This window comes from Boleophthalmus pectinirostris, unplaced genomic scaffold, assembly GCF_026225935.1.
Source record: "Boleophthalmus pectinirostris isolate CB_2022bp ecotype Guang Dong unplaced genomic scaffold, ASM2622593v1 HiC_scaffold_19, whole genome shotgun sequence".
Lineage (NCBI taxonomy): Eukaryota > Metazoa > Chordata > Actinopteri > Gobiiformes > Gobiidae > Boleophthalmus > Boleophthalmus pectinirostris.
In genome coordinates, this window is record NW_026571140.1 from 37527986 (window position 1) to 37672164 (window position 144179).

The window sequence follows — 144179 nt, forward strand, 5'->3', positions numbered from 1 at the left end:
GTTACATAAATCCGTTTGGTGGATGTAAACACTCCTGGATGCTATTCCTAACCCAGTGATCGGAGTAGGGTGTGTCCAAAGCTCTTAATCAGATTGGACGACTCAGAAAGAACAGAGTCACTCCATCAGAGAGCGGCTGGTCTGAACACTGAAGGAATGTGTAAGTGCAGCTGCATCATCGTTGATTTGAATGAATAGAGACTAGGTTTTTCTTGAATACTACTTAAAAACTACTACCAAAGCCACAGCTGCCCTGGGCTGACTGATAAAAGCAAGGCCGGTAATCTGCGTCATTAGCCCCTATGATCAAAACACACACACACACCTCATTCATAGAAATCAAACCATAAATCTGATGTAGTGCCCCAGTTTGGTTGTCTCTGTGGTATGACATGTTATCCCATCATCCCAGGTTCAGTTGTTTCTTTAAAGAAGACTTGTTGTGATACGTGTGGATCATTTTGGACATTTGAAATCACAATATTCCTGTAAGACGAGTAATAAAAGAAGCAAGTCTGCTGACTTCAGCATTAGAAAACTGTGGCGCCCAGTGGGAGCTGATAAAAGTCACCACATCAAAGAGCCGTGTAGCTGTCGGATAGCTGCACATCATACTCGTGAGAAGTGAATTTTTGTACCAAATTGACTATACAGCACTGCAGAGTCCTATGATTATCACAAATTAAGAAAATGAAAATGGAGAATGAAGTAAATACAGAGCAGTGGACGTTTGCTGGTGACTGAAAACAGGAGTTGATCTGCAATAATCTTGAAAATTAAAGATTATTGTATATTTCGGACTATAAGTCTCACTTTTTTCATGGTTTGGGTGTTTCCTGCGACTTATATATTAAAATATTCACTCTGACAACTGTGAGAGGGCGCATGCCACTTTCCTGGATGCCATTGGATGGATCGACAAAGCCTGGACTTCAGTGACAACCGAAAGCATCCATTTACCTCCAAAGGTCACAGAGTTGCTCAGAAATAATTCAATAGATTTAGTGATTTGGAGTGAGATGGAGAGTTTGGTAAACTTCTTCTGTTCTGTTGTTTATGCTACAATTATCTGAAGAACTGTTCATATGTGACGTTAACAGTCTGTTCTTCTCTCTTCTATTGTTATTAAGATGAAATGTCGGTTCGACGACTTATATATGTTTTTTTTTCTTCCTCATTACGCATTTTTTGGCTGGTGCAACTTATCCTCCACAGTGATTTATAGTCCAAAAAATACAGTACTCAAACATGCGCATATTGCTAAAAATACAACTTTGAGAAGATAAATGAGATGAGGAAACAACTATAGCCCACATACCAGAGGATGTGCAGGTTTGTTCTGATCAGTTGTACAGTACCTGCTGAGGGACATGACCTCTGGATGGGACAAACAGAGGAACACAGTGGAGTAAACACGGTGGCGTCCAGAAGAGGATTTGAGTTTGGGACAGTCTCAGAGCGTCCTGTCACCGACACTAACGACCTGGAGCAAACCCAGAGACTGCTCTGAATCTGCTGATGCCAAAAACAACAGGAGGAACAACAGAGGAGCACAGAGACACAGGTCTGACATGCTTTGAAACACACAAGGCACTTCTGTTTTGGACACATGCAGCCAGATCAGTAGTGAATGCAGCCGGAATGTTTAAAGTGGCTCTATAACAGACTGTATAAACAAATGGACTAAGGCAGTGTGACGTCACCCACAGCGTTCGACTCCAGGCTAATGAAGCTCATTGCAGCTATTGAGACAAATCTGGAGACAAAATAGCAGAATAGAAACATTAGGATCATGTAGTGCTGGTTAATATGAACATTTTAAGACCAAATGAGGGGCCTGACAGGAGCAGTTACAGAGAGAGGGGTGACATTCTTTTAAATACAAAGTGAACAGGAGCCAGAGTAGATGGAGCCAGAAGCACACCCATGCTCACTTCCCACCAGACACCTACTTGTCTCCTCAGGATGTAATTGCTTTGCCTGGAATGTTCCACAACATGGCAAACCTGGGTGGTGTCAGCAGTCCAAATCAGATCTGAGGAGAGGTGAGTAAGAATGTATTTATATAGGTTTTCATGTATCTAAGCAGTAGAGGTCTACGCGGGACAGAATTTTCAGATTAGACCACGTCCGCACGTTTAGGCTGCTTAAAATGTTTTTGTTAATGCCAAATAAAAATCCAGCACAAATGATGCATACTGGGCATACATTAATAATTTTTATATTTTACTTTACACTCATATTAAGTTTGTGGGACTGCAGTTTATCATCCCACCTGCCCACTCCTGCCTTGTACAGTCCCGCTTCCGCCTGTGAGTTTTCAAGTGACATTTGGCTGCACCAGGTCGGGTACCTGCGGATTTACAAGAGAGAGAACCCTGAGCTCACGGAGAGGGGTGTCCGCAAAGTGTGATCGAGCGACGGCTACACTTACTTCACTTTACAGAACTCTATGCTAGTCCTTTCACCTGCGGTCACCCTACAGTCTACACCTTAGTCCTGGGTTAGTCTTTGGTTATCACGGGCACGGGCAATAACGGGTGGAATGTTAACGGTACGGGCGAGGCTTCCTGTGAACCCAAAATGAGCTTTCAAAATTTGTCCCACACTGCACTGTTTTGCGTCAGTTTTTTTGCATTGTTTATTTGTGTGCCACACCTATTGAAAACCGTTGACATAAACCATTTATTAGTGCACAAAGTTAGGCATCAACATTATACATTTACAATGGTAATAGCCATTGAATTAACCAAAATTGTGTTATTCAGCACAATGCATATAATTCAGTAGTCTCTTGCGGAGTTACACGGAAGAGGTTGAAGGCTACAGAGACCCCTGTCTTATTCACTAGCAAGGACGACGCCACAACAGTGGAACACGATAAAGACATTTACATAGCATATTATACACGGGTAAATTTATTTAGTGCATTCAACAATTTACTACCAAGTAATCTACAAAGCTTGTTCAAAATGAGAGAGAGGACTCATAATTTTAGAGGGTGTGGAAATTTCAAACTGCCCAATGTTTGAACTACCTGTAAAAGTTTTTGTGTGTCTATATGGGGTGTGAAACTCTGAAGCAGTCTGGATACACGTGTCAAGCAATGACAGAAATTCAAGTTGTTATAGAAACATATTGTCTAGTCACAGTATAAAGAGAGTGGGTTTTAATATTAGAACAATACTGCCTTCTGTAGTGCTGGTTTGTGCTTGTTTTCTTACCATTGCTGGTATCCTTAAGTATTATTGCAATACAGTTACCAAATTATATAATACTCCCTACAACTGTACAACTCACCCTTATGTAACAGATAATACTCCCTACAACTGTACAACAACTTACCCTTATGTAACAGATAATACTCCTTACAACAACTCACCCCAATGTAACAGGTAATACTCCCTACAACTGTACAACTCACCCTTATGTAACAGATAATACTCCCTACAACTGTACAACTCACCCCAATGTAACAGATAATACTCCCTACAACTGTACAACTCACTCTTATGTAACAGATAATACTCCTTACAACTGTACAACTCACCCCAAAGTAACAGATAATATTCCCTACAACTGTACAACTCACCCCTATGTAACAGATAATACTCCCTACACCTGTACAACTCACCCCAATGTAACAGATAATACTCCCTACAACTGTACAACTCACCCCTATGTAACAGATAATACTCCCTACAACTGTACAGCTCACTCTTATGTAACAGATAATACTCCTTACAACTGTACAACTCACCCCAATGTAACAGACAATACTCCCTACAACTGTACAACTCACCCCTATGTAACAGATAATACTCCCTACAACTATACAGCTCACTCTTATGTAACAGATAATACTCCCTACAACTGTACAACTCACCTTCATGTAACAAATAATACATCCTACAACTTGTATAAAGCTGAGATTTGATTTATTTTTCTATTTTATTTTGACTTATGCATATACATCTATATAATTATGTATTATTTGAAATGTATTATTACCATTTATATTTCTTCTCTTTGTTGTTATTTTATATTGTGATGTGTGAGCTTCTGTGTCTAAACAATTTCCCTTGTGGATCAGTAAAGTTTGTCTAAGTCTAAATCTAAGACTTAGAAATAACTACTCAGGTGAACTGAAGTCTCCCGCCTTTACTAGAATCATGTGGATCATTTCAGCCCTGGAATTGCCAATTTCTACTGAACAAAAGCTAAAAGACAGATGTTAACTAAAAAAAATTACCTTTTAACCTTTGGGGATGCCGCATAATGATAAAGAATTACTCAAACACGTGTGAATGAAAAAAGCAAAACAAAGCACAACTCTACGTCTATTTTTGAGGAGGTAACAGAACTATAACAAGTCTTAAAGCTCACAAGTCAATGTTGTGTTATGTAGGACATTTACACCCAACTATTTAAAAAATGTGTTTGTTGCATAAGAAAACCCCCACTGACCCAGAGACCGAGCCCTTTTAACCCAGATTCCTCTAACCTGCATGAGCTCATTTGTTTACTATGTCCCGCTCTGTGACACTAACAGTTAAATGAAGCGAATGCGGATCTATTGTGGGTTTTCCTGTTTACAGCTCAGCGTAGACATGTTTTGACTGTTTCGTGCTTTCAATCACGCTATCGTCTGACGAACCTGTGACTGACTGTTCGCTGACCTGTTTAAAGGAGCAGGAAAAACTACAAATTAAAGGAGCCGCACCTGATTTTTATCATCTTAAAATAGACTTGTGTACAGAAGTGGACTAAGGGAGTGTAACGTCACCCATAGCGTTCGGCTCCAGTCAAATGAAGCTCATCGAAGCTTGCAGTTATGGGAAGAATTTGGAGTTTCACATTAGGAATAAGAACTGATTTATGGACAAAACAGTGAAATAAAAACACCGGGATCACGTAGAGCAGGTCAAAGCAGAACTAAGTAACTTCAGCTGGGTAATGTAATTTTACTCTTGACGCTTAAAAAATAGCATTCTTGAAATTCCAAACGGGTTGATCCAACACAAATCCGTCGTTTTGCGTCACTCCTTCCTTGAGCTCTACCATTCCTTAAACTCCTTCCCCAGATTGACGCCGTGTGAGCTCAGGCTCTGTCTAATTCACGTTTTCTTTTCCTTGCATCCTCGGACAAAGGTTTCCGCTGTCCCTTAGCTGGCTGTGCCATGGCTGACACTTCACAAATAAACACCAGATATTTATTCTTGTAGTGAACTCCGAATAGCTTCAGTAAGGGGTGTGTCACAGCTCGGTCACCTGTGTGTATGTTGACCATGGATCTATTAAATTAACAGGATAGGGTATTGCTGCTTGTGATGTAGTGGTCACTCACTGTTACTACAGCGGAAAAAATCCCATGGGCCGAGACAAGATTTTTCTCATAGAGCACAATGTAATCACAAACTACTCGTGTTGGGCTGATAGGGCACCTACAACTTTCAAAAATGTTGGATTTGTTGGCGATTTTTACCTATTTTTAGATAATAAACTTTTTCTCAGCTCAAAATCCTTCAGTTGTCTTAAAAAACACTTTCTAATCGTTAACTCTGGCTACACTCTGCTCCGCTCTACCTCCTCTCTCTCTGATTGGTCAAAGAGATCACGTGATACATTGGGGTGTGTCCCCCGCGAGAAAAGAGCACTACTGCGCATGCTCGGTCGGCCCACAGCCACCGGAAGTACCTCACCAAGCTAAAGGCGAATCTGGAATCATGCGTCATTGAGCTCGGCCCATTGACTTGAACGGACGGGCATTTTGAAACCCCGGGGCTTGATGTTGAAGTGGTGTAAAGTCGTTTGGCTCTCGAGAGAACGAGAACAGAGCCCTGAGAGCTGACACCAGGTCGTGGGGGTGCCATATACCCTTCAAACACCCCAAAATGTCACATGTCACCATCAGAAGGTCTTTGAAGGACATTAGTCAAGGTAAAATGTTACTTGAGAGTGGCAATGATTTTTCAGTGTTAAGTCAATTGCAGCCAGAGTCGATGGAGCAGAAAACGCCGCCATGAACACTTATTCAAAAGGCAGTGTCTGGTGGGTTGGCTATGTCCATTTATATCCACAGTCTGTAGTCTTAAAACCTGAAAAAATGAACTAATTCCTTTTAATCAGTTCACTGCAAAAAACTAAATCTAGTCAAGTTAAGATGATTTGAATTAAGAAATCATAATTTGAGAACATTTCACCTGACAAGTAAAATGATCTGCCAGTGGAATGAGACTTTTTGTTTTTAAAATATAAAAATACATCTTGCTACACTTAAACTAAGAAAAATAACAACTTTTTACGCTTAAAATAAGACACAAAATTGAATGTTGCATGAATTAAGAAAAACACACTTATTCCACTGGTAGATAATTACACTTGTACAAGATGAATCTACTGAAAATAAAGAATAATGTTCTTAATTTAAGTCATTTTAATTTAACTAGATATCGTTTCTTTTTCCATTTTCACAATTCTCAAAGACTAGTGTGGACTTTTGCAGTGACAGTAAAGGTAGCAACAACTAGCATTCTAACACGAGCTTCCTGAATATCAGACAGTAAAATGCACAAGATGCAGCAGACTTTAAGAGCTGCTTTTTCAGTGCATCTATTTAATTGTTTTTATATTGTTTTGATTTTAATGTGAAGCACTTTGATCAGCGTGAGTGTTGTAAACGGCTCTATAAATAAAGTTTGATTGATTTATGGATTTATTGTTAACTGTACTGGGGCAATTTTGTTCAAATACATGGGAAAAACTGGGCATGGGACCTTCAGAGGGTTAACTTAGCATTGTGAGCACTGGTGGTTGAATGCGTGATTAGAATTTGTTTGTTTAGTGTTGTTTTTGTTGTGAGGTCTTTTGGGTGAGGTAGACAATGCAAACCAGGTCAGACTGTACAGACTTGGTCATACAGAGATCACAATGGTCAAGGGCCAGAGGGGGAGAATTTTCAAACAAGAAGTCTTTCAACAGACTTTGGTTGGCAGAAAATTGTTGTGGAAAAACAATGTACGCTGGCTCATTTAACATGTTTACGGAGGGATGATTGTAAAAAAACAAAACTAAACAAAAACGATACCCAAATCTCACCCAAATGTCAAATGGTAGGTTAAGATATATTTTAGTAGGATGAAATTATTGATGTAAATACTTAATGCTTAGCTCTGTTAATGTGTGATGTGTTGTGTGTGTGGACAGTGTGCATTGTTCTTATTGTTCGCTATAACTGAATTGTATACCGTATTTTTCGGGCTATAAGTTGAATTTTTTTCATGCTTTGGGTGGCCGAGCAACTTATACTCTGGTGCGACTTATATATTAAAATGTTCATACTGACAGCTGCGAGAGGTTCTAGTTTTGTGTGTCAGTATCTGCTGCTCCTGTTCCTCCTGTACCACTGTCTCTTCACTCTACTGCTCATGTCTCCTGCAGAAAGAGCCTCTGTCCTGTCTGTATCATGTCAGTCGATCGCACCATTACTTCTGTACCACTGAAAATTTTAAATTTAAACCAACGTATAAAGACGACTGAGAAGACTGAACACAAATGCTCCCAAAAAGAAATTTCATATATCGTATATATCATATTTTACATATTACAAGCTGTAAGTAGCGAAACCTGCAACCAAAAACGGTAATCGAGCAGCAAAGAAAAAGTTTGGAGTGAGCGAGAAACTTGTGATGCCAGGAGGATGTACCATGAAACTTTCCTAGAAGTCATTGGATGGATGGACAAAGCCTGGACTCCAGTGACACCGAAACCATCCTGTCGGGATTCAGAAAGGCCGGAATAATTCTAACTGGAACTGATGCAGAGTCTGATGACAACGACACAGAAGAGGAAGCGGCGCTCTGTTTACCTCTGGAGGTCGTGGAGTTGCTCAGAAGTGACACTGAGGATAAAGAACTGAATGAATTTAGTGAATTTGGAGTGAGATGGAGAGTTTGGTAAACTTGTTCTGTTGTTTATGTTATATTTATCTGAAGAACTGTTCATATGTGACGTTAACAGTCTGTTGTTCTCTGTTCTATTGTTATTACTGTAACTTGACTTTCAAGATGAAATGTTCGGTTCCTGGTCTCTGATTTTATAAAATAAATTTCCCCCAAAAAGTGCAACTTGTATGTTTTTTTCTTCTTCATTTTTTATACTCCAGAGTGATTTATAATCTGAAAAATAAGGTAATTCATTTTCAAATAAAGGTTAAACTAAACTAATACCCAGAATTTGAACACCAGTTTCATATGCGACAGAGAGAAGAACTCTGTCTAAATATGCACGGTTTGTGTTTGCGTGTTTGTAAAAAAAACAAAACAAAACAACAACTGCTTAATATTGGACCTTTAACTTCAGCTGCGCTTTACTTTTTAAGATTGTTTTTGCGTATTGTGCATTTTTAGGTGGATGAGAAAAAGCAGAAATCAACCTAGTTTTAATTTGGAAACTCTTCAGTCTTTCTCTTACATCTGTTATTTCTCACTTGTTACAATTCAATGATTAAGATAGTGAAGGAGATCAGACATTTCAAGCATTACTTAAGCCCTTTACTATCTGCACTGGAGTCCTGAGGGCCTAACCTTATGTAAAAGTTATCCTTCGACCTCATGACACTGACCAAAGAACAAAAGAAAGCTGTTTTGTTATGACGTGTTTAAAATGATTGAACGTAACTGCTGACGCCCAGTGCTCCCATCTCCAGACAAAGGAATTTAAGGGTGGATCAAATGTAAAGTGCACATATTACGCTCGTATCTCTCAAACCAATCTTGTTTACTTTTAGAACCTGAGTGCACATTTTATAGCCTTTTATACCAAACATTTTGAAGTAGAAGAAAGGAGTTTGTGGTATAAAGAGAATGAGCTCTTGAACTTAAAGCCCGCCACACACTACAAGAGAATTTGCCCGATTTTGGCTGCGATGTGTTTCTTTCTGAGTTTGAGGAGGCTTGACCCGACTTTGTGTCTTCGTGTGCGATTTTGAAGCCGCTGCACTCCTTGTGTGTGGTGTCAGTGTCAGATCGTAACCACCAGACATCAGCAACGCTACAGTAACAGCCAATAAAACAGCGTCAGGGGCAGAAGAATGACAGACACGGAGACGCAAGATACAAACTCGGGATAAAATTAAACTAATGAAGAGTGTTGAAAGTGCAGCATCTCACCCACATTATCCACAGAAATTGTTCTCCACAAATAATGACGTTCAGTCCACAAAACCGTGCTGTTAATCCAGTTTGAGGTGTAAAAAGGCAAGAGTATTTTCTGTCTGTTTGCATCCACACAGCGCACAGATCGAGGTGAAGCTGCAGATTAGCGGTAGTTACTCTTCCTGTGTACCGTATTTTCGGGACTAGTCAAAAAGTCACACGTTTTTCATGGTTTAAGTGGTCCTGCGACTTAGGCTACGTTCAGACTGCAGGGCTTAACGCTCAATTCCGATTTTTTTGTGAAATCTGATGTTTTTGCGAGGTCGTTCACATTTCCAATTAAATGCGACTTGTGTGATCTCCAGTGTGAACATTAAACGGCCCGAAAGTGTCCCGCATGCGCATTGGAGGACAGCAAGCGAGCGTGCTCTGTGTTTACAGAAGCTGTCCAAACATGGACGCGAGCATTGAGCACCTGGAGATTTTAAAGTTCCTCTTGTACCGGAGCCAGAACATGAACAACTTACTTGTTTTAAAGAAGAGATTGAGAAGGACGAGGTTTTTGGCCGTGGTGTTTTGTGGGGCAGCGGCAGCGACGTCCGTTGAAAGGAACGTGGATGTGGAGACGTAGCCAAGAGTGGTGAGTGGCGATGTGCTTGCAGTCTGAACGCAGCCTTTTACTCCAGGGCAACTTATATATTAAAATTTTCACACTGACAGCCACGAGAGGCTCTATACTTGTGTGTCAGTATCTGCTACTCACTTGTCACTTCACTCTACTGCGCATGTCTCCTGCAGAAAGAGCCTCTGTCCTGCTGCAAGTAGTGAAATATTCAGACAAAAATGGTAATCGAGCAGCAGAAAGAAAGTTTGGAGTGAGTGAGAAACTTGTGACAAATGTCGGTTCCTGGCCTCTGATTTTATAAAATAAATTTCCCCCAAAAAGTGTGACTAAAATATGTTTTTTTTTTTCTTCATTACAAATTTCTTGGCTAGTGCAACTTATACTCCGGAGCAACTTATAGTCTGAAAAATACTACACTTTATCACTAATCTTTTATGCTTTAAAAGTCATGTATCTGTATTAATTAAGTATTGCACCACATTTCACAGATAATAATAACACAGTTTTGACTTGTGTCTAAACTAGAAGTGCTGTCCTCTGATATTTTGAACACTTAAGAGTCTCAAAGCGAGTGGTTTTACTGTAGCCAGGAAAAAGCTGATGCGATCGCACTCACAACTTTATATCCTGTGGTGCTTAGTCGTATAACAGTTTGGTACTTTGGTTGTTCTGAAATAAAGTCCATGCTGTTTCTCATTCCTTTATCATATTTTTTCTAATTTCTTACATATAAGCAGCCATGTTTTTACACAAACTAATCACGCTTTTCTTTGATTGGTTAATCCACCTGTCAATCACACCCTCTGAAATTAGGGAGACAGGATATAGCTTCAGATCCACTCGTCTTTGTAAAGTTTTGTGGTTTAGCCTGGTCCGTTATTGTGAAAAGATGCACAATAGTCAAATGTTCCAGCTACGGTCAAGATCACGGAGACGGGCCCTGAGGAGGGACTGAAGGATGGGTCAAATGCAGAGGACAAACTTTCCTATGAGAAAATAAAGTGTACCATATGTTCTATGTTGGTAACAGCAGTGACTTTGTTCATGACTTTGACCCATCCTTCTACAAACATGCAAACTCCACAAAAAAAAAAAAAAAATCTCCATCTGGTACATTCGTGCAGTGACGTTCTGTGGTGGATGAAGTACTCAGTTTTGTTACTTAAGTAAAAGTACACATACCAACACAAAAGAAGTAAAAGTATCACATGTAAAATCTAACCAGTTTAAAAATGTACTTTAAGATGAGTACGTCAATGTATTTTGCAGAAATTTTTAGAACAATTAAAGCATCAAATGTAAAGATTTTGATAAATAATTCAGCTGGTTTTAAGTGATTCAACAGATTTCAACAGCTGTTTTTGTGTATTTGATTTAGTCAAAGTTGGGACATTACTCAAATCATATGAACAAAAAATGTATTTATTTATTTGTTTATTTATTTGAGACAGAGACAGTGCACAATTTTTACATTAACCTTAACAGTAGAGCTGCATTGTACCAGGTTGTAGCATCGGTGCTAAATAAATCACAACCTTTTCATTAGATCTCAAACCAAAAAGAAAAGTACGTTTCACTTTTCAGTCCAGATCTATAATGTAGTGGAGTAGAAAGTACAAATACCTGCTCTCAAACATAGTGAAGTAAAAGTAAAAAGTATCAACTATAACAATTATTTAACGTCCAATATTACACAAAATTGACTCTTTAAGCCATGTTATAATGTTGTTACCTCATCAAAAACAGATCTGGAGTTGTGTTTTGTTTCATTCACCCATTTTTGAGTCACTCTTTAGTATTAGTCTGTCTATATCTACTGAACGTTTGTTCAGTAGAAATTTGCAAGTTTAGGGCTGAAATTATCCAGATGATACTAGTATGGAGTTTAAAAATTGTTTGAGAGAAGAACTCAGCCTAAATATGCAGGGTTTGTGTGTTAAACATGTGAATGAAACAAAACACTACTCCAGGTCTGTTTGTGATGAGGAAACTGCATTATAACATAGATCAGAAAACATGGGCCCTTTAAGTAAAGTACAGATACCTACCAATTTTACTTAAGTATTGTACATTTACTTTTGTAGTTCATTACCTTCCACCACTGGTAAAGTTAACCCCAATTTATGGTTTTGTGTCAAATCATCTGCATCTTGGCGTTGCCTTGAAGCGTCCGTATTGACCGACGAGCACCTCCAAAATTTCGTAACTACTCGTCAGATAGCATGGGGAAGCGACGCAGGCAATAAGGGCTGTGATTGGTCCTCTCTACATTAGCTCTACATACATTTCTGATACTCCGCTTTCCTGTTTAATTTTGTAAACACATGCATGTGGCGGTGAATTAGTTTGGGGTGCTAGAAGCAGATCCATGAATCAAAAATGAAGGGGACGGCGGCAGTGTGCGCTGAGTCGATGTAGAACTATAATTCAGCCTTTAAAGTGGAAATTACTAATTAAACATTAAATACTACAGGATTCCAAACATTCCAGGTATGTATTTTATCAAAGCAGCAGTAGGAGATGTGTGTATTTTGTGTATCAGAATCTTGTGAGCACTTGTGGTGGTGAAGAACCTTCTGTACTTTTACCTCATCTTCTAGTTCTAGTTGTTCTTCCTCATTACAGTGACTCCCTGTTCCTCACTCCTCAAACATTACATACAAAGTGAAAGATTTATCAGATATTTTTTATTACTTTTGAACTGTATTACTCTATTTGCTGATCTGTGTTATAATGTTTCCTTCTCAAATACCTGGGGTTGCATTTTGTTTCATTTGCTCGTTTAACGCACAAATCCTGCACATTTAGGCTGAGTTCTTCTCCTAAACAGAAAACAAGAAGTGCTCCACTGTGTTTTTAAACTCCATGCATTTGTAGAATCATTGTAATCAGGTCTGGAATTGCCAATCTCTACTGAACTAAAGGTATAACATAAAAGGACCCATCTGAGAAATAAAGATCAAGGTAACACATGACTGTACGGGACACCAGAGCATTATACCACAATAAACACACACAGATCTTTACAAGTTAGTGCAACTGATTAGCCTCAACTCCACAGTTTTTTGTGATCGTCCCAGAAACTCAGATATTTTTGTCTAATTATATGAAATAACAGCGATCATTAATTTCCTCCTCTCCGTATGTCCTGTCACGGCCTGTTTCTCCCAGTTTGATCATCATTCGGGGGTTTGTTGTGTTCTTACGAAAGCTTGATTAGATCAAAAAGTCTGTGTTGGACCAGTTACCGAACCGCACTGGAGTCCTCTGGGAACCGAGACCAGACCACCAAACTCAGGAGGTGGTCTCGGTACGGTTCGTTAGTCCGCACCAAATGAAACGACCGAACCGGACTCGCAGGTGTTCTGAACCCGCTTGATGTGGACCGAATGTAGCGCCATTACTCCACGTCTTTATTCATTCTATGAGTAGCAGTTGTTGATGTTGCGGTAGTTGTAGTAGCAGTTCAGTGGAGACATATTTGGCACAGTGACCTGAATGTGAGTCTTTGTTTGGTGGACCCTCTCATGTTCCCCTCCTCAAAACTCTGCTGGTTGAGTTTAGTGTCAGATCAGGCCACCGCCATAATGAATACTGAGAGTTTTCCCAGACTGGACGAGAGCAGCAAACACAGGCACTGAACTGTTACACTGGGGTTAATGAGGTTCAATAAACGGTCAGAGTGTCATTAAACTGCAACAAAAGACATTAAAGGCCTCTGTTGTTCAGGCTGTGATTTATATTTTATTGTTGTTATTGCTGTGGCAAAACGTTAAATAATGTATAGTATTTTGTGTTTTCAAAGGAGAGGCCACAAAAGGAAATACTAAATCAAATCTGAAGGAGCAGTCTAAGAAACGCAATATTATTTTCCGCACTGTAGGGCGCACTTAAAAGCCTTTAATTTAATCAAAAAAAGACTGCGTGCCTTATAATCCAGAGCGCCTTATATATACATTTATTCGGGTGTCTTAGTACGACTTTAGTAAACTACAAAGCCGCACCGCTTGCAGCATTACGGATCCCGTAGTCAGGATCATGGCGGAGTAACACATACTGTGATTCCTTTTAATATCAAAATGCACCTGTCAAGAGACACGCTTACAAGGCCCACTTTAAACTCAGGGCTGTTATAAAGTGAAACTGCAAGCTGCGTGGGAGCAGTGGATGAGAGAAGGCGAACACACATTCACCAAGACAGGGAGACAGCGTCGAGCGACTTACGCCACGATCTGCCAATGGCTCGTGAGAATTTTTCTTTGTTGTTAATGCTTAATTTTAATTTCAATGATATTACTTGTTCAATATCCCTTGACATGTTGTTGTTCACCTATGTGTTATAAAAGAGGTCAATGTCTGGACTCTGAAGTGTCAACGAGGCCAAGACCTGATGTATTGGACTTTGGGATGCATATGAAACAGAAAAGGGATGGGTCTGAACCCCTTAACATGTGCCATCCATGATAACATAGGCTGGGTCAACATTACTGTGAATTTCCTGCTGAACAAGTTATACAATCAGTAAATATTTGACAAGATGGTCGAGTATAAAAGCTACCTACTCTGCTGTAACTATGGGGGGTGATGTGAAGAGATGCTTGTGGCTGAATCCTGTAATCAACTTGAATCAGAGACCTGTACCTGCTTGAGCCAATAAAGTGACGTGTGTGAACTGCTTTAACTCTCCTGGACTCTCTTTAACACTCTTTTCAGGCTGCCTCTAGGGAAAGCTGACAGGATGGACACCTGGGCTAAGGATCAGTATCAACTGTGGTCCAAGCTTTGACCAAGACTGGAATCATCACTGAACTGCCAGGGAACAGTAACAGCACTGACTCGGATACTGACGAGAGGGATGTGGGCGTGCTGGACGCCATAATCGCCCAACTGTTTGAACAATTCTGAACTATTGTGAATACACTAACAATTTGACGTCTCAGACAGTATTTTTTTGAAACAAAGTTGAGAGTTATTGTGAACGCGTTAAATAAAGTTTGACTGACTTATCTAACTGTTGTGATTTGTTTAATGCGCCTTATAGTCCGGTGTGGTTTATATGTGAAAAAAGTTTGAAAATAGGCCATTCAGTGTGCCTTATAATCCAGAGCACCTTATAGTGCGGAAAATACTCACAGTGAAGAGTTTATGTCCATTGTGTGCCGTCTGCATCAAATTATAAAGCATTTAAGCAGGTGCATGTTAGCAAAATGAAGTAATAGTGATAAAAATCAGGTACAGCGTGTTCACTGTAAAATATTCAATGGGAGTAAAAGTGGTGTCTAAAAAACTCAAGTAAATGTAAATGAGATACTCCAAACCTCTGTAGCTCCACACAGTTCCTCTCTCTCTCCTCTCGTTCAGATCCACTCAAAGTTCTGACTCAGTCCACATGAATCAGAACTCAACAGAATCATTAAACAGAGAATGAAACGACACAATGTCCTGAGATAAGAGAAGGAACATTAGAGCAGTGCTTCTCACAGTCTAAAATATGACTACCGTACTTTCCAGACTATAAGTCGCTCCGGAGTATAAGTCACACCAGCCAAAAAATGCGCAATGAAGGAGAAAAAAAACATATATAAGTCGCACTGGACTATAAGTCCCACTTTTTGGGGAAATGTATTTTATAAAATCAGAGACAAGGAATCGACATTTCATCTTGAAAGTCAAGTTATAGTAATAACAACAAAACAGAGAACAACAGACTGAATAAGCGTTCATGTTATATGTTAACGTAACATATGAACAGTTATTCAGATAATTATAGCATAAACAACATAACATAAGTTAACCAAACTCACGATCTCACTCCAAATCACTAAATCCATTGAATTCTTCGTCCTCAGTGTCACTTCTATGCAACCTCCGGAGATAAACCATAGATCCATGATAAAGTGAGCGCCGCTTCCTCTTCTGTGTCGCTGTCGTCAGACTCAGCATCAGTTCCAGTTAGAATTATTCTGGCCTTTCTGGTTTCGGGGTCACTGAATTTCCAGCTTTGTTGACTTGACTTTCCGGAAAGTTACATGGCATACCTGTCCGGCTGTCATGAAGCTGTGTTCTCCATCTCTGCTTTCCGCCAGTCCCACAAAACTTTCTTTCTGCTCCTCGATTACCGTATTTGCAGCAAGACAGTGGCTTTTTCTACAGGAGACATGTACAGTAGAGTGTGAAGTGACAGTGGTACAGGAGTAATAGTAGTGCTAGGTACTGACACACAAGCCTAGAGCCTCTCTCGGCTGTCAGTCTGAAAATTTTAATATGTAAGTCGCACCAAGAGTATAAGTCGCAGGAAACACCCAAACCATGAAAAAAGTGTGACTTATAGTCCGAAAAACATGGTACATGATTCTAGGACTACCTCAACTAAAGACAAAAATGTGGCTTAAACTGACTCAAAATTCAGCAAATATTTAATGCAGGACAAACTCTGTACCACCCAAAGAAGTTCCAGTTGTACACACACCATCGTTTGAGGACCACAGCTCTAATTAAAGTCCATAGATTTTGTTAGTTCAGTCCAGACACTAACAGCAAGTCAGGTGCACGTCTCACACTTCTCAAATCTCTGCTGGGGCTGGTCCAGGGGAAGTGTGAGTAACGTTATCCCCCAACCTGAAGGTGGCAGCATCACTTCCCGCTTGGACCAAGCTCTGTTGCTGTGTCCTAAGGCAAGACACTTCACCCATTCATTGTAGTTGGGGGAACTGGCCTTGCAAAGACGTCAAATCATTTTAATGTGCCTATTTTTGTATTTTTTGTGATGGCCTAATTCTGCAATCACACATTAGTCAGAACGGCAAATCAAATGGAAGGGCTGGTCACTAGTGTTGTAGTCAAGAGCACTCTAATTGAGACCAAGACCAGTCCAAGACCACAGGCTCCCAAAACCTGGACAAGACCAAGACCCCTGAGAGTCGAGACCGAGACAAGACCAAGACTTTTAAAGGCCGAGACCGATACAGAACCAAGACCACGGCCCATTGAGACCAAATCAAGACCATCTTTGTCATTTCCAACATTTATTTGTATTTTACAGTTATTTTGGGACATATATATCAATGCTTTTATAAATCTATCTCCATTTTATCTGATTAATGTTCATTTAGGCTTTAAGCAGGTCAAGCAAACTGTACTGCACAAACAAACACTCTGCGCCCCTTTTCTGGACCCTCACTCACAGTTTGAGAAAGTCTACTTTAATCCTACTTCCACTTTCACTTTACAAAAAAAAAAACTTCAAAGTGAATCAAGTGTGTTTTTTTTTTCAAGTTCATAACATTTACAGTTACATTATCTTACTGGTTTTGCAGTGATATTTAGCAGTGTGTAGTGAAATATGATAGCACTGGCCCTATGTCAGACCTCGAGTTCAAGACGAGACCGAGACCAAGCGCCATCAAGACCGAGACAAGACCAAGTCCAAATGCACTTGAGTCTGAGACGAGACCAAGACCATAAAAAAGCGATCTCGACTGGTCTCGAGTACTACCATACTACTGGTCACTACTGATACTTTGCAGTGAGATCACATTGTTAAAACAATAAATAATGTTTATACCGCTACTCCAACAATTAGACGTCAGTGTCTAAAAAGTGGCATGTTGGAATAGCAGCATGTAACCGATCACACTGGGCGTGTTGTGCATGTATCTCTATTGGCAGAATGGTCGCCAGTTACCCACTCTGGACATAAACATCATTGGTGAGCGGGCAGATCCACAGACAAACAAGTTGGCTGGTGTGATTCCTGCTCCCACAGACTATTACTGTTGTTGTGTCACTTAACCCACCTCGACCCCAGTGTCTGTGTGCACTGGTGTATGAATATGTATGTGAATGGGTAGGGAGCGTGCCTATGTTCCCCCAGCCCATATGCTCCCTTATTTCAAATTTCTTTCTTATTTTTTATTTTTTTGGGTGCAAAATTAGGTCCTCTGTTCCCATATTTGCTTTATTGTCAATTTGAATCAGATTTTATCCCCATTTCTCCCAATTTAGTCACGAATTACACCCGATCTATTCTCCAGCAGCAGTTGATGTAATGTAGAGGTCATGGTGCAAAGGATCCTAGGTTGAAATGACTCTGAATCATCCCTTTACAAGTGGTATAAAAATAAAAATGGGTTGAATTAAAGTTTAATTTTGAGAAAAATCTTAGAAATGAGGGAACATAGGGCTGTGGGAACATAGGGTTGAGCCCAGTGGGTTTCTTTGATGTAAAGTGATTTAAGTGCCTTGAAGGTGGAAAAGCGCTGTTTAAAAAATTTTACCATTTACCATTTTATCGTAGTGGCATGATACACACATTAGCAAATACAGACAAAAACGTTTCAAGAGAATCTGGAAACTCAAGAAAAAATACAAAATGGATTTAAACCGCACGTTTTCAAGAGTCTGTGATCAACACGAGCGTTCATGGTCTTTAGGAGCTTGTTTTTTAACAAAAGGTCAGAGGAACAACTGAAAAACTGTTGGCTAGTGTAAGTTAGTTTGAGACTTTAATTCCATTTCGAAGTTATTAGAAATTCAGTACAATCCCTCGAACTGCTGCACTTTCCAGACACGTGCTGAACTGTTTTATAACTGCTCAATGTGGTTATGATTTGTTGCATCATCCCACTTTAAATTCAATTAGGAGTGAAAAACACAGCCATTAGACACCACACACAGGATCAGGTTTGGTCTGATACGACGTGAGCGAAAGGCGGGATCTGATAGTTGCCAAGATTTTAAAATACAAAAACAGTCCTTTAAATCTGACTAGATAGAATATAATATGTTTTTGAAGCGGGCAGTCTGCGGCAGCGGTTATGCAACTCCAGATGATAATGTCTACGCTCACGTCAATGAAAGTGAAATCATTGTTTTGAAACTGAGCCGTACTATTGAAAACACCGAGTCAAGAATGTACAGTGCGTGGGGGAATCTGTATAAAGGTCCTCTATTACGCAAAATAGACTCTTGTGAGCTCAAAGCCATGGTATAATGTTGTTACCTCATCGAAAACGAGTTGAGTTTTGTTTCATTCACACATGTTTGATTAACACTTTACTATTAATTGGTCAACATCTCTAAAGCTCTAAATGTTCCACCTTGCAGAAGTTTTCAAGTTAACAGCTACGACTTTCAGTGAGAAATGCTTGCATAGCTGGCACTGTCCCTGCTAAAATTCCTAAAATTGTGATGCAAATTGTTGTAATAAAGGAAATGTGGGAAGATAGGGCTTCATTTTTGGGTAAATCTACTACTTTAGGACAGGTCTAATCTAGCTTCACGTAGGCTAGTCTAGTTTCTTCAGCCCTATGTTCCCTTATTTCTAAGATTTTCCTCAAAATTAGACTCTAAATCAAGTCATTTTTATTTTTATACTGTATTTAAGGGATGATTTAGAGTAATTTCATCCTAGGATCCTTTGTACCACAGCCTCTATACATCTGTAGTCAACAGCTGCTGAAGAACAGGTTGGGGTGTAATCGTCGACCAAATTGGGAGAAATGGGGATAAATTCTGATGCAAGCTGATGATAAAGGAAATGTGGGAACCATCCATCCATTTTCTTTCACTTATCCGGGGCTGGGGCCGAGCCACCTCAGCTGGCTCCTCTGCGTAGAGGAGCAGCGGCTCTACTACGAGCTTCTTGAGTGTGACTGAGCTCCTCACCCTATCTCTAAGGGAGCGCCCGGCCACCCTGCTAAGGAAACTCATTTCGAGCGCTTGTATCCATGATCTCGTTATTTCGGTCATTACCCAGAGCTCATGACCATAGGTGAGGGTAGGAACGAAGACTGACCGGTAAATTGAGTAAATCGAGAGGGGCCTAATTTTGGAAAGAAAAAAAAACAAAAACGTAGAAATGAGGGAAAGTAGGCACACTCCCTGCAGTGTCTCTGCTAAAATTCCTAACATTGTTATGTCATTTGCATTATAAGGAAAAACAACTCAAAAAAAAAACTAGTAAACCAAGTCCAGGGCAATTTTCAGGGTAAATCTCCTCCATTAGGACAGGTCTGATCTAGCTTCACTTAGGCCAGTCTAGTTTCATACACCTGTCCCTTCAGATGGGGTCAGCACTATGTTCCCTCAGCCTTACTGTTCCCTTATTTCTAAGATTTTTCTCAAATTTAAACTCTTAGTCAAGTCATTTTAATGTTTATACCCCATTTAAAGTGATGATTCAGAGTCATTTCAATCTAGGATCCTTTGCACCATGACCTCTATGTTACGTCTGTAGTCAACTGTTGCTGGATAACAGGTTTGGTGTAATTGACGACCAAATTGGGAGAAATGGGGATAAATTCTGATGCAAATTGATGATAAAGGAAATGTGGGAACATAGGGCCTAATTTTGGAAAGAAAAAAAAAAACATAGAAATGAGGGAACATTCATAAACACACATAAACACATATAAAATTCCTAACATTGTGCTGTCATCTGCATTACTTATAAGGCAAAACAACCCCAAAAATCTAGTAAACTAGGTCCAGAGCAATTTTCAAGGTAAATCTCCTCCATTAGAACAGGTCTAATCTAGCTTCACTTAGGTCAGTCTAGTTCCATACACCTGTACCTTCAGATGGGGTCAGCCCTACGTTCCCTCAACCCTATGTTCCCTTATTTCTAAGATTTTTCTCAAAATTAGACTCCGCATTTAAAGGGAGAATCATTTCATCCTAGGATCCTTTGCACCATCTGTAGTCAACTGCTGCTGGTTAATAAATTGGGTGTCATTGACGACCAAATTGGGAGAAATGGGGATAAATTCTGATGCAAATTGATGATAAAGGAAATGTGGGAACATAGGGCCTAATTTTCGAAAGAAAAAAAAAAGAAAAAATTTGAAATGAGGGAACATAAGGCTGAGGGAACATGTACATGCTCCCTGCACTGTACCTGCTAAATTTCCTAACATTGTGATATCATCTGCATTACCTATAAGAAATAACAACTCCACAAATCTAGTGAACCAGGACCAGGGAAATTTTCCGGGTAAATCCCCTCCGTTAGGACAGGTCTACTCTAGTTTCACTTAGGCCAGTCTAGTTCCTTTCACCTGAACCTTCTGACTGATAATGACTCATGGATGGAAGTCAAAACATCTTGATATGAAAGATCTAATCTAAAAATGTTCTTATTTTTATAATATTACCTTTCTGGGTTCTTTTTAAAAAGGTCCACCGCCGGGAGCGTACCTATGTTCCCACAGCCCTATTTATGTTCCCTCATTTCTAAGGTTTATTTTTTTCCCCAAAATTAAGCCCTATATTCCCACATTTCCTTTATCATCAATTTGCATCAGATTTTATCCCCATTTCTCACACCCAACGTATGATCCAGCAGAAGTTGATTACAGATGTAATGTAGAGGTCATGGTGCAAAGGAAAGTTGAAAATACTCTAAATCATCCCTTTAAATGTGGTTCAAAAATAAAAAGGATTTGACTTAAGAGTTTCATTTAGAGAAAAATCTTAGCACCCCCCCGGCTATTACAACATCCCTTCATTCCGACATGTCTCTATTTAGACGTGCCAGTATTCCGACACTTTTTAGCACTGCTACACTCACACACACACGATCAGGAGAACGGTGAAATCAGGAAACGTGACACGGTGTAATGTAGCCAGTCCATTACTTGGGCCTAGGGCTAGTTAAAAGGTAAAATGAGGAACTGAAACAAAGTTTTAGAAATGTTTATTGAAAATTTATGTGCAGATTGAAGTTACCTGTAAAAGTAGAAGTGCATTTGAATTGAAGTAATTGTACTTACCCTCTGGTGTGGTTTGCCTCAGGTGCTCCGGCCAAAAGAGTCCCCGGGGAGCCAGAGCACCTTAAGAAGGTTCCGGGGCAGCCAACCATGTGTTTGGAGGAGGGGAGCACACATTTTTAACTGGTTCTATTTAGTATTTTAAAAACATTTGAACACTGTTAATTTAAATAAAGATATATATATATATTATTTGTAATTAATGTAATTGGATGTTGTTTGGGCACTGTTTTGATAGTTGTTTTTAGATATTAAATGTACAAATTATTGGTGCTTACCTGATCGTTAAAGTGGGCTCACCCAATTAGTACAGGGCCTTTAAAAGAAGCCAGCCTCACCTTGTTTAGGGAGAGGTGCTGTGTGAGCGCAGGTAACTGCTATGCCTGTTTTTAACGTTTTTGGAATTTTTGTAAATAGTTTTTGTTTTGTCTTTAATAAATGCACTGGGATCTGCACTGTAAACTGGCTCAACTTGACTCTGTTCCTCCTAAAACCGCTAAGGTTGCCACCAGGCTATTACACACGGACACTATCAACCGTGATGATGGAGCACTCCTCCTTTCACACACCTTTGACCCCCTCCTCCAAAGATCAACAGAGGGAGTGTGGTCAGCCTGAGTGACCTGACTGGTCTATTTGACCGACCACGCCCACAAGACGTAACAATATCTGATATACGACACGTCACCGCCAACCCCGGGGACAGTTCTGAAGATGGCTCATGGCAGACATCAAAACATGTCAACAAGGTAAATTCATCTGCTTCTTTATTGTATTTAAAAAGAACCCAAGAAGTTAACATGCAATCTTCCTTCGCTATCTGCTTATACTTGCGATTTGTCGACAGTGTCTCACATAATCACAAAAGACCACCTTCCTTTTCGATGACAAAGCCGTCTCTTGCCTTCTTCTTGCTGGATTCTAGGTTATCTCTAATGCCTCAAAGACGTAACACATTTTTCTTTCTTATGTTATTGTGTCTGTTCTGCACATTGTCTTCTCACACCTCTCAGTTCTGTACCATTTTTTTTTAAACATATTTCCTGTCAATCCAATGATTCAATGTAAATCTGCTGTTATGTAAGGACTTCTACACGTCACATCTGCCATAAATAAACTCAGACGTAGACACACTTTATTGAAATGATCTGGACAATCATTTAAACTAGAGTTAACTCGGTGTGTCTCCTGGAGCGTCGGGCCATTAGTTTTGCTTTATTTGCATCATGAGACTCGGGACTGCAGGCGTCGCAAAGGGGAGGGAGGTTAAAGTGGAAATGAGGACAGCTCCCTTTTTTAAATGGCCGTGAAATGTGTAACTTACTCCAGAGTCATCGGTTAAACGTTGATTTACGTGCGCAGAGACACTGGTATTTACATCCTGTCTGTAAAAATAATGTGTCCAGTATGGGTATGTTCACCTTTGGCACAGGTTTAACGGTGTCATGTGAGGTAGACGTACAGATGCACAGGAAAAACAACAATTTAAACATTTTGAGTAGATTTGGATTTGTCATTTCTTCACATATGACTTGACTTGGACGTTACTGTTTTAACCAGAGGTTGAACTGTGGCCCAGAGACTTTAAAGATTTTAACACGGTTCTGTTTGTGTACAGGTCTCTCCGTGGCCAAAGTACACCTCTGACATGTCAGTGCCATATGAACCATCTCACACTCTGAGGAGCTCAGGTACCGGCCTTCTGATTTATTCTTGGTTTAGTTCTGATCTATTCCTAGTTTAGTTCTGGTTTAGTTCTGATTTATTCCTAGTTTAGTCCTGGTTTAGTTTTGATTTAGTCTTGATTTATCCCTGGTTTAATCTTGGTTTATTCCTGGTTTAGTCCCAATTTATTCCTGGTTTAATCCTGGTTTATTCCTGGTTACCTCCGCCAAGGAGGTTATGTTTTTGCCGGCGTTTGTCTGTTTGTTTGTCTGTTTGTTTGTTTGTTTGTTTGTTTGTTTGTCTGTTTGTTTGTCTGTTTGTTTGTCTGTTTGTTTGTCTGTTTGTTTGTTTGTTTGTTTGTTTGTTTGTCTGTTAGCAACATAACTCAAAAAGTTATGGACCGATTTTGATGAAATTTTCAGGATTTGTTGGAAATGTGAAAAGGAAGAACTGATTTCATTTTGGGGGTGATTCGGAAGAAATCCTGGATTCTGGATCACTTTGAAATTGTAGTTAACATTGTGGTAAATGGGGCCAAAAATTTTGTTTCTCAATGTCTCGGTTAATTATTGACCAAACCCCATGAAATTTGACTCAGGGATGGACAATGGGATCCTCTTTCATATTCCAAATTGAAAGATACGAGACAAATATTTATGGAAAACACAATTAATATGAGGGGGACTGTAGTCCTTGGCGGAGGTCTGCGCTCTCTGAGTGCTTTTCTAGTTTAGTTCTGATTTGTTCCTGGTTTAGTTTTAGTTCTGGTTTAGTTCTGGTGTAGCCCTGGTTTAGTTCTCATTTATTGCTAGTTTAGTCCCGCTTTAGTTCTGATTTAATCTTGATTTATTCCTAGTTTAGTCCTGGTTTAGTCCTAGTTTAGTCCCGGTTTAGTCCTGGTTTTGTTCTGGTGTAGGCCTCTTTTATCCTTGGTTTAGTCGTGATTTATTCCTGGTTTAGTCCTGATTTATTCTCGGTTTAGCTCTGATTTAGTCTTGATTTATTCTTAGTTTAGTCCTGGTTCTGATTTATTCCTGGTTTATTTCTTCTTTAGACCTGGTTTATTACTGGTTTAGTCTTGGTTTAGTCTCGGGCTCCTGCTTGTGCCCAGAGTCCGGACTGAACACGGGGGAGTCAGTGTTTCAGTTTTCTGCAACTCAAACCTGGAACAGTTTTCCTGAACCTGTGAGACAGACCTGTGCTCTGACTCTGCTTAAATCCAGACTCAAAATGCTTCTGTTTAGCTGCATATGTCTGAAAGGTTTTTATTCTGCACTCTTCTCTTTTAATATTAATATTATGATGCTTATTTATGTTTTGATTTGTTTGTATTGTGATTTTAATGTCTTTGGATTACTTTGTTGTTTTAAATTGCTTTTAGTGTCTTGAATGTAGAAAATCACTGTATAAAAATGTGACTAAGTTGTGTTGTACAAATAAATTTACCTTGCTATGAGTGTAGCAATCTCTCATCACAGCAAGACATTCTGGGCTCAAATCTTGAGCTTTTCTATTGGAGTTTGCATGTTCTCCTTGTGTCTGAGTGGGTTTCCTCTGTGCACTCTGGTTTCGTAGCCAGGCTGGTGGCACCTAGTGCGTCCGCTCAATTTCATTTCTCTCTAGCAACCAGGTCAGGAACCGAAATACACTAGATGGGTTGCTGGAAGTTGTAGACCGTGCACTGGCCAATCAGCGAAGATCTGTGAAGCCATGACGTCAAACTCAAGCACCTGTCTGGGTCCATTTTGTAGAACAACCCAACAGTAAACAAAGCGTCGAGATGGATCATCATCATCATCATCATCATCTTTATTCCGGACTCATGGTCCATGAGAAAAAACTGACAAGGAGAGTGACAATACAAAACAATAAACATTCATGTTTTTAAAAGACAAATTTACCACTGTCTCCACATGTTGGACTGATCTTATTGCACTGAATCTCCAATTTGTGAGTGACATTATTATTTCATTATCTGATTTGTTCAGTCTGCGGCTAAAACTGTACATTAAAATTCATTAAATACATTACATTAAAATAGTGCAGCTTGCAAAGTGTTCACTCGAGCAGTAACAAACATTTCAGTCGCACTCGTCCATCGTGGCCTCCTCAAAAGCACCTGTAAAGCGTCATTGTAGGCCACCTGCAGTCTTTGCAAATTGGCTTTTTTATAAATAGTCCAGAGGTGTATGTAGGTGGATGTAGACAAAGACATATATTCTGTGTTGGCAATAATTCCCATTGGTCCATTGTCTTTGTCGGTGTCATGTCTGTTGTAGTTTCTATTTTTGGATTTTTGGATTTGGTTTCTTCTGATTTTTGGCTTTGTCACATTAAACAACTGAAGTGCACTCCTGCATTTTGAGTCCTCCCCTGTTTCTTCATAGTCAGGCTGGCGCCACCTAGTGCCTTCACTCAGTTTCATTTCTCTGCAGGGACTAGGTCAGGAATCAAAATACACTAGACGGTTCGCAAAAACCCCGGAAGTGCAAGTTCAGGCACCAGCCAATCAGCGAAGAGCCATATATTCTGTGTTGACAACAATTCCCGAGATCGAGGATTTAAAGCCGGAACAAAGAGAATGTTTGGTGAATTTTATCAAGGGGAAAGACGTTATTGTCCTTCTTCCTACGGGATTTGGCACATTACAAACGTCACGACCAAATAGCAGTGATTGGTTAAATAAAAAAGTACTCGCAAACGAGCAAGCAAACGAATCCTAATGATGCGAGGTCAGACGGTTTCCACGAAGTGGAAGTGGAAAACTTTTTTTTTTACAGAGTACCCCCCCTCCTCCCCAAGATCATATTGTTTCATCATTATACATCATTTCCGCAACAGTAGGTCTGTTGTTTTCGTGACACGTGACCTGTTGCTATATTTAAACAAAAAGTAAATGCATTAAATCTCAGAATGTTCAGTAGTAATTTTTTATTTCTTTTTTTTTTTTTTTTAGAATGAACTGTTGATGCGCACTCCTCCTCACCTTCTCCGATTGGTCAGTTCTGGGCTTATCCAAAAGCCTGATATTAAATTTCTTAGAAAGAGTTGTAGAGGATTAACATTACTGAGAAACCAAAGGTTTCCAAGTAACAAACTTAATTCTCACGCAACCTGTCCTGAATCTGTCACCAAAATACCCAGAACGTGGTGACTAGTTCCAGATACAGAAGAGGTTTATTTATTTAATATGGACAGAGCAATAACACCGGATGAGACAAAAGCATTGTTCTAAGCGTTTCAGAGCTAATTTTCAACACTTGTTTACGGAGCTTAACAGTGACGTGTAAACCCTCTCAGTCCTGAAGTAAACTTCCCATTCAGACCATAGACTTTCTGAATAAAATTAATATTAAAAGTTTGAAAGCTCGGAGCTAATCAGCTGTATGATAACTAATGACCACAAGACCTACAACTGTATATTGTATTGTATTGTAAAAGCAATCTTAGATGAGACATGAGAGCTTTTAAAGCAGCGCCTGAGTGCAGCCTCAGAGCAATGTTGAGATTGTCCTGGTGTAAACAAGCACACGTGGGTCACATGACTCTGGGGGTGTGTTCAGGGGCAGTACGGCGTCACAGACAGACAAATTACTCCGCAGATAAATATTGAGGCGGTGCCACATTTTAGGATATTTATCTGACTGTAATTGGATTAACTTGCTGTAATATAGAGAGTCCACCCTTTATAATGAGGTATAACACATTCATCCATTTTCTTCTGCTTTTTGTGGCCGGGTCAGCAGTCTAAGCGGGGACTCCCCAGATTTCCCCTCACCCCAGACGCTTCCTCCAGCTCCTCCGGGGGAACCCCAAGGTGTTCCTAGGCCAGCCCAGAGACATAGTCCCTCCAGCGTGTCCTGGGTCTTCCCCAGGGTCTCCTTCCGGTGGGACATGCCCACAACACCTCCTGAAGGAGATGTCCAGGAGACGTCCGGAACAGCTGCTCCTCTTGACGTGGAGAAGCAGCGGCTCTGAACTCTCAGGGGCAGTGTCTCGCCCCTTGATCTCCAAACAAGAGGTGTGCTGTGCCTGAGTATCGGATGGAGTGGAGCAGAGTGAGGGCGTGGTGTGAGGCATTCACAAAATATCAAACGGGATGGGAAGGGCATGAGATAGACACTGATCTGCTGCGTAATGGGAGGCGGTATGAAACGATACGAGAAAACTAAAAAGGTTGACGTGTGTGCGCGTGCACGGGCTTACAGAGGTGCACACGCATGTACAGTTCCACTCCAGCCTTAAGTAGTGAAGTACAGCCCGACATGGACACGCCCTCTCCTTAACACTCGTGCTGTAGTGTATGTGAAGTTTACTAACAGAACGAGCACAGGTTGGCGGGGCTGCTGAGCCAGTCCTGACCCGCTTCTCAGCCTCTCTGACTCGTCTCGGTCAAGTTCTCCAAGTTTCAAGAGTCCTTAATCTGCGCTTTAGAGTTACCTCCTGCCCCCTGACCCTCGGGATCTGCTACAGGGACATCCCAGGCAGGTGACCGCAGCGCACGTGAGAGAGGGAGAGAGAAGGAGAAGAAGATTGAGAAGAAAAAGAAGAAGAAGGGAGGAGCAGAGAGAGGAAGGTGAGAGAAGGAGGAAGAGCAAAGGAGAGAGAGAGGAGGTGGAAGAGAGGGACAGCGGGTGAGGTGAGAGGGAAAAGGGAGCGGAGATGGAAGAGAAGAAGGATAGGGAGACAGCGAAAAAGAGTAGAGGCAGAACGTGAGAGGAAGAGAGGGGACAAAGGAGAGAGATGGAAGACAGAGACAAGAGAGAGAGGAAATAGAGATAAGTAAGGAAGAGAGGATAAGAGCTTGAGACAGAGAGGTGTGTGAGGATTAAGGGAAAGGGGTTAGTGGTGGAGCTGGAGGTAATCGTGTCACAGGTGTCCGTGTCCCGTGAGCTCTGACCTGAGCTCGAGACAGGACACCGCTCACCACGGTTACACACACACACTGGGAAACTAAATGTCCTTAACACTTCTCTGTGTGTGACGCTAAGTAGTTACGAGGAACATCTGAACATTCCTGAGCCCTATGTCCACAGATATTTGGCTGTGTGACCTGCATGAGCCTCTCTCAGACTGCACCTGGTCCAGCTGCGGCTCAGTGGGAGCGGTTTGGTTGTGGTGTGACACTCTCACAGGACCCGGGCTCAGCTGTTGTGTCAGCTCCTTTGAAGGCTGCACACAGAAACCACGTGCTCATGTGATAACTGTACATTTACGAAGGGAAAAATCTGAGGTCTGAGGTCGTTTAGTCCTGGTTTAGTCCTGGTTTTGACCTGGTTCAGTTCTGGTTCAGTCTTGGTTCAGTCCTCAGTTCAGTCCTGGTTTAGACCTGGTTTAGACCTGGTTCAGTCCTGGTTTAGTCCTCGGTTCAGTCCTGGTTTTGACCTGGTTCAGACCTGGTTCAGTCCTGGTTTAGTCCTCCTGGTTCAGTCCTGGTTTAGTTCTGGTTTAGACTTGTTTAGACATGGTTTAGTCCTGGTTTAGACCTGGTTTAGTCTTGGTTTAGACCTGATTTAGTCCTGGTTTTGACCTGGTTCAGTCCTCGGTTTAGTCCTGGTTTAGACCTGTTTAGTCTTGGTTTAGACCTGGTTCAGTCCTGGTTCAGTCCTCGGTTCAGTTCTCGGTTTAGTCCTGGTTTAAACCTGTTTAGACCTGGTTTAGACCTGGTTCAGTCCTCGGTTCAGTCCTCGGTTTAGTCCTGGTTTAGTCCTCGGTTCAGTCCTCGGTTTAGTCCTGGTTTAGTCTTGGTTTTGACCTGGTTCAGTCCTCAGTTCAGTCCTCAGTTCAGTCCTCAGTTCAGTCCTCAGTTCAGTCCTGGTTTAGTCCTGGTTCAGTCCTCAGTTCAGTCCTCAGTTCAGTCCTGGTTTAGTCCTGGTTCAGTCCTCAGTTCAGTCCTCAGTTCAGTCCTGGTTTAGTCCTGGTTCAGTCCTCAGTTCAGTCCTGGTTTAGACCTGGTTTAGTCCATATACGGGGCAAAAGTATCTTGGCACAGTTATTTTGATGCGAGCGTCCGGTGGAAATAGAATCCAACTGAATAAATCCGGAGCTCCAGCACCAGTGGACGGCACTTGTACGGTCTGAGGCCAGTGCAGGAGTGGTCTTACCGGTTCTGGTTTATTGGAGAAAATATCAGATACTCAGAGTAAAACCTGCTTGTAAACACTGCAGTGATGACAGAGGGAGCGACTGTTGTTACACGCTCTGAATCACTTTATGATCATCAGGGGTCATCAAACTAAGGCCTGTGGACTGACTCCGGGCCTCCACGCCCCTTTGACCCCCACCACTTGAACAGGCCCTATGTCAATCTTCAAAAGTTGTCATGGCCTATTTTTTTAATTACTTTTTAGCAAATAACAACACGTCTGCATCTTGTATTTTGTTGATTTTTTCAATTAAAAATGATATTTATGTGAAGTATTTACATTTATATTTAAATAATTATTTGATGTATTTACATTTGCCTCCGAATTTACGCCACTTGACAAACTCGAGATCAAACAGTGACAGTCGAAGCACGTTTCATAGTGCAGTTAAGGACAACCAAATGGCGAGTGTTAAAGTACGAAAAGTGAACAGAGAGTGCCGAGTTTTCGACCAATTCCACCAATTATTTTTTTGTTCAGTGTAAGGACCGTGCAATTTGTCTGATGTTTAAAGAAAGTGTGGCAGTTTTTAAAGAATATAATCTACATCTTTAGGGTCTTACAATTCTGTTATACGGCTCCGAACCCCATCACAGTCACGAGCGAAAATGTGGCCCCTAGAGAAAAAAAGTTTGGCGACCCCTGATCTAAATACTTGCATCAGATGTTATAGTTTACATGTCATTTGCGTCATCTGAAATGTCCAGAAATCAGGTTATAATCAGATTTTGTTGTGCATGTGAACATACCCTGATGTTTAATGAATCTGTTTTCCAGGACTGAAAAATAAAAGTGTATTTTCTCAGTCCTTCGCTGTGCTTGTTTGTACATTACAGGCAGTGAAACTCGTGGTGAAAGTGAAACACCGGGTTCTGCACTCTCTGTTCCTCAGACGCTGCAGTTTCAGGAGTAAAACAGTTACTTCAGGACACACGTTTTGTAACAGTCATGAGGCTCCACAGTCACGATGGGAGACTTCTTTATTATTGTGTATTAAACTCGCGCTCTCTCCACCTCCACCACCCGCTCCTCTCCTCTCTCGTCCCTTCATCTCCCTCCTCAAACCCTTATCTCGCCGTTTCTCTCTCCCCCACCATCTCCCGCTATCTCTCTTTCTCCCTCCACCTCCTCTCCTTCTTTCTTTCTCTCCTCCCTCTCCTCCTCTTCTCGCTCCTTGTGTTACAGTGTGAACAGGTGACTCATATGGATCCAGCTCATCTCCAGTGTCCCTCGTCATCACGACACGGAGACAAAGGCACACGTCACGTTCGCGGCATTTAGGAACAAACATTTGCACACCAACTCCGAGAAGTCGTGTAAAGTCAACGCAAAAGTACAAAGTTAATTTTCTGTGAACTAAGACTTAGTTACTTTGTCAGTTTCAGAAGTTCTTTCTTGGAAAGATGATGATGTTCCATAGTTTGACATTGCAATTGGTTAAATAAACAAAACAAACTAAAACATGCCCGTTGTGAAGGAGCTTGCCACTCCATAGATCAGACCTGTGTGGTGGCATCACAGGAGACAAGAGTGTAAAGAAGACACGTGTTTTGTCTGTGTTAATCTGACACTCCTGGACTCATGGATTATGATTTATTTTGGACTTTCTAAATCTCCTTATTGATCTAAAACTGTCTCTCGACACTTTTTTTTAGTTATGACCCCCATAATAACCACCACGAGTGTTGGGAGTACTGTGTTACAAAAGTAATGAATTACTGTAATCCGTTGCTTTTTGCTGTAATGCAGTAATGTAAGGAATTACAGGGGGGAAAAAATTAATATTTTACTCAGTACAAATGTCAGTCAAGCTCGTCACAATGCTTTTTTAACCTGGATTGAAGTGGTGAGTTTTTTGTTTTTTCTTCATACAAATTCGCTAAAATCACAGCGATATCAGCAGCGGTGAAATAACATCGTGCCTGTGTAGACCGTTGGGTGACCTCGGGCGAGAGGACCAGTGCAGAACTCCACGCTCCACGCTCGCAACTGACGCCCGATTGCACTTTGCAGACGTCCTGTTCCACGTGCTCGAGGTTCTCTCAGGGGTGGTCCTAGATTCCAAGTCCTATCCAAGATTAGTCCTAGTTTGGTCCTGGTTCAGTTCTCCGTTCAGTCTTGGTTTAATCCTGGTTTAGACCTGGTTTAGTCCTAGTTTAATCCTGGTTTAGACCTGGTTTAGTCCTCCTAATTCAATCCTCGGTTCAGTCCTGGTTCAGTTCTGGCTTTGACCTGGTTTAGTCCTCGGTTTAGTCCTGGTTTAGTCCTGGTTTAGTCCTTGTTTACACCTGGTTTAGACCTGGTTTAGACCTGGTTTAGACCTGGTTTAGACCTGGTTTAGACCTGGTTTAGACCTGGTTTAGACCTGGTTTAGTCCTGGTTTAGTCCTCCTGGTTCAGTCCTCAGTTCAATCCTGGTTTAGTCCTTGTTTAGACCTGGTTTAAACCTGGTTTTGTCCTGTTTTAGTCCTGGTTTAGTCCTCTTGGTTCAGTCCTGGTTTAGTCCATATATGGTGCAAAAGTTCAGCATCTTGGCACAGTTATTTTGTTGAGAGTAACTTAAAAGTGCTGCAATAGTCGTGTAATGTTTTACATTTTAAACACAGTAATATTATAATGTAACAAATTACTCTGAAATGACAGTAACACGTCATAAATAAATAACACATTACAGTTTTGAAGTAACTTGCCCAACAGTGACAAACACTGACCTCTAAACACAAATAGGACGCAAATGCAAAAAGACACAGCAGCCTCGACTTTACTGTACGTCACCGTAAATGTCATCAGCGGTGGATCTGTTGACGACCCAACCTCAGAGCTGCAGGAGATCATGGACACGGGCAGTGGACTGGAGCCAAAAATGGGGACGCAACAAAACTGAATCCTGATGTATGTTCACGGTCATGAGAAACTAACCAGGATTAATCTTAAACCTAGAAACTCTACACAGAAAGACACCACCCGAGCCGAGAAGTGAACCTAGGACCTCCCACGTTTTGAGCTGTGGCCAAGTTAGTAGTTTTTTATTCGGTCATTTTGCAACACTACAAAACTAAACTAAGCTAAACTAAAACTAAAAAGACTACAAACCCACGGATCATGACAGAAAGAGTTAAGTCTGAAGTTAAAAGTATTTATTAACCCTCTCCAAGCAGGCGTTGCAGATTTGCAACAGCCAAATTCCAATTACCTACTTACTCCACATCCATATTATATGAGCTTTTTTTACTCAGGAGCCTTTTCTCCCATCCATGCTGATAAACGTGGGCAATGGAGACTGTGCAAGAATGGCTACATGCAAATGGCCTGCCAGAAGTGCAAAATCCTTTTTTTTTTTTTTTTACAAAGGATAAAAAAGTCAGAATTGTATATTACTACCCCATATTATAATTTTCCCCAAATATCAGATTTTTTCTGATACTAAAAATTAATTTGAGCCTGAGAGGGTTAAACAATGACAGAATTCCAAGGAAGGAAAGCAGCGTATGTTTACATTTACAATTTCACTTACGACTTACTGTAATGTAAGAGACAAATATAAATTAAATCAAACTAAATTTAATGTATAATTCATTCATTCAATCCATTCATTAATAATGTAAAAGTTACAGGTCAGATCTGTGGAGCGTTGACCTCCCTCTCACTAAAAATGTACACTGAGAATGTTCTAACAATTTCTTTGAACTGTGGCCAAGTTCTTGTTGTTGTTACATAATTTTGTTCCTGGTATTTGGTGGGTTCATTAATGCTGTGTAGTGCCCTCTGGTGTTAAATATTAACACCTGCAATTATTTATTTACTTTCGAGGCTGGAATCTTAATCATCTTAATCGGAAATTCCTGGCGTCGCCTTCATTTTTTCACGTGTCCTTTATGTTCAGTTTGAAGGACGGTTTTATCGGTTGTAGCTCACGGCTCCTCTGCTCCTCCTCTTCTCCTCCACTGCTCCTCTGTGCTTGTCTTCTCCACTCCTCTGACTCTGCTCCTCCTCTCTTCTCCTCTCATTCCCTCCTGGGTTCCTCCTCTGCTCCTCCTCTGCTTCTTTCTCCTCCTTTGCTCCTTTCCTCCATTGCTCATTCCTGTTCCTCTTCTCTTCTCTCCTCTCCTCCTTTCTGTTCCTCTTCTGCTTCATTCTCCTCCTCCTCTGCTTCTCCTCTGCTTCTTTCTCCTCCTCTGCTCCTTTCTGCTCCTCCTCTATTCTCCTCTCCTCCTCCCCTGTGTTCCTCCTCTGCTCCTCTTCTGCTTCTTTCTCCTCCTCTGCTCCTTTCTTCCACTTCTCCTTTCTGCTCCTCCTCTTCTTCTCCTCTCTCCTCGACTGCTCCTCTGTGCTCGTTCCCTCCGCTTCTCTGGCTCTGCTCCTTCTTTCTTCTCCTTCTCCTGTGCTCCTCCTCAACTCCTCTCTCCTCTCTGCTTCTCTTGTGCTTCTTTTTTCTTCTCTCTGCATCTCCTCTGCTTCTTTCCCCTCCTCTCTGCTTCTCTTGGGCTTCTTTCTCTCCTCTCTCCTCTGCTCCTTTCATCCATTGCCCCTTTCTGTTCCTCCTCTCTTCTCCTCTCCTTCCTCTCTCTTTCTCCTTCTCCTCTCTACTCCTCCTCTTCTCCTCTTTGTTCCTCCTCCTCTATGTTTCTCTTGTGTTTCTTTCTCCTCTTCTGCTCCTTTCCTCCATTGCTCCTTTCTGCTCCTCCTCTCTCCTCCACTGCACCTTTATGCTTGTTCCCTCTGCTCCTCTCTCCTCCTTTCTGCTTCCTTCTCCTCCTCTGCTCCTTCTTGCTTCTCCTTTCTTCTCCTCTCCTTCTCTCTTCTCCTCTTCTCCTCCTCTTTGTTCTCCTCTGGGTTTATCTCCACATGCAGTTGTGATCTTGACCTTCTCAGAACATAGAACATACGATCCTGCATCGCGCTTTGACAAATCACCTGCACGCTCAAGGTTGGACTGTTTTTTATTCTCCATATGTTTTTCCTTTTTTTTCTTTTTCAGTCCATGACTATCTCACATTCTGCAAACCACACGGATAAAATGGAAAAATGTGTTTATGGATCTTAATTTCCAGTTAAAATTACTTCCATATTGGCTATTTAACTTGTAGATTTTAATAGAATTTACACTTAAAACTGCTGATTTTTACTGTTTAGAACGAGTTCATTTTCAAACAGTTTGCAGTGGTCCAAAGTTATTCCTCACTTACCTTAGGAATTCTGAGCATCCTAATTATTCACCGTGATGAGTTAATAAGTTTTACACCAGAGCAGAGTTAAAACAGAGAGCAGAGAGAAGTTACAGAAGTGTTTCTTTAACTAAAATCTGATGGGATCAAAAATAAATAAATAAAATACATCATCAAAAATACAAACATACATAAAAAATACAGTTTCAAATCAAAATCAAACATAAAAATACAGTCGAAAATGTAAATAAATGAAGAGATAAATTGCAAAAAAAAAAAAAAAGATAGAATCATTTTAATTGCAGTAAAATCAACTTTTTTGAAACTGGATTTTTTTTGCAAAGGAACTCTTTATTTATTTATTTTTGTATTTATTTAATTTGATGAGAGACAATGTACAATTAAAGGTCTTATATTGCACAAAACTGACTGACAGGTTTTAGCAAAAGTTCATACACTGGAAAAAACAAACAAACAAAAAAACAAAAAACAATATCTAGTTAAATTAAGAATATTTCACTTTATTTGAGTCGATTCAACTTGACAAGTGAGATTATCTACCAATGGAATAAGTGTGTTTTTCTTAATTCAAGCAACATTAGATTTTGTTTCTATTAAAATAAGAAAATAAACCTTGTGTTTCCTGAGTAATAATAATAATGATTACTACTACTACTACTACTACTACTACTACTACTACTACTACTACTACTAATAATAATAATAATAAAACACTCCATCCGAAGATATTTTTACTTCAAAAATCTTAAATCATGTTCATTTTCTTAGTGTGAATTGACCAAGATTTGACTTTTTGCAGTGTAGAAACATGTTGCACTGCAAAAACTAAAATCTAGCCAAGATTACTTTATTTGAGTAGATTCTAGGTGTTTTTCTTAATTTATTTTCTTATTTTAAGTGTAGCAAGATGTATTTTCATATTTTAAGTACAAAAAGTCTTGTTCCACTGGCAGATCATTTTACTTGTCAAGTGAAATTTCCTCAACTTTCTTAATCCAAGTCATTTTAACTTGGCGAGATTTAGTTTTTTTGCAGTGGACCTGCAGTTTCTGGACTGACTACACTGACAAAAACACATTTTAAGAAACAACTAAATTATAAATAACTAGTTAAACTTTAAAGGAACTGTACGTAAGATTTTAATTTCCATAAAAATGACCTCCCATAGACGTGTTCAAATCAAATACAACTTTTCCTGATAAAAAAAAAACTGTAATGCTGATTCATTCTTATTTACATAAACTTTGGAGTTGTTTGTGTTATGTCACGTTTGGAGTTTTTGTTGCTGTTCATACTAAGAATGAGGAAAACTTGTACGTGTCCTCAATCTGCAGAAGGTTTTAAGTGCAAGAACCCAAATTACACACAGTTCCTTTAATTTACGTCTTAAAGGTTCACTGTGTAACTTTTCTGGTCCATGGTTATTGCTTTAAACGTTATTATTTGCATGGAGAAAAGCAAGTGACAAAACCAGACCAAGTTACAGGTTTATACCAAAAATTAAACAAACGCAATATTGATGTTTTATTATTGGACATTACAAAAACATAAATAACATTTCTATGGAGAAGGGCAGATGCCGTAAACCCCAACACCGGAAAAGTTACACAGTGCACCTTTAACTGTACCAAAAGTGTCCAATGAGCAAAAAAAAAAAAAACTATTAAAATATCGTCAAACTGTAATAATTTTCTTTATCTCCAGATTTTGCTTTGAAGAATGTCCCTTAACCAGCAAGTTCAGAAAGAAAAACAGACAGGAGGTGCACTGCAAAGAGTCAAATCAAGTTCAAAAGACGTGAATTAAAAATATTATCTTAAGAAGTAAAATTATCTACAAATGGAACAAGCCTTTCATACTTAAAATAGGAAATATATGTCGTGTTACATTAAAGAAAAACATTTCTTTGCACTTAAAATGAAAAACTAAATCTAATGTTGCTTGAATAATAAACAAAACAAAACACCTTTTCCACTGATAGATAATTTAATTTATTTAAATTTTAAGAATCTACTTTAATAAGGCTTGAATTAAGAAAAATCACTTGTTCTATTAGTTGATCATTTTACTTGTCAAGTTGAATTTACTCAAATAAATAAAGTAAATTAACTTGGCTAGATTTTAGTTTTTGCAGTGTAACATGTTTTTACACTGCAAAAACTCATATCTTGGTAAACTGAAAGTACTGAAAATTATAAAGATTCAAAAATATCTGAGAACATTTCACAGATTTCACACAAGTAAAGTTATCTACTCATGGAATTAGACTTTTTGCACTTAAAATATGAAAATACATCTTGTTACACTTGAGAAAAACAAAATAAGAAACAAAATCTAATGTGGCTTGAATTAAGAAAAACACTTGTTCAATATGTTGATCATTTTACTTGTCAAGTTGAATTTACTCAAATAAATAAAGTATATTAACTTGGCCAGATTTTAGTTTTTGCAGTGCAACATGTTTCTACACTACAAAAAGGCAAATCTTGGCAAATTTAAATTAAGAAAATTAATATGATTTAAGATTTTTTAGGTAAAAAATCTAAATAAATAAATATATAGATATATTATTAGTTTCTTATTTTAAGTGCAAAAAAATAAATAAAAATCAAGTCATCTTAACTTGGCTAGATTTTGTTTTTGCAGTGCAACATGATTCTACACTGTAAAAACTCAAATCTTGGCAAATTAAATCAAGAATCATTGAACATGATTTGAAATTTGACTCATCTAAAAATAGAATAAGTATATTTTAATTCAAGCTACACAAGATTTAGTTTCTTATTTTAACCGTATTGATATTGTTTTTCTCATGTTTATTTAAGTCATTTTAATTTACCAATATATGCGTGTTTGCAGTATAGAAACATGTCTTATTCCATTGGTAGATTATTTTACTTGTGTGACATTTGTGAAATTTACTCAAATCATGTTGAATCTTTCTAATTATACTACTACTAGTACTTTTCACTCACCAAGATATAAGTTTTTGCAGTGCAGAAACATGTTACTCTGCAAAAACTAAAATGTGGCCAAGTTAATTTACTTTGTTTATTTGAGTAAATTCAGCTTGACAAGTAAAATGATCAAGCAATTGAACAAGTGTTTTTCTTAATTCAAGCCACATTAGATTTTGTTTCTTGTTTTGTTTTTCTTATTTTAAGTGTAACAAGATGTATTTTTGAAGTACAAAAAGTCTTTTACTTGTGTGAAATTTGCGCAAATCATGTTGAATCTTTATAATTACGAGTACTTTTAACTTACCAAGATATGAGTTTTTGCAGTGTAAAACATGTTGCACTGCAAAAACTAAAATCTAGCCAAGTTAATTTACTTTATTTATTTGAGTAAATTCAACTTGACAAGTAAAATGATCAACCATTTTTTTAAGTACAGAAGTCTTATTGGAAGATAATTTTATGTGTATGAAATTTGTGAAATTTCCTCAAATCATCTTGAATATTAATGTGTACTTATAACTTACCAAGATATGAGTTTTTGCAGTGTAGAAACCTGTTACACTGCAAAAACTAAAATCTGGCCAAGTGAATTTACTTTATTTATTTGAGTAAATTCAACTTGACAAGTAAAATAATCAACCAATAGAACAAGTGTGTTTCTTAATTCAAGCCACATTAGATTTTGTTTCTTATTTTGTTTTTCTCAAGGGTAACATGATATATTTTCATATTTTAAGTACAAAAAGTCTTATTTCATTAGTAAATAATTTTGCTTATGCGAAATCTGTGAAATATTCTCAAATATTGTTGAATCTTTATAGAGTTTTTACAGTGTAAAAACATGTTACACTGCAAAAACTAAAATTTTGCCAAGTTAATTTACTTTATTTATTTGAGTAAATTCAACTTGATAAGTAAAATTATCAACTAATGGAACAAGTGTGTTTTTCTGAATTCAAGCAACATTAGATTCTGCTTCTTACTTTACATGCAAAGAGTTGTTGTTGTTCTTATCTCAAGATGTATTTTCATATTTTAAGTACAAAAAGCGTAGTCTCTATTGTTAAATCATTTTACCTCAGGTCAAATCTCAAATCATCTAAATCTGAGTAATTTTTTTGCAGTGTAGAGACACGTCTTATTCCACCGGTAGATAATTTCCCTTGTGTGAAATGTGTGAAATTAACCGGCTCCTGTTAAACCTTCTTCATTTGAGCACTTTTAACTCACCGAGATATAAGGTTTTTGCAGTGTAGAAACATGTTGTCCGCGCACGGTAATCCACTAATGATTATTTATGAGGAGTACAGCCAGGGCGGACCGTGTGACTTGTGCCTCTTAAACTTTGTATCCGTTTGGCTGGAGATTAAATGCTGCTGGCTGCTCAGTCCCTCCCACTCTGCTCCCTGCCTCTATATATGCTCTGAGCCTGCACAGGGAGAGACAGAGGAGCTGTGTACACCGGCTTCCTTACCACCAAAACACACCTCAAAGTCCCTGCTACTACCGGGACACCCCCTTCCAAAAAAAACCCAAAACAAAACAAAACACCCCACACCATGGAGGACTACACTTTACCATTCGTCATTTACCTGTGCGTGCTCACCGTGTTCCTAGGGGGCGCCGTGAAGAAGATCTTGGCGTCCCAGTTGAGCGGCGCGTCTACCTTCGTGGCGTGGTTAGGTGCGACGGTGCTGGTGGAGAGGCTGTGGGCGTTCTGCTTGCCCGCCGCGCTGGTGCTGGCGGTGGCCGGGCTCGCCTGGTGGGGGTACCGGAACGTGAAAGCCAAGCCGGTGCAGCTCCTGCCGGCCAATGGGAAAGCGGTGCTCATCACAGGTAAGATCAATTTAAAGTGCGCCTCCCGCTGGACAGGTGTGTGCGTTACAAGTCAGAAAATTGTTGGAAATGGTTCTGAGTTGTGATGTTTTGCTTCTGGAGTGGTTGAAAAGTTGTTGTAAGTTTGAGAAAAAAGGAAATGTAGACTCTTGTGTTGAAATTGGTCTTGTTAGGACTGTCAAAATGTTTTTTATTGTCTGTTTGGTAATGATATTTTGGCTCAGTGGATTATTTAAAAAGCAAGTTGAGTCTGTATTGTTGAGTTTAGGTCTAAATTATGTAGTAAAATGTCAAAAACCTGATGAAATTTGGTTGTTTAAAATGCTAAAAATCTGTATCTAAATGCATATTGACTATTTATATTTCATTATTAAGTTTTGTGAGTCTGTTGCTTATGTTGCTTGTAATTTGTGTGTTAATTTAAAGCACTGATCAACACTAGATAATTAGAAATAGGAAGAAAAAAAAAAAGAAAAAAAAAAAGACAAACTAATCTGCTATATCTAGTTAGAATACATGTATTTGTAAAAATGTGACACAAGAGAGGCAGTGTTTTGTATCACGTGATGACACTCAAGTGAAAATGTGAAAAAGTGTATGAAATGTGAAAAATGAACTGTGATTGACTCCGGGTTGGGAAAAAAAAAAAAGTGAGAAAGTATTAAAAAAAATTTTTTTTATGGATTGTATCAACTGGATATAAGTCAAAAAATAAATAAAATAAATTAATTTCAAAAAGTAAAAAATCATTAAAGGTCCAATATTATGCAAATCTGTCTCTTGTGAGCTTTTGGTCATGTTAGAATGTTGTTACCTCATCAAAAACAGAGCTGGAGTCGTGTTTTGTTTCATTCACACATTTTTGAGTAATCCTGGTTTATTAGTTTGTCTGCAACTCCACAGATCAAAACACTCTGATCCACCTTGTGATGTCATGAAGTGGTAGTTTTCAAGTGAACAGCTACGTTTTTTTAAATTTAGTTCAGTAAAGATCGACAATTTCAGGGCTGAAATTAACCAAATGATTCAAGTAAAGGTACATGGAGTTTAAAATCACACAGTATTACCGCATGACATCACAAGGTGGAACAGAGTGTTTCAGTTTGAGAGAAGAGCTCAGCCTAAATATGCAGGATTTCGGTGTTAAACATGTGTGAGTGAAACAAAACACAACTCCAGGTCTGTTTGTGATGAGGAAACATTAAAACATAGATCAGAAAATAGAGTAATATATGACCTCTTTTAAAAAAAAAAGTTGTAGTTATATTTTTATTTACCATTTTGACACATTTTTTCCTTATTCTTTCGATCACGTGCAGAAATATATCAATCCAAGCTCCATTTTACTCAATTGATGCACGTTGTCTTTCCACTGCAACTATGAATTATTTAAAATACTTAAAAGTTTCCACCCTGATAATAATCTGAGTAAATATGTTGTACTCGTCTTATCAAATTCCTGCTTGTTTTCACTTCGTCGTTGTTTTCATTCTTAATGGGATTATAGTGGACGTCATTGTGTTTTGAAAACTCAACTGCTACTTTTACCTCCTTCGAATCACGTACGTTTTTTGTTTTTTTTTACCAAATTCTTTCAAGAAACGCTATAATCTGCTTTCGATAATTCCCAGTAAATCAGGTTTTAGGAGGTCTAAGCAACAGTTATGAGTAATTAAGTAATGTTAATCTTTTAGTGTGACTTTAAGATCTGAGCAGGGGCCAAGATGTACTGTACCCAACCACACTGTGCCAAGCTGAACAGGCAAAGCTGTATCTGGGAAACCTGATAGTCCAGATACGCCTGGCTGGACACAGGGCTTGGGTTTGGGCCATGGTCCACTTCACACGGTGTACTCACTTAAAGGTACACTGAGTAACTTTTCTGCCTGGACTGGAGTGGAGTGGAGGACCTATTTGTGATGAGGTGCTTGTGTTAAATGTTTATCTTGTAGTGTTTTTTTCACAGTTGTTTTTATTCCTCGAAAAACACTGGAGTCTTACCGTGAGTGGGATTGCCTCTCCATAGATCTGACTTGTAATGTACCCTGGTGGTGTCCGTTGCTTGTCTCCATGGAGATGTACACTAGAAATTTGCAACTTTTGATGTTACCAGAGCCGCCTTGAAATCAATCTGCTTAATACACAATTTAAAAAAAATATTTAAAGGTGCACTGTGTAACTTTTTGGTTGAGGGTTAGCCACCTGTCTCCATGGAAACAAGCAGATGGCACCTCCAGCCCAAGTTACAGGTCAGGTTTGTGGAAAGACGAGCCCACAGGTATGATATTGAGTTGTTTGTTTTTAAGCAAAGAGTTATAACTGAGTAAGTGCAAGATAGATTAGTTTAATGCCATGCTGTGGAACATTCCAGCCAGATAGAAAAGTTATTAAAAACAACTGGAACTTTTCTGGTGAATGTTTCACAGTATGACATTAAAGATATCTATCTCCATGGAAACGAGAAGGCGCCAACACAGAATGTAATAAAAACTATAAAACAACGTATGAATAAAAACAGAATCTAATAAAAACAATAAAACAATAAATGACTAAACACAGAATCTAATAAAAACAATAAAACAATAAATGACTAAAAACAGAATCTAATAAAAACAATAAAACAACAATGACTAAAAACAGAATCTAATAAAAACAATAAAACAAGACATGACTAAAAACATAATCGACTAAAAACAATAAAGCAACATATGACTAAAAACGTAATCTAATAAAAACAATAAAACAATAAATGACAAAAAACAGAATGTAATAAAAATAATAAAAGAAGATATGACTAAAACAGAATCTACAAAAAAAAATGTAAACAATAAAAAACATATATCTAAAAACAGAATCTAATAAAAATTTAAACAATAAAACAACATATGACTAAAAACAGAATCTAATAAAAATTTAAACAATAAAAACATATGATTAAAAACAGAATCTAATAAAACAATAAAAACAATAAAACAACATCTGACTAAAAACAGAATCTAATAAAAACAATAAAACAAGATAAGACTAAAAACAGAATCTACTAAAAAAAGTTAAAACAATAAAAAACATGACTAAAAACAGAATTTAATAAAAACAATAAAAGAACATATGAATAAAAACAACATATGACTAAAAACAGAATCTAATGAAAACAACAAAACAATATTTTAATAAAAACTGAATCTAATAAAAACAATAAAATGACATATGACTAAAAACATAATAAAATAAAAACAATAAAACAACACATGACTAAAATATAATCTAATAAAAACAATAAAACAACATATGAATAAAAACAGAATCTAATAAAAACGATTAAAACATATGAATAAAAACTTTATTTAATAAAAACAATAAAACAATAAATGACTAAAAACAGAATCTAGTAAAAACAATAAAACAATAAATGATTAAAAATGGAATCTAATAAAAACAATAAAACAACATCTGACTAAAAACAGAATATAATAAAAACAACTAATAAAATGTCAATATCTCAAACTGTGTCAAAAGCCAAAGTGAACAAGTGCGTTTTAAGAAGAGATTTAAAAACACAAAACACAGAAGCGGCCTGTCTAATGTGCAAAGGCAGACGTTTAAAAAATTAAAGATGGAGAAGGGGCGGGCATAAGTTTGATTGACAGTTGACAACACAGAGATTTAACATGTGGGTCAGACATCGAGCCCATTGTTTTGACCCGGGTCCTGTTGCTCCTATAGACTCCTGTGACGTTTAATTGGATTTACTGAGATTAATGGTAAAGTCCAAACATACACCGATGCTTTTAATACAGCTATCTCGGTCCAGACAGTGTAATCTTACCTAATGAGCCCGTCGCTGTAATCCTTTTTTAATTTGGGCAACTAAAGGGCCTGTCCCTGATTTCAAACTATTAGTCAAGAGCAAGTTTTAATATGAACTTTAAGCCCCGCCCACTTTGTAATTTCCCGCAACTGTAATATTGCAACATGACAGATAATCAAGTGTCTGGGAGAGTGTCAAGTAGTTAATTTCAGATAAATCTTAGCAACAACGAGCCTGATTGGATGAAAATAGATGTCTGCTGTTTGGTATCTGGGTAGATTTTAGATTATATATATATTTTTTGTAGCTTTATAACTATTTTACACCGCAAAAACAATATCTAGTCAAGTTTAGATGATTGAATTAAAAAAGTTTTATCATTATTTGAGTCAAATTCACTTGACGAGTAAAATTATCTGCAAGTAGAACAAGACTTTTTTGTACTTAAAATATGAAAATACATCTTGCTACACTTAAAATAAGAAAAAACAACTTATTGCACTTCAAATAAGAAACAAAATCAAATGTTGTTTGAATGAAGAAAAACAAACTTATTCCATTGGTAGATAATTTTACATGTCGACTCAAATAAAGTAAAATGTTCTTAATTTGAGTCATTTTAACTTAGCTAGATATTGTTTTTTTTTCCAGTGTACAGGTCCTATATTACACAAAATGTACTCTTGTGAGCTTTAAGTCAGGTTATAATGTTGTTGTGTCCTCAAAAACATATCTCGAGTTGTGTTTTAGTTTCATTCACGTGTATTTGAATAATCCTTTATTAGTCTGTCTCCAAAGTTTTAAAAGCTCTGTTCTACCTTGTGATGTCATGAAATGGTAGTTTTCAAGTTAGCAGCTACATTTTTTATTTTATTTTTGTTCAGTAGAGATTGGTTAGCCAGGCTGGCGGCACCTAGTGTTTCTGCTCAATTTCATTTCTCTACAGCGACTAGGTCAGAAATCAGAATACACTAGACGGTTTGCAAGAACCCCGTGCACTGGCCAATCAGTACCAATATGGAACAGCACAACAGTAAATAAAGCGGTGGTAAGATGGATGTAGACAAAGCCATAGATTTTGTGTTGGCAACAATTCCTGAGATCAAGAATTTGAAGCCAGAACAAAGAGAATGTTTGGTGAATTTTATCAAGGGGAAAGACGTTATTGCCCTTTTTCCGACGGGATTTAGAGCATTACATAGATCACGACCAAACAGCAGCGATTGGTTAAATTTTAAAAAAGTACCCACCTACCATCGAGCGAACGAATCCTAATGCTGCGAGGTCAGACGGTTTCCACAAAGTGAAACCGGCTGATGAATTGGGCTAAAAATGGACAATTCCAGGAACACAGTGGAGCACTTCCTGTATTACCACATGACATCACAAGGTGGAAGAAGTTGGAGTGTTTTCTGTTTGAGAGAAGATTTGGGCTTAAATCTACAGGGTTTGTGTGTTAATTAAACCTGTGTGAATGAAACAAAACACAACTCCAGGTACAATTATGTTTGCGATGAGGAAACAATATTATAACATAGATCAGACAATAGTGTCATGTGGGTTAATGCATAAAGTAAACAGAATTTATCTTGACAATAATAAATCAAAATCAGGCACTGGCCCTTTAATCTGCTGGGTTTGTTGATGCATGTGCCGCAGATCGAGACGATAAGAGCGCACGTGTATTTAAGCTTATTGAGGTATTGAAAGCAACGAGCTGAAAAACCTGTTCTAATTTACAATAGATTCAACACTGTGGTTTGTGAGTTCAGACTGAAGAAGATTGTGCGCTGGCTAAACTAAGCTGAGTTTCTGAGGTTCTTACAGACAGGAGATGGTGTCCTAGTTTATAGAGAGGAAATTATCTTGTTGGTTAGTTTAGTTTTTAGTTTAAAGCTTCACTACGTAACTTTTATGGTGGAGTGTGAGCTCTGTTTCTCTGATCTGTTTCTCCATGAAGATGATATTGCTTTGTCCAGAATGTTCCACTGTATTAAACTTGATTTCTATCTCCATGGAGTCAAGCAAGTAACGCCACTGTGCAGGCTAAGTTACAGGTCGGATCTGCGGAGAGGCGAGTTCACTCACAGTACGAACGCGTATTTTTCAAGGTATTTTAGCAATAAAAGCTCCTGCACTTGAGTAAATGTAAGATACGTTGCATGCAGTTCTGTGGCACATTCCATCTCCATCGAAACAAGCAGGTGAGGGACTCTAGACCTCAGAAAATTTACATAGTGAATCTTTAAATATGGAACACTGTCTTGAATAGAGCTCAGAATTTCAAAGGATTTGCCTCAAGGGGTCACTCCATCCAGCTTTCTCTCCAACTTAAGTGCTACGTTTGCAGCTTTCTGATCAAAAACTTCTAAATCTATGTTCAGACTGCAGCCTGAAGTGACCCAAAACCGATTTTTTCGCCCCTATGCGACCTGGATACAGATCCGATTTTTTCAAATGGGGATATGTGCTCCTAAAACCGATACATATCTGATCTTTTGACATGCAACTTCAGTCTGAACGGCCAGGTCGCATTCATCCCACCTACACGTCAGGCTCGGCATCTCGTCAACGGAGGGAAGGCGAGGTTAAAGAGTTTGTTAATATTTGTGGGGATTGGTGTATTCAAGATAAATTGGAGGGATCTTAACCAGGAACCGTGCAGTTTTTGAAATGATCACCAAAGAAATGTCCAAGTGCGGCTGCAGACGGTCCTGGCTCCAATGTCAACAAAAAATAAAGAGCCTGCGAGTCAAATATAAGGAGGCTAAAGTCTCAAACAAACGATGTGGATGTGTAACCTGTCCATTTTACGAAGAAGTGAAGCACACTCGCTATGTGTGACGTCGTTGTGTCCTCCAATGCACATGCAGGAAACTTTTGGGGCATTTAAAGTTCACAGTGGAGATCACATACAAGTCACATTTAATTGGAAATGTGAACGACCTCGCAAAAAAAATCAGATTTCTGTTAAAAAAAAATCTGAATTGAGCATTAAGCCCTGCAGTCTGAACATAGCCTAAGTACCTGCTGTCTTCAGTGACCTCTGTAATATCCAGTAGTTGGTGACATCACACATGACTGCCCTGATTACAGCTGGGTGTTTCTGATTGCAGGAGCGGAGTTTGAAGTGTAGATACCTTTTAGATCACACTGTTCCTTACGCCTTCAGACCCAGCCTCTTCCCGTCACTCAAGTACTGCTCAGTTTAGAAGAAAGTCATGGGGTTTAGGATTTCAGACTACACTTTTCTGTTGGATGACATAATATCATTTGATTATTGACATCAGGAGGCTCCCCAAAACCACAGAGACTTTTGTCCTGCATGACCCACATCCAGTCTCTGCGTGCATGTTTTAGTCTCCTGTCTGGTGCAGCAGTCTGTCTCGCATTTGAAAATATGAATGAAACACTGCGGTCCCTCTGCGAGCCTCATATCTGACTTTCAATCCGTGTTTTTCTTGGTCCTGTTATAGAGGCATTGTAAAGAGATCTCCTCCACTTGTTTTATGGCAGACCTCCCATAGACTTTGAACGGAGGTGTGGTCCAAGCTTCCTACTGGGCGCCCCGCACAGGAAGCCGTTTGATCCAGAGGAAGCTAATGTAGGTTACACAAATAAGTGAGCGAGCAGATGTAGCTCCGCATCAGCCAAAGTTACCCCCGTCTATGCTGCTGTATGTGGTCTGCTTGTTCTATAGGCATGCATAAGAATGAATGGACTCGAGAGAAAGTGTCCAAGGAGTTGAGTAGAGCTCCAAGATGAATAACAATCAAATCAAAACCACAATTTCACTGCGATTTAAGTACCATAATCTCTAAACTAAAACTTGACCCTGTTCACGTCTACAGCAGGAGGTCAAGGGATCAGCAGATATTTTCAAACAAAATCTGCGACAAGTGACAATATCGTGGAGTGGTCAAAGTCTTTTAAAATATGACATTAAAGAGTCAAAATTAAGGACTTTTAATGTGGAGTTTTGAAGTTCGTAAACCACTGACAGTAAACAACAACACAACAACACACCAATGCCAAAATAACTTTTTGAAACTGGACGTGTCTAGTTGTTGAAATGGACAAATTATTTTTAGTTAGAATGGAGAAATAATAGTGGAAATGGGAAATACTCCTACTCCTACAAACTATTGATGTCTTAGTCTGCATTAAAACTTCTAATCGTGTAGTTTAAGTTCAAATGTCATACTGTGGAACATTCCAGGCAACATGTGACGGATCTTCCACCTGAAAAATTACATAGTGTGTCTTTACTGAACACAAACTTTCACTGTCATAAATCCAGCACAATTCCTTAGCAGTCTATGTCCCACACTCACACCTGCACAACCGAACCGAGTCAGGGCCCAGTGACGTCATCATACGGCGCTGTTTGTTTACATGTTGCGCAGCAGAGCTTTAGCGGAGAAAATAAGTCCAGCGGCAGAAAATATCTATTAAATAGTGAGACAGATGTGCGTCCTCTAATGATACGTGCTTCTTCATGAGTTTATATATATAAAAACAGTGCAGAGGATTGAGAACAGCTGGAGACGAGAGGCTGCAAAACTTCTGTCTCTGCCACAGTCCTTATTGAAGGTAAGCGCAAATTTGCCCTGTGTTTTGGAGCGGACTTTATTCACAGTTTTCCTCGTATGAGTAACATCAGCGCACACACAGAGTTCATATAGTAAAGTCGTGTTTATGTGTGTGTGTGTGTGTGTGTGTGTGTACATGAGCAACTGTGCCGTGTTTTGATCCACCTCCTCCTAACCACCACCTAGTGCCTTCGCTCAATTTCATTTCTCTCCAGCGACTAGGTCAGAAATTGGAATACACTGGATGGTTTGCAAAATCCCCGGAAGTGCGAGTTCGAGCACCAACCAATCAGCGAAGTCATATATTCCGTGTTGTCAACGATTCACGAGATCAAGGATTTAAAGCCGGAATAAAGAGAATGTTTGTTGGATTTCATCAAGGGGAAAAACGTTATTGCCCTTCTTCCTATGGGATTTGGGAAAATCTTAATATACCAGTTAGCTGCATATTACATACATCACGACCAAATAGCAGTGATTGGTTAAAAGATAAAAAGTACCCACTTACCGTTGAGCGAACGGAATCTAAGGCTGCGAGGTCAGACGGTTTGTACGAAGTGAAACGGAGTAAAACCGGCTGATGAACACAAGCATACTGCACTTTAGGGGCAATCCGTGCACCCTTAAACGGCCTATATTACGCTATTTTCTGATCTGTTATAATGTTGTATATGTTATAGGCTGAGTTCTCTCAAATGGAAAACACTGTTCCACCTTGTGATGTCATGTGGTAATACAAGAAGTTCTCCACTGTGTTTTTAAACCCATTTGGATGATTTCAGACCTGGCAGCCTCCACTAAATGTAAAAAGTAGCTGTTAACTTGAAAACTATGGCTGTCACAAGGAGGAATAGAACATTTTGAGAATTAAAGTTGTACACAGACCAATAAAACAGGATTACTCAAACGTGTGAATGAACAAAAACAATTCCAGGTATGTTTCTGAGGAAGTAACAACATGACATGGCTATATATAACGATAATACAGGTATAATTTGATTGCATCATGTTGCTATTTTCAGCTAAAGTTGTTTACATGTACAGTATTTTCAAGAGTTTTATATCCCCTGTATGAGCCACATATAGCCTTAGAAAGTACTTTTATTTCATAATCAAATATAATATAAGCTATTGTGTACACTTCAGTCATGCCTCACGTGTGACCTTTGAGTGGTTTTGTTGTGAGGAAACAATTTGATGAATCACATTGTTGTACCGCATTTCTGCACGTGCTGGTTCAGGAATCCAATAACAGCAGTCACATGGGTGTCACATACCTGTCTATTAAAGGTACACTGTGTAACTTTTTGGTTGGAGCTCCATCACCTGCTTGTTTCTATGGATATGTCACACTGGAATGTTCCACAGTATGACATTAAACAGCTCTACTTTACATTTATGCAGTTATAGATGGTTTTATAGCTTAAAAATACTTAGAAAACGAGGCATTCTGACTGTGAGCGGGGTCTCCTCTCCACAGATTTGACCTGTAACTTGGTCTAGTTTGGTCTCCATGAAGATAGAAAAGTTTAATGCCATACTGTGGAACAGGCGAGGAGAGAGAATTAAATCCTGGTTTAGTCTTGGTTTAGGGCCTGGCTCCACTGCATGCGTCAGCGTTTACGTGCGTAACCTTGCGAAACCGCAGCCATGCGTCAACGCAAAGGCGGCTCCACCGGCAGCTACAGCAGTATACGTGCAGCTCTGGCTCTGTGTTTGTCAATGGGAAGCCGATCAGACTTGCCTGGGGCAGGAGTACATTGTGCTGATGGTACAAATACAACCAAAGATTCATGCTCTCTGTGTATTTTGACTGGGATACGTGCCTACGTTTGCGTAGAGCGTCAAAAAATAGGATAGATCCTATTTTCTGAAATCTACATGTGCATGACGCACTGCTCCATACGTGCGTCTAGCGTGTGCAGTGGAGCCGCCCTCATTCACTTTCCATGCATTCTAAAAGTTACACGTCCAAATGCTGCAGTTTTTACGCTCGCGTAGAGCGAAATACGCGTGCAATGGAACCAGGCCCTTAGACCTGATTTTAGTCCTGGTTTCGTCCTGGTTTTAGACCTAGTTTAGACTTGATTTCAGTCCTGGTTTAGTCCTGGTTTTAGTTCTCTCCAGAGGTTGGGGACCCCTGATTTAAAGGACATAACCTTAAATGGTGCTAAATCTGGTATTTTCAAAGTAGAGACCAGAAAAATTAGAAAAAAGAAATCATCTCTGAAGGAGCGATGCAAGAAACACAAATGTTCAAATCATTTCATATTGGTCAGCATAAAGATTTTGTCACTTGTAGACTCTGGGACAGTGGAGTAAGGAACCAAAAACTGTAAGTAAGAGTTCTGTTACACTGTCAAATATTTATTACTGAAGTAGAAGTTAAAGTAAGGAGTCAGAAAACTACTCTGAAAAGTACAATTCCTTTAAAAACTACAGAAAATGCAACTATCACCCCTGGATACTAATATATGCAAGAAGAAAGAGATGAGGAGATTTCTTTTTTGCTTATAAATGTTGAATTCTTCAGTCCACAGTCCATGAAACACTAACTTGGCCAAAACGACTTGACTTGACTTAACTTGACTCAAAGCGGGGCAGGGGCCAGACTAAGGCGAAGCTAACACCTCATCAGAAATGGAGCAGAGCCTTAAGCCTCGGATTGGCTGAGCAGCGGGTCGTCTGCTGCCATGGCAACGCGTCTACAATCTCCCAGGTGCACGCGAGCGGCAGCTGAACTTGACCCTGTTCACGTCCGCAGCAGGAGGTCAAGGATTAGCAGATATTTTCAAACTAAAACCGCGACAAGTGACAATATTGTGGAGTGGTTAAAGTGTTTTAAAATATGATATTAAAGAGTCAAAATTCAGGACTTTTAATGTGGAGTTTTGAAATCTGACACAGACAGTAGAGGGCACTACTGTGCACCAACACCAAAATACCTTCTTGGAACTGTGTCTAGTTTTTCAAATTGACTAATTATTTTTAGTTAGGATGGGAAAATATTGGGGGAAAAGAAAATTCTGCAATGCCAGTGTGACCCAAAGAATCCATGTATCATTCGTTTATTTATTGGAAATAATTTATTTGGAAAATACGAGAGACATTTCCACAGATATTTCATCATAGAAAAGGATTAATGTAAGTGACGTTTTTCCTACATCACGGCACTTCCTACTGTTGTGAAAAACTTCTATCTCCAGTTTAGAGTCAACTGCTGTGGTCAGATGTGGGCTGCAACGTCCTTCTTCCGTGCGTTAATTCAAATGCGACACAAAGAGCCCTATTATTTAACATAGGAAGTCTGAAGTTTGCTGAGGTTTGCGTCTTAACGTCACGTTGGCAAAAGTTTTCAGGGCTTCAAGCAGGAAGTGCGGGCTGAGTGGTGATGCTTCTTGTTTGAATGAGGTACACAGAGGTACAATAGGTAGCCTTCTGTACACTGCGCATTACGTAAGAACAGGCCTGAAGAGAGGGTGAATCCATTGAGGATAAAAATCACATGTTTTTTTTTTTCGTAAATCTGCCTTGAGCATTAGAGACTATATGGAAAATGGAAAAAATGTCCTTGTGAGATTGCTAGTTATTTATACTAAATTTATGTAACATTTTTGAGTTTAGAAATGGTTTTATTGGTTGCACATCGCTCCTTACATGACCATGAGTCCATGCTCTGACCATGTTCTGCATTTAAAAGGTCCATATTACGCTACTGTCTGATTTATGTTATAACAAATTTCTGTAATCCATTGCTTTTTGCTGTAACGTAGTAATATTACGGCATTACAGGAAAAAAAACTTTAAGATTTTACTCGGTACAAATGTCAGTCACGTGCGTTACAATGCTTTTTTACAATTACAGTGCTGGATTGAAGTGGTGGGTTTTTTGTTTTTTCTTCATTCAAATTCGCTAAAATCACCACGACTTCAGCAGCAGTGAAACGCCATCGTTACGGTTCCAAATGTCGAGACGGGCTCATAGGTGCGCCCGCGTAGACCGTCGGGTGACTGCGGGCGAAAGGACCAGCAAAGAACTCCACGCCGCACGAAGCTAACCGCAGCCGATGCCCGATTGTGCTTTGCGGACACTCTACTTCTCTCAGGGATGGTCCTAGATTCCAAGTCCTAGTCCAAGATTAGTCCTGGTTAAGACCTGGTTTAGACCTAGTTCTGTCTTGGTTCAGCTCTGGTTTAGATCTGGTTTAATTCTGCTTCAGTCCTCGGTTCAGTCCTGGTGTAGACCTGGTTTAGCCCTGATTCAATTCTGGTTCATTTATGGTTTAGTCCTGGTTTAGACCTGGTTTACACCTGGTTTAGACCTGGTTCAGTAGTGGTTCAGCTTTGGTTTAGTCCTAGTTTAGTCCTGGTTCAGTCCTGCTTTCGACCTGGTTTAGTCCTGTTTCAGTCCTGGTTAATTTCTGGTTTACTCCTTATTCAGTCCTGGTTCAGCTCTGGTTTTGTCCTAGATTTGTCCTGGTTTAGTCCTGGTTTAATCCTGGTTTAGACCTGGTTTAGTCCTGGTTTAGTCCTGGTTCAGTCCTGGTTCAGTCCTGGTTCAGTCCTGGTTCAGTCCTCAGTTCAGTCCTGGTTTAGACCTGATTCAGTTGCTGTTCATTTCTGGTTTACTCCTGGTATAGTCCTGGTTTAGTCCTAGATTAGTCCTGGTTTAGACCTGGTTTAGTCCTGGTCCAGTCCTGGTTCAGTCCTCGGTTCCGTCCTGTTTTAGTCCTGGTTCAGTCCATATATGGTGCAAAAGTTTGGCTTCTACTAATTATAGGTTAAAGATGTAATATTTTGTTAATTTTTGTTGCAACGACCCCAACTTCTCCTCATTCAGAAACCCACACATGAAGAAATATGAGTTAAAATTTAAAGTCACATACTGCAACTTTTGTGATTGTCGTCCGGGTAACGGTGAGATTCAAACAGGTTCTCGATCCAGGCAGAAAAGGCTGCGTCACAGATGATGATGGATCTTGTGCAATATTGTCCATGATTACAGCAGTCTCTGTGTTGGACTGAAAAGCCCCGGCAGCAGTCTCTGGGTTATCGAGTTCTTCTCTGAACACGCTGAACTTAAGCTGCGGCCGTATCCTTGTCACAGCTCCATCCCGTCTGCTCCCGGACGCTGAGCGAGACCGGGCCTGGTTAGGACTTTGCCGCTAAGAATACCAGGTACCAAAATGGGGCTCCGGGAACTGTTGTTGTGTCCTTGGGCAAGACGCTACACCCACATCGGTAGTTTTCAGGCTCTAGAAGATTAATTTCTATAGATTACATTGTACTTTCACATGAAATATCCAAAAAAGGTGAATTCACAAATGTTTAGTGCTAGTGCTGTCAAGCGATAAAAAAAAATTGAGAGATTAATTAATTATGATCTGTAATTAATTAATCTAATTAATCTCTTTTTTAATCTCACCTAAACATTGCTGAGAAAAGCCTTCAACTTGAGGTATTTTCATTTGAATTCATTATTACATTATTTTCATACTATCATTAACGTTTTTATATAAGTATTATCATAATTATTACTATTACTAATCTGCATAAATAAACTCAACTTTACAACATAAACATAACCACTTTAGAGCCACATCAGCCCGTTTGAGATTATAATGTGTTTAATGCAGATTTGTGCAAGTCTCAAAGAAACGAAACTTAAAACCGCATGGCTCATTTGCATAAACTAAGTGGAGAAAAAAGAAAAAAAAAACGCTCTTGTGCACTGATGTGGGTCAGCTTCTGTTGGACTAAAGGACACGACTCAGTGGAATATAGATGTTCTTTCTGTGACAGAGGGATGTTGATGCTGAAGGTGAGTCTGTTCTGTGTCTGTGTCGTGATGTTTTCAGAGATCAGATGTGTGCAGGTTTATCGTAGATACGGGCGAGAACGGGAATGAAAATTAGGCTATAATTCTTTGTGGGAGCGAACGGAGCAGGACTGCACAGTGCGGGACTGTGTCCTAACAACACATAAAAACAGATTTTATAATAATCCAACTCGCGTACAGAAACAGTAAAGTTAGAGTTTAAAAATAAGATTAAAAAACATAACGTGCTAAATATGACTGTAATTAATTAATCGCAAGTTAAGGCGATAATTTGACACCCCTAGTTGAACCTGGTATTTTCAAATAGTGATTAAAGAACTCAGTGTATTACAATATATTTTTTGCATTTTAACTATTAATTTTAACTGTTCCCCATCTGTGTTTATTAATATTGGCCTATAGGATGCTGTGATGTCATCTGAAACCCAACAATTGTCTTGTATGTGATTGTTTGTGTTTTTGTGTGAGTGTTAGTGGCTGAAGGGGCAGACGGGGCAGATGTACAGTTTTGGTTGAGGCAGTCTACCCACCGAGTGAATACTGCAAAGTACTAATATAAGTCAAACATTTATTTCAATTTATGAGTATTTTTAGACACATTTTAACTCAATTAAGGGTTGAAATGTAAGAGAATGTGTCATAAACGTGTAGGCTGGTCCATATCTCAATAAAGAACAATTCATTTTTGTACCTGAGGCCGCTTTCACACTGACAGCAGTTGTCGACAGCGGTGGAAGTTCCAACCAAAAACTCTTATTTTGGTTTGTTTTTGTTTTGAAAAAGAACTAAATCAAGCGGACTGAGATCTCAAAAAAGAGGTGGTCTCGGTCCGCTTGACTCCGCACCAAATGCCAAACTCTGGTGCGGTCCCTCTGGTGAGAACGCGAACTCGAGTCTAAACCATAGACAGTAGGTCGAAACGAACTATTCAAAATATGCATCATGGGAGATCAGGCCACCATCCCGAATTGTTGGTGGTCCCTCGCTCTCCGGTTAAGGGGTGTGACAGGGGCCGGGGTTTGGGTCTGGACGCCTGCCCCGCGGCAGGAGGTCATTCGGTTTGCGAGTCCGAGCTCCCGTGGCCTGGCTTCTGCTTAGGCGATGGGAGGGATCGGGACCGGCCCACGCCATCCGTACCCCGCGGATGCGACCTTCCCACTGTGCATCTCGGCTTCGCTTCCGAAAGTTCTGGCATGTGGGAGAGTCTCGGCTTTCCCGAGCCACGTGCAGTCGAACTCGCTGTGCACAGGAGCCTTGATATGCGTCAGCCGGACCAATTTTGTTTCGTTTGCAGTTGTGAAAACGGACAACACTGCAGTCCATATGCTACATATTTTTTATATTGCCTGGTGCAGACCAAATAATCAAACTAGCGAGAGTGCAACTAAGAATGCATCAGGTTTTTTTCAGCTGAGTCATTTGAGTTTTTTTGCAGTTGCAGTTGCGTCTGTATAGTCCAGATTACTATTATAAAAATGCTATTACGGTTATTTTAATAGTTGACTAGTCATAGATAGATAGATTAGATAAACTGCAGGCCTACAATCAAATATTGGTCAAATGCAGGGGTCAAATTTCCTCGAAGGACAATAAAGTTACTTAACATTTCTTATCTTAAACTTTGTGATATAAACACAGCCACTCTGCTACGTAAGCAAACTACTCTTGCCCCACTTCCAACTTCACGCATCAACTGTGCCAGATCTGAAAATATTTAAAGAGCTCATATTACGCCGTTTTCTCATCTATGTTATAATGTTGTTTCCTCGTCACAAACAGACCCGGAGTTGTGTTTTGTTTCGTTTACACAAGTTTAACTCACAAACCTGAGTTCTTCTCTCAAACAGCAAACAGTCTGTTCCGTCTCGTGATGTCATGTGGTGATACAGGAAGTGCTCCACTGTGTTTTAAAACCCCATACACCTTCACTAGAATCATGTGGATAATTTTAACCCTGGGATTGTCTATTTATATTAAACTAAAGGTAAAAGGTCATCGTCACAATGTAGATCAGAGCATTTTGAGTTTTGGAGATGTGTGAATGAAACAAAACACAACTCCAGGTAACAACATTAAAACACTGCTAAAAGTTCACAAGAGTCATTTTAGGGTTTTATAGGATTGGAGATTGTTTTATCCAGGTAAAAGTTTAAGTCATAGTCAAACTTCATATGCAGTGGTCCAAAGCAAGACAAATGATCTGACGAAGGCTTTCCTTTTTCTTTTTTGCTGAAATGTTATTAATTTTTTTTTAAATCTTTTAGACATCGGCCATCTGAGTGTGCTATGCATTTTTTTTTACGTTTATATTGCTATTCCTTGCATTCTTGCATTTACACCTCTACAAGAACTTTGGTGTGCATTTTTTGTTTTATTGGAATATTTAAGGTCAAAGTTAAGTCATTTAGGCAATTTTTTATTTATTTTTATTTTTTTTTTACTTTTCTCCAGTTGACAGAATCCTTTTTTATTATATTTATGTATAATTTATTTTTAGGTATTTTATTTATGTATGTATTTTTTTTTTTTTTTTTTTAAGCTTTTATTGAGTGTTTGCATCATCAGTGTGTTTTTTAACAGCTATAAAACAGAATTTCTTCACATATCTGAGACTATTGACAATAAACCTTTTCAAATTTTAGTGTTACCGTAACTTGAATGTAAACTCCACGTATGTTTTTGACAAGGTAACAGCATTATAACACGTCTTAAAGGTGCACGGTGTAACTTTTTAGATGAGGGTCCAGTTCTACTTTACGTTTATTCAATTACAGGTGGTTTAATAGCTGAAAAAAGTTACACAATGCATCTTTAAAGCTCACCAGAGTAAATTTCGCTTAATATAGGCCATTGAAAACACTACATCAGCCCTGGCTCTGGCCTAAACTGGCTGGTTAAATTTCAGATGTCATTGGGTTCTTCTGAGTTGAGACGAGGTTTTTCCCAGGACACTTTGCACAGCTGCACAAGCCAGCGTCCAATAGAAACAGTATTTAACGCCATTACAGCCAATATTACAGGGCTCTGCTTTGGTCAGTGTACCATTCTGAACCAGCTCGCTCCACACAGCCCCACGTGAGCCAGTCTGACCTCACCTCACCCCGGATGACAGCGCCTGGTCGGGGAAGAGCTGAGACTGCTGATTTCAGACTGGGAGGCGGTGTTTGTTTACAATGCTGATCGTATTTGAAGCTATAATTGTTTCCCAAAGTGGATGTACCCATTTGTGGAGCCGGATTTGTCTTTCCTCTAGTACAGATACAGTTTATTGTAGAAGTAGATGTTATGTAAGTATCAAAATTGTGTTAAGCGCCTCTGGTTGGACACCTTTGCATTTGAGGCATAGATTGTATATGCTCCAAATAGGAAGTGTTCATGGGGGTGCTTCTCCATCTACCATATATTTCAGACTATAAGGCACACTTAAAATCCTTTAATGTTCTCAAAAATTGACCGTGCCCCTTATAATCCATTGCAACTTATGTATTAATTCTGGTTGTACTTATGTATTGTATCTGTCAGAATGTTTTAGTATGACTTTTGTAAGCTACAAAGCCGCAACACTTGATGGATCGTCAGAGCGTTACGGCTACTGTAGTCAGGAGCCTCGTGGAGTAAGTCCAACAGAAGCTGAACCGTTTCTGTAAAACGTGCAAAGCAAAGCTGTATTAAACACATTATTACACGATGTATATTTGTGTCGTCCTTGTAGAAAAAAAAAACAACAAAACTTTAATTATCCACCCACATTCACATTCATAATCCCCATTCACCAAGACAGGGAGGCAAGGCCGGGCGAATTACATCACGATCTGCCAATGGATCGTGGACACCTGGGCCAAGGGATCAGTCTCAAGTGTCGTCTGTTTGTTTCACTTAATGCGCCTTATAATCCGGTGCACCATATGTATGAAAATAGACGAGAGACTTCAACATTCACTGTCCAGCGACTAGGTCAGAAATCAGAATCCACTAGACAGTTTGCAAGAACCCCTGAAATTGTAGAGCGTGCACCGGCCAATCAGCAAAGAGCTGTGAAGTCATGACAACTCAAGCGACTGTCTGGGCTCTTTTTCTAGAACAGCACAACAGTAAACAAAGCGGTCGGGATGGATGTAGATGATACAAACTTCACATTTTTTATTGCACCTTTAATTCACAAGGTCACCTCTCAGAAATGACAATGATCACTGACAGACAAGTTCACTCTCTGCTTTGTTTGCTGTTGTGCCGGCAATTACTTGGACACCATTGAGCTTTCCGGCGCATTACAAACGTCATGACCAAATAGCAGCGACTGGTTAAATAAAAAAAGGTACCTGCCTACCATCGAGCGAATGAATCCTAATGCTGCGAGGTCAGACGGTCAGACACAAAGTGAAACCGGCTGATGAATCTGGCCAGACGCCTTCATAGTCTGAGTGCATTAAACAAAACTTAATATGTGCTGCATGGACATTTCTTGGACTAAAATAGAAATACAGGTTCCATTTTAGACCGTATCTAATGAGTTGCCAAGGTCTTTTCTAAACTAAGTGGTCCATATTGTACTGTCCATCACAGGTCATCAGTCCGAGAAGAGCTGAGACTGCTGATTTCAGACTGTGCAGGGTGGTGTTTATTTACAATGACCATCGTATTTGAAGCTATAATTGTACCCATTTTTTTAATGTCATGGAGCCAAATTTGTTTTTCCTCTAGCGCAAAATATATATTGTGGCTCATGACTTCAGGACATGGCGTGAAAATCATATCAAAGTTGGACGTCTTTCCATCTGAGGACAGACATCTGAGCATTCATTCTTCTACACAGAATTTGCATATAAAACTGACGCCTTTGTCTGAAGCCACTGAACAGAACTCGAGGCTGCTTTGTGCAACACGGATATGAGAGGGTGTAGTCTTTTATACGTCCAGCAGTGATGCAATATAGAGAAGCTTCATCGGTGATAATGTTACCTGTTAATAAAGACAGGGTGGTTTCACTCTTCACTCCTCCCCTTTAGGTTGGATTTAGTGAACTCAGATTAGTGCTATCAGTCCAGATGGTTTCTGGAGAGGAGCTGAAATGGAAGTCCAGATGAATCTATGTATCATGCCTTCATTCGTTTTTCAATATAAAACCAAAAATAAGAAAACGAAAAAAACAACTGATTTCTTCATTATTTGTTTCCAAAACCAAAATGAAAAAAACAGATAACGATTTGTTTTTCAGTTTTCAATTTTGTCTTTACATGAATAATGGAAAAAAGGATAATGCTTCCCGTTTCCGTGACTGCGATGCTGGACTTTTATACCACATACGGACTGAACCAGGACTGAACCAGGACTAAAACAGGACTGATTCCAGGACTAAACCAGGACTGAACCAGGACTGATCCCAGGACTGATCCCAGGACTGAGCCATGACTGAGTGTCAGGACTGGCCCCGAGATGCACTGAGATCGGGACCAGACCAGGACTGAGACCCGAACTGAGACTGGGACCACACTGGGACCAGACCAGGACTAAGACCGGGACTGAGACCGGGACTGAGACTGGGACTGAGACCAGAACTGAGACCGATTTAGTCCTGGTTTAGTCCTGGTTTAGACCTGGCTTAGACCTGGTTTAGACCTGGTTTAGTCCTGGTTCAGTTCTGGTTTAGTCCTGGTTTAGTCCTGGTTCAGTCCTGGTTTAGTCCTGGTTTAGACCTGGTTCAGTCCTGGTTCAGTCTGTTTTTTCCATTATTCATTTAAACCCAAAACTGAAAACTGAAAAAACAAATCGTTATCAGTTTTTTCATTTTGGTTTTAGAGAAATATAATGAAGATTTTTTTTTTTTTTTTCCCTTTTCTTATTTTTGGTTTTATTTTGAAAAAACAAATGAACGAATGATACACAGATTCCGATGGTTACCAGTGAAACTTTCTGTGTTCCATGTTTCTTTTTAGTCCATATCCACTGAGTTCCCGAGGTCCATTCTAAACCAAGTAGTCCATATATAAAGGCACAGTACGTAACTGTCTGGAGGTGGCACGTGCACCTCCATGGAAACAGAAAGTTAAAGCCATACTTTAAAACATTCTCCATGAAGAAAGTTTACTTCTGTGCCATACTGTGTAGCTTTAACTGAGTCACTTTTGGTTATTTTCCACTCCTTCAGTTTGTATAGTTGTTCCGCTCTCCTGGTGTCTGATTGGCCGTGGTCCCAGTGTTTCAGCAGCAGGTTTCCTTTGAAGAGTTAATCTGAATGCATGTACAGACCACAGCAACGCACGTGGACCTGATTCAGCTTCCCCTCTCCAGCCTCGGATCTCTCAGATGTAAAATAAAAACCGAAATGAAGGTGAAAAAAAGCGTCTCATAAATCTCTGGCCTTGACGGTGACGCAGCAGGAGCGATGGACACAGACACAGCCCACAGAATGTCCTGTTCTTATGTTTTATTACAGCGCACAAGCAAAACGACAGATGGCAAAATACTAAATCTGCAAAAATGTGTGTTCTTGGATTAACAACTTGTAATAACTTTTGGTCGATTTGAATTGACAAGTTAAATTGTAGACTTTTTGCACTTGAATTGAGGAAAGGAAAATGTGTCTATTGCTTGAATTAAAGTTGCACGGTGTAACTTTTCTGGAGGGCAACCGGTTTGTCTCCATGGAGATGCTAAATTGTCCACAGTATGGCATTAAACAAAACTATCTTGCATTTATTCAACTACAGGTGTTATTTATTGCTCAAAAATATCTTAAAAACATCATTTTTTACTGTGAGTGGGGTCGCCTCTCCATAAATGTAACCTGTAATTTGGATTGTAAGTCTCCATGGAGATTCATAAGTTTAGGGACATACTGTGGTAGCTTGATTCATCAGCCAGATTCACTTTGTAGAAACCGTCTGACCTCGCAGTGCTAGGATTTGTTCGCTCGGCGGTAGTTGGTTATGTTTTTTCATTTAACCAATCGCTGCTGTTTGGTCGTGACGTATGTAATGCACCAAATCCCGTAGGAAGAAGGGCAATAACGTCTTTCCCCTTGATAAAATTCACCAAACATTCTCTTTGTGAATGTGGCTTTAAATCCTCGATCTCGGGAATCGTTGCCAACACAGAATGTATGTCTCTTCACTGATTGGTCGGTGCATGGTCTACAACAGGGGTGTCAAACTCATTTATCCAACCTACTTTGATCCCAAAGGGGCCGGATCAGAAAACTCATGGCATATATACCCCAATAGCAATAAATTCAAATATTTGTGCATAGAAATGCAAATCTATTACAGAAATCTTTTTTAATTGATGAACTGTTTCTTTTATAAAATATTATGAACAACCTGAAACTTTAAGAAAAATGCAAATTTCAACACAATGTTTTAACGTTAACTTGTATGCAAATAGGAATAAGTCAGTTTTTTGGGGAAATCCTGCACTCGGTGTCCACTTTTCTCATTTTTGACATTTTGCTGATGAGGGTGTCACGGTCAACAGTCAAAACGATCGTCCTTTAAGAGCATTTGGAAAGAGACAAGTCTTCATTTGTGCTGCTCTGGTGGGAGGTGCTGGAGATGCTGCTCTGCTAAGCCGCACAAAAAATTACCAATATTTTAATAGAAAATATAATTAAAATATGTTAGTAGAAAATCAGCCGAGGGCCAGATTAAAGATCTTGGAGGGCTGGATCCAGCCCCCGGGCCGTATGTTTGACACCTCTGGTCTACAACTTCTGGGGTTCTTGCAAACTGTCTAGTGTATTCCGAGTCCTGACCTAGTCGCTGGAGATAAATGAAATTGAGCAGAGGCACTAGGTAGCCCCCGCCTGTCTAATACTGTGGAACATTTTAGGCACATCTCCATGGAGACAAGCAGGTGATGAACTCTCCAACAGACGAGATACACAGTGCACCTTTTAAAAAAAATATCCATCCTTAAGGCCCTATAAGTCCAACAGATTTTTATTGATAGTCTTAAAACATGAAAAAATGGAACTAGTTCATTTTAAACAGTGGTCCAAACTTATTCCTCATTTACCTTATACACTGCCTGGGCAAAAAAAAAAAAGTCGCCACCTGGATTTAACTAAGCAAATGATCTGGGGTTGCTGCAGTTGGTCAGGTGTAGGTTCAGCAGGTTCAACAGTTTGTGCTCAAAGAATGAGGTCAGCGGACTACCTGAATATACTGAATGACCAGGTTATTCCATCAAGGGATTTTTTTCTTCCCTGATGGCACGGGCATATTCCAAGATGACAATGCCAGGATTCATCGGGCTCAAATTCTGAATTGTGGTTCAGGGAGCATGAGACATCATTTTCGCACATGGATCGGCCACTACAGAGTCCAGACCTCAACACCTTTGAGAATCTTTGGGATGTGCTGGAGAAGACTTTGTGCAGTGGTCAGACTTGACCATCATCAATGCAAGACCTTGGTGAAAAATTAATGCAACACTGGATAGAAATAAACCTTGAGACATTGCAGAAGATTATCGAAACGCAAACGGTGGTCCAATGAAATATTAGAGTGTGTGACCTTGTTTTTGGTGGCAACTTTATTATTTTTTTGGCCCATACAGTGTACATTTCAAACATCGTATTACTGCAGTGAGTTTATAAGCGATTTTCACAACTTTCAGAGCAAAGTTTTGCCATCATTGTAATGCTGGCATGCTAACTGTGCACTCCCTGATTGACACTTGGACAGTAAAATATGTTAAAATGAACACCAAACAACAAACACACACACACACACACACAATAAATCTCCAGTCTGAACTCTGCTCCAAACCACAACATATTTTTCGTGACATAAAGACATAAACAAATACACAGGTTAATCACTGATAATGAGAAATGGTTGAATCTTTAATCTTGATGTTGATTTAATTTAGATTAAACCTTCCTTGGCAAACAAGCTATTTATTATTACTTTGTCTAGAATGTTTCACAGTATGGTATTAAACCTTTCTATCTTCGTGGAGACCAAACCTGTCTAAGTTACAGGTCAGATCTGTGGAGAGGCAACCCTGCTCACAGTAAGAATGTCTGTATTTCTACTTATTTTTGAGCTATAAAACCATCTGTAATTAAATAAATGTAAAGTATATCTGTTTAATGTCATACTGTGCAGCATTCCAGACATAACAATGACATCTCCATAGAAACAAACAGGAGACAGACCTTTAAAGTACAAGTCACTCTTTAACTGCATATATAACGTATTACAAGAACTAGCAGGGCTTCTGTAAAACACAGGGCAGATCTCTGGTTTATCGCTGTCTCTATTGAAGTTTATGATTGTGGTTCTCACGCTCTGTGCTGATAACAGAACTGTAACAGGCACTGAGCTTGCGGGAAACATAAACCATTTTCATAACGGTCCAATGACGGTCCATTTAGTCTTCCGATATTTTATTATTAGTTATTAGGTTCTTTTTCAGACCAAGAGTTTGTTTTCATGCCTGACAGTTTTGACGGCTCACCAGCGGTCTTCCTTAAGAGTGGTCACGTGATGTTGCTGTGACGTGTCTCATCAGCTGATTTACACAGTCTACAGTCCGACTTCCTCGATTGCCAACTGGATTAAAGAGGCAATCGAAATAGGGAAACGTGCCCAAGGAACCATAAACCGGGACGATGGGGATTTTCTACTCTCACACACCTGGGATACTGTCCTGAGGAAGTCGGAGTGCAGGTGGAGCTGTCGTCCTGCCTCCACCGGTAGGAAAACAGTGCCAAAACCTGTTTAAATCAGCCGAGCGGACACGTCACAGAAACATCATGTGACCACTCTGAGGAAGACCGCAGGGAGCAGTCGAAACTGACAGGTATGAAAACAAACTCTTGGTCTGAAAAAAGAACCTAATAACATTTTCAAAATTGTTTACATTTAAGTTCTCTGACTCTGTAACAAGTTTCAAAATCTGATCAGTGTTCAGAATTTCACACAAATGTAGAATTATTATATTTTGTTCCCTAAAGCTCCAGGCCTATAAAGTTTTGGGTGTTCAAGATGGAGAATATGCTCTAAAATTGATGAGAAAACAAGATTAGAGTTTTTCTGCAACTTTTCTGGTGCAGCGTTTCCACAGAGATGCTATTTCTCTGCCTGAAATGTTCCATAGTATTGCATTAAGCAGATCTAGTATCTCTGTGACACCACAAGGACAAAGTTACTGGAACATTGATGGTTCAGCAATACCAGCTCAATGAAAACAAACTGTACAGTACTGAACTGTAGGACCTTCACATTCAAAGCATTTTGGAATATAGAAAATGTTCTGTTCTACCACAAAGAAATAAAGTTGCACTATGTAACTTTTTTAGTACACAGCAAAAACTGGAGGGTTAAAATTTCAGGGTGAAATGTTTCAGAGTTGTTCTGAACACAAAAAGTGTTATTTTAACAATTTGAAACTTAAATGGAGGTTTGAGTTGGAGTTATTTGCCAGAGTTGATTTGAATGACGTTAATTGAACTTCCTCTAGTGTTTATTCAACTTCCTCTAGTGTTAATTTGGTTAATCCCACCCACCACTTCAAACCAGTTTGAACCAGTTTTGTACATAATTTCATTTTAAATTAACTAAAATAAAGTGTAAAAATAAAACAACTCTGTGTTGTTTAGCTAAATCAGGATAACTCTACAAAGTTTTATCTGTTTACTCTCAAAACTCTTGATTTCGGGGTTAAACAAGAACTTTGGTCCAGTTTTACTTCAATAATATTTCCAAAAATGTTAAATTAACTCTAAAACAGATTGGACTCATATAAACCCTGAGAAAATGTTAAAAATAATTATGTGAGACTCAATTTTAACTCTACACTTTTTGCTGTGAGTGGTTGTCCATGATTCCTTCTTGCTTCTGAGATGGTGCTGCTTTGATTTTTGGAATTTCCCACAGTATGGCATTAAATTTATCTATCTTACATTTACATTCCATAACTTTTACTCTTTATTTCTTCCAAAACTACCTTAAAAACATGCATTCTTTCTTATGGTAGACAGACTGGCACGTGAAACCTGGATTAAAAATTACTGCCATAGAAATTTCTAACACAAGGTGAACAACCGAGTTAAATATGTTTTTATATCCCACATGTGACCTAAAGCTGAGGAATGTAGCTTTGATTATCCTCGTTAAACTGAACACGTGATGCTCCATCGGCTCTGACACTGTAGATATGGCGATTTATAACTTTCATTTGGTTCGAGTTTAAAACCCTCTCCACTGTCAGCACCTCTCCCTTTGAGCTAAACTGCTGCAGACATATCCAAACAAATGAAAGAGAGACATTCGGACCAGTGTGAGAGAGGAGAGGTGACGAGGGTGGCTCAAAATCGTCTTAAAATTTCACTATAATCGTTCATTTAAACCAGAAAGATTGTTGAAGTGTCTTGCCAAAGGACACACATAGTAAGAGCCATAGACTGATATATATATATATATATATATATATATATATATAAATGGACATAGCTAATCTGTTTGCAGACACGTTCCCAATACGGGGTTTCTGGAAATCCTGGAAAAGTCATGGAAATTGAAAATGTCAGTTTCTAGCCCTGGGACAGTCATATAATCTTGTAAATTCAATGAAAGTTTTGGAAAAGTCAAGGAATTTTAATATCTATTTCACCAACTACATCGTTCTCTTAAGTTCTCATTAGACTATTATGATTATTTCCAAACGTCTGCGCCTTTTGTTTAAAAGAGACAACAATAAATGCACTGACAGTATTTTGAATTTTAAAAACTATAATCCCAAACCATAAGGTGAGTGGAAAGAGTTCACATTTCATATTTATCGCTAAAAGTCTGATCAATTCTACACATGTAAAGTCATGGAAAATTCACTTTAGGTCAGGAAAAAGTCATGGAAACGTTTTGAAATTTTGTCAATGAAAAAGAGTGGGAACCCTGAAAATAGGAAGTCACCATCATTTCTGGCTCCAATTCACTTTCTATTGAAAAATGGTGGCTTCTCTCTCTGTAACTGCTTCTGTCACGACCGTAATTCTGGTCTTAAAATGTTTGTATTAACAAACTCTACATGATCCTGGTGGTTTTATTTCACTTTAAATTATGATATGAACATTAATAACTGACCAATCACGTGCGTTTTTTAGCTCAGGTTGGCTCCCACTAGTGTTACACTGCAAAAAAAAAATCTAAGTAGGTTAAAATGACTTAAATCAAGAACATTTGGCTTTATTTAAGTAGATCCAACTTGGCAAGTAAAATGTACCAGTGGAATAAGTGTGGTTTTCTTAATTCAAACAACATTTGATTTAGTTTCTTAGTTGTTGTTTTTCTTATTTTAAGTGCAGCAAGATGTATTTTCATATTTTAAGCATAAAAAGTCTTGTTCCATTGGCAGATAGTTTTACTTGTCAAGTGAAATTTACTCAAATCATGATAAAACTTTCTTAATTCAAGTCATCTTAACTTTAGCTTCATTTTACTTTTTGCAGTGCAGGTTTGACTGACAGCTGTCGTGCCTCGTTGCTAAGCAGGAAAGTGCGAGTACGTTCACCAACCTCGCTCCTGATTGGCTTTTTTGTTACTCTGATACGCGGTTACTCAGATTTAAAAGCATGAAACTTCACTCCAGATTTGCCGATATGACTGCCAGCCTCAATTAGCTTCATTTGGCTGAAACCGAACGCTCTGGGCGACGTCACGCTCACTCGGTCGACTTCTATACAGCATGATGAGAGCTGAAATTCAACTGCTGACCTTCGGGTTGGTGGGTGAACTCTCTGATACGAAGCCACCACACCCCGTCGCTTAATAACATCACACCTATACAGAAATCTAATCTAACGCACTATTTCCCAAAACACTGCTATGTTATTATATCTTTATTCACGGCCATAAATGCTACAATAACACGGCATTGGGAGCCACGACTCCTTATAAGGCTCTCTGTGATAGCGTGTAATTTTTCCTGAGATAAGATAAAAGCATTAGTCTGCAGTATTCATCACACCACTGTCAAATGAATGGGTTCTGTTAGAAGTGTGCTGCCTCGTTAGATTCTCTGTATATTAAAGATACTACAGCAACACAAGAGGACAGTGATTTAATATATAGTTCAACCAATCTTCATTTTGTGGCTGTTTAAACTGGATCAAAGCAACTCTGCACTTTCTCGTCTAAAAGGTTAATATAAGACAGTAAAAGGACCCAGATTACACGATTTTGTTGTTTCCTTCACAAACAGACCTGGAGTTGTGTTTTGTTTCATTCACACATGTTTAAAGGCTGAATTATAGTTCTACACACTGCCTTTCCTCGCACTGTCAGTGTCGTTTTTGATTTAGGGATCTGCGTCGAGGTCTATATACCGCTAAGTAATTCATCACCACAATGCAAGGAGGCTAGGATTAAGTTTGTGTTTACAAAATGAAGCGACAAAGCGGAGTATCGGAAATGTTTCTAGAGCGGTGGTAGAGAGGACAAATCACTATTTGTTTGCGTCGCTTCCCCTGCTGCCTGCATCGTTTTGACACGTAGTTAGAAAATTTCTGAGGTGCACGTTGGTCGAGGGGGTTCAGACGATTTGACACATGACCATAAATTGGATTTAACTAACAAACTCTGCATATTTAGGCTGAGTTCTTCTCTCAAACAGAAAACACTTTGTTCCTTGTGGTGTCAGGACGTTTTCAACTGTGTTCTTAAACTTGAATAATTTGGATGATTTCAGAGCTGGATCACTAAAGGGAGCTATTAACTTGAAAACTACTGCTACATGACATCACAAGGTGGAACATTTTGAGCATTTTGAGCTTTCAAGATGTAGACAGATTAGTAATAAAGGATTACTCAAATGTGTAAATGAAATGAAACACAACTCCAGGTCTGTTTTTGATGAAGTAACCACATTATGACATGACTAAAAGCTACAGAGTCCATTTTGTGTAATTTTTTTCTCTCAAATTGTTCAACCCACGCAAGGTAGTAAAGTTATAATCTGTTATGTCACAACATGGTTCTTTTTTTTTTTTTTTTTTAAAGTAAGCACAGTCTAATAGCCTGTCTCTAGAGCCTATTCAATTTATTGCTTCACCTTTGACCCTTAAACAGGTTTTGTACATGTGGGTGTATGTTCCACTTCAAAGCAGAGGTCTGGGAGGGTAGAGGAGAGTTTCAGACACATGTTCTAGTGGAGAGACAGATGTGCAGCTTTTGACTGTGCCTCAATCACATATATCAACTAAAATAAAATATTACCTTAAAGGTGAATTGTGTAACTTTTTGGGTAGAGGATCCGCCACCTGCTTGTCTCCATGGAGATGGTATAACTTTGTCTGAAATGTTTGACACTGTGGCATTAAACTTCTCTGTCTAACATTTATTCGTTTTTATTGTTTAAAGAACAACAGTCAGCGGGCGTCCTCTGCACAGATCTGACCAGTATCTCAGTATGGTGGCATCTGTTTCCATGGAGATAGTTAAGTTTAATGGTGCATTCGATTATCCATCCGACTTGGAAGTCCGAGGACATTGTCTAGCAGCACTGACATGCCCCTTTTCCTCGGATGGTGGAACTCAGAACCCGGAACAACTCAGACGAGACCGAGCAAAGATTTCGAAATAGAATCCAAAAAGGCTGCACCCAGTGTCACTTTTAAGAATGAACTGTTTTCATTGTGTTTGGACACTTTGGTGATTTAAATGACCATTTCAGTCACTCGTATTACTGCAATACTTTACTGCATCTGTATCACGGCCTGCGGGGATGTAGTATTCTTCTTGTTGTTGTGGAGGTCGGTGTTGTGGTGGTCGGTGTTGTTCTGAGGCCAATATTGAACAAAGACTTGTTTTAAACGGGTGTTGCGAAACGTTCCTACGGTCACTAACAGGAAATAAACAACAACAAAAACAGTTTTCCAGCTGGCGTCCACATTTTTCCTCAAGTCAGACAGGTGAAATGGCAATGAGGCGACTAGTGCGTTAGCTGTGTCCAGTCATGTATATGGTGTATGCGAGAAACACAATAAAACGCTTGAAATTGTGGATGTGACGTTATGTCTGAGATGTGACTGGGAGACGGATGGATAATTATCTCTCACTCGCTGTTGTTGTTTATCTTCTGTCGCTAAAAAAAAAAGATAATCAACAACAATAACAGCTTTCTGGTGGCGTCCACGTTTTACTTCGAGTCAAAATTGCGAAACCGGACTGTGCGGCTATGTCCAGTCACATATACGATCTATGCAAGAAAAATAAAAAGCCTGAAGTGGGGACATGACGTCATATCCAAGATCCGAATGGGAGATGGATGGATAATTGAACGGTGACACATTCCAAACAAAGCAGTTACATCGTGATGGAGACAAAAATGGTTATAAGATGTCTACAATTCCACAAAATAATTGGACAAATGGACTTTATGTTGGTGCTGAAAAGAAGCAGGTAGAAGCAAGCACTGAGTCACTGCACAGAAGTTTTATTGTTATTTTTACGCTCACAGGCAAACTTATCTAAAGGTGCATTATGTAAGGGTCCACCATCCTCTTGTCTCCTTGGAGATTTTATTGCCTGTTATGTTCCACAGTATGGCCTTAACTATCTCACATGCGTTTGATAACAACTGATTTTACTGCTTAAAAAAATATGCATCTTTACTGTGCGTGGGATCGCCTCTCCACAGATCTGATTTGTAGCTTGAGTCGGGTCATCTGCGTGTCTCTGGCGGGGAAAGTTATGTCAATTACCATGGTGTGGAATGTTCCAGGCGAAGAGGGTATAGCGGAGTTTCAGACGCACATGTTACGGAGCGGAGAGACAGATGTGGAGCTTTGACCTTATCTGAGTCTGTGGATCACATCTGGGACCCCCTTATGTAACACCGGCCCCAACCACCGGCCCCCCACTGACCCACCCTCCTGCCGAGAAGACTGTCAACTCAAATACTTCACTCTTTATTTTTGTTTTTTCAGTGTCGCATTGCCGTTGATTACAGATGCACTATGTAACTTTTCCTAATGGACGACCAGCCATCTGTTTGTCTCTATGGAAAAGTATGACATCAAATAAATCTACCTTGGGTTCCTTTAAAGCGACTAAACATCTGAACCCACAGCCACATTTCAAACAGAGCTGGACAGTACCTGGAGGACCCATGAGGTTCACTTGGTCTTCCGATAATTTATGTTATGAGGTTCTTTTTTCAGACCGAGAGTTTGTTTTCATACCTGACAGTTTCGCCTGCAGAAACTCTTGGTCTGAAAAACGAACCTAATAACATCAAGTACCTGGAGGACTAAAGGGGAGAGTGAGGAGGGAGGAAGAGGGTATCCACAGGTATCCACACTTCAAACTCCGCTTCTGCAGCCTGGTGTTTGTGATCAGAAACATCTGGCTGTAAGCAGGGCAGTGTTGTGTGATGTCACGTAGTACTTGAATTCGGAGAGACCACTGGAGCCACTGTTTTTAACCAGAAAACTACAAAATTTGCCTATTAGAACTGTCCATAAAAATCACTAGGAGCAGTGAATAAGTAAATTAAAGGTTGTACAGAGAATTTTTTAAGGGAAGAGAAGTACAGCGACAGTCCATGTGCATGCGTGACACCACCTTCCTCCTCCACAGCTCCCTCAGTAGAAACATCTAATCCCGCCTCTTTACTCTAGAAATCACGTTTGTTTACAACCAGTGCGATTTCAGAATTACTGCTGAAGTGACCTGTCTAGAAGTAATTTAGCGACAGATGCATCAGTTTTTAGACCCTTTGTCTACTTCAGTTCACGCAATCGCTGGAAGAGATCTCCAAGAATCACCTCAGTTTGGCTTTGCTCCTTTTCCCCTTCTCTTCTTCTTTCAGCGACCTCAAAAACCGACTTTCTTTTGCGGCAAACTGGTCGTGGATTCTCGTCCGCCATCGCAACAAAGTTTGTGCGAAATGCGAGAAAAGCTACAGTTTAAAAAAGCCTCTAAGAACCGCTGCATAAACCACGTAATCCCCGAGCGCTGGCGAGTCTGTTACACTAGGGAGTTTGATTGACAACCAAACAGCCAATAGATAATGATGTAGCCTCGTTTTCTATTGGCTGATGTTTATCTGGCCTCACTATGTCCACAGTTGATAGATTTTCATTCTTTTATTTTTTGGTCATCATAATTACAAAGCTGCTTCGTCTCTGTAATGGTATTTTAAACTTTCATTGACAATTTGAAACAAAACAAAAAATCCTCCATACAACCTTTAAGTAAGTGTTTATTTTCATAGACATACTGTGTGTCACAAAGACGCTTTACTGATCATTATTCATTCACTCCAGACCCGGTAGTGGTAAACTACTATTGGACCCACAGCTGCCCTGGGGAAGAGGGACGGAAGCGCGGCTGCCAATCTGCACCATCGGTCCCTCCGACCACCACCATCACTCACACACACCACTTTTATACTAGGCAATGTGGGTGAAGTGTCTTGACTAAGGACACAACGATTTTCCCAGCAGTCTCCCATCCAAGTACTAACCAGGCCCGGCCCTGCTGAGCATCTGAGATCTGACAGACCGTACTGGCCACACAAGTAGATAATGCCATGTACGCAGTTTAATGAGGAAAACGTCTACCACTTTAACTAGAAAAACATGCATTCTTACTTTAACCGGGGTCATTTCTCAGAAAAAAAAAAAAAAAAAGAAAAAGAAACTGAATGAAACAAATAAAAAGTAGACAGTGATCACTAAAACTGGGAGTAAAATGTAAGAAAACATAACAAAAATAAGTCAGATTAACTCATCCATCTCTATTTTACTCAACATCAACAATGACAGAGTAAACAAGCTCAATCAGAGACAGCAACCTGGTCCCCCATGAGGCATCGGTGGGGTCAGTTCATCACCACAGAATCTGTTTATGAGGAGCCCAGTCCATATTACATGATCGTTATATCCACAATGCAGTGTGTGTAGCTGTACAGGCCCATGAACATTTGTGTGATATTGGTCACAAAAATGGAAATGATTTTCGTTCCAATTAGAATTTTAATGGCATACACTGAAAGAGAAAGGAACTGTTATAATTAGTGATTATCTCGAAAACTATTAATATTTTACTATACAAAACGCATAGAATTATAAATAGATATAAATAATAGCTCGATCCTTCGCGGAGTTATGACCAAAAATGCATATTTGACCTTTGTTACCTTGACCGGTTTCAACCTGTAACATCCAGTGTACCCCGGTTATGTGTGTGCCAACTTGTGTGATGATTGGATGAATATTTTAGGCCGCAGACGTTTCAGAAATTGCCGAAATCGCCTTTATCCTTTATAATGGCGTGACATTTCAATTCACCCGTGTGACCTCAAATGACTTTGGATCATCACCAAACTTTTTTTTTTTTTTTTTTTTGTGGCATCGGCATCAGGTTGACAGACACACACGCAGACACACAGGGTAAATACAAAACCTGGTCAACCCTTCGGGGACCAGGTAATGATACATGTAGGATATTGTATTATAGCTTGTTTCTCACTGCAGATTTCTTATTGATAGACAGAACAGCGGCTCAGGTTCAGGCCCCGCAGTAGGTTGAATAGCTTGGCTGAATACTTTACCCTGGGGAAAAACAGATTATTGTTGCAGCTAAATCAGTTAGAGGATTTGAATAGAGTCCAAGCTTTATATAATAACTAAATTGTTCTGTTGGAAGCTCAGGTGTTCAGGTTCAGAAAATATCACCTTAAGCTTGACTTGATCGACAGGTGTAAATTATCCCAGTTTAGAATTTGTCGATTTGTTTGAGCAGCATGTTTGGACAAATCGGTGTTTTGTATTGGTTTAACGAGGAGTACGTAGAAGTTTGGAGAAGTTAAAGAGTCCTAATGAAGGGTTTGCAGTTGTAATGTTGTTTTTATGCTCAGAGGCAACCTTATCTAAAGGTGCATTATGTTAGTTTATGTTCAGACTGCAGGGCTTAATGCTCAAATTCAGATTTTTTTTTTTTTTTGTGAGGTCGTTCACATTTCCAATTAAATGCGACTTGTATGTGATCTTCAGTGTGAACTTTAAACGCCCCAAAAGTGTCCTACATTTGCATTGGAGGCGAGTGAGCTCAGTATTTACGGAAGTAGTCTAAATGTTGGGCCTGTCTCCCAAAATACGGTCCAGTTCTTCGTAAAATGTACAAGTTACACGTCCACGGCCGCTTAGTTTGTTTGAGTCTTTAGCCTCCTTGTATTTGGCTCGCAGGCTCTTCATTTTTCGTTGACATCAAAAGATCGGATTTGTATCGGTTTTAGGAGAACATATCCAAGCGTTCTGGGTCGCATTTGAAAAAAATCAGCTCTGTGTCGTTCAGATTGTCATTAAAAGATCAGATACAGGTCACGTAGCGGCAAAAAAAATCTGATTTGGGTCACTTCAGGCTGCAGTCTGAATGCAACCTAAGGGTCCGCCATCTACTTGTCTTCTTGGAGATTTTATTGGCTTAACTATTACAGGTGAAGAAAAGCATGTTAGTTATGATAGTAAGAAATGTCCCAGGCAAAGCAATAACACCTTTTTTTGTACCTTTAATTAATTAGAAGACTGCAATCATGGAAAAACTAAAACAAAAACACCAAATGCATTGAAGCTTTGGGCCTAAAAGAACTATAAACTGTATATTTGTTATTACAGATTTTTTCCCCACTGCAGAAAAAGCAGGAAAGGAAATCTGGAACATTCTCTCTCATTTGCACTGGGGTTAGATTCATTCAGTGGTTGTAAACTGTGAGGTGATAGTAAACAGCAGCTGTAGTATTGAAGCACTACCTGTTCCTGGGTTTTGGATTCAGGCCCAGGACAAAGCTGAGAGCTGCCAGGATCTCAGAGACCAGCACAGATCCTCTCTCCAGTGCACACAGAAAACCGATCCTGCAGGCTGTAATGTGACCAGGTTGACTGAGAAAGATTTAAAAGTGCAATGTGTAACTTTTATGGTGACATCTCCTGCTGGTCGCCATAGAGATAGCCAAGTGTGATGCAGTTTTGTGAAGGATTTACAAGCAAAACAACAACATATTTGAGGAGAAAACAGGTGACAAACACTCCACACTGGAAAAAAGCAATGTCTAAGTAAGTTAAAATGACTTAACCCCCTTAAAATAGTTACACCTGCGCTCCTTTGTGACAAAAAGGTAAGTTGAAAAAGAATATCACAATGTTTTTTTAATGTATTTTCATATCAGTGTCTTCATTTACTTCTGCCCTAATCATACATACCAAATATTATATCATATTTTGACTTTTTTACCTCTGAAATGCCATTTTTGACAGTAAAAGTCTCAAAATATGTGCATAAAAAGTGAAACATTTTTCTTCCTATATTTTCCAACTAATTTTATTTTGTTTGTGTTGGGGTTATCAAAGGCTGGGGACTCCTCTAGAACACACCCATATCATTTTCACATCAAATATCTACGTCTCTGGCCTTCAGTATGGACTAATGTGCACAAAAGTCTTTCTATTGATATAATCTTGCAATGGAAGATACACAAACATTTTCAAAAAGACACTAAAACAAAACTAAAAAATTGCAGGATTTTCAACACCACAGAATGAAAAAAGAAATAAAAAAGCAAAGTTAAGCCAAGGAAAAAGTGATTTTGAATGGAAGTCAATGGGACAAAATCCACCAGTGTGAGTATTTTGATTACAGACGGTTCAGTTAACGTGATCTTGAAAAAACAAAAAAACACATAGATTAAAAATGCATCACACTGGCCAATTTTGGTGCCATTTGGTGCAATATAGCCAAAAATTATGCTAAAAAGAAAAGTTGCGATGTACAAAAATGTACCTAGGGGTGTAGGAGGGTTAAATTCAGAACATTTTACTTTATTTGAGTCGATTCAACTTGACAAGTAAAATTTTCTACCAATGGAATATATGTGTTTTTCTTAATTCAAGCAAAATTCGATTTTGTTTATTTTAAGTGCAAAAAGTTGTTGTGTTTCTTATTTTAAGTGTCACAAGATGTATTTTCAAATTATAAATACAAAAAGTCTTACTGCACTGGCAGATAATTTTACTTTTCAAGTGAAATTTACTCAAATCATGATACAATTTTCTTAATTCAAGTCATCTTAACTTGACTAGATTTTGTTTTTTGCAGTGCACCTAAAAACTTTTATCAGATTTTGCAGAAAACACAGGATGAACCATTGCAATCTCTTGATACTGTTTCTATCTTTACGATGTTTATATTGTTTTATATATGCGGTTTTGGACAGTCCCCATGGTGATTAACAACTAAATATTTAATAATCATCAATTAAATCATCTTTTAAATGAGGAAAAAGACCCTCTACCTGCTTTCTTGTCCATGTTTTTGAGCAAAATCTAAAATGCATTGCCCAACATACTGTATATAAGCACCTCTTGAGGCTGGATAATCAGGAAGTGTGTGTTAGAATGCTAGTTGCATTTAGCTTTACCACAGCAAAACTCCACTCTGGTCTCTGAAAGTCGTGAAAAGCTCTTACAAACTCATAGTGGTGAATAATTAGGATTCTCTGAATGCAGAAGGTACGAGAGAAATAACAAAGCAAAATGTTTTTTCACGTTTTTAAGGTTTATTCATTGACACATATAGAGCACTTTACAATTTGATAAAGCCTCGAATCGATAATGTTTACAACACATAAAAAAATAAAATAAAATAAAAACAAAACTTTAACACAACGGATTCCAGGCACTCCAAAAAAGTAGAAAAAGTTTTTTAAAAATCACACGAGGAAAAATATAGTTAAAAGGCCTTTATATGAATGGCCAAAGCCAACCTGTTTCGACCTTAACTGGTCTTCATCAGGGCCTGAGTGCCTGGAATCCATTGTGTTTAAGTTTTGATCCTTTTTCCAAGAGCGCCCTCTACCTGCTCCTACTGATTGGAACACCTGCAGCAAACAGCCACAGTTTTTGTTCTTTCTGCAAAAACAAAACTTTATCATAATGTTGATCAAACTATGGCACACACGGCCACAGTTTCTCCGCGTGCCCAGAAACAGCGCAGTAATATGCACTATAAACACTCTGTTGTGTTCAGGATACACTGACAGTAAATGGTTGGAAGCTTTCCATGAATTTGCTCATTTGCATATTGACGGCTGAGAATCAGAACAGTGAGTGTGACGGTTTGGCACACACCTCAGAACAGACCTGTTTTGGAGCTCTCTTTTGGACAGTTACACAAGCTTTATACAGAAGAAATTTCAAAGGAGCTGTGCCCAGAAGCAGAGGTAACAGTTTGGGGGCCCTAGGCGAACTTGTGTTTGGAACTCTCACTATAATGCACAGTTTGTTTTTTTCTGTTTTAATATTTATTGTCTGTTTTTCCCCATTGTTCTTGAGACACATTCATCTCTATTTGAGTTATGGTGGATTGGAAACTTGTCCTATTAGTTTAGTCGCCTACTAGATAACCAAGAGCTGAAAGTAGTTCTATTTTTTTGCTAGTACAATTACATTTTTGTTTTCATCCATTATGCTATGATTATGTTCAAATCAGGGTCAAGCTGAAGAGTCCATTCTAACGGGAAACGGGGGATGCTTTTAGCCAGGCTGGCACCACCTAGTGCCTCCGCTCAATTTAATTTCTCTCCAGTGACTAGGACAGGTATAAGAATACAACAGACGGTTCGTAAAAACCCTGGAAGTGTGAGTTCGGGCACCAGCCAATCAGCAAAGATACATTCTGTGTTGGCAACGATTCCCGAGATCGAGGATTTAAAGTTGGAACAAAGCGAATGTTTGGTGAATTTTATCAAGGGGAAAAACGTTATTGCCCTTCTTCCTACAGGATTTGGGAAAAGCTTAATATACCAATTAGCCCCGTTAGCAGCACATTACATGCGACCAAATAGCAGTGATTGGTTAAATGAAAAAAAGTACCTGCCTACCGTTGAGTGAATGAATCTTAATGCTGCGAGGTCAGAATGATGAATTAGACTAGATACTTTGACAGTTAAAACAGAATGAACAGTCAGATACTATTTTGACAGCGTTTTCTTGTTTTAAAGTAAACTATTCTCATGTCATATTGAGAGAAAATCAAATTGCTCTGAGGCCTCGGCCATTAGTGGCACTGACGGCAATTGGTTGGCGACCTACTTTTGCCAAATGGTAGCGCCGCCTCTGCCTGTACCCAGGTTGTATAAGCAGCTATTGAGGTCAAAACTATTCAGCTGTGTACATTTTGATTCTCTGATAATCAGGAAGAACACAGTAGCATGCTAGTTGTGGTCAGCTTTACAGTCACGACAAAACACTGGTCTCTGAAATCTCTTATAAATCCATCGTTGTGGATAATTAGGATGCTCTCAATGCATAAAGTAAGTGAGGAATAACTTTGGACCACTGCAAATTTTTTCATGTTTTAAAGAACCAAAAATCAAGTACAGCGCCTTTAAGTTTGTCAAAAGTATCAGTGCTCACATAGTAATTGATACTCCAACTACTACTGAAACTATATATCCATACTAGTAATTCATCGATACTCATTTGAGCGAGTATCATTTCTGAAAACATACATAAAAACAAAACAAAATGTCACTTCTCCTGAATAGTTTCACGAAGGTATTAATCTCTTGATCAGAACCAAGACCACATGGTAGTAATATTGCAGACATTTTTTATATTTTGTCTTGAAAATTACACTATATCGCCTTAAAAGAGTGTTTTTTATCATCATTGTTGTATTCGAATCAATATATCTTAAGAATTGAATTGAGTTTGATAGTTACATTTATATAACACTCGGACTGGATATTGTATTTCCCAGTGTAATAATTAAATAACCTGAAATAACGTTGACTGTCTTTCATTCAATGTCTAGTCATCATTAAAATAATAATAATAATAATATCCATGTAAGCTGTAATTTACTCTCTGCTCACACCCTTTAGTTGTCCGTCTCTTGTTATAAAACACATGCTACACAAATATTCACAACACTCCCTTTAATTTGAATCCAAACTTGAGTACAGAGTGTTCCCTTTTAATTACACAGTTGTATTTCCTTTTCTTTGTGAATGAAAAACGCCTTAACCACATTTACAGATGACATTCAAAACAGCCATCAGGAGGGTGAGTAAATAAAAATTTAAAGTAAGAGTATTGCGTATTTCTTCAAAATAAGATTACTCAATAATATGACTCAAGTAAAAACGTATTTGGGAAAAGTACAACACAATTAAGAGTAATTGCTGGGACGTGACAGCTGATTTGTAATTTGAAGTTAATGTAATGTGAAGGACAAAGCGTCAAGTAATGCACAAAATCTGGTGTTTTTGAAGGACAGACACAAAAACGAGACAAACGAAATCATACCTGAAGGAGCGGTGCAGAAATAAATGTTCACACCATTTTTAATTGTCAACAAAAAGGCTTTTGACTCTAGACTGAAGGCTGGTTTATAGTTCTGTGTAGATTTGTAGTTGTTTTTTTTTTATTTCCTGTGACAATAAACAATCATATTAGGTTCAGATGAAAACACTGCCAAATTTTTTGATGTTCCAATCAGTTACCTGTGTAGTCTTTTGGGATCAACCAATCACAGCCTTTGCGTTTGGTGGAAGTTTGATGTGTGGTAACTTTTTGGCCGAGGTGCACGAATCAGAGGTGGGACTTGCAAGTCGTGACTTAGACTCAAGTCAGACTTGAGTCAAAATTTTTTGAACACTTGAGACTTGACTTGATAAAACTGACTAAGACTTGGGCCTTGACTCGGACTTGAGGCCTGTGACTTGAAAAGACTTGAGAAGCACTTTTAAATCTGAATTATTTCTATTTTGACCTTAATGATTCACACTAATGATGATTCAAAAACATTTAAAAAGGAAAATTTAGAATTTCTACAACTCTTACATACTCTATAAATACTCAAATTTAAACATACCTTGACTTTTTAAGTACAATTTAGTTTAAAATTCATATAAATTGCAAAAAGCTAGGTAGTTTGGTTTAAAGACTTGAAACGACTTGAAGCTCAAAGCAGATGACTTGAGACTTGACTTGGACTTTCCTTTATTTGACTTGGGGTTTGACACGGACTTGAGGTCAAAGACTTGAGACTTACTTGAGACTTGCAAATCAACGGACTTGGTCCCACCTCTGGTAAGTATACAGCACAAGCGTGGCACAAGCAAACACCGCAAGTGTCTGATTGGCTTTCATGTGAGTTGGGGAGCCGTGCGGTACTTCTGCGGGGATTTGAGGGAAAACTATAAACCGGCTTTTACTCACTGTGGGAAAAGGAATCAAAACTTTTACTCATGTTACTTAAATAAAAATATTACCCAGGTAGAAAAGTTGCTCTGAAAAAATACAATTTCACGTGTTATGCAAAATTGACCTTTCAGAGCTTTGAATCATGTTATAGTTGTTTCCGTTTCTTTACCTTCTAGAAGTTGTACTTGGAGTGATTCATGCACGTTTGAGTAATCTTTAATCACTTATTTTCAAGATGCCAGATTTTGCCAACACATCATACGCCCACTGCTCTTTACTTTCGCTAATTTTATTTTCTTAATCGGTGATACATGTAGGATTCAGCGTTGTTGCATAGTCATTTTGGTACAAATAAAATAAAAAATCCATCCACTACTCGCTAGTGTGATCTGCAATTATCCATCAGAGGTGCAGACTCTTTATTATGATCATGTTTCCGGCCACGTCAGCTCCCATTGGGCATTGGAAATCCGCCGACTTGTTTCCTTTATTAAGCATTTTTAAATTAATACTTTAAATTACAACATAATTATCTACGGGTGTTGTAGGTTATAACTATGGCTGACTCAAGCACAATAAATGTTCTTTAAAAAGCTGCTTAAGTACAAAGAAAAGTCTGGTATTTGTCTGAACAGGACTGACGTTGGTGCATATCTGAGCACGTGGGCCACAGGAACGTTGGCACAAAATTTAATTACTCTCACCTGAAGGCGTCTGGCACAGCGAAACAGAAGATTATGAGAAAGTGTTGATATTCGGCAAGATCTGAAGCATTTCCAGGTGATGTAATAATAGACTGTTATCATGTTCTTAAGTAATGAGACGGTTACGTGCCACTGGAGTGGACCCAAAAAAGGACTCAAAACAAGGACAAAAATGCAAAAGTAACAGGGTTTATTAACCAGGGTGGACAGGCGGTGAAGAGATGAGGAGCCAGCTGCCGGGATGCAGGAGTCTTCAATGGCGGGAACTAGGAGTACAAAAAAATGCAGGTAAGTATACAGCGAGCGAGGGAAAAATCAAAAACTGAGCCGACAGGGAAATCACCATCTGGTAGATGAAACAATCTGGCCGAGTCTGGCAGGAGAGCTGGGCTTTTGTAGCAGGCTTGATTGCAGATGGTGTTCAGGTGCTCCCAGCAGACTCCGCCCACGTCCACACCCAGAAGACTCAGGACAAGCAGGGGCGTGACAGAGACGTGTCTTAATATTTAAGAAAATGTTGAGCTGGATAAACCCATATCAGCATTGTGCATTGTACAAAAATAAATAAATCCAAAATATAATGATTAAAAAACTGAATAGGCTAGATTAGATTTACCGTATTTTCGGGGCTATTAGGCGCTCTGGATTATAAAACGCACTGTCATTAAATGGTCTATTTTCAAACTTTTTTCACAAATAAACCGCACCGGACTTTAAACGAAACACAACAGTTGGATGGTGAGTGGTTTTGTTTGTTTGTGGCGTTCACGGTGACTCTGGGCTTTGTTCAGTTGTGGCGTGTAGGGAGGGTGCTGTCTGGGACCGCTGGATTGTCGGCGTGTTTCGCAGTGACTCAGTTGTTCAGTTGTGGCTCAGAAAGGCACATTGCACTCGCTTTTTTGGTTTGTTCCCTCGTTCCGTTCCTCGTCCGTGTGGAGTGATGAGTGTGTCTGCGGGTGTGTTTCGCTGTGCGGTCGCTGTCTGCTCCGTGTGTGTTTGCGTGCACTGTGGGTGGTGCGGCTTTGTAGTTTACTGAAGTCGTGCTGAGACACCCGAGTGGATTCGTGTGTATGGGGCGGTCTGGCTTGCAGGGCGCGCAGTCGTTTTTTGATTGGGTTAGAGGCTAAGAGCGCGTCTAATAGCCCGGAAAAGACGGTATTTATTTGAATTAGCTCAGTTCGGCTTCAACTTTTTGGAGAGCTACATTTTGTCCATTGTTTTATTCAAACTCTTCAACACCAGACACATTACTTGACAGATATACAGGTTTATAATTCATTTGAGTACAGAGCTGATCTGGCACTGTGTGGATGCCTGAAAACGCTGATACGCTGATGTAGTTCTATGCACTGCGAAGTAGCTAATTCACCGCCGAAACGCTAAGAGGCTAGAATATATGTCCATTCATATATACGGTCTGTGTGTACGACCTGCAGACGTATAATCTCTGAAAAGTTTCACATCATTCATCTCCAACGCGATAGAAGCACAGAACAGACTCACCATCAGCAGAACACCCCTCTGTCACAGAAAGAACACTCATATTCCACTGAGTCGTGTCCTTTAATCCGACAGAAGCCGAACCGCATCAGTACACAATAGCGAGCTGATTTTTGAGCGCTCAGGTTATGCAAATGAGCCATGTGGTTTTAAGTTTAGTTTCTGTAAAACGTAAACACATATGCTCAAAGCTGTGCGGATAGGGAAGGATTGCGGACACAGAAACGACATGTGTGGACGCAGATCGTTTCCGATACGGTGATACGTGGATTTGTTTCAGTGTAAACGAGGTCTTAGTTACATGTTCATCTTGAGGCCAAACCAACCCATGATGCTCACGAGGGTCTGCCTGGTCACACCTCACCATGAGACCCTCCCCGTCCACTTTGTAATTACATAATGGTATACTAATGAGAGCTCAGGGGCTTTGGGGGAAGAGAGACTTGGGGAAACCTGTTTGAGATTCCAGAAGGTCTGTAGCCAGGACTTGGCTTCTTGGCTTGGGCCCTGTCTACCTGCTGTAACAAAGAATAAACCTTTTCGTATTTCATAACTCAACAAGGCTTCGCAAAGGGAAAGGGATCAAAAAGACCAAAAGTATCTGCTGAATTCCTGAGAGGGTTGTGGTCCTGTTGGGTTTGAGTCAATCTCAGGTGAAGCTGATCCCTGTGATCTGCTCTGAAGCGTCTGGGACTCATCCAATTGAACTGTGATCCGGGCCAAGTCGGGCGAAAGGCCAAAGGGTGGAGATATGTGGCCTTTACAAGATAGTATCCAAACTAATCAGGTAGGACTGCCCAGTAATTCACATTCTAGCGGTTGACCTATATAACTCTATGGACGATTTTCTGTTTTTGAAAGACTTATTCAAACGTATTATCACACAAATGTTGAACTTTGTCAGTATTTGTTTGGAATTAGCTATACAAACATTTCTAATCTTATGGCTTAAACTCCTTTCCGCTCACAGTGATCACGTTTTTGGGGTTGTACCAGGGCACTATTCTGAAAAGCTGTTGTGAGCAAATTAATTTCACGTTCACTTATTTACACAGACAGAGAAGACTTGAACTCGTGCCAGGTTTGTTTCATGTGAATAGACCCAGTGATTACCGATAATTACACAGATATTAACCATAAACCTTGTCTAACTAATCTGCAGTCGCCGATGCCAAGATGAGTCTGCGTAATGCCGTTGTTTAGCGATAAAGATGCACCGTGTAAGTTTTCCGGTGAGGCGTCCCAAACCTGGCTGCTGTTTCCATGGCGATGTTATTGGAAAAATCAGATGGAAATGAACTCATGGACCCACGTTGGCCTGTGATTTAACTGGAGTGAGGATTTGTTTGTGGATCAGTCGGGAGCCGGACTGGAGCCAACTAGAGTCACGATGATACAATGAGTCTGTATCCAGTGATGTAATGCTATTATTACAGCAAACACAACCGAATGACACAGAGAACGCAACAGGACCACTATATTTCATTTGAATGTGTAACTTTTCTGGTGCTGGAGCTTTTATTGCTTTGTCTGCAATGTTCCACAGCATGGTATTAAAGGGACAGTCCAGAATTTTGGACATAGGGCCTCATTTTCTTAGTGAGCCAGAGTGTTGGAGACATGCGGATACACTTTTTAAAATGTTCCATCCAGTCCTTGTATTTGCAGAGGTCAATGGTACTCAGCTAGTGCATGTCAACGACTTGAATCTATTAAAATAACTGGATAGAGTGTAGCTGCCTCCAGTTGACATAATGGTCACTCATCGGTACTTCAGTGGAAAAAATCTCCTGAGCTGCGAAAAGATTTTTCTCGGAGCGCAATCTAATCACAAACTGCTCAGGTTGGGCTGACAGGGCACCTACAACTTTCAAAAATATCGGATTTTGTGTAGATTTTTATCTACTTTTAGATCATGAAATTTTTCTCAGCTCAAAATCCTTTGGTTGTCTTAAAAATGTGGCCCAAATGTGACCCTCAGATCAACTTTTCTTGGCCTTCAGGCTTCCAGGTGACTTGACCCCCTAATACCTTGATCAGGGCTTTTTACAGAAACTATTTGGAAATCTACCTTGATAATAACTCGGTGAGGACTACCTTAGCTGGAGGATTTGACCTATCGTGCATGTTTTGGGTTGATGGGAGACCCTGGAGTGCTTTAAAGTATCAAAACATTACATGTGTGCAACAAGAAGATAAGAGACTAAGGCTAGTTCGGATTTTTTTGAGAAATCAGATTTTCTTTGCGAGCTCGTTCACATTTCCAATTAAATGCGACTTGTATGTGATCTCCAGTGTAAACTTTAAATGCCCCAAAAGTGTCCTGAATGTGCATTGGAGGGCACAACGATGTCACATGCAGCGAGTCGCCTAAACGCTGGGCTTGTCTCCCAAAATCCAGTCTAGTTCTTGGTAAAATGGACAGGTATTTGGCTCGCAGGCTCTTTTTTTTTGTTGACATTGGACCAGGACCGCCTGTAGCCTATTGGCCTGAATACAGCGATCCCCCCCAAATATTAATAAACTCACTAACCTCAGTTTCCCTCCATTGACGAGATTCCGAGCCTGACGTGTAGGTGGGATGAATGCGACCTGGCCGTTCAGATTCAAATCACATGTCAAAAGATCGGTTTAAGGAGCACATATCCAAGTGGCCGTTTGAAAAATGTTATCTGTGTCGTTCAGACTGTCAATAAAAGGTCAGATACAGGAGCATAGGGGTGAAAAAATCAGATTTGGGTCACTTCAGGCTACAGTCTTGATCGTAAACTAAAAGATACTTATGAGCTGCCCTTCTTTACTTGTTTAAAAAAGACTACACTGGTTAAGTCTCTCACAGTATTAATGAACGATTTGGACCTGATACACCAAGTAGGGCCTTTAGATCCAACCAACAACCTTCTTGTTGTGGCCTGAGTTCAGTCCAAATACACAATATTAAATCTGTACTTCAGCCAGGAGTGACCAAAATTACTTTCTGTTTCTGGTTCTGGTCATTTTTGTGGTGACGGCATGGTGTTTTGTTTTGTTTGTGTTGCATTTTTTTGTAGGAAATGTTCTCTATTAATATGATTTCTTTCTTCTCCTCAGGTTGTGACTCTGGGTTTGGTCGGGCCACAGCGAAGCGTCTGGACTCTCTTGGATTCGAGGTCTTTGCCACAGTCCTGGACCTGACCTCGGAGGGCTCCCAGGACCTGCTCCAGACCTGCTCCTCCAGACTCACCCTGCTGAAGGTGGACATCACACAGCCCCAGCAGATCCAGCAGGCCCTCGCAGACACCAGGGCTAAACTCGGACTCAGAGGTAAGACACAGATGCACATACAAAGAGCATACAGGATTTTTTTTAAACTAACATTAAGTCATAAGTCATTATAATTTAAGAGGCTTATATCATTAGTAAAAAAAAAAAAAAAATCAAGACGTGTTTCAGTTATTGGTGTAAATCAGGGGTCACCAGACTTTTTTTCTCTGGGGGCCACATTATCGCTCCTGACTGTGATGGGAGGTCGGGGTCGTGTCAGTACATGCTTTTGAGCAGCCAGTCCGCCTTTCATCCACCGAATCTTATCTTCTCTTGTTTGCCCTCGGACGCTTGCATACGTTTTCGTAATGATGACGCAGATTATATTCTTTGAAAACCACCACACTTTTTTTTTTTTTTTTTTTTTTACATATCAGACAAATTGCACGATCCTTAAACTGAACAAGAAAAATAATCGGTCGTCCACTGTTCTTTGAAAACTCTGCACTCCCTGTCAAGTTTTGTACTTTACACTCACCGTTTTGCTGTCTTTAACTGTGCTACAGAACTCTACTCGTGCTTTTACTGTCACTGTTTGATCTCGAGTTTGTCAGGTGACGAAAATTCAGCGGCAAATGTAAATATGTCATATAATAATTTAAATATAAATACTTCATATAAATGTGTCCCTGGTGTAAAGTTATGGAATGAACTAAAGATGAATTGAAATGTTTTTTTTTTTTAAGGTTTAAAAAATGTCTCAAACATAAAATTAAAATGAATGAAAACATAAAATGATTATCAAAATTATGTGTCAAATTTAGAGCTTTTGCCTATTACTAACCATTTGTGTTTTGCTTATGATGTGTTAGAGTAAAGCTGATTTAGTAGGATAGACAGTGCTTCAGCCTATTCCATTTTTTGGTTTAAAGGTGCACTATGCAACTTTTTGATAGGGCATATTTGATAGGATACGTCATCGCTCTGCCTGGAATGTTCCACAGTGTGACATTAAACAGCTCTACTTTACATTTATTCAATTACAGGTGGTTTTATTGCTCAAAAATACCAAGAAAAACTAACATTCTGACCGTGAGTGGGGTCGCCTCTCCACAGATCTGACCTGTAACTTGATCTGGTTTGGTCTCCATGAAGATAGAAAGGTTTAATGCCGTACTGTGAAACATTCCAAACAAAGCAATAACATCTCCATGCAGAAAAGGATTTGATGGACCTTCCACCGGAAAAGTTACACAATGCACCTTTAAAAATAAAAGCTTAGAGGCTGTGAATTATGTAAATTACTGAAAAATATGAATAAAAAAAAAACACATACTGTCCATTTCATTTTGTGGTGGTTTCAGATAACATAACACAGCACTCACTCACTGCAAGAAGGTTCAGGTTAAAAAAAAAAAAAAAAAACATGCACCATAGGTCATGGATTCGTCATCAGTTGCTAGGTTTCAAGTAACATTTATTCTTATTTATCTTACTTTTTAATAGCTTTTTTTTATCATTTTATGGTTTTGCTCTGATTGGATTTTATTATATTTTATGATTATATTACTATATTGTTTTATGATTGGTATGATCAGAGTTTTAGCAATTACTATACTGTTGTTTTCTTTTTATGATCTTGGCACAGCTCTTTGGAAACGGCCTTAGAAATACAGTGGATTTGGACATCACAGCTTCTATATTCATCTATAGGTCAATAATCTTTAACACAGATGGGGCCACGGCTAAAATGAAGGCTGTTAAAATGCCGGTTTGTTGTTACAGTGGTCCCTCGTTTATCGTGGAGGTTACGTTCTAAAAATAACCCGCGATAGGTGAAATCCGCGAAGTAGTCAGCTTTATATTTTACAATTATTATATCTGTTTTAAGGCTGTAAAACCCCTCACCACACACATTATACACTTTTCTCACACAGGACAGTTACAACCCTTTTTACATCCTTCTTAAAACTTAATGCTGCTGTCATCCTTTTGTTATTTTCATCCTTTATGAAACAAAGCGAAGATTCATTTATTCCGTAATGGAGACCTACAGCGCAGAGTCCTGCATGGGTTCATTTTTGGAGACCCGCTCCACAGCAGCACCACACCTGCCTGCACTCACTTGTTAAACTGAAATTATATCAAACCTTTGCGCTGCATACACCATAGACTGAACCAAGAGTAAACCAGGACTAACCCAGAACTGATTCCAGGACTGAAATAGGACTAAAACGGGACTAAAATGGGACTAAACCAGGACTAAGCCAGAACTGGAACAGGACTCACTGTCGGCACAGGCCTGGAGGTGACCACAGGAGAAAGGACCAGTGCAGAGCTCCACACTTCACAGAGGTAAGCGCGGCCATCGTCCGATCAAGATTAGTAGTCCAGGTTTAGTCCTGGTTTAGTTCTGGTTTAGTCTTTAGTTTAGTCCTGACCCACCCGTGTGTAATCACTAACCGCCCGCATACCCGCCCGTAAAATTCCAGAACATTAAAATCCGCCAGTTTCAGCAACTGTTTGCCCGTACCCGACCCAGTGCAGGACTCTGCTGCAGCCGCATAAATTCTACCTTCCTTCAGCGTGTCCAGAAGTCCAACTTTTTGTGCGGTGGTTTGTATCTTCCTCGGCCGTTAGGGTGCGACCGCAGGAGACTTTGTCGGTGCAGAACGTTTCGTCAACATTGTGGGTTTTGTCGGGAGAAAACTTACAAACATACAGCGCTTCAGAATCACACTGCTAGAGATCCAACATTTATGTAAATTTGTCAAGCTGAACACATTCTGTACTGTACAGGAGAAACGGCATGGAGGACTCTGACTGACAATGGCCTACAGTCCCTCCCTTAGCCAATCAGGACGCAGGGGGAGGAACACAATGTGTGTTCATACACTGTAAAAAAGGGATGCAAAACTGCACAAAAAAAATCCGCGCAACAGCAAGACCGCGAAAGGTGAACCACGATATAGCGAGGGACGACTGTATATAGTAAGTTATAGATAGATATTACTAATAGAAATAATCAGATTCAAGGTTTTTTAGAAGACAAAGAAGACTGAAATTTGTAGTTCAGTTTTTGGTTCATGTGGAGAGACTGAATAATCATAATACCTGGGTTTTGAGAAGTTTAAAGATCTATTTTAGTGCACAGTTCTGTCCTCCAGCTCTAATTTAAACTATGAGCATTCTTACATGTTATTTTTACGATGCATGAACCTGTTAAAGGGAGATTATATTTTAACACACACAACATAATCTGCGCTGGATTCATTTTTCACTCCGGGGTAACGTGTTGGTGTTGCCATTTAAAACTCTGTGTTTGGTGATTCGATCCCGCTTCATTGCATACTGTTCTTGTGCCCTTGGGCAACACACTTCTTCACTCATCTTTCACCCAGAAAGGCCACTGGCAGAGACCGGCGGCCACGTTCCTGTCTGTTCGCCCCGGGGCAGCTGTGGCATTTCTGAATGAAGTGTTCCTGTGTGCTATGTTCGCCGGTCTGTTTACACGAAAAGTGTTTAATCACGGGGATGGAGAGAGAGGCCAGATCGTAACCTGAGAGAGAGAAAGAGAGAAGAAGGAGGGAGACGGAGGACAAGGGGGCATGAGAGGGGAGGAGAGAGGATAGAGGGACGGAGAGATAGATACAGTGAGGTAAGAGTGGACAGAGAGGAGATAAAGAGAGAAAGAGTGAAGGAGAGAGATAAATTTAAAATAATTTACCATTGGATTTGTCTAGATCAGGGGTGTCAAACTCAAATTTCCAGAGGGCCAAAATTAAAAACTGAGACTAAGTCGTGGGCCAAACTAAATTATTATTGAAAGATATGTAATGTTAAACCATTTCTTATTAAAATAAATGTTTAGTTTTGCTTAAACACTGAATCCAGAACAAGCATAATATTAAATAATAACACAATTTTAAATAAATAATGTCTCTATAGTCTATCTGTAGCCAGCGGGGCAGCTCTAATACATATTTGATAAGATCTCGCGGGCTAAATATAATTACATCGCGGGCTAAATTTGGCCCCTGGGCCTGAGTCTGACATGTTTGGTCTAGAACTTTTAGAGCGCTTGACATTGCATTAGTCATTCGGTTCATACTTAATGAAAAAAGGGTGCCAATCTGTACCCACTGACCTACGATGATTCATCAGACGGTTTCACTTCGTAGAAACCGTCTGATCTCTCAGTGTTAGAATTCGTTCACTCGACGGTAGGCGGGTACTTTTTTTCATTTAACCAATCTGCTATTTGGCCGTGTAATGTAAGGCCTAACGGGCTTTTCCCAAATTCAATAACCTTGATAAAATTCACCAAACATTCTCTTTGTTCCGGCTTTAAATCCTCGATCTCGGGAATTGTTGCAACACAGAATGTATGGCTCTTCGGTGCTTGGCTGGTGCTCGAACTCGCACTTCCAGGATTTTTGCGAACCGTCTAGTGCAGGAGTATCAAACTCATTTTGGTCTGGGGGCCGTATCCAACCTACTTTCATCCACAGGGGCCGGATCAGAAAACTCATAGCATATAAACCCCAAAAACAATAAGTTCAAATATTTGTGCAGAGAAACACAAATCTATTACAGAAATCTTTTTTTTTTTTTTTTATTGATGAACTCTTTCTTTTACAAAATATTTACATAATATTATGAACAACCTGAAACTTGAAGAAATTTCAACACAATGTTTTAACATTGAACTTGTATGCAAATAGGAATAAGTCAATTTTTCTTGGAAAATCCTGCACTCGGCTCCACTTTTCTCCTTATGTTTGACACCTGTGGTCTAGTATATTCTGATTCCTGACCTAGTCACGGTAGAGAAATGAACTGACCCCTACAGCCACCACCATCACTCACACACACGTCTTTCATTCGAGACAATATTGGTGAAGTGAACACAACAATCATTTTTGTGACAGCCTTCTCACTGTGGCTCCTGATTTTCCCAGTCGACTCCCATCCAAATTCTAACCAGGCCCAACTTTGTTTAGCTTCTGAAATGAGAAGCTAAAGAAATGAGAAGCTGAGAAAGAGACAGAGTGAAGTGAGGAGGAGGAAGAGAGAGTGGAAGAGATTCATTTAAGTTAATTTATAACCAGAGAGAAGAGTCCCAGGGAGTAGCACTGATAATCTCTAACATTTAAGATAAGAGGAGCTTTATTTGTCCAGGGTGGAAATCGTTACAGAGAGAAAGTACTGTACAAGCAGTTTTAACAACAAAGTACAAAACAAGTCACCAGATTCAAGCTCAAGATGTTCTCGATGATGATTGACGATGATTTACCTGTCCGGACAAAACCACACACTTGGACAAAACTTTACAAAGATGACTGACGGCGGACGAACCAAGAAGAGATATGCATGGTTTATATGGATTAAAACAAACATGACAGCTCACACTTTAAAAAAAAAGAAGGACGGATGAAGCCTATGACAGATTGAAGTTTGCTCAAACGTCTTTCAACTCACTCTCCAACCCAACTGTGAGTCTAAAATGATAAAAGCGAGAACAGCTGCGAAGTGTGAAAAGGATCTGATTGTTTGGCTGTAATATTCATTCCCGGACACAGGGGGCGATATTCTACCCGAGTCACCTGAGGACATGTGTCTGTGTGGGCGGCTCGTAAAAAAAAGAGTTAAAGGTCACAGTGAAAGAACAGACAGCGGGGTCAAAGAGCGTGCATTCTCGTCTTTTCAAAGAAGAGACGTAAAGGAAAAATGCGTCCGAACGTTTGACTGACAGAGTACGTTTCACTTTAAAGAAGAACGTGTCGGAGCGTCTTGTACTTACACGTTGTCATTTATCTCTCCAACACCATCACTCACTCAACAAGAAACTTTACTCCGGCGTTCTCTCTCTCTCCCTCCCTCTCCTCTTTTTCACACCCTCTCCCTCTGGCCCTCTTCTGTATCTCTCTCCCTCCCTCCCTCTTCTCTCTCTCCCTATAGCACTCCTTTTTTTCTCGCTCTTCTTCCTCTCCTTTTCTCTCACCCCTCATCTTGCCCTCCCTCTCTCTCTCACACCCCAGTCTCCCTCTTTCTCCCTCTCCCTCTCCTCTTTCTTGGTCTAGAACCCCTTTCTTCCTCTCTCTCGACCTCTTTCTTCCTCCCTATCTCTCTCTTTTTCTCACCCCCATCTCTTTTCCCTCTCTCTCTCTCTCTCTCCTCCCCCTCTGGCACTCCTTTCTTCCCCCCTCTCTCTCTCTACCTCCTCCTCCCTCTCTCTCCCTTTCTCTCACACCCCCCTGTCTCCCTCTTTCTCACACTTGCACCCTCTCTCACTCTACATCCTTCTCTCTCTCCCTCTCTCTCTGTCTAAAACTATTTCTTCCCTCTCTTCTCCCTCTTCCTTTGTCTCTCTAGCAACCCTTACTTCCACTCTCGCTCTCTCTCTCTCTCTCTCTGCCTCTTCTTCTCTATCCCTTGCTTTCTCTCACCTCCCATCTTGCCCTCCCTCTCCTCCCTCTCTCTCTGTCTCTCACATATACTCTACATCCCTCTCTCTCTCTAACATCTCTGTCTTCTGCTCTCTCTCCCTCCTTTTCTCCTCCCTCTTTCTCTCTACATCATTCTTTTTTTTCACCCCTCTCCCTCCCTCTCTCCTCCCTCTTTCCCTGTCTCTCTCTATATCCTTCTCTCTTACCCCCCTTCCTCCTTCCCTCCCTTTCACCCATGTCTCTCTCCCTTTCCCTCCTCCCTCCCTCCTTTCTCTCTCTCCATCCTTCTCTCTAAATCCTTCTCTTTCACCCCTCTAGGCTCTCTCCCTCCCTTTCCCTCCCTCTCTCGCTACATCTTTCTCTCTCTCACCCCCTCCCTGCTTCCCTTCTTCCCTCTCTCTCTACATCCTTCTCTCTCTCATCCCTCTCCCTCTCTCTCTCTACATTCTTCTCTCTTACCCCTCCCCCTCCTTCCGTCTCTCCTCCCTCTCCCTCGACATCTTTCTCTCACCATCCCTCCCTCTCTCTACATTCTTCTCTCTCTTACCCCTCTCCCTCCCTCCCTCTCTCCTCCCTCCCTCTCTCAACATTCTTCTGTCTCCTTACCCCTCTCCCTGCCTGTCTCCTTCTCTACTTCCTCCCTCTCTCTACATCCTTCTCTCTCTCACCACTCTCCCTCCCTCCCTTTCTCTCTTACCCCTCTCCCTCCCTCTCTCTACGTTCTTCTCTCTCTTACCCCTCTCCCTCTCTCCCTCCTTCACTCTCTCCTCCCTCCTTCTCTCTCCATCCTTCTTTCTCCCACCCCTCTCCTCTCTCCATCCATCCTCCCTCTCCTCTCCCCCATCCTTCTCTGTCCCCTTTCCCTCTCCTCTCCCTCCCTTTCCCACCTCTCCCTCTCTCCCTCCCTCCCTCCCTCCCTCTCTTCTCTCTCCAGTGTAAACTTGAGCGTACAGTGTGAGGTTAAACTCCACTCAGATAAGCGTCGGTTCTCACAGCCGCAGCAGCAGCAGCAGCACAGAACATGAATGAAGTGTCCTGCAGTCTTATCTTCACTCTGTATCCAAGCAGAGCCCGTATTAAACACGGGTACACACTGATATAACCACTTATCTTTGGAATTCATTGAACATTTGTTGAACATTACTGCATTAAGTAAACATCTCATTTCAATGGGCCTGTGCTTTAATAACAGCTCAGATACGGTACTTGATGTACAACTGAGAGGTAAGTTAAGGTAAAGTACATCAGGTTTGTTATTGTTTATGTCCTTCAGTGCCACTGGGACAGCCGGTCAAGAGCAGGGAGCAGGGACGGGGTCAGGACTACATCAGCTGGAGGATTTACCAGACCATACAAACTTTATTTATAATGCACTTTAAAAACTTGACAGCTGACCAAAGTGCTGTACACAAACACTACTAAAAAACATAGAAAACAATAAGATACTCAACAACAAAAATGTATATGTCACTGGTTAAAACCTAGTGAAGAAAAAAAAAAAAAACTGATGTGTTATGCATGCTTTGGGTTCATGGGGGAAACTTAACCAGCAGAAATATTTACAGTTCATAAAGGCCCAGGAGTCAAACCCAGAAGCTTCTTGCTGTGAGGCGAAAGTGCAGCCTCTGGTTAGGTTAAAGGTCCTATATTACACAAAGTGGATTCTTGTGAACTTTTAGACATGTAAGACAACTTGGTTTATTAGTCCGACTACATCTCCAAAGCTCAAAATTCTCTGCTCCACTCCAAGCTTTTGCCTTTAGTTATGGGCTGAAATCATCCAAGTGATTCTAGTAGAAGGTCTATGGACTTTAAAAACACAATGAAGCACTGGCTGTATCACCACATGACATCACAAGTTGAAACAGAGTGTTCCATTTCAGAGAACTCAGCCTAAATATACAGCCTTTGTGTGTTAAACTTGTGTGCATGATACAAAACACAACTCCAGGTCTGTTTGTGATGAGGAAACAACATTATAACATAGATAAGAAAATAGTGTAATATGTTCATTTAAAGCAGGGGTCATCAAACTAAAGCCCACAGGTCGACTCTCTGCCCCCCTGCCTCTTGAACTGGTCCTATGAGACCACCTCAAAAGTTAGGTTAGGTTAGGTTGCTTTATTTCTACCCGTAGGTAAATTTGCTTTGCATATTTGAGAGGCAGGTTCCACATCAAGTATTTATATTCAGATAATTATATGATGTATTTACATTTGCAGCCAAATTTGCTGCCAAATTTTCGTCACCTGACCTGATCAAACGGTGACAGTCAACACTCACGCAGAGTTCTGTAGTGCAGTTAAAGACAGTAAAATGATAAAGTATGAAAAGTTGACAGAGAGTGCCGAGTTTTCAAAGAACAGTGGGCGACCGATTATTTTTTTGTTCAGTGTAAGCACCCTGCAGCTTGTCCAATACGTAAAGAAAGTGTGGTGGTTTTTTAAAGAATATAATCTGCGTCGTCAGGGTTGTTCAGTTCTTTTTTTTTTTTTTTAATTAATCATTTTTTTGCAAACTACATACATTACAACAAATAGGAACCAAACAACATACAAGATACAAGACAGACATTAAGATCGAAGATTACATACAAGGGTCATTCAATTCTGATATACAGCCAACCCAACCCCGGCCCCCATCACAGTCAGGAGCGATAATGTGAGAAAAAAGGTTTGGTGACCCCTGCTTTAAAATAAAGAATCTGTAATTTGAGTTTGCATAAAACAATATACACTAGCTTTACCATAATTGATCATCTTTGTCTTAAAAATACATAAGTTCAATGCTATTCTGTGGAACATTCAAGGCCCTCCTCCAGAAGAACTCGTGCACCTTTCACTATTCAAAATAGCATCGCACTGGCTCACAGTAAGAGTATTTATATCACGTTGTAGTGGCTATTTCAAGTAAAAATAAAACACAGATGGGATGTTTCGTCTCACACCGCAGTATCCACAAACAATGAAATGGAGAAGCTTAAATCCAGCTCCATAAAGATACCCACTTGTCCAATAACATTCCGCAAAGCAAAAGTCAAAGGTTTAGTTTGCAACAGGATTTATTTCACAGCCCTGTAAATCTGTTCGAATTACCCATGATGCCTTTCTCCTGCTGGATATGGCATCATTGAGCTCTGATTTGTGTTTGTTGTGCTTGTGTTGAACCTTGTGGAGTGGTGCCACATTGTGAGACGCTGTTTGCCAAATACACGGTTCAAGTCTGTTCAGCCAATTCCCTTTACATAAACACCACTTAATCCTGGCTGCGTGCGCTCTTGTATCTTTGCCTGTGAATACCAGTTAATCGCCCATCAGGAATGTTGATTTGAAAATAATATTAATTGTACCATTATGTTTTACCACACAGATTTCTGTTTCTGCAAGTATAATGAAAACTAGGACACGGAGAGACTGGTACACAAACAGAGCTGCGTCAAAGGTCGTACATTGCGCAAAAACTGACTCTTCTGAGCTTATAGCCGTGTGAGAAGGTCGTTACCTCATCAAAAACAAACCTGGAGTTGTGTTTTGTTTCATTCATGCATGTTTGAGTAACACTTTTTATTATTAGTCTGTTTACATCTCCAAAAGCTCAGAATGGTCCGTTCCACCTTGTGATGAAGCAATAGTTTCCAAGTTAAAGGGACAGTCCTTCCATCCTTTCCTTGTATTTGCAGAAGTCGCTGGTGCTAGTCTAGCAAATGTTAATGGTGTACGGAAACCAGGAGGGCTCATAACAAACGCAAACGCCGCAACAAGTACAAATGCCACAGCACAACAAAAAGCCACTTCCGTTGTAGCTTTTTAGTTTGTTGTGGCTTTTTGTTGTGTTGTGGCGTTTGTATTTGTGTTGTGGTGTTTGTTGCGGCTTTTGCATTAAAATAGAGTCCCGCTGTCACTTCATTTGTGATTTTTTTTATTGTCTTGTTGCGTTTGCCCTTGTTGCGTTTGCATTTGTTGCAGAGCTTGCATTTGTTATGAGCCCTCCCGGTTTCCATACAATGACCATTGTTATCTTACCCACTCCACAAAACACCCGAAGCAAATTTATTATTACACCAGACTGTCAATGTGAATGTCTGTGTCGATAGAATAATTTTAGAAGTAAAACCAACCTTACATTTGAAGGATTTATGTCTGAGCAGCACCAGCGAGTTTTACTTCCTGATAGAAAGTTTGGCAGCGGCGGACTGATATATGAGAAAATAGTCCATCAACATGCGACGATTCATGCGATGCAAGGTTAGTTTCATTTCAAACATTATTCTATCTAGCACAGACATTTACATCGACAGTCTGGTGTAATAATAGATTTGCTTCGGGTGCTTTGTGAAGTGGGTAAGACTGTTTTTAGTGGCAGATAGGGATGTAACAAAAAACGAAATACCGTGATTTGTATTGTCAAAAGCCTCACAATAATATCGAATTACAAGTCTCTTTGCTTAAATGAATAGTTATGGTGATTCTAATGTCTTTATTTATGATTTCTCATTCTGTAAAACACTTTGAATTACTTCCTCCTTGCCTTGCCGTGGTGCAGCAATAGAAAAACAGAGGGAACTACATAGACCATGATCCTTTGCTGTTTAGTGCAGACTACATGAAGAAATAACTGTTATAAAGCACTTTTAAATCTTAATTGTTCGTATTATAACAGTATTAAAGGCTTTTAAAAGTTGTATATTTGTAAGCCTCTATAAAATATCCCAATAAATATCGAACCGTGAGATGCATATCGTGAAAATATATTGTTACATCACTAGTGGCAGGATAACTAAGGTCATTGACATGACACTAGTCTAGCACCAGCGACCTCTGCAAATACAAGGACTGGATGGAATATTTTAAAAAGTGTCTCCAACACTCTGGCTCACTAGGAAATGAGGCCCTATGTCCAAAATTCCGGACTGTCCCTTTAACAGCTCCTTTTACCTTTACCTCAAAAAGGATTGGCAATTACTTCGTGCATTACCACATGAAATCACAAGGTGTGTTCTGTTTGAGAGAAGAGCGCAGAGTAAATACGCCGGGTTAGAGTGTTAAACATGCGTGAATGAAACAAAACACAACTCTGGGTGTGTTTGCGATGATGAAACAACGTTATAACATACTGTACATCAGAAAATATTCGTAAGAAGTCTATCCTCTGAGCCATGATAAATCAGCGTAGAGACCTTTGATTCTGGTTGTTTTTAGATTGTAAAAAGCTACAGATGTTATTGATTTCACGTTAAAGTTAAAGTTCAAGTCTGTGTCCATTATTAGTCCCAGATTTCTAGCCTGACTTGAAGGTTTTAGATTTCTAGGGGCAGCATGTAGAAACTTTATTGACCCACAAGGAAAATTATTTGGACACAGTAGCTCAATCATCACAATATAACACAATAAAAAAGAGTAAAAAGTATAAATGTAATAATAAAAGCTAAATAAGAAGCAAAAAAGAGCAAGAGACAGGTGTCAAATAACAAAAAAAAAACAAAAGGGGTCCCAGAATTGACCCCTGGGGCACCCCTCCAACATCCCAGCATTCATTTAAAGATAGGTGAAGAGTTTTGCTTAAGTGCACAGCAAAAGTAAGCTTTGGTGCAAGGTTTAAACCGCTAGAAAAATGTCTTCTTTGTGCGCAAATTGTCCGGGCTTTTTGGATGGAATTTTCAGTGTTGATGACGTAAATCGAGGTTTCCAGTTTAAGAACTCAGCGCTACTTTGTTTGTTATTGTACTTTTCTTTTCAACTTTTTCCCCCAAACTGCAAATTAACTGGTGTAAAACTCTGATAAATATTTACGTACCATTCAACCAAACCAAGTCATAATTTAAAAAAACAAACAAGCATGAAAAACTGACATATACTTAAAGTCTGAACTGTTTGTGTCTGTTTCTTAGGTCTGTGGGGTTTGGTGAATAACGCCGGAGTCTGTGTGAACTTTGGAGACTCTGAGTTGTCTCTTTTGTCAAATTTCCGTGGTTGTATGGAGGTCAACTTTTTTGGGACGCTCTCAGTGACACAGAGCTTCCTCCCTCTGCTCCGACGGGCCAAAGGACGAATCGTCACCATCTCCAGCCCCGCAGGTACCATACTGCATACACTACTGCATACACTACTGCATACACCAATATAATATACCAGCTCTGCAGTACAATACTACAGACTACTACTGCATACACCAATATAACCAACTCCAGTACTACAGATACACAACTCTGCATACACAACCACCCATTTGTATTGTTGATTATGCCATTTGAGACCTTTTATCTTTATTTAAATATCTTTACTATAAGTACACGTTTAAAGGTCTACAGCTCAGCTTTTCCGCTACCTGCTTGTCTCCATGGAGATGTGTATTGCTTTCCTTGGGTTCTTCCATATTTTGACATCAAACATATCCATCTAGTAATTATTCCTTACGGGTGTTTCCATTGCTTCTGTGAATAGGGGCAACTCTCCATTAGTCAGACTGGTGCCACCTAGTGCCTCTGCTCAATTTCATTTCTCTCCAGTGACTAGGTCAGAAATCAGAATACACTAGACGGTTCGCAAAAACCCTGGAAGTTGTAGACCGCACACCGGCCAATCAGCAAAGAGCTGTGAAGCCATGACGTCAAACTCAAGCGCCTGTCTGGGTACCTTTTGTGGTGGTCATACCCGTTTGTCAAATCCTGATCCCGTCAGATCTCAGAAGCTAAGCAAGGCCGGGCCTGGTTAGGACTTGGATGGGAAACAACTGGGAAAATTAGGTGCCACAGGGGGTCGTTGTGTTCTTAGGCAAGACACTTCATCCACATTGCCTAGTATGAAAGTGGGTGTGAGTGATGTTGGTGATCAGAGGGACCAATGGCACAGATTGGCATGGCAGCAGCGCTTCTGTCAGTAAAAGTAGTTTACCATCACCGGATATGGAGTGAATGAATAATGCTGAATAATGCCTGTCTTTGTGACATATGTCTGTGAAAAGGGCTATATAAAATAAAAACTTACTTACTTACTTACAACACAACGGTAAACAAAGCGTCGAGATGGATGTAGACGAAGACAGACATTCTGTGTTGGCAACGATTTCCAAGATCAAGGATTTTAACCCGGAACAAAGAGAATGTTTGGTGAATTTTATCAAGGGGAAAGACGTTATTGTCCTTCTTCCTACGAGATTTGTTGCATTACATACGTCACAACCAAATAGCAGCAATCGGTTAAATAAAAGTACCTGCCTACCGTCGAGCGAACAAATCTTAATGCTGCAAGGTCAGACGGTTTCCACAAAGTGAAACCGGCTGATGAATCAGGGTAACTCTCCACAGATCTGAACTATAATGTAGCGTAGTGCAGTCGTCTACTTGTCTCCCTCGTGATAGATTGAGGTTTAATCTATGTTGTGGAACATTCTAGACAAAGTAATCACATTTCCACAGAGACAAGCAGGTGCCGTTCCCTCCACTAGAAATGTAGAAATGTTTCTTGAGGCGAGTAGTGCAATATTTTCCATTTTTAAGAAGGAACTACTAATGAGTAAGCTGGATTTAAGACAACATTTTTCAATTTAAAACTAAATATTATAGTTTGGAGGGTATTTGCTGAGCGCTCGGTGGAGAAATTCGTAGATGAGGGTAGATCAGATACACAATGTGACTGCCTATTCACGTGATAAATAGCGAAAGCATTTAAGCAAATAACAGAGACTAAATATTATAGCTTCTGAATGGAAAAATCCTCAAAATGTTGCTTAACTGAAGCCGAAACCCATGGACTGGCTTGAAGGACTGGAAATAATGTGTGGATAAATATTGTGGATTAATGAATCTTACTAATGTACAAAAGTGTGTGTCCAAGATATTGACTAAACAAACTATTCTGAATGATAAATGATGAAAGTTCACCTAAAATAACCCAAGCCTGAGTTTGTATAGAAACGTCCAGTTAAGACACGCCCCCCGCTCACTGGACATTGGACTGTTTTACACTGAGATAAGCTGAACCTGACACGCATGTTTGTTTTGGTCCTGGGACAGTTAGGTATTTACAAAGCATATTTTGTATTTAGGACAAGTTAACATTAAGGTACTCCTCTGTTTTTAAGTCTTGTACCGTGAAAAACAGAACTAGAGTTAAATGGTTTGCGGTGATCCAAAGTTATGAGAGCAAACTAGAGTCGAAGGGGAGGGCAAAGTGGTCTGTTGCGTTTAGAGACACAGAATTGGACCCTCTTCCAATTAATTTATATTAGCGGGGGGCCAGTGTGAGGATTCTTACCCGGGGCCCCCAGATTTCTGTTGACAGGCCTGATTCACCACGAAGACTTTACTTTTTAAGAGGTTTACAACAACTTGGATGCTAATGGGCACTTCCTCAGCACTGTGGACAATAAGTAATAACTTGCTCCTATATGTGGAAACAATGTCAAGTAAGGGACATAAAAAAAGGTCGCTCCAGCCAAAAAATGCCTAATGAAGAAGAACAAAATATATATAAGTCGCACTTTTTCTGGGAAATTAGTTTTATAAAATCAGAGACCAAGAAACAACATTTCAATTTAAAAGTCAAGTTCTAGTAATAACGATAGAAGAGAGAACAACAGACTGTTAATGTCACATATGAACAGTTCTTCAGATAAACTATAACATAAACAACAGAGCAGAACAAGTTTAACAAACTCTCCATTTCACTCCTAAATCACTAAATCCATTCTATTCTTCATCCTGGGTGTCACTTCTGAGCAACTCCTCAACCTCCGGAGGTAAACAGAGCACCGCTTCCTCTTCTGTGTAGCTGTCGTCAGACTCAGCATCAGTTCCAGTTAGAATTCTTCCGGCCTTTCTGAATCCCGACAGGATGGTTTCAGTGTCACTGAAGTCCAGACTTTCTTTCTGCTGCTCGATTATCGTTTTTGGCTGGATATTTCACTACTTGCAGCTTGTAATCTGCAAAATATAATTTTCATTTTTGGGGGCATTTGTATTCAGTCTTCTCAGTCGTCTTCATAAGTTTGTTTAATTGGTACAGAAGTAATGATGTGATCGATTGACATACAGACAGGCCAGAGGCTTTTTCTGCAGGAGACATGCGCAGTAGAGCCAAGTGACAGTGGTACAGGAGGAACAGGAGCAGCAGATACTGACACACAAGACTAGACCTCTCGCAGCTTCAGTGTGAACATTTTAATATATGAATCGCACCAGAGTATAAGTCATAAGAAACACCCAAACCATGAAAAAAGTGCAACTTATAGCCTGAAAAATACAGTACACAAACGTGTGTGAATGAAACAAAACACAAGGCCAGGTTTGTTTTTGATGAGATAACAACATTATAACACGGCTTAAAGCTCACAGGAGTCAAGTTCATATAATATAGGACTTTTAAATATTATTATCAAATCTGTGGGAGGCGACCCCGCTCATAGTCAGAATGTGTGGTTTTCTAGACATTTCTGAGCTATAAAACCACCTGTAATTGAATAAATGTAAAGTAGATCTACATGCCAGGCAGAGCAATGACATATCCATGGAAATAAGAAGAGAAAAGTTACACCATGCACCTGTAACATGCACTGCCTCACTCAAATAAAAACACTATTGAATTAAATTTGATCGCTCTCGACCACCGTACCCTGGTTTAAACCATTTTATAGCCTCACACATGTTATAGCCCTGTTTGACTGTGGAGCAGAGCCTGACTTGGCGCAGGTTTCCTCTGATAATTCCCTCTTATATCGCGTTACTTCCAGCTGGCACGGCGTTCCTCTGTCAGGACGGGCCTCAGAGCGGAGCCAGAACACGCTGTAATGTCGTAAATCCTGTCTAACTTCTCGGAAAGCAAAGTTGCATTTCGGTTATCAATTAACTTTTCACAGGACATGTCCAGTATACAGTACCGCAGGATTAGGAATTAACACATTTAACTACTTTTTAACATTTTTTTTACTGTCCCATGGTCTGGAGTTAAAAATTAGCTCGAGATGTAACAGTTAAATGTCATCTATTTGATTTTTCCAGGTATTTGAGCACCATTTGTATTGACCCGGTACAGATATGTTGTATAAGCAGGTCTAGAGGTCAGTGTAAGTCTGCTGTGCGTGTATGATAATCAGGAAGTGTCTTAGCATGCTAGTTGTTAGCATGATCGTGATGGCAAAACTCTTAATTATGATAATCAGGAAGTGTTTTAGCATGCTAGTTGTTAACATTATCCTGATGGCAAATCTCTGGCCTTTGAAAGTTGTGAAAAGCACTTTAAGCTTTTAAACGTTCCGGATTCGACCCCTGAGTTGCCTTTCAGTGTGGAGTTTGCATGTTCTCCCCGTGTCTAGGTGGGTTTCCTCCAGGCACTGCGGTTTTCCCCATCAACCCATAAAACATGCACCAAAGGTTAACTCCTCCAGCTCAACTCCTGACCAAGCCTAGCAACAAGATCATGGAGATGAGTTTGCCTACTGCTCTTGAAGGACGAATTTCCCTACAGGGATAATAAAAATTACTACAAAATAAATACATAAATATATAAATATATACATAAATTATTAAATAAGATAAGATAGTCCTTTATTGTCTCCCATGGGAGAAATTCATCTTGGGACAGGGGGTAACATGCTTTATCAAAAAGCAGGACAACACAACACATAGCACCACATAAACAAACACCATAGAACAAAATAAATACAAGACCAAGTATGACCACGAGTGATGCACCAACAGGACCTTTAAATTATTCTTAACAGGCAAGCCCTTTGTATTCTTGTATTCTATTAATAATTGCACATTCCCTAAGCCTGTGTCCAGTAAATAAATACATTTAATTGTGGCAAATCATTAAAGATGCTACAAGGCAAGTGAGGAAATAACTTTGGATCACTGCAAACCTTTTAAAATTTACTTTTTAAGACAGTAAAACACCAGATACTGCACTGGTAATGGAGTTGGACCAATGAAACTGCACTGTGTAACTTTTATGGCGGGGAGTCCATCGCATGTTTTTCTCCATGTCTCCATGTTGTTGCTTTCTCAGGGATAATCCACAGTATTTATCTGTGGACATTTCAATTGTGTTTTTATTGCAAAGTAATAATTATTATTCTAAAAATAACTCATTGAATAGTATGCATTCTTGAGAACGATTTTTGACTTGTAACTCACCTGCTTGTCTCCATGCTGTGGTACATTACTTGCACATTTAAATAATGATGAAAACTCATTGGCAAGTAACTTTATGTATAATCAAATTGCCTTTCATTGAGGACAGATCTTTTTGATGTTGTGTCACAGGGCAAGACACTTCACCAGCTTAATGGTGACTCTTTGATAAAAGCTCACAGTAATAAATTTTGTGTAATATAGTACCTATAAACAAGGACAAACTGACCAATGAGGAGATGAAGATTTTAAAGTGCATGTGACATCTTAAACTGCTCATTCAAAATTGTACTGAGTTTCAAAATTGGATAAAGTTCCTGTTCATGGTCGTTACACTCAACATTTTAAGGACTTTTCCCATTCAATTCCATCTGTACTTGTTGTGTAAATCGATAATCACTTTGGCAATGGTCCTAATATTTAATCTTTCTGAAACACATTGTGATTTTATTTTGGTTTCAGTTGCTTTAGACACTGATTTACATGAATTCCTCTCCCAGTGCGAGTATCCGAGGAGTGAAGAGACAGTACAGTGAAATGTTGATTGATAGCACCCAAAGCGCTTTACAGTTCATTATTCAGTCACTCCACACTCAGTGACCTCACACAGTTGTACAGTGCTGCTCCATGAGTCTGATGTGTGTTTCTCTTTCTCCAGGTGACCTCCCCTTCCCCTGTCTGTCGGCCTACGGCTCGTCCAAAGCCGCTCTGAACCTCTTCATGAACACTCTGAGACACGAGCTGGCGCAGTGGGGGGTCCACGTGTCCACCGTGTTACCGGCAGCTTTCAAGACAGGTACAGACACCGCACCGACCGCACACGCTTAAAGGTTTACTTATCAAAAGTATTTCAAAAAGCTGTTGTATACCTTTATATACAACTGGAGTGGCAGTAGCTCAGTTGGTAGAGCATTCGCCCACTGATCTGAGGTTGGCGTTTCGATTCCAGCTCTCGACATAAACTTCACAGGTTGAGTGGTCAGATCCACTGACCCACAGGTTGGCTGGTGTGATTCCAGCTCCCACAGATGAATGCTGTTGTTGTGTCCTTGGGCAAGACACTTAACCCACCTTGCCCACAGTGTCTGCGTACACTGGTGTGTGAATGGGTGAGTGGTTCCTTGTTGTAAAGCGCTTTGAGTGCCTTGAAGGTGGAAAAGCGCTATAGAAAAATGTGACCATTTGTAGATTGAGCAATTACATTTATATTTATACATGGTATCACTTAAGCATGGGTAAAAGTACTGCTTTATGGCTCTGTCACACCTGGACGATTTAGTCAGCGTATGCCGATGTACCAGAATTTCCCTAAAACGCTCACATACTATCAATGTTTTTTTTTGTTTTTTTTTTGGGGGGGGGCGTATACATAGCGTACTCGTAACAAGTTGGATGTATACATAATGTATTAATAACTTATATTGAACATTTGATAACTTATACCAAATAATGCTTAGCGTGTTGCCAGCGTCAACAACTGAGGCCCAACGACAATCTAACTATCGCCGACGATCACGTGTCATCACCTATAAAAAAGTGGCCCTCGACTATTTATAACTGCACGAGACATCACAGTAGCAACATTAATCAGCGTGATGGCTCTATTGGCATGCAACTGGTACAGTGACAACTCGATGAGATCATGCCGATGTTGGAGGACAGCTCACATGTATTCTCGTCTCAGCCTTACCGGATCCTCCATCTCTCCGATACCGATGCCAATACGCCATTATACGGTAGCTATAAGTTAGAAACACATTCAGTAAGTTCTGTGGTCGTCGGAACATGCCAAATACGTCACAAATAGGTTCAAAAGCACGTTACTCTTAAGTTATAGGTACACTAGACATTATGTCAACATATTTGGACTTACCAGTAACTTACAATTTACATGTGTGAACGTGTGTCAACGATCACATAACAAGGTGTGATAGCCCTTTTAGATTTTTTAGATCTGTACTTTAACAATGAATACTTTTTTCTTTTTTTTTTTTATTAAGTATTTTTTGTTTCCTGCATTTGTACTTGTATTTATATTGGCATGCTTCTATCTTTATCTCAAGTATCTCTTATCAAGTTAATGTGTTTTGGCTGTTTACCAATGAACCGTTGAGTAACTAGTTGAAATCTTACAACTGTCACTGTGTCCTTAGGGAAGACACTACCTTTCCCGTGGGATAATAATCTACACAAAGCAAAATAATCTCCAGGAGACACTGGTTGCACTAGAAAAGTTACACAGTGAAGCTTTAAATCAGGGATCATCAAACTTTTTTTGTCTGGGGGCCACATTATCGCTCTTGACTGTGATGTTTGCCAGGGTCGGGTCGGCCGTCTAACAGAATTGTACGACGCTGACAACGCAGATTATATTCATTGAAAACCGCCTCATTTTCTTTACATATGAGGCTACGTTTATATGATGACGGTCTGAACAGAAGAGGGAAAGTGGCGTCGCGTCTTCACTTTTTATTCCACGTTTAGACGAGTGTTTTCGGGAGGAAATCTGCGTGCATACGGTGACGCAAAAGTGTGTGGAATTCGATGGTATGCATGACGTCTGGCTCGACTGGGACGAACTAGTGCATCCAGAATTTGACATCATGATTGCAGATCCTTCTCTGTTCACTAATAGTATCTCTGCAGATTCTTTACATTTGTTGGGATGCCTCCTGCAAGTTTATTAGAGCTGAAGGTCCGATGCGTGGAAATGACGCGACATGTTTGTTTCTGTGTACTGTATGTATGTGACGTAAACGCGTACACGACGTGAGCAGATCTGACCAGAGTTTTGCGAGTTGGGCAGTGTAGACAGAAACACTACGGCAGAGTATATTCAACTTTTCCACTCTGGAGGGTGGTTTCAGATTTTTGCGTTTTTAAGCCCCAAAAATGCCGTCACCGTCTAAACGAAAGGCACTTTTGATAAAATATTTTGTCATTTTTACCCGTAAAAGTTCCCATGTAAACAGGGCCTTAGACAAACTGCACGGTCTTCACATTGAACAAAAAAAATAATTTGAAACCTCTACACTCTCTGTTAAGTTTTTGTACTTTAACACAAGACATTTTGCTGTCCTTAACTGCACTACAGAACTCTGCGCGTGCGTCGACTGTCACTGTTCGATGTCGAGCTTGTCAAGTAATGAAAATTCGGTGACAAAAGTAACTACGCCATATAATAATTGAAATATAAATACTTCATATAAATATAATTTTTTTATTGAAAAAATCAACAAAAAGATGCAGACCTGTTATTATTTGCCAAAAAGTAATAAAAACAAAACAAAAAGGTCATGACAAATTTTGAGGATTGCGTCATTGGGTGGGGGGCAGAGGGACTGGGGGGCCGGTCAGAGTTAGTGGTCTAGCTCTGGTTCTGGTTCTGGTCCAGATATGTCCCCGCTCGTTCCTCCCTGTGAGACTAACGCTGACATAATGGAGTCCATGTGGAGCGGGACATCTGCTCCTCTCGTCCTCTCCCTCCTCTCACAAAGTGCTGAGTAAGTCCTGCAGGATACAGATGTGCAACAGCAGCACAGTGACCTCTATTAGCAGGCTCGAGGACCACCGCATTGTAAAGCCATTTGTGCACATGAAGGGGGTATGACGGCAAGAATGTAGGGTTTAAAGGGCCGATGTTATGCAATTTTATGAGCTACTATGTTATTATGTTGTTTCCTCATCACAAACAGACCTGGAGTTGTGTTTTGTTTCATTCAGACATGGTACAATAACCAAAATACCGTGATATCGTATCGTCAAAAGCCTCACAATAATATTCAAATTACAAGTCTCTTTGCTTAAATGAATAATTGTGGTAATTCTAATGTCTTTATTTATGATTTTAATGTCTTTCTTATTCTGTAAAGCACTTTGAATTACCTCCTCCTTACCTTGCCATTTTGCAGAAATAGAAAAACACTTACAGAACTACATAGACCATGATCCTTTGCTGTTGTCAGTGCAGACTATGTGAAGAAATAACTGTTATGAAACACTTTTAAATCTTAATTCTTCGTATTGTAACAGTACTAAACGCTTTTAAAAGGAAAAAAATTGCATACTTGTAAGCCTCAACAAAATATCGCAATAAATTTCGAACCGTGAGTTGCATATCGTGAAAATATTGTATCGAGGGAAGTTCTTCTTTCAAACTGTTCTTCTGTCCCACCTTGTGATGTCATATGGTAATACAGGAAGTGCTCCCCTGTGTTTTTAAACTCCATACACCTTCACTAGAATCATGTGGGTAATTTCAAACCTAGAATTGCCGATCTTTGAACCTACATCTGTTGTTTGGTCTTGTTGAAACTGCTTCACTCTAGCCTGATTCATCGGCCGATTTCACATCGTGGAAACTGTCTGACCTCGTAGTATTAGGATTCGTTCGCTCGACGGTAGGCGGGTACTTTTTTATTTAACCAATCGCTGCTATTTGGTCGTGACTTATGTAATGCGCCAAATCCCGTAAGAAGAAGGGTAATAACGTCTTTCCCCTTGGTAAAATTCACCAAACATCCTCAATCTCGTTGCCAACTGTTTTCATCTACATCCAATCTTGGCTAGCTTCATTCCTCAGAACAAATTATAAACTTAAATTAAATAAACTTATTCTTATTATTGATTTATTTTATTATTTTTTCATGGTTGTATTCTAGTGCAGATCAGCTCAATTACGGCTAAAATATCTGTCAACTTAATCCTACGATTTGATGACATCACAAGGTGGAACAGAGCATTTTGATCTTTGGAGATGTAGACAGACTAATAAATCCTAAAAATCCAGGATTGCTCAAAGATGTGCGAATGAAACAAACCACAACTCCATGTATGTCTTTGATTAAATAATAATGTTCCAACACGACTAAAAGCTCACATGAGTCAATTTCGCGTAATATAGGACCTTTAAACCAGAAGAAACTGACCAATGAGGAAATGAAGATTTTAAAGTGCGTGTGACGCTCAAACTGCTCACTCAAAATTATACTCAGTTTAAAAATTTGATAAAGTTCCTGTGGGAAGATGATGTGACAGAAGCAGAGGTGCCATAACTGTTACCTAACAAATATAAGCCAAGGCATGTCTACATTGCACAATCGTTTGGAATAAACTGACATAAAAATCTATCAGACGCTCCTAGAAAATAATATTAAGGTCAACTGCCTGTAACACTACACAATATTACTGAAGTAGGACTATTACAGAGAATTACAATTTTAATATTACGGTAAGACAAAACATAAAATGATCTACAGCAGCAATTCATATGGATTAGAAACTGCTTTTTAATATCCATGTATCATTCGTTCATTTGTTTTTTAAAATAAAATCAAAAATAAGAAAACAACAAAACAAAATTTTCTTCATTATTTGTCTCCAAAATCAAAATGAAAAAACTAATAACGATTTGTTTTTTCAGTTTTCAATTACAGGTTAAAATGAATAATGGAAAAAACGGATAACGTCCGTTTCCAGTTTCCGTGACTTAAACTGCAATGGACTTTTGCACCGCATACGGAAACACGACTAAAACGGTCTCGGTCATGGTCTCGGTCCCGGTCTCAGTCCTGGTCTGGTCCCTGTCTCAGTTAAGGTCTGGTCTCAGTCCCGGTTTGATCTCGGTCTCAGTCCTCGTCTGGTCCCAGTCTCAGTCTCGGTCCAGTCCAGGTCTCAGTTTGACAGTCTACGCGGGCGCACCTCCGGGCTCATCCCAACACTCAGTCTTGGTTCAGTCCTGGTTCAGTCTGCAAAAGTCCAGAATTGCAGTTTAAGTCACAGAAACGGGAAACGGCCGTTATCCGTTTTTTCCATTATTCATTTAAACACAAAAACGAAAACTGAAAAAACTAATTGTGTTTTCATTTTGGTTTTGGAGACAAATAATGAAGAAAATTGTTTTAGAGAATAATTTTTTCAGTTTTTTTTTTATTTTTGGGTTAGGGTTAGCCCTTTCAGCCCTGGTGATTGTCCATTTCTACTGAACTAAAGGTAAAAAGGAGCTGTTACCTTGAAAACCATCACTTCATGACATCACAAGGTGGAAAGGAGCATTTTGAGCTTTGGAGGTCGTAGACAGACTAACAATAAAGAGTTACTCAACAAAACACAACTCCATGTTTTTGATGAGATAACATTATAAGATGACTTAAAGGTCACAAGAGTCAATTTTGTGTAATATTGAACCTTTAAATCAGATGCCCTTTCTATCATATTAGAAGCACTGGTTTGCTGGCCCCTTATGTATCTCGAGTGTTTTGAATATATCTTCGATCTGTAGCAACAAATAAAAAATTGTTGCCACCACAAACAATGAATATTTTATGACCTGGTTTGACTTGTGATAGAGGTGAGCAAATACGCCAAAGCCTTAAAACACTTAAGCTCTGAGCGGGAAGGGACTACAAATTAATGAATGACTACAACTCTCTGGCATTTTTACTAACTTAAAAGATTAAAAGTGATAAGATTTTCTCCAAGTAACAGTGCTCAACTTTTGGCACATGATAAAGGTGCGTTGTGTAATTTTTCTGGCGGAGGATATGTCGGATATTTATCATCTGGAATTTTTCACAATGTGGCATTAAGAGTTTCTGTCTTCATGGAGACCAAACCAGACGAAGTTACAGGTCAGATCTGTGGAGAATGTCTGTTTTCTCAGTATTTTTGAGCTATAAAACCACCTGTAATTGAAAAAATATATGGTAGAGCTGTTTAATGTCACACTGTGGAACATTTCAGGCAGAGCAACGACAGAGCCCCAACCAAAAAAGTTACATAGTGCAGCTTTAACACGAAAATCTCTTTATTTTTTTTTGATAACGCTTTGCCCAATTTGGTCCCAACATTTCGGACGTCAGCCAAAAGGACATTCAACCCGCGAGTAGCCCAGAGATTAGGGTTTAAATCCTGTCTGGGAAAACCTGCTCTTCTCGGATTAAAATGTAAAAAGGTGGGATCAAGTGTGCTGGAGCAGACCTTCCATGCCCTATTAGTCAACACCCACCTACACAGGACCGGGAGACACAAGGTCAAGGTTTCAAGGTTTACAATACGGAGCCTGGATTCAGAATATTGTTTACCAAATTATCCAAAGGGCCCATATTATGCTATTTTTCTGATCTATGTTATATTGTTTCATCATCAAAAACAGACCTGGTGTTGTGTTTTTGTGGAAACTAATAATAAAGGGTGACTCGAAGCATGCGTGAAAGAAACAAAAACACAAGTCCAGGTTTGTTTTTGAGGAGGTAAAAGCATTAGAACATGATTTAAAGCTCACAAGAGTCAATTTTTCATAATATAAGATCTTTATCTGTCATAAATTCTGTCTTAAAGTAAAACTAAAAGCTAAATCATCTTTTTTTTGACTCTGTATATGGTGTTTCAGTTATAATATTGTCTACCATTCCTAGTCCTATTTGGTAATTTTAGAGCAAACTAGATAAATTTGCAGGTTTTCTGGTCAAAAATATTCAAAAACTGCAATTTCAAGTACTATGTGACATCACACAGAACTGCCATGATTACAGCCAGGTGTTTCTGATTACAAACATCAAAATACCATAATATCGTATTGTCAAAGGTCTCCGAATAATATCATGGACCATCACAATATATTGAATTACAAGTCTCTTCGTTTAGTGCAGAGTTATGGTGCAGTAATAGCTAAAAAAAGACAGGGAACTACATAGACCATGAGGCTTTGCTCCATTTTGGTGCAGTTTATATGAAGAAATAACTGTTCTAAGCATTTTTAAATCTTAGTTCTTTAGAGTTTAAGAGAAAAAAGTAGCATATTCACAGTTTTGTTAGCCTCCACAAAATCTCGTAAGCCCGTTTTCCGGTGAGAAAGGCGGGCAAATTTAACAACCTCAGTCACGATTGGGTCTTGTGGTTGCTATGATACTCTCCTTCAGATTTCCAAATATGGAGTCTGGCTCCAGATTTGCTTCTGTAATCATGGCATCGGCTTGAGCTTCATTGGAGTGGAGCTGAACTCTTTCTCTTTCTCATATTTGCCACTGTGGTTTTGTCACAGTCGTTTAGTCCACTTCTTTTATTTACCCTGAGTTTAACTCCCACTTGGACCTCGGATTTGACGTCACATTCGAGCTTGAAGTGTATTATTATGTTTTGTGTGTCAGACTACATGGATTATGATTATGACTAATCCCTCATTTTATGGAAATGCTGCCACTTTAATAAATGTATTTATTTATTTATTTTATTTTTTTTAACTTTGTTCCGATTTCTCTTCTGTTACAACCTTAGGGATGTTAAAGCCCGCTAAATCAAGTATTTGTTCAACCACCACAACACCGACTACCACACCCACAGGCAGTGATACAGACGCAGTAAGGTATTGGGGTAATGCAAGTGACTGAAATTGTCAATTAAACCACAAAAGTGTCCAAACACAATGAAAACAGTTCATATTTACACGCCACTGACGGCGTAGCCATAATGGATTCTGACTCGGAATCCTTGCTCGGTCTACTTTTTCCACCACCGAGGTCCGAGTCGCGCCGTGCAAGGAAAAGGGGCATGTCACGTGTGTCGTTAGGCATCTTCCTCGGAAAATCGATTTGGAAGGTTAATCAAATGCAGGGACAGTCTGTGGGTACATCTCTAAACTACAGGAGTGGAGTTTGAAGTGTGGATGCCTGTTAGACCAATCACAATGCTCCTTATACCTCCAGACCCCGCCCCTCCCTCTTCTCTCTCTTCTTTAGTTCACAGGTACTGCCAACTATAGCAGCTCTATCTGAAATGTGATTTTGGGCTGTTGTGGTGTTTAATCCCATTTAAAATTCTTCTTTTCTCTCTTTCCGCAGGTCAGTCGAGTAACCACGCCTACTGGGAACAACAGCACAAGATCCTGCTCCAGTCTCTGCCACCGTCTTTGCTGGAGGAATACGGCGAGGACTACCTGAACGAAACCATGGAGCTGTTCCAGTCTCACGCTCGCACCGCCAACCCCGACCTCAGCCCCGTCGTCAACACCATCGTGGAGGCTCTGCTCGCCCCCCGCCCACACCCGCAATACTACGCCGGACCAGGGGTGGGGCTAATGTACTTTATCCACAGCTACTGCCCCTTCAGCGTCTGCAACAAGTTCCTCCAAAAACTGTTCATGCAGAAGAAGCTGATGCCGCGAGCGCTGAGGAAACAAGCAGAGTTCGATCTCAATATTGATCTTCATAATAACAATAATAATGACGAGAAGTTTGGGAAATGAAAATTGAAATAAAACTCATGGACAATATTTCTACAGTGGTGTGAGGAGAGATGTACTGAAGCTTTGTTTTACTGTTTTGTGGAGGAAATTTGATCAAAATTATGTTTTATTAGTTGCCATGAGATCCAGAATACACATTTCTTCAATACTGTACAAAAATGTGAGTCTGGTCACCGGTGAATTTCCCTGAGTTCAGATGGGCATGATTGACAGGTGGATTAGCCAATCAGGGACACATAGGGTCTGTCCGTATCAAAACAAATATGTCTGCTTAAGGAAGTATCACAAGGGACTAAAAAACGCTGCAAATTTCTGCAAACTCAATAATGAAAGCACTAAAGTCTGTTCATCTGGGTGAGATATGTAGCCAGGCTGGCGTCACCTAGTGCCTCCGCTCAATTTCATTTCTCTCCAGCGACTAGGTCAGGAATCAAAATACACTAGACGGTTCACAAAAACCCTGGAAGTGCAAGTCCGGGCACCACCCAATCAGCGAAGAGCCATACATTTTGTGTTGGCAACGATTCCCGAGATCGAAATGTTTGGTGAATTTTATCAAGGGGAAAGGCGTTATTGTCCCTTTTTCCTATGGGATTTGGGAAAAGCTTAATATACCAGTCAGCCCCATAAACGGCGCATTACATACGTCACGACCAAATAACAGCGATTGGTTAAAAGCGAACGAATCCCAATGTTGCGAGGTCAGACGGTTTCCACAAAGTGAAACTGGCTGATGAATGAGGCTATCAGATGTGTTTTGTTTTGGTACAAAATGGTTGGTCACGAGCTCTTTCATTTCACATTCGTCACTAAGATAAACAGATCTGATTGGACAGTACAGTCCACTTGAGGCGTGTTGAGGGAGTGGGGACCAGACTGATCTCCAGAGATGTCATTCTGGATTTGCATAATTCAAAGTGCGTAATTTATTTTCCTAAATATGGATGGAACATAAATGAAGTTCTCACCACAGTCTGGATAAACAGTCAAACCTGATCCACTTAAAACAAAAATGCCACTTTCCTGTGTGAATCTGACCTGTAATTTAACATGGTGATATCACTTTCTTGTCTCCATGGAGATAAATCATTTTAATAGCACACTGAGGAACATTTCCAGGCAAAGCAATAATATCTCCATGGAGACACGTAGATGGCAGACTCTACAATGAAAAAGGCAGCTTTCAATTCAAGAACAAACCGTGTAAATTCATAGAACAGTAAGACATGACTTCAGGTCTGTTTCTCTTTCTCATATTTGCCACTGTGGACTCTGGACATTTTTGGACCTCTTGTGTACCACTCTCAGAGTTGTCTTTTTGTAAATTATTTTGTACAACAAAACAGTTGAAGGGATCAAAATAATGCAGAACTTTTTTTTTTTTTTTTTTTTTTTTTGCTTTTGGGACATTCACAACAAACTATGAATGAACTGAATTAGAAATGACAATGGACCCTTTTTATCAAACCACTGCAGATATTCTATGTCTTGAATCAATAATGACTGAAAAAAGTGTAATTTCATTATTCATTTACATGTCCTAAGATGTGGATTAAATACAAACTTGCTGCTATTTTGAAGTAAAATCCACAAGAATCTTTTGGACAGGAGCAGCCCATAGTGAAACCTGGTACAGTTCTGTTCATCTGCATTTATTCAACTACGAGCGTTTGATTTCTTACATAAAAACACATGCATTCTTGCTGTGAGCGGACTCGCCTCTCCACAGATCTGACCTGTACCTTGGTCTACTTGTCTCCATTTTAAATATATAGTCTGTCATTAATTTAACAATCACACTTGTTTTCTTTTAAAGGTGCAATATGTAACTTTTCTGGTGGAGGGTCTCGGTGGAGATGTTAATGTTTTGCCCTGAATGTTCCACAGTATGGCATTAATCTCATCTTTCACATCTTTCAGGAGAAGGTCATGCTACCAGAGAAGTTACAAGGAAGGAATGAGTATTTTTCTAGACATGTTTGAGCAATAAAAAAGATTGTAAAGATGTTAATGGAAGACAGATAAGTTTAATGCCATACTGTGGAACAATCCAAGCATAGCAACAACATCTCCAAGGAGACAAGACACCGGAAAAGTCGCACAGTGCACCTTTAAAATGGCTTCTAACCTCCTCCCGTTTGTTTCTCTTGTAAAATGTAACGATACTGTTAATCCTCCACTTAGGTACTCCTGAAGCAAGAAGCACATGTTATATTGTGATTACCCTCAATAGACATTTTAACCTGTTTTTTTTTTTATATTATAATGACAAAAAACACAAAGTTAAAGTTTTTATATCTGTTGAAGCACAACTTTTTTGCATTTTCACATAAAGATACGTTAAAAGGTTCTATATTACGCTTTTTTCTGATCTCTGTTATAATGCTTCCTCGCCAAAACCTTACTTGGAGTTGTGTTTATTTAATACCAGAAGAGCTCCACTGTGTTTTTAAACTCTATACACCTTCACTATACAGATGTAAAAGGAACAAAACACAACTCCAGTGTTTTTGATGAGATAACTGCATTATAACAGGGCTAAAAGTAATATTTTGCATAATATAAGACCTTTAACAGCATTTGTACAGCACATAGCTTAGTTTTCTCAATATAACATTTTCAGTTCCAATCGTGTAACCCTGGTATATTCCACTTTTATGTATTTATTGTGATGTAAATTTACGACTCACACAATAATACATTTTTATATTATTTTTGCACATGTATTGTGAGTTTCTGTCTGCTAAAAACACCTCCAACGACGGCTAAGTTCACTGATTATGTTTTTTTGTTTTTGAATCCAACTATTTATAATGTATTTTGTGTATCCACATAAACTGTGAATTTTTGTAAAAAAATAAATAAAATTATGAAAAACAATGATAAAAACACTGAGTTGTTCACTTTCTGATGGAGATGGGCTTTCCAGACACTTTGACTCTGGGTGTGATGCTAACTGGAGGCACTGTTCTGTCTGAAGCTCTGTTACTCACGTTAGACTTTAATTTGAGCTTTGTTTAAACACAATATGACCATAAAGAAAGTACAATAGGTGTCATAACTCCACAGAAAGGTTAGAACCAGACAGCTGTCTGGTCAGAGGGCAAAAGCTTTCCAACTGCTCCACTCAACCCACACATTCATCAGCAAAATGCATATAGTGTCTTGCACAATGACACAACAACAGTATGAAGTGGTTTGAGCTGGATTTGAACCAGTAACCTTCGGGTTGAAGGGAGAACGTTCAAGCCACTAGCCCTTGGCTGCCTGTAAGATATTTTCCATCTAAACTATGTTATTATTTTACTTTATTTTATTTTATTTCCATGTTGTAGTAGGTAAGTGGCCAAATTATGGTACGACTATATTAGGAACATAAATGAAGATTGAGAAAAACCTGCATCTGGCCCATAGACTGTATATATAACATAGAGCTATAATAAAATCTGGAAGATGAATCCAAGATGGATATTGTTTTCAATGGCCTGTGCTCATTGGCGCATGGGTCCAATTTTTTTATTTTTACTTCTGCATTTACGTCCTCAATAGGGGTTAGTGCCTCCCACACATGTGACGTCTGTAATGTGCATGGTGTGGAGCATCAGAGCGAGAGCAGCTAGAGAGAACTCTTACAAAACTAAGTTTTTGGTGCTTTGAGGATTTTAAAACATTTTGTGAAAATACAAAAGAATCCCTACAAAATCTGACCTTTGTGAGAGTTGTTGATGCCCTGTCAGCCAAACACAGGTAATTGAATTCCCCAAAAAATGCCTTGTGCTTCTATGGGAGAATTCTTTCTGGATGTGTGACAAATTCCTAAGTCCTCCAGGTGGAATCCACGGCAGAGGAGAAATTCAATTTGTCGACTGGACAAAAGGTCGAATATGTTTCTCAGCTCATATAAGCTGGTTCTTCAGTTCTGGTCAGACGTTCTGGTGGACACTTCCTTATATCTGCCAGAAGGGAGGAGCTAACTACACTGAAACTACTCTGAAACTAACACACCTACTTGTTTAAAGTAGGTAAACAACAAGGCCTATTGAACTGCACTGAGTGTGGGGTTATATTGGCAGAATCATTCAGGGTCATGATGAAGCTTTCACACCTCAGACCTGACCTGGGTACAGCTGTTGTTCTCTTGTTGTTGAGGATGGAGTTGTAAATAGCAGATAGATGATGTCTGAGGCCTCCATTTCTGTTCAAAGATTGATTCTCTTTTAAACAAAAATAGCTTCTTTAACTCCCCTCTCAAACCAATTCTTTTCTCTGGCTAAGATCTGAACTTCACTATCCTCAAAGGAGCGACCCGAGGCTTTTAGATGAAGATTTACAGCAGACTGAGGTCCTGTGTTGCTCACTCGTCTGTGTTGGTATATCTTCTTGTGAAGTGACTGTTTCGCTTCTCCAGAGTCACACTCACTGCAGTCTTCACTACACTGAATGGAGTAGACCACATTGCTTTGTTTGTGTCTCAGTGTTTTGTCCTTCGGGTGGACCAGTTTCTGTCTTAAAGTGTTTGCAGGTTTAGACCCAGGCTTACAGGAGCTGCAGTACCTGGAGTGGCCACTAGTTGGTCTCAAGCCAGAACAGGGGGAAATGGCTTATCCAGTTTTTATTATAGATCCATGATATATAAATGGAAAAGATAATCAGCTGGCCAACACGTGACAAATACAGGAAGTGAGCATGGAGGCACTTCTGGGTCCATCGACTCGTCATTTTGGTCTTAAAATGTTCGTTGTTAGGCCTTCAGTTGTAATTTATTTTGTGTGCTTTAAATTATTTTGCTGGCTGTCCTGGATCCTGCTGTTGGAGCCCTGGTTCGTGATTGGTGGAGCACTTTTATACCTGGCCAATCCTGCCTCACCTACAGCCTCCTCTCCCTATTTAAGGAGATTGCCAGCACCTGTTTGTGGCTGCTGGCCTTGGTGGCCAGTCTGCCATTTTGTGTTTGTATGTGTGTAGCTCTGTAGTTTAGTTTTGTTTCGTGCCTTTTTTATTTGGTCACTCGGTTCTGTTTGTGGGTTTATGTGGTGTACTTTGGGGAACTTGTGTTTTACTTTTTTGTTGTGTGTCCCTTAGTTAACCACCAGCTGAGGTTATTTTCTTTACATATTTTAGTCTATTTTGTTAATTTACCTTTTACAACCCTGTTAATTAAACATTATTTCATTTATTCCATTTAACATCTCTTTTTGGTAATTCCCTCACCTCAAGCGAGCTGGATTGTAACATTCATATTAACTCGCTCTTCGTTATCCTGGTGTTTTTATTTCGCTATTTTGTCTGTAAATTATTTCTTATTCCTAATATAGAACTCAGCTTTAAATTCTCTCCTGTAACTGCCGGCCTCATGAGCTTCATTTGACTGGAGCTGAACGCTATGGTTGACGTCACACTCCTTTTGTCTGCTTCTTTATTCAGTCGATGATCTGGTCCCTGTAACTATTGACGTTATTCCACTCTGCCCCTTTTGCTTGTAAATGCTTCTTTTGGCACTGAATCCCATAAATTTAAATGGAGAATTTGAGAAAAGCAGGTGGATTTGCGTAAAATGTTCAATGTTCACTTACAAGTCAACACCGCACCTACTGTCTGGGAGGATTTAAAAGAGATTTATAGTCTGTACAGAGCTTATTTGCGGTTATGACCTGCCTCATTCAAAACAACACAACCTGAACGACGATGACGTTCAATCTCTGGAATTAGGTGAATACAAACTTATGAAACATGTTTCTACAGACCTGACCCATTGACCCAGATTTGAGTCTCACCTACATTTGAGTCTCCGGTGAACTATAAGACACTATGTAATATTTAACAGCTGTCCCAACACGACCGCTGAGCTCAAAACAAAACAGACCAATATACATTCACTGTAAACATGTGGCTTCTATTAACCCTGTAGGAACACCGCATACACACAAATAAACCGGGATTTAACTCACACACGCAGCCAAACGCAGAGAAATATTACTGTAATGTGTCAGTTTGAAGGAAAACTTTACAAACTTTGGGGGATGTTTTAGTTTACTGCTGATAAATAACACTCTGGAGTTAAAGGTGCACAATGTAATTTTTCTTCCACCTGCTCGTCTCCATGCTGGTGCCACCTACTGCCTCTGCTCAATTTCAATTCTCTCCAGCGATTAGGGCAGGAATCGGAATACACTAGAAGGTTTGCAAGATCCCCAGAAATTGTAGACCGCGGCGAAACAGAGAAGAGCTGCGAAGCCATGACGTCAAACTCGTCACGCCTGTCTGGGTCGCTTTTGTGGAACAGCGCAACAGTAAACAAAGCGTCGAGATGGATGTAGATGAAGCCATACATTCTGTGTTGGCAACGATTCCTGAGATCGAGGATTTAAAGCCGGAACAAAGAGAATGTTTGGTGAATTTTATTAAGGGGAAAGACGTTATTGTCCTTCTTCCTACGGGATTTGAGAGCAGCGAAAAAGAGCAGCGAATGGTTAAATAAAAAAGCACCCGCCTACTGTCAAGTGAACAAATTCTAATGTTACGAGGTCAGACGGTTGCACAAAGTGAAACCAGCTGATGAATCAGGCTATTATATCATAACATAGACCAGAAAATAGCATAATATGGACCCTTTAAACATTTTTGACAAGTTGATTTATTGAAAAAACTTGTCAACTACTAGAATCATTGTCGGCATTGTTAGTTGTAGCTCAAAAATTAATCTTGCATGAAAACCCAATCACAAAATCAACACACAACTGGCTCACTGAAAGACGTTATTGCCCTTCTTCCTAAGGGATTTAGGGCATTACATACGTCACGACCAAATAGCAGTGATATATTTAAAAAAAAGTACCCATCCACCATCAAGCAAACGAATCCTAATGCTGCGAGGTCAGGCTAGTAATCTTCCACAGTATGGCAGTAAACTTATTTTCGTTTGAGAACAGGTGTTTGGGATCCAGAGTACAGACTGAGATCAGTTTGGTTCACACTGCCTCTGTTGTTTCTCAAGCCAAATGTCATCGTTTAATCAGATTTGTTTATTTCAGTGACACATGTGAAACAAAAGACTCTCATTGGTCACCTATGATTTACAAATAAAACCACATTTCTCTTTTTAAAGAGACAGTTCAGAATTTTGGACATTGGACCTCATTTCCTAGTGAGTCAGAGTGTTGGAGACATTTGGAGACACTTTATTAAATATTCCATCCAGTCCTTGTAATTGCAGAGGTCACTGGTGCTAGGCTAGTGCATGTCAATGGCCATAGTTAGCCTGCCACTAAAAACAGTCTTACCCACTTCACAAAACACCCAAAGTAAATCTATTATTACACCAGACTGTCGATGTAAATGTCTGTGTTGATTAGAATGATTTTAGAAGTAAAACCAACATTGCATTTGAAGGATTTATGTCTGAGCAGCAGCAGTAAGTTGTACTTCCTGATAGAAAGTTTGGCAGCGGCGGACTGATATGAGAAAATAGTCCCTCAACATGCGACGATTCATGCGATGCAAGGTTAGTTTTATTTCAAACATTATTCTATCAACACAGACATTTACATCAACAGTCTGGTGTAATAATACATTTGCTTTGGGTGTTTTGTGGAGTGGGTAAGATTTTGTTTTTAGTGACAGGATAACTATGGCCATTGACATGCACTAGCCTAACACCAGCGACCTCTGCAAATACAAGGACTGGATGGAATATTTTAAAAAGTGTCTCCACATGTCTCCAACACTCTGGCTCACTAGGAAATGAGGCCATATGTCCAAAATTCTGGACTGTTCCTTTAACGCTTCACTTATTGTTTCTGCAGAAATTCATTATGTTTTCCGGTCAGCTGTGATGTTTTACTACATGTTTCCCTGATACAATGGACTATGCGTGTCCCTGATTGGCTTATCTACTTGTCAGTCACTTCCATCCGTACTCAGGGAGATTCCCTGGTGACCGGAGTCACATCTGTGTCAAGTATTGAAGAAGTGTGTACTCTGGATCTCAGGCAAACACAGCCCAAGCCGTGATTTTTTTCACACAAAACCAGTCTGTAACATTTTAGTCCATTTTACTCCAAGAAATGATGTCAAACATTTCACACCCAAGAGCCAAGAGACAGATGTGAGAGGGGAGTTCTCTGTTTCAAAGGCAATTATTAAGCAAACACAATGTTGTTAAAGATTATGTAACTTTTCCGTAGGGAGGATCCACTACCTGCTAGTCTCTATGGAGATATTATTACCTTGCCTGCATGTTCCACAGTATGGCATTAAAAAATCCTATCGTATTCCATTACCTAAGTATTTTTATTGCCAAAAAATACCTTTTAAAAACATTTATTTTTGCAGTAAGCGTGATCGGGCTCGCCACAAATTTGCCCTGTAATGTAGCTGCCGCTGTCAAACTAATAACAAGGACCCTTTACCAAAAAGTTACATAATGTGCTTTTAAATACTTTACATGCATTTCCTATAATTGTTTCCACTTGTGAAATCTCGAAACCGAGGACAGAACAAAAGTCCACACTCAGCAGAACATTTGTATTTGGTCAAAACTGTCCGGAGGCATCCTTTTAATTAAAGACTCCGAGTACACCGTGTTCTTTCTATTCAGAATTGGTCCAAAACATTAAAGGCAACACAATAAATGCCAGATACACGAGACAAAGCATGGAAGATTACAGAGGAGCTACGAATTTGCCAAAAGGGAGACTTGATCACTGGATGGTTTTCAAGGAATTTCTGAAAAGTTTAGAAAATGTTCCAACTCTGCGATTTCTCTGGAAATGTGTGATCAGTCCCACATTAGGAGGAGCTCAGTGGGGGACAGTAGCTCAGATGGAGAGTTTGTCCACTGATTTGAAGGGTGGCGGTTCCAATCCCGCTCTCAACATGAACATTACTTGTAGAGTGGTCAGTGATTCCAGCTCCCACAGATGAATGCTGTCGTTGTGTCCTTGTGCAAGACTCTTAATCCACCTCACCCCCACTGTTTGTGCACACTGGTGTATGAATGAGTGTTGTAAAGAGCTTTGAGGTGGAAAAGCACTATATAAAAGTCTGACCATGTTCCATTAACATTTATCATCAGATTTCAGTGACATGACAAGTTTAAGGTATTGTATTGTCTTATTCAAAGTGTCTTGCCTAAGGACACATTGGCAGTATACGCTCCAGATCAGGGACGTCCAAACCCTTACATCACATTTTTAAACACTGGAGGCAGAGTCCAGCACAGGTCCATTTTTAGAGACCCGCACCCACCTGCAAGGCAAGGCAAGGCAAGGCAAGTTTATTCTGTATAGCACAATTCGTACACAAAGTAATTCAAAGTGCTTTACAGAATAAGAAATACATTAAAATCATAATAAAAACAAATCAAAACATAAATAATCATGAAGATTAAAATTAAAAAAGAGAGACATAAATTGGAGAGAAGAGTGCGGAATGAAAACCTTTCAGTTATATGCACAGTTAAACAGAAATGTTTTGAGCCTGGATTTAAACAGCGTCACAGAAGAGTCTGTCTCACATGTTCAGGAAGACTGTTCCAGGTTTTAGCTGCATGAACCTGAAACTCTGACTCCCCTTGTTTAGTCGTGACTCTGGGCACCAGCAGGAGGCCGGTCCCTGAGGCTCCTCAGAGTGCGAGATGGTTCATATGACACTAACATGTCACAGATGGACTTTGGTGCTCGGCCATGGAGAGACTTGTACAAGCAGAGCTGTTTTAAAGTCTATTCTCTGAGGCACAGGAAGCCAGTGCAGAGACCTGAGCACAGGACTTATGTGCTCGTACTTCCTAGTTCGAGTAAGGACCCGAGCTGCAGCGTTCTGGATGTTCTGGATGTTCTGCAGCGTCTCACAGCTCGTTTGGAGAGACCAGTGAGCAGACCATTACAGTATCTAATCTACTGGAGACAAACGCATGGATAAGTTTCTCCAAGTCTGATTTAGACAGTAAACCTTTGATTTTTGCTATGTTTTTTAGATGGTAAAAGGCTGCGGATGTTATTGATTTGATGTGGCTGTTAAAGTTCAAGTCTGAGTCCATTATTTTTTATTTATTATTAGAGAGAGAGACTGGAGGTGACTGCTGACACTGTCCCTTTGTTTCTGTGGACCAAACACTATGACTTCAGTCTTGTCAGAGTTTAGCTGGAGAAAGTTGTTTTGCATCCACACACATTGCAGAATTACAATCACAAAATGAAATGAAACGGTTACACTTTTTTCAGTATGAATACAAATTCACAGACGCGACTCGACTGTCAAAAATACGTCATCACTTCACAGGAATTATTTATTTAGCAGAAGATACATCAATCGAAGAACCAAGACTAAACCAGAACTAACTCAGAACTAACCTAGGACTGATCCCATGACTGAACCAGGAGGAACTAGGACTAAAACAGGACTAAACTAGAACTGAACCAGGACTGAGTGTCGGGACGGGCCCAGAGGTGAGCCCACGTTGAGCGACCGCAGGTGAAAGAACCAGTGCAGTCGTTGCCCAATCGCATTTGGGGACACCCTGCTCCACGGGCTCTGGGTTCTCTCTCTCTCAAGTTCAAGATTAGTCGTGGGTTAGACCTGGTTAAGATCTGGTATAGTCCTGGTGTAGTCTTGTTGTAGTTCTGCTTTAGTCCTGACCCACCCGTGTGTAATTACTACCCGGGAGCATGTCTGCTTGTAAAATTCCAGAACATTAAAACCCGCCCATTCCAACCACTATTTGCGGGTACCCGACCTGGAGCAGGACACTGACTGGAGGTCAGTACAGTGGGTAACAATGGGTGTATTCAGCTCAAATTAGAGTCAGCAGACTTTCTTAGAACCTCATTATGACACACTGACCTCTCTTTATAAAAACAGACTCTTTAAACTTTCAGTAAAATACACTGTGTAATACACGCATCAATACTGGGAAAACGTGAGTATCAAACCACCATGTTTGTTTTCCCAGTGGGATGCGTCTATTGACAAAGCTGATCTTTTCAAGTCTTTTGAACTTGCTTTTGTTTGCAGTGAACATTTTGTATGTGGAGCACCATCAAAGCAAAATCCTGATCCCTCACTCAGCCTTGGTTACAAATTTAAAAAGTCAACACCAAAGGGAAAGGCACCAGCTGTTCACCAAGAAACACCTTCCACTGCAAAGAGACCAAGACGTGATGTTGCTTTAAAACCACAAGAACAAGAAAGCGCAAGCTCGGTCTGTTTGTCTTCTGTACCTCTCACTTAACAAACGGGATCCCGCTTTGATGGCGCTCCACATACAAAATGTTCGCTGCAAACTCTGGATGATTTAGGCAGTCAAAGGTTTCCTTTTTGGTCCTTCCTGTGGATCAATCCTGCCCATCACCTTCGCCTTTCACTATTTTTCAATTCCGTTGGGAAGGGAAACAGTTTGAACAGAGGTTTGCAGTCACACAGATCTGATTCCCTTTTGCAGTTATGGAGTTTGCAAACACATTTCTCGAGCCGTTTTCCGCTGTTAGGATCCAACAACCACACAATTAATGATGTTTGAATCCCAGAACTAAAATATGACAATATCAGAACCAGAAACAAAAGCGATACGGTTCAATAGACTAGAAAAGATCAGCTTTGTCAATAGACACATCCCACTGGGAAAACAAACATGGAGGTTTGATGCCCACTTTTTCGGAACTTTTTCTTGATGCATCTATACTGTGTGCATCCAGTATACACTGATTACAATTAGGGCTTCAACTGAGTCAGGTGCATCATGGGTAATGTTGTCTCATGCATACAGGACTTTTAATATGTACTGCTTCGGGTCATTTGTCCCAATTCACATCCAATCATGAGGGCCAAGAATGGTTACTCTGAGAGCCACATTTGGACCCCAGGCCATAGCTTGGACAAGCTTGCATGAAGCCACCCAGTCCTAACCAATTCCAACCAGTCCTAATCAGGTCCAACCATGTTAAGCCTCAGGATAGGATTGATATCACGAGTTTGGTGATTTTCAAGCTACAGCAGAGGCTTTGCAGATTGCATGTACTGTCTATTTATTATAATTTTATGAGTAATAATTTGTATTACTGGTAGTATTTGTAGTGGTACACATGTTTTTGTTTTTGTTTTTCTGTAGAATATTGTGACACACCATTTGGTCTAAAAACCCAATCACAGAATCATTTTGCAACTTCAGTTTCCTGCCAAAAAAGTCAGAAATCATCAACTTATGTTCTGGAAATGTGTTTGAAAGAGTGAAGTTTTCTCTTTAATCCCACGTCTGTGTTTAGAATGGAGCAGCCAGGACAAATCTCACTCCATCAGCAAAATAAATAACATTCAGATATAAATAACATTCAGATGGAATAGGACACATGAAAATGGTTGATACTGGCTTTATAAGCAGTTAAAGGTTAAAGACTCCTGTGAGCTTTAAGCAGGCTCAAGACCCACCTTTTTAGCTCAGCTTTTGATTGAAATCTTATACTTTTACTTGTTTTTATTGTACACATTTTATTATATTTATTTATTTTAGGCATATTTTTTAGGATTTCCAGTGTTTCCTCTGTAGGAGCCCTCTGCATCGGGAGTGGAGGTCAGCTGTGGCTGCTGGGTCTGTCATGTGGGCTCCTGGTGGAGGGATGGTGCTTGGGCCTCAGGTGCCTGGGCTTCATCTCTCCCCTGGACCCTGTGGTGGTTCCTGGTGGTGGTGGACGTCTCTCTGCTCCCGGTGCAGACGGCTCCTCTGATGGTGCTTTCTCAACTGGTTCGCCTGTATTCAGCCTCACATTTTATTGTGTCTGGTTATGTATTTTAACGTGTGAGTGTGTGTGTGTGTGTGTGTGTGTGCATGTTTGTGTGTATGTGAGTGTGTGTGTTTGGGTTGTTTGACTATGTGGGGTTGGGGGTGCGGGGGTTGGGTTGGTGGGTGGGTGGTTGGGTGGTTGGAAATGCGGGACTGTTTTTAATCACTGTAAAGCACTTTGTGTTGCATTTTGTATGAAAAGTGCTTTATAAATAAAGTTTGATTTGATTTGTTTTGTTACCTGTTGGAGTTGTGTTTTGTTTCATTCACACATGTTTGAGTAACCTCTTATTATTACTCTAATAATAGTATAATAATGTTTCCAAAGCTCAAAATACTCCACCACTGTGCAATGAAGCGAATCATCCAAGTGATTCTAGTGAAGTTATCTGAAGTTTAAAAACACAGAGGAGCATTATTAGCCAGGCTTATGCCACCTAGTGCCTCCGCTCAATTTCATTTCTCTTCAACGACTAGGTCAGGAATCGGAATACAATAAACGGTTCGCAAAAACCCCGGAAGTGCAAGTCTGGGCACCAGTCAATCAGCGAATAGCCATACATTTCTGTGTTGGCAACGATTCCCGAGATCGAGGATTTAAAGCCAGAACAAAGAGAATGTTTGGTGAATTTTATCAAGGGGAAAGACGTTATTGTCCTTCTTCCTACAGGATTTAAGAGCAGCGAAAAAGAGCAGCGATTGGTTAAATTAAAAAAGTACCCGCATATCATCAAGCGAACGAATCCTAATGCTGCGAGGTCAGAAGGTTTCCACGAAGTGAAACCATCTGATGAATCAGGCTATTATATTTTAACACAGAACAGAAAATAGCGTAATATGGACCCTTTAAAACTTTTTGACAGGTTGATTTATTGAAAAAACTAGTCAACTACTAGAATAATTGTCGGCATTGTTAGTTGTAGCTCAAAAATTAATCTTGCATGAAAACCCAATCACAAAATCAACACACAACTGGCTCACTGCGAAAAATATAAAAAATGAAAAGTCATCATCTCGTGTTGGTAAAACGTGTTTGAAATCCAAGTGTGGAGTTCTCTCTTGTGTTTACAGTGGAGAGGCCAGGACAAAACTCACTCCATCACCACAGTACAAATAACAGAGTGTCCAGATGAGGCCTACTCAGAAACACAGCTCTTTAGTCCTTCTCTGAATCCGCTGCTCTGGGACTCTGTGGGAGGACTAGACTGATGCCTTTTTCCATTATACGTTCAGTTTACGTTGTCCACAGCACTCCGTCTCGCTGTTTTAGCCCACTGACCCGCTTCTGCACAGAACCGTTGAAAACTCCAAGAAAACGTCATCCTAATAGGGAATAATTGTACCATATGGACTCCATCGAAAATCCCTAACTTCACTTTCTCATTTCCAACTTAATGTAGGTTTTATGAGCTCTGCTGTAAAGGTTACGCTAACAGCTCCCTCTGCTTTGTAGCGTATACGTCCATGTCAGACCCCATGTGTTAAATCATTTATTTCTGTTCAGCTGCAGTGTAATAAGAGGGAGTGTGTTTCTTTCATGTATAAGAAGAACCGCCTGGATGTGTGGAGAGAGGCAGGACCGCAAAGACTGTTTTGTAATAATAAATGATCTCATATTTAGATGTAATACAGCAACGTTTAAAGGGACAGTCTGGAATTTTGGACATAGGGTCTCATTTCCTAGTGAGCTAGAGTGTTGAAGAAATGTAAAGACGCTTTTTAAAATATTCCATCCAGTCCTTGTATTTGCAGAGGTTGCTTGTGCTAGGCTAGTGCATGTCAATGGCCATAGTTAGCCTGCCACTAAAAATAGTCTTACCCACTCCACAAAACACCAGAATCAAATCTATTATTACGCCAGACTGTCGATGTGAATGACTGTGTTGATAGAATAATGTTTGGAATAAAACTGACCTTGCATCTCATGAATCGTCACATGTTGAGGGACTATTTTCTCATATATCACTCCGCCGCTTTCAAGCTTTCTATCAGGCAAGGCAAGTTTATTTGTATAGCACAATTCGTACACAAAGTAATTCATAGTGCTTTACAGAATAAGAAAATAAGAAATACATTAAAATCACAATAAAAACAAATCAAAACATAAATAATGATAAAGATTAAAATAAAAAAAGAGAGACATAAATTAGAGAGAAGAGTGTGGAATGAAAACCTTTCAGTCGTAGGAACAGTTAAACAGAACAGTTTTAGAGCCTGGATTTAAACAGCGTCAAAGAAGAGGCCTATCTCACATGTTCAGACTGTTCCAGGTTTTAGCTGCGTGAACCTGAAACTCTGACTCCCCGTGTTTAGTCGTGACTCTGGGCACCAGCAGGAGGCCGGTCCCTGAGCTCCTCAGAGTGCGAGATGGTTCATATGACACTAACATGTCACAGATGTACATGGAGAGACTTGTACAAGCAGAGCTGCTTTAAAGTCTATTCTCTGAGCCACAGGAAGCCAGTGCAGAGACCTGAGCACAGGACTTATGTGCTCGTACTTCCTGGTTCGAGTAAGGACCCGAGCTGCAGCGTTCTGGATGTTCTGCAGCGTCTCACAGCTCGTTTGGAGAGACCAGTGAGCAGACCATTACAGTATCTAACCTACTGGAGACAAACGCATGGATAAGTTTCTCCAAGTCTGCTTTAGACAGTAAACCTTTGATTTTTGCTATGTTTTTTAGATGGTAAAAGGCTGCAGATGTTATTGATTTGATGTGGCTGTTAAAGTTCAAGTCTGAGTCCATGATTACCCCTTTCACAAGCCTAGCCTATGTTACTGCTGTCTGATAGTGTGTCAGCTTTGACCTGACAGAAAAAAGCCAGAGAGCAGAGGTGAGCCTGAAGAGAGGACAGGTCCCTGAGCTCCTCAGAGTGCGAGATGGTTCATATGGCACTAACATGTCACAGGAAGTACAACTCGCTGCTGCTGCTCAGACATAAGTCCTTCAAATGCAAGGTTGGTTTTACTTCTAAAATTATCAACACAGGCATTCACATGGACTGTCTGGCTTTATAATTGTTCATAATTTTTATTTATTTATTTTAATAATTATTATTATTTATTTTATTTTATTTTATCTTCCACAGTATGGCGTAGAACTTAACTATCGCTCTGGAGAATCTTCCAATGTGTGGTTTTAAAGGTTTTATGGAGGATTTTTATTTTATTTTATTTTTTTGTATCAAATTGTCAATGAAAGTTCAAAATAGAATTATAGAGATGCAGCAGCCTTGTAATTATGATGACCAAAAAAAAAAAAAAGAATGAAAATCTATCAACTGTGGACATGGTGGGGCAGATAAACATCAGCCAATAGACAACAAGGCTACCTCTTTATCTATTGGCTGTTGGGTTGTCAGTCAAACTCAACTGCTGTTTACTCAACCAACACAGTGGTTCTTTTTTCAGCGTCTTTTTCGAACTGTAGCTTCCTCTCAGTTTGCACAAAGTTTGTTGTAACGGCAGACGAGAATTCACGACCAATTCGCCTCAAAAGAAAGTCTGTTTTTGACGTCGCTGAAAGAAGAAGAGAAGGGGAAGAGGAGCGAAGCGCGACGTTTGAAAAAGGACAAACAGTCGATGCATTTCTCTTTCATTGGAAAATCTTCTATACAAACTTTAACTCCATTTTCACCACTATTATAATGTGGATAAAGCTCAAAAATTCGTGTATGTTTTAATATGTCCCCTTTAAGGAAAAAAAGTATGTTGTAACTAAAAGAACAGTTGATGCCATTGCCCCTTGACCCTTTGTCCCTGCCGCAACGGGCCTCCTGATGAATGTCCGTTCTGGGTTTAATGTTGAAGACGAATGTTTCATGGTGTGTTTCTAACCCACTTTGAACTAACACTAAATAATCTTAAATAAATAGAGTCTGTGCATGTGTGTGTTCTCCTCTAAAGTCCACCGTCACCAAGGCCGGATCCAAGGCTGGGCTGGGTTTTTTGTAGTTTCTGTTATTGCAGCTTTACTGTGTTAGGAACTGTGTGATTATTGGGAAAAATGTGTTTGGTAAACATGTCCTTGCCAGAGCCAACATGACGCACGCAATTATAGAAAGATGAAAGATGTTCTGATTTACACAGTAGAAAGGGCATAAAAGCTACCAAGTGTATGTTCATTTGATTTTCTTTTTCACCAGCAGAGGGCAGATATGAAACTGTCCCCTCTTTCCTCACCTGTTTCCTCCTCTCACCTGTCCTCTCTTCAGGCTCACCTCTGCTCTCTGGCCTTTTTCTGTCAGGTCAAAGCTGACACACTATCAGACAGCAGTAACATAGGCTAGGCTTGTGAAAGGGGTAATAATGGACTCAGACTTGAACTTTAACAGCCACATCAAATCAATAACATCTGCAGCCTTTTACCATCTAAAAAACATTTACTGTTTACTGTCTAAAGCAGATTTGGAGAGACTTATCCATGCGTTTGTCTCCAGGAGGTTAGATACTGTAATGGTCTGCTCACTGGCCTCTCTAAACGAGCTGTGAGATGCTGTAGTACATCCAGAACGCTGCAGCTCGGGTCCTTACTCGAACTAGGAAGTAGCAAGCACATAAGTCCTGTGCTCAGGTCTCTGCACTGGCTCCTGTGGCTCAGAGAACAGACTTTAAAGTTTCTCTGCTTGTGTACAAGTCTCTCCATGGCCGAGCGCCAAAGTACATCTGTGACTTGTTAGTGCCATAAGAACCATCTCGCACTCTGAGGAGCTCAGGGACCGGCCTCCTGCTGGTGCCCAGAGTCAGGACTAAACAAGGGGAGTCAGAGTTTCAGGTTCACGCAGCTAAAACCTGGAACAGTCTTCCTGAAGATGTAAAACTGTCCTCTTCTCTGATCCTGTTTAAATCCAGGCTCAAAAAGGTTCTGTTTAGCTGCATATGCCTGAAAGGTTTTCATTCCACACTCTTCTCTCTAATTTATGTCTCTCTTTTTTAATTTTATAATATTTATGATTATTTATTTTATTTTTTTTATTGTGATTTTAATGTATTTCTTTTTCTGGAAAGCACTTTGAATTACTTTGTGTACGAATTGTGCTATACAAATAAACTTGCCTTGCCTTGCCTTGAAATCCGATTTTTTTTGCAAGGTCTGGCTCACTAGGAAATGAGGTCGTATGTCCAAAATTCCGAACTGTCCCTTTTAAGGAGCAAAAACAAAGCCTGAAATCGGTTTGGGCTCCTCTGTCCTGGCTCTGGTTCTGTCCCGTCAGGTCACTCTGTCCCGGACACGACCCACCAGACGCTCTCAGGAGGACGCTCAGAACGATAACAAAAAATACAAGTCAGCTAAACAACTGAATTTAAATCTTTTCAGACTGATCTTGTCCAGCATTGGCTATGCTGCATTCAGTACATTAAAGGTTGTATGAAGGATTTTTTTTTTTTTTCAAATTGTCAATGAAAGTTTAAAATACCACAGAGATTACAGAGATGCAGCAGCCTTGTACTTATGATGACCAAAAAAAAAAAAAAAAAAAAAAAAGAATGAAAATCTATCAACTGTGGACATGTTGAGGCCAGATAAACATCAGCCAATAGAAAACAAGGCTACCTCATTTTCTATTGGCTGTTAGGTTGTCAATCAAACTCCCTACATGTAACTGACTCGGGATTACGTGGTTTATGCAGCGGTTCAAACTGTCGCTTCCTCGCAATTCGCACAAAGTTTGTCGCGATGGCGGACGAGAATCCACGACCAGTTCGCCGCAAAAGAAAGTCCGATTTTGAGGTCGCTGAAAGAAGAAGAGAAGGGGAAAAGGAGTGAAGGCAAACTGAGGTGACTCTTGGAGATTCCTTCAGCGATTGCGTGAAGGAAGCAGACAAAGGGTCTAAAGACTGACGCTTCGGTCGCTAAATTATTTCTAGACGGGTCACTTCAACAGTAATTCTGAACGTGCACTGTCTGTAAACAAGCGTGATTTCTAGAGTAAGGAGGTGGGAGGAGGTGTTTCTACTGTGGGAGCTGTGGAGGAGGAAGGTGGTGTCACACATGCACAATATTTGAAAAAGGACCGTCGCTGTATTTCTCTTCCCTTAAAAAAAAAAATCCTCTATACAACCTTTAATTACTGTGAGACTGTGGTGCTCATGATGGTTTAGGTTAATCCCACAGTAAAATGTAAAATGTTTTGACCTCCTTTGAGTTAAGTTACATTCAGAATGACTTTGTTCATAGTTTACTGGTTAGTTAGGACTTGGCCCGGTTAGTACACAGAGTCTTAAAACAGCTGTGAAGTTTTTGGTTGGATTCGGAAGTGACATTATCACTTCACGACTCCATGGCCAAAGCATTTCCAAAACGTTTCTGTTGGGACTCTGTTGAGTATTAAAACGGACATGTTTGGATTATGCTTTAGTCATAAACTGTAATAAAAACAGCATGTGTCTATCAAAACGCCACAAATGAGTCTCACGTGTGACAGTGGACCCACCGGGCTCAGGGACAAATTGTTCTGGCGCTGATTTGCAGATGTCCTTGTGCAGATGTCCACATGGTTCTGGTTTGGTTCGTCCCCGTTGGGTCCCTTTTCTTGCACAGTTCTACAGTTCATTCCTCAGATTGTGGTTGCAATTTACTTGACATTTATTTGGGGAAAAGTCACTATTCATGGAAAACTGAACCAGCAGAAAATACAACAGTAAGACTGAAGTATTGATACTTTGCAGTAACGTCACGCTGGGGGTGTTTGGCATGTATGTCTATGGCTAAATGCTCTGCAGTTAGTATAGCGACACAATGCACACATTAGTAAACACAGTCAAAAAACATTAAGATCATCTGAAAACTCAAGAAAAGAATGGATTTACAGTACGATCTTGAGCCTGTAGGATCTTAGGTGTTTGATTTTATTGGGGGAAAAAAGTAAATAAAAATAATATACAATTAGCCAGGCTGGCGCCATCTAGTGCCTCCGCTCAATTCCATTTCTCTTCAGTGACTAGGTCAGGAATCGGAATACACTAGACGAAAGTGCGATTTCAGGCACCGGCCAATCAGCGAAGAACCATATATTCAGTGTTGGCAACGATTTCCGAGATCAAGGATTTAAAGCCGGAACAAAGAGAATGTTTGGTGAATTTTAACAAGGGAAAAGATGTTATTGTCCTTCTTCTTACGGGATTTGGGAAAAGCTTAATATACCAGTTAGCCCCGTTAGTGGCACATTACATACGTCACAACCAAATAGCAGTGATTGGTTAAATTTTAAAAAGTACCCACCTACTGTCGAGGGAATGAATCCTAACGCTGCGAGGTCAGACGGTTTCCACGAAGTGAAACCGGTTGATGAATCAGGCTAATATACAATAGCTTTAACTTACAATACCTCAAAACAAGGGATGTAACAATAATCGAAATATCGTGATATTGTATTGTAAAAAGTCTCACAATAATATCATGGGCTGTCACAATTAGGGATGTGAATATTTGGCAAAAACACTATTCGAAAATCAATGACAGCTATTCGAATATTATTCGAAAATCGTCCCCCCCTTCCCCCGCCCGCACGCACACGTGCATATACGAGATGACAGATGGGGTATTTAAGCGCAAAAGTTTTAATCAAACAGCAACCTTCCAAATCAGAAATGAGCATCTTAATTGAGCAACCCACATATGAAACAATATGAAATTATATTCAAGACTATCTAAATTTTAAAAACGCATGACCAAGCACATACTGTAGCCCACTGCACTACTTTCATTGAACTGCCCGCTGCAGAGAACACTCGCTCCGATGGCACGGACGTCGCAGACACACCTAAGTAAGCGCTCGCTAACTTTGCCAGTCGGGGGTATTTCTGTTTGTTTCTTTTCCACCATATCATCGGGTCAGTGTGGAGCGGGGGCATATCTCCTGGCAGTACTGAGTCAGTTCATTTGCGCATGTTCCCGTGTTTCGGCGTGTTTCGGCGTGTTTCGCTCTCAGATGGCTCTGCATGGTAGTGGTTGATCTATGGTTTGCTAGCTTCACCTGACAGATTTTACACTGAACCTCTTTGTCATTTAACAAAGTAAATAACGACCATACGGAACTTTTACTTGCTTCTGCATTGCTAATGCCGCGTGATAAGTTTTCTTCTTCTGTTATTCCGGAGGAGCCTCTACACTTCGGCCAAGTCTACTGCGCCTACAGGGAGTTTTACAGTCTATTAGCGCCACCTTCTGGCCGAATGCCGTACATGAAATATTGGTTAGGAAATGTCTTTATTCGAAATTACTATTCGATATTCGAACGTATGACGAATATTCGACTATTCGAAAATCATGTCTCATCCCTAGTCACAACATATCAAATCACAAGTTCCTTTGCCTAAATGCATCATTTTATAGTAGCAACAGCTTATAAACATTGAGAACTACATATCCCATGATTCATTTCAGTGCAGAATTCAGAATTGAATTCAGATATGTTTTTTACTTGAATTCTTGGGAATTATGACAGAAATAATTCACATTAAAATCTTGTCAAGGTATTTTAAAAGCAAAAAAGTGTCCGATCTACATTTATATCAGCCTCTTCAAAATATCGCAATAAATATCGTACCATGAGATGCATATCGTGATAATATCGTACCGAGAGGTTTGGATATTGTTACATCCCTACTCAAAACCTTTTCCCTGAATAACAATGTCTTGGTATTAGCCTCCATTTCACCCTGTGTGCGGCCCCCGCTCACTCACCACTCTCTCATTAGACTCTCATCTGTCTCTTCATCACCCAGACAGACGCTCTTGCACATGGGCTTGGACGTGGGTTTGGGCTTCTCTGTTCTGGCTCTGGTTCTGTCCCGTCAGGTCACTATGTCCCATACACAACCCACCAGATGCTTTCAGGAGGACGCTCAGTACCATAACATGCACAGAGAAATACGAGTCAGGTAAACAACTGAATCCAAATCATCTCAGACCGCTCTACTCGAGTCTACATGTAGGTCAAAGAACCGAGAGGTGTGAGCAGTGGCTATGCTGCATTCAGTACATACATTACTGTCAAACTCTGTTGCTCATGTAGCCTGATTCATCAGCTGTTTTCACTTCATGGAAACTGTCAGACCATTAGGATTCGTTCTCTCCACGGTAGGCAGGTACTTTTTTTAATTTAACCAATCGCTGCTCTTTGGTCATGACGTATGTAATGTGCCAAATCCTGTAGGAAGAAGAACAATAACGTCTTTCCCCTTGATAAAATTCACCAAACTTTCCATTCTCTTTGTTTCGGCTTTAAATCCTCGATCTTGGATCGAACACAGAATGTATGGCTCTTCACTGATTGGCTGGTGCCCAAACTCACACTTTTGTTTTGTTTTTTTTTGTTTTTTTGTGAACCGTCTAGTGTATTCCCATTCCTGACCTAGTCGCTGGAGAGAAATGGAATTGAGCGCGGGCCAGCCTGGCTAGTACTCGTAATGCTTTAGGATAATCCCACAAAAAATGAACTGTGTTTCGGCCTCCTTTGGGTTAAGTTACATTCAGAATGACTTTGCTCATGGTTTTGTGGTTAGTTTGATCTCTTAAGCTTAGCAGGACTGGGCCTGGTTAGTACTTGGATGTGAGACCAGGTACAACAGGCGAACAGCAGTGGATCTAAGGCAAAGTCATTTATTTATTCATTTATTTATCTATATATTTATTTATTTATTATTTCATTATTTTTTAAAAAAAGCACATATAACAAAACAAAAACAAAAAACAATACAAAAAAAAACACACTAGATAAAAAAATAGGTGCCGGAAGACGGGAAAAATCCAAAAGGTCTTATATTAAAGCCTCCACCTTATGAATACATTACAAATTGAACATTATCCTTCCATCCATTTTCTTCCGCTTTATCTGGGGCCGGGTCGCGGAGGCATCAGTCTAAGCAAAAATAAATTCAAAAATTCGATTTAAACACCATGGACTAAATTAATTTCATTCAAACATGAACTAAAACACAGTGAAACACCCGGTATTGAATGATTATCAAACAGTGCCATGAAATCTCAAACATTTCCTCACACTCTTTTTAAACAACGCCTCTGATTTGCCGTCACTAACCAGATGTGAAAACTGACTCCAGAATTTACAGCCTCTATCGTATCTTAACGGCTACACTATGAAACTTCTTTTTAAAAATCGTTTTCTTCACTGAGAATGCTTTGAAGTGTGGTTTTGACTGTATTTCCGTGGAATGATGCAGGTGATGTGCCATCTCCAGAAAGTTACATACTGTTCCTTTAAGCAAAACTCTTGTCGAATAAGACGGTGTTTATAAGATCGGTGGTGGAGTCGGCTGATGTCACAGATTGGCAGCAGGCTTTGGAAGTACTGAAAGGTCCTAATATAAACCCTGTGCATTATTATTATTTTTAGGTCTACCTTCAGTTGTTTAATTAGGGATGTAACAATAACCAAAATATCGTGATATCGTACCATCAAAGTTCTCACAATAATATCGTGGACCATCACAATATATCAAAATACAAGTCTCTTTGCTTAAATTAAGCAATAACTAAAAAAATACAGAGAGAACTACATAGACCATGATCTTGTATGATTATAAACGATAAACTTTGCCTTCTTCATTACTGTTATTAGTTTGTACGACCATAAACGAAAACAAAAAATCCTTAAATTTTTCATTCTCATTACTGTTTATTTTATACGATCATAAACGATTAACTTTGTGCCTACATTAACATTATTATTAGGTTGTACGATCATAAATGAAAATATGTTTCTGCATGTATGTATATGTGTGTTATGCATATGTGTATAAACATTTATATTGAGTATAGGCGAGTTTCAGCTGACGTCACTGTTATTAAAAGCCCGCGTTGCATGCTGGGAAATATTTTGGTCGGAGGCAAGAAACACGATAGCGGTCAAACACAGTGCGTAACCTCGCGTATTTCTCCCCGATAATGGTAAATTCCTGCTGCATTATCGGATGCACAAATAGAAGCACGGAAGAAGGAAAATGTCTTTTTCGTATTCTGAGTGAAAAGAACCGCTAACGGTGAATTAAACGGCTTTCAAACATTCGCAGAGCAAACGTAGAAGATCCTAACAAACCGTGGACTCCAACAAGTTCAACAACACATCGAGACTCTTGGAGGTTTTCATCTTTTCTGCTGTGAATGGCCCAGGAGTTTCCACCAAGTCATTGTGGATATCGCCAAAGTGAATATTTGTCCAGGTAGTTGGCGATTCCGACCAGAAATTTGGTTTGGTTTCCACCTTTTGTCGGGGTTGAAAAGGGTGATTTGGCTCCATCGATGCTTATGACCAATTTCTGGTCAAATGGTCTTGGGTCCTCTGCCGTTAGAGTGGATAAATAACCGGGATCAACACTCTTTACTTGCTTTTTCGCTCCGTCCGTCATGTTGAATTATCTTGACGCCGACCAAAATAATTCCCAGCATGCCACGTGCGCTTTTGTCAACAATGAAACTCGCCTATATGTACTGGATAGCTATGATGTGTATATGTATGTATGTACATATGTTTGTGTACATGTATATGTATGTATGTGTGGATATGTTTTTTGTATATATGTGGGTATATTTTTGCAAATGACAGGTAAGCACTCCAAAGGTGATATTAAAAAAAAAAAAAAAGTGAACCACGTGATTATGTAAAACAATTGGGATAGGACTCTATAAGTTTTTTTAAACTTCATCCTCCTCCTTTTGAGCACCAGGTCCCAAATATGTTCTTGTACATATCACTATTTTTGTTATTGTTTTTGAATTTTGTTGTACCTGGCTCAAACAAATAAAATAAAATAAATGAAATGAAATCCTTTGCTCCATTTCAGTGCAGACTACAAGAACAAAAAACAGTTTTAAGCACTTTTAAGTTTTAGTTCTTTGGATTAAGTCTTGTCAAGGCATTTTAAGAGGATAAAGTAGCATATTAACAGTTTTTTTAGCCTCCACAGAATATCTCAATAAATACACCATGATATCGCAATAAATACAGTACTGTGAGATTCATACCGTGACGATATCGTACCGTGAGATTTGGATATCATTACACCCCTAGTTTTCATGGAACCAAATCCGGGACTTTAGGTGTTTCCCAGTTTAATATTGTCTAGATAAATTAAGAAACAGAAATAAACAGAAATCCTGCCTCCTAAACACATGTAATCCAGATGCATCAAAAACATTCTCAAACCCCATTGACAAAAGCGCACAGATTCATGTTATCTAATCTGAGCCAAAACATGTGTGACGAACCCCTGGAGCATGTTTCTTTAACTGTGAGGTCACATCGAAAGAGCTTATTTATGGAGAAGTTTAATAATAAACATAGATTTAAATCAGACAGCGTCAGGGCCATGCAAAGCCCATATGAAAACACCCAGAGACTCAGTGCAGCAGTGTCACGGTTTCACATGTCTCTGTTATTCTAACTCAACGTGAACTTTAATGTTATGCACTTTTCAAATCACTTATGGGCACCTCAGATGATTGGTACCACATATATACTGCACGCAAACCAGCATAGCCGTTTAAATGTCCACTGTGTAACTTTTCTGGTGCAAGATCTGCCACCTGCTTGAGATGTTCTTGCTTTTGCCTACTCAGCTCCAAGTCTGTAGTCAGGCTGGCGCCACCTAGTGCCTCCGCTCAATTTTATTTCTCTCCAGACAACTAGGTCAGGAATTAAAATAAACTAGGCAGTTTGCAAAAAAAAACAAAAATGCGAGTTCGGGCACCAGCCAATCAGCGAAGAGCCATATATTCAGTGTGTTCAACGATTCCCGAGATTGAGGAATTAAAGCCGGAACAAAGAGAATGTTTGGTGAATTTTATCAAGTGGAAAGACGTTACTGTCTTTCTTCTTACGGGATTTGGAAAAGCTTAATATACCAGTTAACCCCGTTAGTGGCGCATTACGTACGTCACGACCAAATAGCAGCGATTGGTTAAATGACAAAAAGTACCCACCTACCGTCGAGCGAACGAATTCCAATGCTGAAACGTCAGATGGTTTCTACGAAGTGAAACCATCTGATGAATCAGGCTACCAAGTCTGTGGAGTGGAATATGAATTTGTCAATGTATTTAAATACCTGATGCTTATGCCATACTGTGGAACATTCCAGGTAAAGCAGACAAGCAGATAGTAGACCTTGCACCAGAAAACTACATAGTGCAACATTGAAAATCTCATTTAGAAAGAATAAGGCACTCCCCCCACTGTATCATTATGGTAAATCATTGTTCCTAGGAAGTTGTTTGTACAGATTAGCAGCCATATTAGTCAGCCCCAGGGCAGCTGTGGCAACAACTGGTGCTTGAATCATTTAAAGTAGAACTCTGATAAAATATGACGTGTTAAAACATGGTTAAAAACCCATTAATGTCAATTTAACAAAATATGACCCATTCAATCTTCTGACACATTAGGTCATGCTACATAAAACTGACTCATGTTGTCAGCTATAAATCATGTTTGACTGAATTATTGAGCTCAAAATGCTCTGTTCCACCTTGTGATGTCATTAAGTGGTCATTTTAAAGTGAACATCTATTTTTAGACTCAACAGTTTTACTTTAAAATACACTAGAACAGAGAGTAACCCTCAGGGCCTTCAAGGTATTCAGTGAAAACCCATGAAAAAATATTGAAAGAATTTTTGTACTACTAATATATTTTTTCAGTATTTTTTATTCAGTGAGTAATAAACACTACACTAGTGATAATTTCTAGATCACTGTTATAAACTTGGACTAATATTTCTTGGGAAACACAGGGTTAATATAATGGAATGGAAATGGCCCGATCACATTTTTTTCTTCCAGTGGTATCTGGGTAAATCAGTGACTCCCTCGGGAGGCACTGAACTAAAGAAACACCTGCAGGGCCTTCGGTAGCTGGAATGAAGACCTGCTCAATTCAAGTCAATTTGGGGATGAGTGTGAGTTTGACAGTTGTCTTAGCCAATCATATTTCATTGAGTTATGGGCGGGATCATATCACGACACCTTCCGGGCCTTGGTGAATACCCACTGACAGCAAGTATAAGCGAAACGGCAGCATCAAAAAACGTGTTGGACGCCTCTATTTGGACGCCTTGGGGCTGTCTGAAAGAAGGAGAAGAAAGAGAAAGACCCAAAAAACGGAGCTCAGAGCCCACAGAGGCTTGGAGCCCATGGAGCCCATATTAAACAAATATATGAAGTAAGTGAATGTGTAATTCACTTCCTTTCATTTTTTTAAATAAATGTCATGTCATAGATGTCATGATAGCCAGCAACTGGTCCTAGTGAAGGCCCAGGGTCCAGGTCCACATTTCGCCACTGCACTAGAATAACCTTGAGTCTGACCATTCCAGGGCTGCAAATTATTCAAATGATTCTAGTGAAGGTATGGAGTTTCTGTATAACTTTTTAATGAATGTTTTTAGTTTGAGAGAAGCCTAAATATGCAGCATTTATGTGTCAAACGTGTGAATGAAACAAAACACAACTCCAGGTTTGTTTCTGCTGAAGACGAAGACATTATAACAGATTAAAAAAATAATATCACTCTGTTAATTTAACAAGGAAATCCTGTACATTATCTCCTGCTGCAGAGAAAGTATCTCTGGGGGGTTTTTGGTCCGCCCTGTGCTCAGACCGTAGACTTGATCTCGAACACAGTGGTAAATGTTCTGAGACAAAGCACAAACCGAGTCTTGTTTTCTTTGGTCTGAAGCCTGTTTGCGTCACGATGCTGTCACTTCCACTGTTGCTTCTTTCATGTTTCGTGGAGAAATCACATTGTTTTGAGGCTTTTTTTTGCGTGGAATGACATCATGAAACTGGGACAAAGGAATTCCTGGCCAATATACCGTCAAATACTGTTTTTAAAGAGATGCGCAATTCAAACATGATGATTCGATTGAATATTTTAACCTCCACAAGGTACAGAGGGATATTATACTGGTCCCCACGTCTCCGCTGCCCCACGAGCCAGATTCAGAGTTCAGAGTTGTGCAATCTGATTTATTTATTTCAGTGACACATGTTGAAAGAACGTCCATCATTTTGAGCAATAAACAAAACATCTCCCCACAGATCAAAAGAGTATAGTTTTTCTCTCATTGATTGTGCGTAAATCTGTCATGTTTTTCAGTCCTTGAGATACTTTGTTCTTTTCCACGAAAGCAGTTTTTGTTTTGATACGGATAGACCAATGCCCAGATTGACTAATCCACGTCTTTGGTAGCGGTTCGTTCAGTCTTCAGTTTGAAATTTAGAATTAGGGATTTCTTTTGTCAGACAGGAGAGTTTGTTAACCTGCTTTACATGTTTTGGCTCTTTCCTGTAGCCTTCCTCAAAAGTGCAACGTGATGGTGTAGTCATGTGTCTTGTAGGCTTTTTACTTGGTTTTGCCCAGAAGTGGGACCAAGTCGTTTTGCAAGTCTCAAGTAAGTCTCAAGTCTTTGACCTAAAGTCCGAGTCAAGTCCCAAGTCAAATACAGACAAGTCTAAGTCGAGTCTCGAGTCACTGGCCCATAAATCCAAGTCAAGTCCAAGTCATCTGCTTTGAGATTCAAGTCATTTCAAGTTTTTAAACCAGTTTAGGTTTTTGCAATTTATCTGAATTTAAAGCTGAATTGTACTTCATGGTATATTTATATATGAGTATTTATATAAGAGTTGTACAAATTCTATTTAGTCATTTTTCAATTTTTCATTGTCTTGACAAGACCTAAGTGTGAATCATTACTGTCAAAATAGAAAGAATTAAGATTTAAGAGTGTTTACTAACAGTTATTTTGTCATGAAATGGAAGGATCATGTCCTGTGTAGTTCCTTCTCTTTTACTGTGTTGCACTTTACATTTGAGGATAACTGTAAAGAGAAAAGTATTTTATAAAAACATATTAAACATAAATATAAACATATTTTTTAAGGAAAAGCAAGTCTTTTCAAGTCGCAGACCTCAAGTCCAAGTCAAGTCCCAAGTCATTGACCTAAGGCCTAAAAATAGTGACTCAAGTCTGACTCGAGTCCAAGTCACAAGTTACACACTTAGGCCCCCTACTGTCTGACGCCTTCTCCAGGACTGCATCCCATGTGCGTGACCAGATGTATTCTTCCTTGTCATGATTCATGCTCCTTGGACCTCGTCTGCACACTGCAAAAAATAAAATCTAGCCAAGTTAAGATTACATGAATTAAGAAAGTTTTATCATGATTTGAGTAAATTTTACCTGTCAGTTCCATTCCATTGTTACCAATGGAAAATGACTTTTTGTCCTTAAAATATGAAAATACATCTTGCTACACATAAGAAAAAAAAAACTAAACAAAAAACCCTTTACACTTAAAATAAGAAACAAAATCTAATGTTGCTTAAATTAAGAAAAACACACTTATTCCATCGGTAGATATTTTAACTTGTCAAGTTGAATCTGTTCAAATGTTCTTGCAGCAGTGCAGATTTCGATGGTCTCTCTGATCCAGGGCTGGAGTTTGTTACTTTCAGCATGAATGACCCTGGCAGAACAGTAGGGGGTGTAAATTTCCTCAACAGTCTGGCAAAACCATATAAATAATCTACAAGACACATCACTAAACCTGGTTTAGTTGTGCTTCAGTCCTCCTGGTTCAGTCCTCAGTTCAGTCCTGGTTTAAACCTTGTTTAGTCCTGGTTTAGACCTGGTTTAGTCCTGATTCAGTCCTAGTTTAGTCCTGGTTTATACCTGGTTTAGACCTGGTTTAATCCTGATTTAGTCCTCCTGGTTCAGTCCTCGGTCCAGACTTGGTTTAGTCCTGGTTTAGTCCTGGTTCCGTCCAGATACGGCGCAAAAGTCCGGCATACAATTATTTTGGTGTGTTAGTTTAAAGTGCTGCAATAGTCGTGTAATGTTTTACATTTTAAATACAGTAATATTGTTAAGAAATGAATTACTTTAGAATGACAGTAACAAGTCATAAATAACACATTACAGTTTTGAAGTAACTTGCCCGACAGTGTTCATGTGACGGTTCTGATGTGAAGGATATGGGAAGAAACTGAAACATGTAAAGGAAGTCAACAAACGCCCCCGTCTGGCAAAAATAATAGTTCATTCTAAGGTGAATCCACTTTTAAATCACGGCCGTTTGAACTCATGGACCAGACTCACATCTCTGTAAAGTTTTGGACAAGTGTGTATTCTGGATCCCAGGCACAATATTACTCAACATACACAAAACAATGTTCCGTGCTAGACCAGTTTCACATAAGGCTGAAAAACATGAGAGAAAAATGCATGCGTTTCCATAGGGACCAGTAACACCAGATACCTCAGCACAAATAAAACGCTACTATAAAACGCATTATAGACCGCTCAGGGAACTGGCAAGGCTTTATATAGGATTTCCAAATGTACTTTTTGACTTATAGATTTTGGAGTTGGACGTGAAACTTGCAAACTTCTCCAGAAATGCCTGTAGTTACTGGAAGTTTCCCATGATCAGTAATGTATCATCTATCAGGTTTTATTGTGTATTTTATGAGCTTTTTATGTGTTACATATATTGATTTAAAATATGTATTAAAGACGATGTACTAAAATTTTACTGTAGCTGCTGCAGATGACGGGAAAAACAAAACAAGTTCGTTTTAAAGCAGTTTGTGGTGGTCCAAAGTTCTTCCTCGCTTACCTTAAGCATTCAGAGCTTCTGTAATTATTCAACGCGATGAGTTTAGAGGCACTTTTCACAGCGTCATGATAATGTGAACAACAACTAGCATGATAACCGCGCACTTCCTGAGTTTTTATTTTTATTTATTTATTGCTCGTGATATTATTTTGTTGGCATCAGCTTAAAAAGAACAACAACAACAATAAAAAATCTGAAAATTAACATAAATACATATTTCTTATTATTTGCCTTCCAATCCATTTTATTTCTATAGCACATTTCACAAACAGTTTCCAAAGTGCTGCACAAATACATAATAATAATAATAACAATAATAAAATGATAAAACCAATAAAATACATTAAAATAAATAAAAGACACAGACGTCCACACAACTCACGCAACAAGCAATACAATCTTAAAATCAATTCTAAAATGAACAGGAAGCCAGTGCAAAGACGCAAGGATTGGGGTCATGGGCTCTCTCCTTTTGGTTCCTGTTTAAAGTCGCGCTGTAGAGTTTTGCCTTGTCTTGCTGTGTGAGCAAAAGCATCAGGAAGAAGATAAATCTTATAAACCCTGCTCCTTTTACAGATCAAAAAAGTTAAACATGTCTTTAATAATCGTTCGATCGTTTTTTGACAGTAAAATGTTATTGATACGGACAGTACACAGCATGTTTTGATCTAAAGAAATATTTTTGGGAAATATTTTGCTCAAACACATGGGGATAGAGGCCTTTTAAATAAATGGGTAGAACTCTGGGTTACATTTCCTCTAGCGCATGTACTTTTAATACTTTAAAAAAATAAAATAGTACTTCAGACGCCATGTTGTTGTAGCCAGGCTGGCGCCACCTAGTGCTTCCAATCAATTTCATTTCTCTCGAGCGACTAGATCAGGAATCAGAATACACTAGACGTTTCGCAAAAACCCCGGAAGAGCGAGTCCGGGCACCAGCCAATCAGCAATGAGCAATGTTGGAGAGTAACAGATTACATGTACCGGAGTTACGTAATGAGAGTACAAATTATGAGTAACTGTATTCAGTTACAGTTACTGTTTCAGTGAGAGGTAATTAGATTACAGTTACTTGGTTTAAATAAATGGATTACACAGCGGTATTTTCCTGTTTTCACATTTCGGGAAATTCCCTTTTTTTTTTTCCGATAATTGCCGGACACAAGGTCTCAAACCAGGTCTAAAACCTGGTCTAAAACCAGGTCTAAACCAGGACTAAACCAGTTCTAAACCTGGTCTAAAACCAGGTCTAAAACCAGGTCTAAAACCAGGTCTAAACCAGTTCTAAACCTGGTCTAAAATCAGTTCTAAACTAGGTCTAAACCAGGACTAAACCAGGTCTAAACCAGGTCTAAACCAGAACTAAACCAGGACTAAATCCAAGTCTAAACCAAGTCTAAACCAGGTCTAAACCAGGATTTAACAGGACTAAACCAGGTCTAAACCAGGATTTAACAGGACTAAACCAGGTCTAAACCAGGATTTAACAGGACTAAACCATGCTGCATTGACCATGTTTCCTCCTCTTCTATCAAGTAATATTTTTAATACGGTTAAGTAAAGTCTGAGCTTTTTTATTTTCTTTTATCAGTCAAAACATCTCATGTGAATATCTCCTCGTCTTCGCTTCTCTACAGAAAATCAAGTAATCCAAAGTATTCAGATTACGTTACTCACGTTAAGTAATTTAATGGATTACGTTACAAACTACATTTTGAGGTATGTACTCTGTCATCTGTAGGGGAATATCCCAACACTGGCAATGAGCCATATATTCTGTGTTGGCAACGATTCCCGAGATCGAGGATTTAAAGCCAGAACAAAGAGAATGTTTGGTGAATTTTATCAAGGCGTTATTGTCCTCATTCCTACGGGATTTGGGAAAAGCTTAATATACCAGTTAGTCCCGTTAGCGGCGCATTACATACGTCACAACCAAAAAGCAGAGATTGGTTAAATTTGTTAAATGATAAAAAGTACCTGCCTACTGTCGAGCAAAGGAATCCTAATGCGAGGTCAGTGAAACTATCTGATGAATCAGGCTAATGGTTTTGCTCCTACATTGGTCATATATTTGACCATGAAACAGTACATTTTAAAAAAGTAAAACAGCTTTGGTTCCTTTTCCCACTGTGAGTAAATCTACAAGTGACAAAAGCTTTATGTCGACAACATGAAATGATTTGAACATTTGTGTTTCTTGCAGCTCACGTTCAGATATGATTTCATTTTTCCAATTTTTGTTTTGATCCTTTTAAAAAACATACTTTGCACATGGCAGTTACTCTTACTTTAGTATTAGTCATTGTAATTTCGTGTGTGTACTACTACGTTGTACTTTTACATGAGTAATAACAGTATCATACTAATATGAGTAAAATTTTTGGCAACACTGATGGTGATTCTAAAATTTCAACACTTAGGAATGATTCGATTCTGCTACCACGATGATAATAATACATTTTTTTCACAACAGAATCTGATCTTTTTATCTTTCTTTCTTTTATATTCCCACTTATATCTGTGTAATTCCTCAGTGGTCCAGGTGGGTTCTGATACAGCTCAAAATCATTCTAAAGTTATTCAGGAAAGGTTCATTTCTGTCCTGTGAATGTGATGCTTTTAGAATTGATATCTGCTCAGATGAGTGTCTAGATTTTAGCACCGATTAGTATTTGATTCTCGAACCCGTCATACAAACTAAAGCGTTCC

At 39.6% G+C, this 144179-nt stretch overlaps 1 protein-coding gene across 1 annotated transcript; it reads left to right on the plus strand.

The window, feature by feature from the left end:
* The first annotated feature begins 38960 nt into the window (after positions 1-38960).
* On the plus strand, positions 38961-113926 carry hsd11b2 (hydroxysteroid (11-beta) dehydrogenase 2). Its single transcript, XM_020934502.2, has 5 exons — positions 38961-39340; positions 84084-84296; positions 96573-96758; positions 102472-102609; positions 110651-113926. The coding sequence occupies exons 1-5, from the start codon at positions 39064-39066 to the stop codon at positions 111052-111054; spliced, it is 1218 nt and encodes a 405-aa protein (XP_020790161.1). The 5' UTR covers positions 38961-39063; the 3' UTR covers positions 111055-113926.
* The last annotated feature ends 30253 nt before the right edge of the window (positions 113927-144179 follow it).

Excerpts from the sequence above, each read along its gene's own strand:
- hsd11b2 (XM_020934502.2), top strand. The coding sequence starts at position 39,064 with ATGGAGGACTACACTTTACCATTCGTCATTTACCTGTGCGTGCTCACC. Across the intron at positions 39,341-84,083 it reads GAAAGCGGTGCTCATCACAG|GTTGTGACTCTGGGTTTGGT; the intron begins GTAAGATCAATT and ends TCTTCTCCTCAG. Across the intron at positions 84,297-96,572 it reads GGCTAAACTCGGACTCAGAG|GTCTGTGGGGTTTGGTGAAT; the intron begins GTAAGACACAGA and ends TCTGTTTCTTAG.